Here is a 141220-nt window from a genome sequence, read left to right as displayed (position 1 = left end):
GCGTCTGACCAATCACTACAATGGAGAAACCTGGTAGAGCATCCTTTTTTAGAATGGAGGAAGAGCTTATGATCTTGAACAAATATGATGGATTCAAAACCTTTATGACAGCAATGAGCAACAGTGTTAGTGCAGCGCATACCAGGAGGGGGTGCTTTTATACTCGCTCCTATCTGATCCACTTCATAACCTGGTCCCGACCAGGTTATGTGTTCAGCTAAAGTGTAAAATAATGAATAAATAAAATCCATAATTCAGACCAAAAACAACAATGTTACTACATAAAAGGCAGGAAAGAAAGGACACAGACAGGAAGCTAATGTCACTGTTCATGTGTAAAAGCATGAGATTAATTATGATATTAATCAATTGGATGATAAACAGCGCTCTGATCAGTTCAACTTTATTACAGCGCACACGTTTTTCTATTCAGGTAGACCTCTATTTATCTCTCACACACACACACACACACACACACACACACACACGGATGAGAGCTTATTGTTTCACTGTAGTATGTTCCTGCTGATGTTGTCAGCCTCACTTTAGTGTATGTATGAAGGAATTAATGAAATAATAAAGGAATGACTTCACCCGTCCGCGCATACAGAGACACAGGCTTCATCAGCTGACTGTAGATCAGTCCATCAGATATAAATCTAAATCTGTCCTAAAGGATGCCATCAGTAAATGAAAGGATTGCATTCATCCATTAATAATCTTTCTTTCCTAAACGCAGCTGTCAGATCTGCACCAACCAGCATCTTCTAACAATGGCCAGGTTGTTTTCTAAAAGATCTGATTGGTCAGGAGACGGGGCTTTAGCACTCGCTCAGATCCTAGCCAGAACAAAACCTGGTCCCGACCAGATTAGTCATTCATCCTAAGTTACCATGGTGATTTTGATCCGTAAGACGTTAGTGAACTTTGTAGGAAAGCACACACTGATTAAATCCCGGAAGTTAGCGTGATAAGAGGTAATCTAGTTTTGTAGTATTTCCTCTTCATGTTTCCTAGTTTATTATGATGCATTTTTAGTTACGTCTGATTTCTTCTCGGTTATAAAGAGAAAAACGCATTTTCAAGCCATGAGGAAAACAGCTTATTTATCCAGTGTTTATTGTACTTTACCGTTACAAGACATATTAAAGAAAACAGAGTCAAAATGTGGTCACCCTAAGGTATCCTAGCTTAACTCAGATGATAGAAGCTGGTTTTAGTGTAATTAGCATCTCAGCTAACTGTTATTGGCTAAATCTGAAGTGAAACTGCTTGTATGGTAATGCAAAGCTAACACATAGCTCCTTAAAGCCTCCATGAACTCAAATCAAAGCTAATACTAAATGAATACTAAACTGAACACTAGGGGCAGGCTATACAAAAGTGTGAGCGCAAAATTAAGCTAACGCATGCTAAGAAGCGGTAATGCTGAAAACCAATGCTATGTGGCCTTTCCTTCTTGCTTGTATAATTATGCCTGAGCTTTGAAACAATATTTAGTCAAATAACAAAACCTAATCATACTAATTTCTGAATGGAAACAGTCAGTTAAATTGAAGAGAATTTGTTTTGCAAATATCAGAAACTACATCCCCATGGCTTCTTTTTAAAACCTGACTTTAGTTGACGTAAACAACAACTTTCATTTGTCTATTCAAGCTGACATCAAGGACATCCTGAGCTCTCCTCAGTTTGAGTAAGGAGCTGGCATTGTCACTTCCATAACTCATGACCTGCAGTGACAGATACACATGTCAGCAGTTTTGCAAACAGATCTGCATTTAAAATTCATCCTCTCCATCCATCTTAACTCCCAGAAACCATTCTCATATATTTATCCCACTCACCATTTAAGTCTAAAAAACAGCAGCTGAGGCAAGTCTAATGGATTTTTTTTTTTTCTCTTTCCCCATAATGACTTCTTTCTGTCATGTTTCTTGACATCATACATCCTCTCAACTCAAACACAGAGTGACCCAGCTCCTAGTCCTCAGCCAGAGCTGATTAATTAAGGGCAATGAGATGCAGATAGAGCCGGACTCATCCTTGAAACTTTCCTGCATGTTATACTGCTGGTGTTGCTGAATTATGGAGGCAAGATAGCCGGTAGGCATGACTCGGATGGGGACCTTTCAAATCTAATCGCATCGCGTCGGTCCTCGGCCCAGCTGGGCTGCGCTATCAGAGCAGATAACATGCTCCAGTAAAGGTTAAGACTCACTATGACATTTGTGGTGAGACCCAACAAACCTTGATTCCTTAAGACTAATCTTGAATTCATGTGTGCGTTTGAATGAGTGTATGTGGGTACGCCTGCTATTGTGTCCCTTCAGCATGAGCGTGTGTGTGAAGTATACATACGTTATTGGTAGCCCAATATTAAAAGGTTATGGAATAAAATAAAAAAGAGTTGTTGAATTACAAACAGATGTACATGTGACTCTTAAATCAAGTGGGGGTGGATTTAGAGGAAAGAAATGATTGGTAGACTTTGTTCTTATTCAAAGTATATCACGGAAAAGATTGCTGACATTTACATTGTTATTTTCAAGTTTGCCTTGCCTTTAAATACAGAACAGGTAAAACATGGTTTAGTTTCTAAATACAGAATAAGTCTAAGACAATTTAGACACAATTAAGATCAGAATGAACATATGAACTTTATACCTGTCTTAATAAAACTTTAAACATAATGGAAAACCAAATAGGGTTTGACACAATTTTAATTTAAATACATAGTTTATTCCCACTCTATACTCACTTCATCCTATAGAGCTGGAACAGCCACATCTTAGCTTTTCAGAGTCCACATTCACCATGAATTGATCTGAATTGGGCCAAACTTGGAAAATCATTGCTTAAAAAAATAAGCAATTTTAACATATTTGTGATTTGAAAAACAACTGTATTAAAAATCAAGTTAGAATTTCTCAAGTTGTAAAATACCACTTCCAGATACTGTATCTGATTCTGATAATTTACACTAAAGGACTAATGAACATATATATCAAACTATAGGTTCGTCAGCTCAATTTAGCCCATCATAGCTAGTTAGTTGATATTAATGGAAAACAAACAAAAACATATATTGCACTTTGATCCGTACTTAGTTTTTCACATCTGTGAATGACAAAGTCATGCACAATAATATTGTTCAAATGTTTATTGTGTTAGTGTATGTTTTATATTGATTTTGGGTGGCCTGCCTGTCTAAATTTTTATAAATAAATAAATCGATATATACAAACAAAACAAATAAATGAATACAATTTTACAAAAATGCTAAGATTTTATTGTTCTGGCACACTTGAATTTAAAATGTGTTGAAAGTGGCCAAAAATAACAAAGTTTCACATTCTTGAACTAAAATGTGATGCAAGTTTCACTTTGAGAGAAATGGTCCAACAGACAATGAGAGGATTTAGCCTGGACTAGGGATGTAACCCAGCTCACATCTTTGGGGTATACCTTGAAAAGTGGACCCCAGTCTTTATCTGTGGCTGTGTATTTCTGATGAGGAAGAGTTGCTTACTACTGTTTATTTGTTTACTTTCATACAGTACGTAATGTAAGTGCTGAGAGTTTATTGAGTGTGTTTGTTATGCTCCTCGAACAAAAGACAACATGTCCATGTTTACCCAAAACACCTCAAGAAATGGAAAGTGTGGTAGCACAGAACCCCCAGCTCATCACGCCTTACATTCAAAAATGGTGACAAGGCATTGTTGTTAATCTGCAATAGATTGAAAAAAAAATTATCCAATCAGCAAATTTCCCTGCTATAGCGACCAGTGTTCTTTGTTCCACAGCAGACTCTTTTCTCATAACTGAAGCATTTTTCTTCCATGATCCACTTCATTACCCAGACTAATATGAAGAAAAACACTTATTCAAATGAGCCACGATCAAATCCAATAAAATGTATGAGAAAACGCTGAAATGGATTATTCGCTTGCTGAAAAAAAAAAAAAAAAAAAAAAAAAAAAAAAAACACCATTTGAATTAATTACAAACTGAAAGGGCATCAGGGTTGGAAAAACATCTATTCTTGTTCTATCTAGCATTTATTTATTGTCATTACTTGTCACTGTGTCCACTGTCATCTACAATGGTCCAAAAAAAAAAAGAAGAACAAATCCAACATTTAGGCAGCAAGCATTAGGATTGACTGATTGGCTGTTTTGAGGAAAAGGCACCGAGAGAGCTTTTGATTTTTTTCTAATACCAATTGATTTGGGCTGTGCCATTTTTCACCAAAACAGCTCACAGGCTGACATGTTTATTGTACAAGTTTTGCCAAAGCCTCGTAAAATGCTGAGCTGAGCATGGGCTTCAGATTGGGGTGGGTGAAGGGTACTGAGTACCCAGGGCCCAAGGCAGGGGGGCCCTTATATATACTGGTATGTACAAGATTAAACAATTTTAAATTATTTACACTGGAATGATAATAAGCTGGTTGTTAAGCACATCATTTTTGCACTAAAATCTAATATTCATGCTGCATCAGGGCCCTATACCATCCCCTTTAAAATAGTGCAAATAATATGACCCGCATGTGCTTCTGCTTCTGCCTGTAGCAGGTAGTCTGAACTGTGGATGTGAAGAGGAGTGGGAGATAAACAGCAGCAGGAAACCATGTCTTTCCTCAAGAAAGGAAAACCAGGCCAAAAACACAAGGAAAGAAAGGAGAGGGAGAGAAGATGAAATGAAGGAAAGCAACTGCTTACTCAATTCTTCAGACGTGAGCTTTTTCAGCAATATATTATTTAGATTGAGATCAACTACGTGCACTCATGCACATTCAAATGCTGGAATATTCCTTTTTTAAGTCAAATCTTAATTGGAAAAAAAATTATTTTAAAAAAATATATATTTTGAAGACTACATTTTGCTGCCACCAAGTCTTACTGTAAGTTGGTGGCCAGTGTTCCCATGATTCTAACCATTCTATATTAGCCTTTGTACATGTTTGCTTTGTATATTTAAATATACATATTGAGTTATACCCCCTCCCCACGCCCCCTCCAAAAAAATACCCTAAATTGTAGCAAAAGTATGTCACAATATTCAATAAACCACTGTAAAATAAAGTAGAATAGATTTATAAAATACATGCAATGGATATGAAGTCATAGGTTATTGCAGGTTTTTCAACCTTGGGATCGGGACCCCATGTGGGGTCACTTGGAATTAAAAAAAAAATCAAATAAAATAGAAACTTAGGTAAAAACCTGATTAAAATTCTATTTTTTTTATTATTATTTTTCAAATACACATCACACACAAATATCAAATAACTGTATCCTATACTTTCTCAAATTTAATTCTAGCTCAAACAAAATGCAGTATAAACATTACTAAGGTGGTGCACTTATCACATTGTACACTAATCCTGGTTACTCTGTATTTGTTTCACACTTTCATAAATAATAAATAAATAATTCTAGAAAATCAAAGAAAATGTCTGGGGTCATCGGACATTTGTAATATCAAAATGGGGGTCACGATCCGAATAAGGTTGGGAACCTTTGGGTTATGGTGAAGAAGAAAAAAAGCTTATATAATAATGTTAGAATACTAGTATAGTTTCCTGGAAAAAAGTGTATATAATTGTACAGTAGGGGCACAAAATGTGGATTGTTGGGTCTCTTCTATGTTACTCATTGCACAATAACGTCCATGTGACAGTCTGTCAGGTCACTTCTCATCAGGAGGGTTAGAGTAAAAAAAAATAAAAACCTTAACGTTAATAACACAGATACACAAACACACTGTATTTATTATCTTACAAATACACATTGATCACCTAACCATGCAATGCTAACTTTTAGGATATAATCTGGTGTTCTCAGAGTAAACTCTACCTCTGAGGAAATAAAACTACCTCCCAATGACTCAGCTTTTTTTCATTTTTTAAAGTGCTCTTCATTTCACGTCTCCGGCTCACTGCTTTGATTTCAGTCGCTTACATCAAGCAGCAAAAAAATGATTTCCAAAATCTTTTTTTTCGTCAGCTTCCTCAACCTACTTCCCCACAAGTGGCCATCTATACTTTCGAACTGAACCTATTCTTACCTCAGATGCTTAAAATCTCTCACCGAGAGCAATTCATGCCCAAACAAGGATACACAAGTGTACACATGGTGTCTTAGACTATATTGTATGAACAAAAATTTCAATCTGTTCATTTAGAACAACAATATAATATGATATTTGCTCTCCTCAGAATTAGGAAGGACTCTTTGGAAACAAACCAAAACATTTAGAAATTATGAATCATGACATAGCTTAGCAGACTGTTTTGAATCATTTCCTGTCTCATGACTGCCAACTCTTCCCTGAATGCAGCACTTTAAAAATAATTTAAAAAGCTGCTTTTTTTGCACCCTGACTGAAGAAATATCTGGATCCAAATTGAAGGGTTTCAGTCTCTTATCATGTTTATTTATCAAATATATACACAGCGCAAACCGCCACCAAGATCTTTAACACTTGAAGTTTCTATCCCCATTAATAATATCACAGTAAGTCTAAATGTATGGTCACCTTCATTATCATTGAACAAAATCTAGATCAAATTTATTTGATCCGGATGAAACTCAGAGGGGTTTTTGAGGAACCAACATGACATAACGAAGTCATGAAGTCCAGTCAATTCAAAACCAAGATATTAATTTTTGAAATTTGGCCAATAAAAAGAGAAGTTTTTGATAATTCAAACTAATCTAAAATCATTCCATTGACCTGAAACTAGAGCTGGGCAATATATCGAGATTCAATACAGTATGTACAGTATATCGAGTTTTCTATTTTGGCGATATAGAAAATTACAATATCAAAATATATGTTTTTTTCAACTTGTTTTAAGTTTGTTAGCAGGATTTAACTTTTTGGGACGACTTTTTTTAAAAAACGGTAAATATTCTGGCAAAGTCTTGGAGAAAGAGTTGCCAAGAAACTCCAGAATGTAATAATTTGCTCCTATGAAAAATATCATTGGGATCATTCATTCTCCATAATTTGCCACAGTGGGAGACAGTCGCTCCAGTGGTATCTGTCATTGTGTCCTTGGGCAAGGCACTTCACCCACATTGCCTAATATCAATGTAGTGTGAGTGAGTGTTGGTGGTGGTAGGAGGGGCCGATGGTTCACTATGGCAGCCTCGCTTCCGTCAGTCTGCCTCAGGGCAGCTGTGGCTACAATAGTAGCTTACCATCACTAAGTGTGGAGTGAAAGAATAATGCCTTAATTCTGTAAAGCGTCTTTGAGTGTCTATGATAAAGCGCTATATAAAATCCAATGCATTATTATTATTATTACTATTATGCATTAACAGGCCATACTATTATTGTTACATATATCAAACACACAACGTTAGAGGCACCAGATCTTTCAGAAACCCAAACAAAGGACCGACCCCACTGAAGGGCACAAAGACAGAGCGTAACAGAACAGTTATTAAACCGATGGCGAGCAAGACAATCTGTGGACAAGCAGCATTGGAAGACAGGACGTGACCATGGGGAGTGATAGAGCAGAATGCCACAATGAAGAAAAGCACAGATGAGATGATAGAGCAACAGATGACCTAGCAGCCCTGACGGAGGGTGGAGGAGGTCGAGGTTACCAATCAAAGCAGATAAACACACTAGACAGGCTCGGTTCAAGCTCAGCAACTTGAAGGTTTCACTCGAAAAGACTTCCATCCATCCCGCCATCCATCCATCCATATTCATTTACCAATTTTCAGACAAGTCAAAGTAGCACTAAGAAGAGTTGGACATACTTAAAACTAAATATTGATTGACACTGCTTAAAGGAACATAGAAAGAAATTCAAAACTATTCTTATTGGACTGAATGTGAAATACAACCTTGAGTGACGCAATGCGTTGCTTTACAATAAACTTGTAGCCTATGAAAGTCAGCATTTGAGGCAGCTTGTAGTACATGGCTGCTCTGGGACAGGTTTGAATGGCATTGTGTTCTACATGAGGAGCTGTAGTGTGTGTGTGTCCGTGATTCCCACACTTTTTTCACAATGATTTTTCAAAACTTTTCCAAATTATTTCACCAAATTTCCATGACTTAATTGTGAACCGCTAAGATCTACTCAACACCATTAGAGCACACAAAAGAGTGGGTCTTTCCAGTGTGCTAATGCAACAGATCTGTGTGTGTGTGCCATGGTTAGTAGCAAAAATGTGGCACAGAGAATGCACAACATATCATATAGCATCGTACAATGGTGCAATTGTTTGACACCCATTTCGCAATATTTTTTAAATAATGATGCATCAGCTTTTGAATGTAACATTAAACAACAGCTGACTAAATATTACATTATAAGATTACAATTTCAATTTGCAGACACTTTCATCCAAGACTATGTACAACAAGATGTTAGCGTTAAGGGACTTGCTTCATAATTCGTAATAAACTTGACTTTCATTATGACAAAATCCAGAGTAGTTTGTAATTTATTCATTTATTAATTGAATGTTTTCTCCTGAATAGATTTATTTCCATAGTTTTTATCATTTCCATCTCCTGCCTGGGGTGGGACTAAGACTGACACTTTCTCTCTCAAGTACCCCCTGTAGTGTCATCGCATACCCCCATTTGAGAAACACTGACATACAGGATGATAACTTTACGTTGCAAACATCATAACTGGTGTTATAAATTTATGGCTCTTCAATGTCTTTTTGAGACACTGTGATATTACAGTGTCCCAAAAAGACATTAAATTTGTAGTTAAATAAATATATATATTTTGTTAAATGCAGACAAAAGTAAGGGCTAACTGACCTTACTTACATTAGTTGTATAGTAAATTTAAATTAAATGCAGCTTGTGTTGGTTTTAATTTGTTCTGCTTCTTTAATAGATATACGTATTGGTGTTTTGTACTTATTTAGATTGTGTGTGTGTGTGTGTGTGTGTGTGTGTGTACACCTGCAGAGCTGCATGTCAAATATGAAGTTTTGTATCAACTTTTTGTCATGTATCTATAAAGCAAGGAATCTCTCTCTGTGTGTGTGTCTCAAATATCGCTGTGGTTCAGGGACAGAGCTGAGACTTTCAACATGGCTGCCTTTTGGTTCAAAGGCGTGCAACGTTGGATTTGTTTGGACTGCAATAGTACCGTTGATGAATTATTTCATAAAATTGTCCACTGGAGGGGCGCCACTAGAGTCACATGTTCGCCAGAGCCAATCGCTGCACGCCGTAGCCACGTGCGTGGCAGAGCCATTCTCTGAAGAGCCCACCTTCACTTCCTGAATTGGAGCAGAGCAGCGATCAGGTGTGTGTGCGTGTCTAGCGAGCGCACACAACGGGCCGGACAGAGGCTCTGTGTCTTTTTTTTTTTTTTTTCAGAGAGCCAACACTCCACTGTGGCTTCACTTTTTGCTCGCATTGGGTGAAACGTGCGTGTGTGCGTGTGTAATTCAGAATTAAATTTACAAGGTCAGTTTAAAGAGGATTTAACTTTTATTCTGAATTAAAGAGAAATTACAGTTCCCATGTAAACGTGTCTCAAAGTGTTTCTCCAGGCATAACTTCAAACAACCTCATTGGACCGTCCATGAAAAAGCTACTTAACCTCCCACTTTTCTATAGCAATACATACTTCCTCCGGGCACTGCACTAGTTCACCCTAAAAAGCCTTCAGGTAATACTCAGCACTGTATATATTACATTTTCTGTCGTCTCTGAAATGTTAGTGAATCTTGCCTCGCCTGCACGGACACAGACAGCAGGCATTTTTTCCTTAAAAGCACATTCAGCAGAGATCTCATCACTTTATTTTTCTCCTTAGCGTCGCCGGTTATGATCAAGATAAATATAGTGGAAGACTGCATGGCCTCGAGGAGTCTGTTCTTGTGGTTCCCTGAGTTCCAGAGGACAGACGGTGTAAAATTACTATCAATGACAGCAGTTTGGACAATCAGATAAGACATGGCTCTACAAGGGACTCGTAAATCAACCAAGGTCACCTTAAATCTGTGCCCTCCTTTTGACTTGGCTTTGTTTAATTTAACATGGACAGTCTGATGCCTGCAAATGTGAGCGTCAAGCTAATCAAGATCTGCCATATTGGATCAAATGTGACTTTTACGCTGCAGTATCTTTTTTTATACTAGATGCCTGATTACTGCCACCTTCAGCTCTGACCTTGATCACTGGTGCCTATATTCTGCTGTTACTTGTTGCACAGCACCACCTGCTGGTTATGAAGCTACAAACTCATTCTAGAAGGTCAATAATGCACAGAAGATGTTTTAGTAAAAGATTAAAGTTCATATTTATTTTCGGAGCAGTTGCAAAAATACATTTAAATCATTTACATTATAAAAGCAGTGACAGTGCACATCAGAACTATTTATACAACTCCACAGTTGGTATTGTTGAAGGTGAATAGTACAGCTTGAGTCAAGCTTTTAGAATCAAATGATGATAAGAGGAGTAAATAAAGTAGTGGGATTGATTTAGTTTGTTATTCTCCTCTGATTAAAAAAAAAAAAAAAGCAGGGAAAGCTTCACTTGAGCATTAATCCTCCACATTAAAAATAAATAAATAAAAAGTCGCATGCATGATCAGACTTCCATTAGTTTACATGATTTCTTTTAATTTACACAAAAATATTCCCAACGTTAGGAAAGAGAAGATCTTTCCTCATAATGTCATTGTTATTTTGTCGTGTGCAATGTTCGAAAAGGCTTGATAAAATGAAATTGCTCAAACAGTGAATGGTAGTAGGTCGGAGGAAAACTGACCTATTTATTTATTAATACCAATGGGTTTGATACATTTTAACCTTAAACATGAAAATATTCTACAGTTGAATCAAATTAATGGAAAAAAAAAAAAACAATGAGAAGACCCTGAAAACTAAGTTTAAAAAATCCAATAAAAACAAATCTATCGGAGTGGTTGTGTTGGAACTTTTAGACGCAAACCGTCATTGTTTGATCATGTTGTCATGAATCTTGTGCTCTCGAGTGCAAAAGTTAAAAAAAAACTGTGCTCAGAGCAAAAGAAGCAAAATCTTTCTGGCAAACTTAAAAAAATATTCTCATATGATAAAAAAAAAAAAAAAAAAGACTTGAGGGCAATTTTAACACTTAAGTGAAGAAATAATTGCTTCCATAAAATGTTCATGTGGATTTGTTGGTTTTAAGCATTTTATACTTCTGTTAGCGCTTCGAAATGATTATTGTTGTAATTTGAGCTATGTAAATAAAGTTAAATTGAATTGGATAAATAAACAAATGTGAAGATTCACAAAAACAAAGCTTAATTTTCATTCATTGGTGTATTGGTGTAGAGCAGCTGTCTCCGCCCCACCCAGGATAACACTGGCAGTGAAAGTGAGACTTCATGAGTTTTACCTCCTGTGATTGCATGTGTCCTAAAACTCTGTAATTCTTCTGTCCCTGCGCTCTCTCCTCAGAAACCACTTTCCATGTGCTGGGATTCAGGTGCAGGTAAACCTTTGAGTTCAGGTCGCTCCTCTGGCACCGGCCCCTAGAGGAACACAACGACTGACTGCAGAGAGTGGCTGCAGCCGTCACGTTGACCACATAATGACCCAGAGTGTCATCGATGTAGGATTTCACTGCTTCACAGGTGGCCTGGAGAGAAGAAAGAAACCACAGCTTGAAAACAGTCTTTGGAGTACATTTTTAAATTACTAATTTTACTTCTACTTAAGTACTTTTTAAAAGAAGTAATTTGTTACATTTTTCCACCCAACTGTTACTGAGTAAATTATTTTGTGTTCTATAATGATCAACGGACATTGTGAAACTACAAAAAAATGAAATGACCAGACACCAATCAAATGCATCACATCATAGCCGACCAATCAGATTAAACGTGACGCACGGCGCCAAAACAGCATTGAACGAAAGTTATTTTCTCAGTTTTAGAGTTCATAAATGTATCTATACTTAGAGTCTGACATTTTTTTTACCCTACTGATGATGTGTTGTTTCAATAGTAATATTTGTGTTAAAATGTATGATTTAAGGAAAATAAAAGGGTTAATTAAAGGTGTGGCATACCTTAGATTTAGAGAAAGAGTTATCACCCCACAGCACCACCCCTGCAGATGCTAAAGCAGCGCTCTCTCCAATAGTGTAGACCAGGTGCTCCTGTAAGACAAATATCTGACCAGTCAGGCCTAAATTACAGCAACAAGCGCAAATGTTGTGTAAAATGAGTCCACTTGCCTGCGTGAGGAAGTCTAATGTGTAGGTGTAAACAATGCGAGCGTAGGGGAACACAGGTGGAGGTGATGGGGTCATCTTATCTGCAGCTCTCAACGCTTCCAGGATGCGATGGCGTGCATACCGCAGCACCTCTTTGTGTAGACCTCGCAGGTCATAGCCGAGGTAGATGTCGGGGTACAGAGCAGAGGAGATGTTCCAAAGCCAGACTAGCTCATCATTTCTGCCCATTTCTACAGACGGACACTCCCCTGTGTAGTTGCTGCTTTTAGCATTGTGGTAGTTGTAACAGTTTGGAAACCCATAGAAGCCCCAAAAGCCCTTTGGTCTTTCCTTCTGTCCAAGTTTCAAAGTTTCTTCCATGAACTTCCTCCCCGCCTCCTCAAACTCCACCCTAGCAACAGCTTCTACCTGTGCCGGGCTCCAGTCTGGATGCTTGGAGCTGACAATAGCTCGTGACCCTTCCCAGTAAACCTGCATGCTATCCCAATTCCTTTCCCATATGGGTCTCCAGCTCTCCCAGTCCACCACAGCTAATCCCTGGAATTTGTCATCTGGGATAATGGTGTGGATATTCTCCTTAGCAGCTCTGAGATGGTCCTCAAGGCTGCTGTTCTGCGGCACTCCACCATTGACAGCCACACCTCGCCCCGAGTACATTGGATAAAGTCCGAGCTTCTCTGAATAGAAAATGGTTATGTTCTCACCCGTCAAACTTTGGTTCTGGTTTTGGATGATACTGAATGTTCCCAGGTCCAGATCCACTCCATACCGAGAGAGGCAGCTGGCAGTGGGGGCATTCCAGACTGTAAGAAATGGGAACTGGGACAGAGGTAATGTTCCATCTTGCAGTCCAAAGATGACGCAGATCAGATTGAAGATTAGCAGTAGCACAGAAAGAAAACAGCACATCACTGAAAAAAAAGACATTTACACACATATTACACAAAAGTCTTAATTAAAACATGTGTGGAGGTAACTAGGCTGGCCTGGATTTTTACCTGTAACCTTTAAGATCTTTGGCTTCCTTTAAAATCTCTCTCTGGCTTATTTCGTAGGAATATTCATTCAAAAAGAAGGTGATTTACTGCATCAAAAGTGGCTCCTCCTGATCCAAACATAGGTGCTTCAATTCATAGCAATACCTGTCAATAAATGTATGAATAAAAATTTGTAATTATACTAGATATTACCAGCAACTCACAAAACAACAACAAAAACACACAAAATAGGAGAAAAACATACTGAATAAAAAAAGAACACACAAACAACAACAAAATACACAAAATGACACCAAAAACACACACACTAAGAAAGACAAATATTTACTATTGTCAGCAACACACAAAACGACAACAAACACACAATGAATGAGGAAAAAAATACACAAGATCACCACAAAAATAACAGAGAAACAAATAATGACAAAAAAAACACACTAAGCGATAATAATTTAAATAATACAAACAAGACACAAAAACACAGAAAATAAGAGAAAAATATATTGAATAATAAAAGAATAGACAAACAACAACAAAATACACAAAATGACACAAAAAATACACAAAACGAAGACAGAATTGATCTTGATTAGAACATGAACTGAGTCTTGATTAGAAATGATAAAAACTATAGAAATAAAACTATTCAGACAGCACTAAATACTGTTTCATTCCACTTATTCACAAAATGAGATTCTTTAAAATGTGTGTTATCACTCCTTCATTATGCCCTATAGTTATTTTTCACAGAATTCTGAGCAAAATGTTCTAGTCGGTCAAACAGGGTACTTGAGCCCAAACAGTTTGAGAACAACTGGTTTAGAACATCCAATTTGGCCTGCAGAAGAAAGTGAAAACAACAGAAAATATAAATTATTGCGAAAATTACCAAATAATCCAGTTGTAGATATCTCAAATTCACCAGTTTAATGAAACTCAACATATTTAGGGCCATGCAGGTTTCCTTTGTTAATATCACATGAATGTAGTCATTTTTAATTGCAAATTGAAGAAAGAACTCTCCAATTTTCCACAAATCTTGCAATTTCTCACAAACAATAGCACAAAAAATTAAATTACACAAAAGTGAATTGAACTAATATTGAAAACTAGGGCACAATGATGTCATCCCACTAGAGATCATACTGGTCCATATTTGTCTGAACTAAAAGGAGTTTGTCACCCCTGCTATAGAGGATGAAGGAGTCCTGCTGTAACTTTATTTTTAACTTTTGAGACAGAAGCCAAAGCAAACCCAGGCATTGGAAGAATTCAACCATCTGTCTTCATATAAAATAATGTAAAATAAACTGCGACACAGTACTTACCGACTGGAAAACTCTAGCGTTAGGTGGAAATGAGGAAACAAGCCAAATGTCCCGTGATATTTTTCTTCTTCTTTTGGGTTTCTGGCGGGTCACGTGATATGAACGACACATAAAGATAAACCGGAAGAAGCTCGAGCTCAGCTAAACACGTGACTTTTACCAACGAATAGGAAGAGACACGCTAATCATTTCTGGATGCAAGCACATGTTTACAGTTTACATTGATTACCGCCTTCATGTGCAACATATTTTTGTAAAAACAGTGAAATAACATTAAAAAAAAAACAAAAATAAAAAAAAATTAACAACTGAATTGTTTACTAAAGAGACTGTGAATAACTTCAACCGCTTTCCCCATAATGACCAGCATGCAAAGCCACAATTAACATTCCCTCCTCTAAACCTAAATACATGCTTTCTTCTTGTAGTTAAAAATATCTCGGTCAATGACACCATACGTTTACAAAGGGAAGGGGTGCAAGACTGCAAACTGAAAAAATGTGTTTCTGAGCAGGATTTGCTCCTCTGGTTACTTTTGGGCTTTGAGGGGTTTTTTTAGAAATTTCCCTTACATACATGGAACAAAAGATGTCTAGGCTTCATTGGAGAATTAAAAAAACAAAAAAAAAAACAGTTTTGAATCTTAAGGCAGTGTTTTTCAACCTTGGGGCCATGACCCCGTGTGGGGTCGCCTGAAATTAAACTGGGTCACCTAAAATATCTAGTAATTGATTTTAAAAAAAACAAAACAATAATAATAATAATTCTTTTTTTTAATTATTATTCTTATTCAAATTAAAACAATCTAAAATAACTGTATTATATATTTTCACAAATATAAATCTAATTCAAATTAAATGCAGTATAACATACATCTTGTCACTAATTCTGGCTACTCTTCATTTGTAAAAGTATAACAAACATGGTCAAAAACTAATTCTAGAAGAATAAAAAAAAATGTTTTGGGGTCATCAGAAGTTTGTGATATTAACATGGGGTCACGATACAAAAAAAAAAAAGAAGGTTAACAACCACTGTCTTAAAGGCTTGTTTATTCAGGCAAAAGTTACATTTAAGCTAAAATTCACAAAGATGCAAAAAAAAAAAAAAAAAATCAAAAACACTGGCAAAATATAGTGTTAGAAGAGGAAACTAGTAGTCATTGATACATGTGTGATTTTAGAAAAAATATTTTCAAAATCTAAATTAGACATTTAAAATAAATACTTAATACTGTATTCACCTTTTTGAAAACATCAAAAATGCATGAGAAAGATCAAGCACTAAATGTTTATCTGTGCTGTTATTAATATTTAGGTGCATCATATTCACGCATTGGCAAACAACTTATTGGGGGGTGGGGGGGGGGGGGGGGGGTGTGACATCAACTCATTTCTCACATTTACTAAAAAAAAGGCTTCCTCAGGGGATCTGCCTCCGTGGAGAAACAGTGACAAGAGAGACGACAGAACAAAATGTAAACAAGGGACTCGTTCACCGTCTCAAGAAAAAAAAGATGCACAGTATAAATAAACATCCACAGTGTTTCCAGTCAAATTTCATTTGGTTTCATCCATACTTTACAGCAAATCAACAGCAAAAATTATCTGCCGACATCAATGACATTATTTACACTCAAACAGGGGTGGACTGGGACAAAAATTCAGCCCTTGCATTTTGTGTCCAGACCAGCCCATGACATTACCAGAGACACCATGTAGAAGCCACATTTGCTCTTTTTCACTATTGTTTGCCACATTTTGCCCAATTAAGCTACCTTTTTACCATTACATACCACCAGGTTCCTCTTTATTTGCCAATTTTTTGGTTACTCTTGACTGCTTTTGGCTGATTTTAGTCACTTTTCACTTTTTTCTTGCCACACTTTTCCTACTTTTGGACCATTTTTGGCCACCTGTTACCAAGTCTGCCTCCATTCGCTCGTCAAAAAAAAAACAAAACAAATGTAGCGGACCGGACTGGCCCACCGGGACAATGCCCGGTATGCCAGATGGCCAGTCCACCCCTGCACTCAAACTATCTTGTGTGCAGACTCGTACGTGCATCTACTGAGTGTGTGACATTAATAGAGGAGCAGGAGGACAGTCAGTGAGATCAGATATTGCAGTGCTGAGGCCATGGTCTGAGTACTCCTTCCTCTTTGGTGCAGGGGGTCCGTCTGAACGCAGCCCTCTCCCTGAAATCCACTGTAACATTGACACTGAAACTCAGCCTGATAATACATCTTGTCCATCTTGCTGAGCTCGCCGGTGACGACGGGCTTGCCGCTCTGCCTCATGATGCTGTGAGTGAGGGGATTCAGATGCAGGTAAACATCGCTGTCTGGATTTTTTCGCAAACAGCGACCGTGAGAAGCACACAAGGTCCGGCTGCATAGCTCTGCTGCCGTGGAGACGTTGAGGAGGTATTGACTCAGTGTACCTCGCAGATATGTGTCCAGGTCAGAGCAACTGGCCTGAGGTGACAGAGAAGGAAAACATTAACACCATTCAAAGGCTGATATTACTCCTGGCTTGTCGTCCAGGTCTAGTGAATTACAAGTAGAACAGTTTGTGTTAATATACAGTAAGCCCTAGTCTGATATGTGCATTCTAAGCACTTTTATGGTCTTGAAATACATTTGTTTAATCTCTAGAGTTCTTCTCAACCTCCTCAGGATACCTACATTCATCATTTTGGAATGTGGAGGAGGATACTTAAGCAGCTGGAGAAAACATGCATGCGCCACAAAAAGACTAGTTTCTGATTACCAAGGGCATGACCCCAGAGACTAGATGTGAACCTGAGACCCTATGGCTGTGAAGCAGCACGGATAAGTAAACCCCAAGAGACTAATCTGCCTCAATCATCGTCAAAGAGTGTCTTTCAAAATAAAACGTAAAGTCCACAAATGATCCAGCTTCATATTGTATTTCTCGTTAGGTTCTTTTATTATCTCTTGAAGCAAAAATTACAATAATGCATTTTTTTAAACCTATATTTAACCAAGAGAGTCTCTTTGACATTAAAAATCTCTTTTTAAGTGTGATGGAAGCAGGTTAGGTTTAAGAGACTTGCTCAAGGTCTCAGGGTGAAGACCCAAAGTGGATTCAAACCAGCAACCCTCTTGTTACAAGCACACTTCCTAAAGCATTTTGCCACGTCTGCCATCATGCAGTTCCACAGAAAGCCTGATAACATCTGTTGCTGGGGCAACAAAGATAAACAACTTAAGTCAGTACCAGAACTACGGTGGTTTTACAGTAAACCTGCTTTGTGAAACCATCCAACCCAATAACACCTGCATTACTGTAAGCTTTTAATGTTTCACTGTTTTAAACAGACAAAGAGGAATCTCAAACTGGATTGACCTTTGTCAACCAACATTTTTTCGCCGTCTCAGTCGGCTTCTACGAAAGGTTTATTCATAACATTTACCGGTAACTACTAAAACAATTTCCTCGAAGCAAATAAGAAGAAGTTGCCATCACTTCATGAGCTACTAATGTGCGGTGTGGAATGGATTAGAAAGAGAACTGAAAGAACGTCAAACAAATAATGTAAAGTACAAAACTGTGGTATGCACACAGAATTTGGATATACAATGGGTCTATTTATGATAAATATGTATTTATTATGTTTATATAAATCTAAAGGAAGCTGAATAAAATACATTATTATTATTATAAATTATATTATTATATTGTTTTGGTGATAATGCAGACGGATATTTAACTTAATGTTTGTACACGAGTTAACATGTTTAAAGAGACCAAACTAAAATAAAATAAAATTAATTAATGTACTTCTGTGAAGCTTTAAACTGAAAAATGCATAGATGTATTAACATTTAGCATTGTCAAAAAAGTCTCTACATGACATGTTAGTATGTTATTTAATATGAGTAATGGGCACACTTAGTGCCGGACACTGGAGGTGTATCCAAGCAACAACAGCATCTGGATAAATTTACATATTTTGCACATTTTGAGGACTGGCACACATTTTTAAACCAGAATAAATTTTACTCTTCTTGACAAAGTTAATGTCTCATCCTTGATTTCCAGTTCAATTCAATGACTCCAATAAAGACCTTTAAAAAAAAACCTTCCAAATCAATACAGGGAGTCTGAACCCCAGTCATGTGGCTTACAGTAGGTTGTGCCTGTGAAGTCGAGCCCTATGGAAACATTGGTTGTATTAAATGACCAAACACATGACTGAAAGAAGCAGCCGGTTAGAATCTTGTATATCATATTCACTATGAAAATCTGGAAGTTGTAGGAAGTGTTTCATGTGTGTGTGTGTGTGTGTGTGTGTGTGTGTGTGTAGAGGCTCACTCTGCTGCTGGCGTACACAGCCTCGCCCCACAGGATAATTCCAGCTGCTCCCAAAGCCACACTTTCCCCGATGGTGGAAACAAGATCCGTCTGTAAATGATGATGAATCAACACGTTACATCTCTGGCAGCACAGGGTCAAACATAGTGAAAATACACTAGTATCTGCCCACGGGGTTAGACTGTTAGTGTGTCACGAGATGTGGTGTGTGAGGTGCAGCTCCAGCTCTTATAAGGCCATTCCTGCTATAGGGAAAGCTCTATATCGGGTGTTTAGCCAGAAAATTCAACTTGACCAACACCCATCCTGCTCACTCCACACAAATGGAAGGTATTGGGGTTTTTAGGCTGTTACCAGAGCAGGAAAGGACTGCGTGCTGCCGATAAGAAAATGCAGAGTGAGGTTTTGTAGAGCATGCATGAGAGGTAGCAGGACTGTGACTGGGAAACAGAGCAGAACCTATAGAACAGTGTTTCTCAAATGGGGGTATGTGTACCCCTAGGGGTACGTGATGGCACTACAGGGTGTACTTGAGTGAGAGAAAGTGGAAAATTAAAAATGAACAAATAAAGTGTCAGTGTTGGTGCCACACCAGGCGTGATTTGATCGAAAATGATAAAAACTATAGAAATAAATCTATTCAGGCTCCATTAAAGCAATGTTTTTCAACCTTGGGGTTGGAACCCCATGTGGGGTCGCCTAGAGTTTAAATGGGCTCGCCTGAAATTTATAAGGAATTGAAATAGATTTTTGAATTTTTTAAATTATTATTCTTTTTATTTAAAAAAAATTAAAACAACACAATCTTAAATAACTGTATTTCTACACTTTTACTTTGTGAAATATAAATCTAGTTCAACTAAAATGCAGTAAAAAAAAAAATATATATATATATATATATATATATATATATATATATATATATATATATATATATATATGTGTGTGTGTGTCTGAGCTCAAACATGATCAAAAACTGATTCTAGAAAAAAAAAATGTCTTTGGTGTTGCCAAAAATTCTTGATATCAAAATGGGGTCATGATCCAAAAAAGGTTGGGAACCACTGCACAAAACGCTGTTTCATTCCACTTTTTTAGAAACAGATTTTTTAAAATGTGTGTTATCAATGATTAATTCCATCATTGTGCTCTATAGTTGTTTTTAAATAGTTTTCTAAGCAAAGTATTGTAGTCGGACAAAGGGGGTACTTGGATTCAGATATAAGAGAAAGGGGGTACTTGAGCCAAAAAAGTTAGAAAACCATTGCTATAAAAGAAACAGTCTATGTAGTTTGTTTAGTATCAGAAACAATCAGAGGCAGCCACAAGCCATAATTAGTGACATCAGATGTTGCCACAGCAGTGAAGAGAAATTAGCATTCAGCTACACTGAGTTGTTAATATGAGCTGTCACCTCAGTCAGCTGTTCCAGGGAGTTGGCATAGGTAGGCCGTGTGTACACAAAGACCGGACGTGCCAGGCCATCACCCGACGAGGCCAAACGCATCCCCTCCTTCACCCGGTTTCGCACAAACTGACGACCTGAGGTTGAGGATCGCAGCACGGTGCCCATGTAGATGGAGGGGAACAGGGCTGTGCTCTCAGTCCACAGCCACTTTAGCTGCTCATTGCGAGCCACCTCTACGTCTGGGCAGCGCCCTGTGTAACTCTCCAGAGTGTATCTGTAGTCATGGTTGTAGCAGTCAGGAAACAGGTAGAAGCCCCACAGCTGGTTGGGACGTAGGTTTTTGGCATGTCGTAGAGTTTCCAGCATGAACTTTCTGGCGGACATCTCAAACTCTTGCTGGGCAACTTTAGCCACCTGCTCAGGAGGCCATATTGGGTTCTTTTGGCGCACAAGCTCCCGAGAATGTCTACGATATATATCTTTGCTTTCCCAGTTACGTATCCAAAGAGGACGCCACTCCTCCCAGTCTATAACTGCGAGACCCACAGCGTCAGGTTCTCGTATATACCTCTGAACGCCTTCTGGCATTTTGTCTAGGTGTAGTGTAAGACTAGCTGTTTGTGGAAGACCCCCATTCATGGGTGTTTCATCAGGCTCAAAATAAGGGTACAAGCCCAGGCGGTCCTTGTAGAAGATAGTCAGATTCTGCTTAACAAAGCCCTCATTGGGTGAGGCCACAATCTGGAACTGGTCCAGCTGGAAGCGAATGCCATGCCGTGGGGCACAGTCTTCTGTTGGGGCATTCCAAGCAAGGAGCAGAGGCTTTTGGGAGTACAGCGGCCATATTGTGGGTTTCAGTCCCAAAGCATGAAGGGCATCCCACAGCAGAACAATCAGCAGCAGAACCTTCCAAACTGACAGTGTCCAGTACACCATGTCTTCAGATCAGGATTGACAGACAAGACTGTCGCTCTGTGCTCTACAATTCAGATTGACATTGAATCAGTTTGCTTGTAACTAACAGGAAATCATTCACTTATTCAAGTCACTGTGTATTTGTGTCCTGATATTGAACAGGACTCTTTGTTATTGGAAGTCTGCTGTCAATTAAGTCTATGATCCCCTTATCTAATCTGGGTCTGTTTTGAAGTTTAAACCTCTGCTTTTTTAGGTTTAAATCCAGAAAAGGAATTTTATCTCATCCAACTGCTTTTTTCAGTGTTGAGGGGTAGTTTAAATGCTTCACTTCTGATTTCAAGAGAGATTTGCCTTTATATGAATCTGTTTCCTAATATGTCATCCTTTACCCTATTCTTAGTCCCATTGATTCCTTTCTGGGAATTTTGGCCATAACTTCCAGACGAGAAGAAGCAGCCCACTAAATAAGTCGAATAAGGGGATACTGGGGAGAAATCTTAAGATGTATTGCATTGAAAGGTTGTAATAAGACATTGTGGATTTTGTGTGACCTAACAAAAAATGGCTTGTTTTGTTCATTTAGCGTACTTGTTAAACAGCGTAACTGACATGCACTGCTCTAAAAGACAATGTGCAAAAGTCTTTATTTATTGAATAATGCATAAATAGTAGAATTTACCTGGACTTTTTGGTTCTTGTGTTCGTTTTGAACAGTGTTTTGACTTTTTCCATCAAAGGTTAATTTGTCACTGTCTTTTTAGTTAAGTCATAGATGTATGTAATTCTAACTAGTCTAAAGTTCAGTTTTGCAGAATATTTGCAATAAGTAAATAAATAAAATGTGAATCAAAAAAAGAAGAAAACAACATAAAATTTAGTTGGGATGACTGTGGAACAGTGGTGGAGTGGGTTGTCCAATAACAAAAGAGTTGGGGGTTCAAATCCCGCTCTATTCAAGTCATTGTCATTGTGTCCTTGGGAAAGGCACTTTACCCACATTGCTTAGTATGAATGTGGTGTGTAAGTGAGTGGTGGTGGTCTGAGGGGCCGATGGTGCACTATGGCAGCTGTGGCTACAATAAGAGCTTACCACCACTGTGTGCGGAATGAAAGAATAATAATGTAAAGCACTTTGAGTGTCTATTATTATTATTATTATTATTATTATTATTATTATTATTATTATTATCTATCACGTAAGTAAATGTACTATTTGCATTTGCTACATTTGCATTTTTGTAAAATAAAATACTGATATTCATTTGTTGTCATGTCATAATAAATATTCTTGATAGCAATTAAACATATTATTATTTTTAAAAAAAAAATTTAAAAAAAAATAAAACGTTTTTTTGTTGTGATATTTGCAGATGTCATACAGTGTATTGCAGTAAGCATCACCACACAGTTAGACTTAATGATCCAATCAGTGTAAACTTACCAAAACTGTAAATTATAGTTGAAGGTGCAAAATAAACTGAGGTAAAGTTTGATCATTTGTCCTGCAGAGACAGACTTACCTTTGGTGGCAGACTGAGGACGCATTCCCAAGCAACAGAAACACACACAACTTTCAAGCAAAGTTTCTTTGGTGCTGTCTAAAAACAAAATGGGGAGAAAAGAGATGCTTCATTGCGAGTTAAAGTGTAGACAGAGTGAATTAAAAACAGCACGTAAAGCTAGGCAAAAATAATAAAATAGAGGATTGTTCTCCCGTGTTCTGTGCAGAGCGGAGAAGTGAACTAACTCACCCCCTGCGATGTTGCCCGTCCCTCAGTTTCTGTCCGGAGCCAAACCACACACGGAATGTACCATTCACACTGAGACCGAGGGGGAGACGGGGGAGACGGGGCTTGAGAAATACGCTGGACAAATTAAAACACCGTCAGAAAATATAATATACAACGACACTATTTTTTGTCTGTCATAAAGCTATCTCTCAGTCAAAACTGATTCGGTTTTTTTGTTTTGTTTTTTTTTTAAATGTCACCCTTTTTAACGTCAAGTGTGATGTATCCCTCCCCGTACAGTGCTGCATGGGAGAGTCCAAGCAGTTTTCAAGTAGAAGCAGATCCACTGTAATGACTGAGGTCCTGATCCACAAGGTCTCTGAGGCCTAGTGTCCACCTCTTCTTAGACTCTGGAGTCTCTTAAAAACCCTCTGAACGCTTCATTCCAACCTATATTATCCTGCTAACAACTATGTTAAAACAGTCATGGTTAAATTAAGGCAATGGCACTGTAAAACGGATAAGTAAAGCTTTTATGAGCATATTTACTGACTGTGGCCCACACAGCCAAAACAACACCTAAATCAAAAAGTAATTTAGTTTTTCTTACAACTTTAAAATGTGTTTTGCTATATGACCTGTCTATTGATGCCAATTCATTTATTTCTGTTATAGCTTTGGCACTGTGATGGTGTTATAATAGAATTATTTAAAACAAAAAAAATATCCTTTTTGCCAGATATTGGCAGTTATTTGATTTAGTGATATTGTTCATGTTACTATATTCATTCACAGACACGTGGCCCTCAGTCTAATTTTTTGTGTCTCCCAAAATGGTAATTCAAGAAGTTGGACGGAATATGAAGCCTAGCATAATACACTAAGTACACAAAAAAATTCCAAAATATGCAAAATGACTCATAAAACATAAAATGACAACAAAAACAGATGCAACGACCATGCACTTAAACACACAAAGCAAAAACACATTACAGAATAGCTCCAAAGACACACAAACTGTTAAGACAATTACACAAAATGACCGGAAATGACAGAAAACAACAAAAAATACAGAAAGTGACCCCAAAAACACACGGATCAACAACAAAAAATGCAGAAAATGACACCAAGAACATTAAAAAAAGAACAAAAACACATGTACATAATGACTCCAAAACTACACAAAATGACAAAACATCAAAACCACAAAGTCAAAACCATTTTTGTCCCACATGAATAATGTTCATGTGGCCCTTGGATCAGATACAATAACGTTTGTGGCCCCCACTGTGATAGAGTTGCTCTATCACCATTAATAATGATACAGTAGGTCCAAACATATGGGGCACTCCCATTTTTCCTCCCTGGAGGTAATAACTAAAACAAGGAAACTACCGGTAATTGGAATACATGACTCCTAATGTATTACACCAAATTATGTTTAGATATACTGTAACTAGGGCCTGGTTGATTGGTTCATTTTCCCCCACTTGAATACATTAGTATTTAAGTGGAAATGAAAAAATCAACATCAGGTTTTTGGTTTTCACTGAAGTACTACTGTACTGATGTTTTCCACTGTTAAAAATAGAATATTTTAATGCTTTCTTCGATTGATCATTAAAGAACATCCCAGACAGCATGAATCGGCATCTGGTACACAGATGTCACATTGCCCGAGGCATGTGATGGAAGCCACCGGCAACTGGCCACATGCTATCCAAGGTTGGTTACAGTCGATCGAAGAGCAGAGGACAATTCTTTAGAGGTATTCAAATTTAACAATGGAGAATAAGGGAATGATTGTGCCTTTACTGACAAATTACAGCCTGCTTAGTGTTTAATGGGGCTTTTTTTTCTTTAAACTGTGTCTCAGAGAGAATAAAGTACATCCTATGTTCATGTTGGGGGCCAGGTCGAGGCCTGGAAGTTTATTTTCCGGTGTTTAAGTCTGCTTTGCTTTGCTGAGTCACATTACTGTCATCAGTTCCACCCTTACTTTCCTCTCTCACACTTCAGTTTCTGCACAGAGTTTAGGGAAAATAAAGGGCATGAACGACCTGCATGAATCAAAAAGGAGGAAAGGGAACAAAGAAATTGCTTGGCTTTCCTTTCACACCAGCTTCCCTTTGACCTCCAAAGATGAAATCGTCAGGAGTCAGGGACTGGCAGGAAGTGGAAACAATGGCAGGGAAATTGAAGGCACAGCCCACTGCCTTCAATTTGGTGTCCCATGCACGTTTTTGGATTGCAGTGCATTTGCGTAATCTCGTGATCTAATTTATTTGGATGAATGGACTTCATTAGAATTCAAGCTTTTTTCAACAAGTCCCTCTGTGAAATTCAAGTCTGGATTGGATGCATTTTGATGACAAAACATATATTTAATTATTGTTGTATGAATAAACTTGATCTAGAACAATAAATAAATATTAACACCAATGAATATAGTCATGGTTGTCAAAATACCAAAGAATTCTGTCCAATATTTGCAATATGCATGAATTTTCTCATACAAAGTAAACTTATATAACAATATTTGTATACTCTTTTTTTTCTACAGTTCCTGTGGGAATGAGAGTGAGTGAATATGTTTGGTTTTAGTCTCAATTTGTTGGTTCTCCAACAGATCTGCTCCAGATTGTTCTGCACGGGATAAACATCAGCAGACCTCTATGACCCAGTACAAGTATAATAGCGTAAAGAAGATGAATTAACAATAATTGATTTATAGATTTTATGAAATCCTGAAACTGACACCAAGTTACGGACGTAATTTTTTATTGGCAGTGGCAATCCGTACGGTTGCCGAATCAATATACCGACATTCTATCCGTACGCAGCGCCCCTCATTGGCCAGTTTAGGTCACGTGACTAAGGCTAAACCTAACCGTAAACCCTAACCCTAATTTGATGCATTTTCCTTCCATAAGATGGTTTGGTATAGTCTGGTTTCCCCCTAGGGCGCACGATGGCTCAGTGGTTAGCATGTCCTCCTCACAGCAAGAAAGTCCATGGTTTCAAGCCCTGGCATAGACACTTGAGTCTTTTCTGTGTGGAGTTTGCATGTTCTCCCCGTGCCGTGTGCGTTTCCTCCTACAATCCAAAAACATGACTGTTACATTGAATGGAGTCTTTAAATTACCCGTAGGAGTGAATGGTTGTCTAGTGTGTGTCTCCCTTTGATGGACTGGCGCCCTGTCCATGGTGTACCCCTGCCTAATGCTCAATGAGAGCTGGAGATATCCTTCAGCAGACCCCCTGTGACCCTGAAAATAGGGCCAAGCAGGTCAAAAATGGGATGGATGGGGTCCTCATAGGTGGCGTTATTCTTTTCCTCTAAAAACATGTATGTTGGGTTATTCATAATCACCAAATGACTCACAGGATACTTATACCGTGCTGTATGTACACATCATTTTCTGACACTGAAATATGACAAGCTCCCTTGAACTTAAACCTGCTCTTTTCTTCAGGCACATTAATTCTTGTCCTCATCACATCAAAAAGGTTCCCTGTCAACAGCCTGGAAGGAATCCTCTACTACACGTGTCAAACTCATGGCCCAGGGGCCAAATCAGGCCCTTTGGAGCATCCAATTTGGCCCACAGGAGAAAGTAAAAATGACAGAGAAAACATGAATCATTGTGTAAATGAAACTCAACACTGTTTGCACGATTGCAGTCTTTTTTAATGTTAAACAGTTGAAAAAAAATTCTTACAAAATCCTTCAATTTTCCTCAAATTATTCCATAGCATTTCCCTTAATTAAATAGCTTGGATATAGTTGGTTTCTTACATATATTGTATTTAATGTATAGGTGAAAGAACAAACTAGGGCCAAAATTATTGTTGAAATAACTCGTTTTCTAGCATTAAATCTGTGGCCCACTTGACATCACACTCCATGGTATTTGGCCCCTGAACTAAAATGAGTTTGACACCCTGCTCTACTGTATCCACCAATCATTCATTTAAAAGAAAACTCCATATTACCTGAGCCACAGTCACCCGTGACTACAATGACCATGACTGGAATACGACAGAAGTTTTACTGACACTGACTGTAAGAATGTCCAAGATTTTACTTTCACTGATCATAACAAAAAAAGGCCTGGACATTGTGGACATTGTAGGAATCGGTTCAACCAACTGGCTAACATTGTTATTATCTGTTTGATGAATCGGAGCTTATGCTTCTCAGGGTTGGACAGTTTATTAAAGTGCCTGAATGACATGTTTTCTGAAACATGCTAGAAGTAACTAATAAGAAGAAGCAAACACTCAAATCATTTGTGTCAAAGCATTTTTAAAGAATGCAAATAAATGAGGAAAGAGATAATAAAATGTAACTTTATACGATTTTGCTTCAACATGTTTGGTAAAGTGTAACGATGAACACGATGAAACTCAAAGACATTTTGAGCTGATAATAATCATCTCTGCCACGAAAAACCAAAAAAAACAGAACTTTCTTCAGCTTTTGTATTTTTACAATATTTCTTTTTAACTCTTGGTTTTACATAAAGAGTGTTCATCTTTGTGGCTGGATTTGTTTCACATCAAGAAGCCATGAAGGGGAAAGACATCAAAGCAACTGACCTCTGGCCCAGAACGCACCCAACCACATTCTTCACAATTACAGACACCAGAAAGCGCCTGCAAAGGAAGCCTTGCCCATTTATTGTGGGACTTTGTCAACTGCACACACAGAAATATGTTTACATAGACATTAAAGTTTGATAGTGTGCCAGCTGGCAACTACAGCGTCCAATGGTCACGACTTGGGTCTTTGAGTTTGAAAACCTCAGAAAACGTTCAATTTTATTCTCAGCAAGTCAACATGAAAGACTCCCAGGACAAACTTAAAATTAGAATCACATCATTTACTATCAAAAGAGTACATTTTTAAATATTTTCTAATTATTCTGAATGTTGCAAAATTAGAGGAAATGAGGGAGGAGAAGAAGTCGGGTGTGGTTGCACAAAGCTGCCATTGGGGCCAAAATAGGGATGAAATTAAAACTGTGATGAAAAGCTAGAATTAAGCACACATTTAAAGACGTCAGATTTGCAACAGGAACTTGTGGGTTGGTTTTTTTTCTGTAATCAAGGAGGTTTCTTTATGGGAAGACACTTTGCATCACAGTAAATTTTACTGCTAAATAAGACATCCTTACACAATGGTAAGCTAATTAATAGTGCAAATAAATTATTCAAAATAAACAGTAAGCATTATCTTAATATATAAATTAAATGGAAAATATTTTAAACAAAATAAACAATACAAAAATAAACAAAAAAAATGTAAACTAGGGATATAAAATACATTAAATATACAATATAAACAAGGCACTGAAACAATAAGATATATCAACCAATATTGACAACAAATTTGGATAAAGGCAAAAAAAAAAAAAATAAATAAAAATATTAATACAATGTACCTCTAATGGTACATCATGGAGACACATTAACTACAGTCAGCTGCTACCTCGACATTAAAGAGAGAACTTGGTTGTATTTGTAAGATTTTTCTAAAAAAGCTTTTAAATTTCACTTGTGTGGATTTTAGACAATAAAGTCTCTAAAATTATGGATTATAACTTTAGCCTTTTACTGTCAGAGCTCAGTGACAGTGTGGTGAGGTTGGACAATAAACTGAATAAACTGTTTGCTGTTTTTTCAAATTGTGCAAACTTGTACAGACTCGAGGAAGGTTTGAAATAAAACACGAGTGTACAATTTACCAATGTTGCTTCTACACAAATGTATTTACATACTTATTTAGACTTGTATGGATATATACCTGTATCAATTCATTCACATATAACTTACTGTAATATGATTTGGGGTGCTACATGCCAAACATATCTGAATAAGAATTTATTGATACAAAAGAAAATTCTTAGAATTATGAATTTTCAAATACTGTCCTCATCTGCTCCTCTCTTCAGGAAATACAATGTTTTGACAATATATGTTAATATCTATTGCATTTGTCTCTGTGTATAAATATAGTGTGTCTGTTGTGTGTTCTGTTCATGCTTTAGAGTTTAAAACACAATGTATTTTTCTAACTACAGTTTCATTACTGATAGTTTAGTTTGGATAGAAAAACAAATTGACAAATCCAAAGGAGACCCAACATCTGAATAAAAAAGGAAAGTCCTAAAAAATTCAAGGAACATACAAACCCAATTAAAAAAAAACCACTTCATTTCTACTCCTGATTGTTTACAGTAAACCATTTATTCAAGTATTTTCAACAAAGAAATCTGACAGTATTTACAGTGCAATAAGTTCACTAGTGCAGGTCTGAGCTCTAAAAACTGAGACAGACATTACGATATGAGACAAACTTGATTATACATTAACTTCTGAATCTGTTCAATCTCTAACTGTGCCACACCTCGACTTTCCTTTACACACACAAAAATTAAGACACACCCACACACACACACACTATGTACACATACAGTTCTTAACACACTTTGTAGACACTAAGATGTAATGTTAATGCTACGTTTGTCCTTAATCAGGAGATTTGATCAGTCACATGTTTGATATGTACTGCATCCACCCAGCTCTCCTACAATGCTAGGATTTGAACCAGCAACTCCCATATGCCTGCTTCTCTATTATTACATTCCTGATGAGACAAAGCAGTTCCACTTGTTGAATGTTATGCATAATTGATCCTTATTTATCAGACAGGCAGCTCAGTTTTATTATAATGGGAAATTTTGCTATTTTTTTTTTTCATAGATGTTTTTAAAAGACTTCTAAAATATTCAACTTTTGTCAGGTAGTCCAATAAAATCTGTGAAGCACCATATGTACACGGAGATTTTAACAGTTGACGTCCTATAAAAGGCATGAACATTTAAAGCCTTTTCAGATCCAGCTCGTTGTCTTTGTTTCCCCTAGAGCGAAACTCACAAGACAAAAAACTTGATTCTATGATTTCTGAAAAACGGTGTGCACATCAGCTAGGTGATGGAAACACAAAGTGGACTGTCATAATTACCGTGCGGTGAAAACCTAAACAGATTTCATTGGACCGACTATTTCTGGGATAAAATGCGGAATAGTAGATGCAATTTATCGTTGGAAAAAACCAGTTTGGGTCTCTTTCAGCTTGAGGTTTGACTTGAAGCTCACTATAAATCACTCCTACAGCTCACACCTCACAGAGGATGATGGGGAAATCGACATGAATACACGGGTGGTCCAACTTCACAATGCCCTGAAAGTCAAAATGCAAAAAAGCTCCATTTCAGTATTATCAACACATTTAGTAATAATGATGAGAACCTCTTACTGCTGCGTCTCTTTGACTCACCTGTGGTATCAGATTTTTCTGGATCCTTTTTAACTTGGACTTTTTTCTGCCATTCTTCGTCACCACCGTCTCTTCATAGAACTCATGAGCAAGATCTCCGTCCTCGTCGTAGTACAGAGAGCTGTCAAAGGAGGAGACACAGGATGTCAGAATGTGTTCTTCTAATACATGTAGGATCAATAGTAAAGCATGAGTTACCCAAACTGCTTAACATGTTTGCATAGTTTCACTGCATTCAGATCGTTTACATTTTTTTATGAGCAATTATTTGAAAAATGTTTGACAGATGTACCACCCGAGTGTAATTAAACAAGGTTATGTATTCCCAATAGTCGACTCTAGAGATGCACAATATAACCCTCCTTTTTTATGATATCTGATATTGTCTGACTGTTAATCTCTGATTTTTAACCGATGCCAATATATACATTGACTTCCTCACACCCAACCTAATATTAGGTCATCTTATATGTCACTATAAATGAGAACTAGTTCTCAGTTACCAACCTGTCAAAGTAAAGTTCAAATATATAAAATATCTCCACGGAACTAACACATTATGCCTAGTAGTATCATTGTGATACCCCACTCCATGTATTATATTTTCTGTGCAAAATAAGTAAACTAATTTAATCATAGAAAATGATTGACTTTTCCCTCAAACAGCAGCACATATCGGTAGGAAAACTGATACCAATGTCAAAAGATATTAGATTTTATGGAAAATATTGTTCAATAATATCAACAGGGTGATGATTTCATCCATCCCTGGAAGACTCCATTCGGGGTGTCATTCAAAAGGACCCTGAATTATTTCCAGAAACACATAGCATTGCTAAGGAAAATACACTCCTGATCAAAATTTTAAGAACAGTTGAAAAATTGCAAGAATTTACATTTTGTACTGTTGGATCTTTTGAAGATTTTTAAGTAGAGCTTCAAAATGCAAAAAGAAGAAATTGGAATGAGACAAAACAAATATTGAGCAACAATTAAACTGAAACAAACTGTCAAAAGTTTTAGACCTTAGCCTTCAAAAGTCAAAATCCGTGCAAAATGTGGATTAAATGTCATTTTCTGATAAAAGCAAAAAATCTGTTGAACGTGCTCGTATTTTTGAGCTGCATAAGCAAGTCCTCCCGCAACACACCATTCTTGCTGAGGTTGGACGCAGTAAAACAGTCATTTTAAACTTCTGAAAAGATCCTGAGGGGTTATGGAACAAAAAGTTATTTCAATTGCTCCCTCCTTTTTTTTCTGCTTGCTGCTCTTTGTCTTGTCTTAATCTAATAGGAGCCTCTATCTGCATCCCGATCCTAAATCTAAGTCATGGAATTGATCAGCTGGTCTCTCAATGCTATTGGTCAAATATCTCAACAAGAAGGACAGGCAATGGGAGAGCCTGTATGTCCTGAGGATGTGGAAGACGTCCACCAGATTGGAATTATGATAACAGGTCTTCTGCTGATTGGAACTGGAATTTTATTGCATTATCGCAAAATTCAGATTACGTTGGCAGCATTATTATAAAGCCGTTAATCATCGATGGAAGGGGCCGAACTCTCAGACGGAATCCAGGAGGAGTGGAGAGTTTGTGTCAAGGGAAATAGCCATATTATTGGATATGAATGACCAGGAACAATAGGGCTGGTAGTCAATGTTGTGACTAGCCCGTCTGAAAACAATTCGGCTCCCTGAGATGAACAGCCTGTTGTCAAGGTCTGTTTTTTTTCTCCACACTCTTCATGGATGGTATGTTGATTCGACGCCCTGACCTTTACCTCACTTTCCCATGAACACCTGAGATCTTCGTCTCGGCTAACGAACTCTCGAGGCCATCTCTACAACGCCGTCGTCGCACGTCATCGGCATTGAGACGAACTGTGAGAGACTGCAGCAGAGTCTCAGAAAACAGGCATTTGGTCACATGATCACTCCCCCACACAACCCGTTTTTTCGCTGTCTCCTCTGGCCCCAACCCCTCCTCCTTCCCTGCAGATGGCAGCAGGAGGCGAGGCCGTAAAGGCAGCGCCGCCCTGTGGCTGACGTGCAAACTACCCACCCTAAAGACCCATCCCCCTGGTGATAACATGCTGTTGCATTGAATAGAACGTTGTGTTTGTTGGTTTTTGTTGCAATTTTTGCTGAGGAGTTTTTTCATGATCCGAAACTCCGCCCCTCTCAAAAATGGCCTAGTTTGGTTATGTCCTTTTTTGCCTCTTCTTAATACCCATTGTTCACTATTTCTCACCTAAGAAACGGAGCGCCTCCCTGCTGCTCCACAGTTCTCCCGTTCCTGTCCCCCCATGTTATATGTGATTGCCTTTTCATGTTTCTTGGTCGGGATGTAACTGAAACTGAATTTCACCTTGGGGATTAATAAAGTATAATCAATCAAGTGTTAGACCCAAAATAAATTCACTGGCCCTGACCCGGAGGATGCGATAGATTGTCCATCAAGACACGGGACGATTCTCGACCAAAATTAAAGTAGTTATTGGTGCCGACTGCAGTTCAATAATCGTCCCACAGCATCTGTGAGAGATGGTCCAAAGAACAAAAAACGTCGCCAAAGGCCTCGTCTTGTTCAACCAAACATGGGACATTGAAAGGTGAAAAAAAGTTTTATTCTCTGATGAGAAAAAATTAATCTTGATGGTCCTGATTGGTTCCAACATTACTGACATATGAGGAGATCTCACTGAGACGTTTTCTACGCAGCACAGTGGAGGGAGCCGCATAGTGGTCTGAGGTGCCTTTTCCTTCAATGGAACTTCAGGTTGTGCAGGGGTGTAAAACGGAGGCTGGCAATGTGGAGATGTTGCAGGGGGGCATCCCTCATGACTGGAGACCCTCGTCTGTGTGGTGATGAATGGTTTTTCAACAGAACAACGCTGGAGTTTACAATCAAAGTTTACAGACAAAGGACTTTTTCCAGAGGAATAACGTTCACACTAGCCTCCTCGAAACACTAGCATTAAGCATGCCCAGACAAAATCTTTAAGGTGATTAACAAGAATGAAGGAGCTACTTTTAGTTCTGTTTTAGGGGGTTTCAGATGTTTTTGGAGCTACGGTCTTAAACTTTTCATTAACTGCTCAACAGCCTATTTCAGTTTAATTCTTGTTTACAAAAACATTTTCAATCAGTATTTTTTTTTGTCTCACGGCCATTTCTTCTTTTTGCATTTTGAAGCTCTACTTAGAACCTTCTTAAGATCCAAGAGGGCAAAATGTAAATGTTTGCAATTTTTTATATGTTCTTAACATTTTGATCAGGAGTGTATACTGGTCTATTGCAGGTGACCTCTTTACAAAACCATTTGACTAGAGCTAAGTTAAAAATATATATATTTTCAATTGAATGGTCTGATATAGATTCATAAAATAAATGATTTATTACGTCTTTTCTACTGTGTGTAATGCAGTACCATGGGCTCAATTTTTAATGTAAACATTCATATTTTTAATATTGTGCCAAATTAAAGTTAGCTTCTACTATTTACATTAAATCATTGAGAATATATTCCATATTAAAGTAAAATTGCTCCTGTGACTGAAAATCCTGAACTAATTAAAAATGCACCTGAATCAGAATCCAATCAGATCTTTGTAAATTGAATCGATTTGGAACATCAGCTCTACTTCTCTTAAAATTCCTCACTCAAACATAAGATGGTTTAGATGGGGTTCAAATTCTAGTCCACACCTGCCACTGGGTTTAACATGGTCCCGAAAACCCCCACAATCCAACAAGCCTTAGTATAAAAAACTGAGGTTCGATATGAAAACAAATGGTGGTTTGGGTGTTCCTGCTCAATACTTAGATATTAGGAATAAATACCTGAAGGTTTTTATGATAATTTTTTTATAAGTGTGACAAAATTTAAAAATCCTTGGCAGCATGACGAGAAAACAATTTTGCTACACAGTGACTCAATTTCGTTTGTAATTTAAAAATAAATACCTAAACCCAGTGCAAATCATATTTTATCATAATCAAAACAATGTTACAAATAACACTTTAATAGTGTTCATTTTACCTCCTCCTAGTAAAAACAAAGGGCGTAGCACTTCTTGATCCCTTGAGACGAGCCAGTGTTTGCTCGCTCCCATCACTTCCCGAATCGCTTCCTCCTGCGCTGCTGGAAAAAGGCCAGCCACCTTTGCCTTTGGACCCACTTCCTCCCATTCCCCTCAGAGATAAGGCATAATTACACTCAAACGAGAGGTTTTTGGTCTGGCTAGTTGGAGGCCAGATGCTCTCAGTTAGTTGTTGAAGCTAGGACCTGAAAAGTTAAAGTGTACATACAACAACAACAAAAATATATTTAGCAGTAGACAGAGCTTCAACAATTTATCATACATTTAAATAATAATATAACAACTTGTATTAAATATAAAAAAAAACAAAAAACCTCAAATCATTTGATACAGAGAGAAAGGTTTGAATCTGCCACATCACGTGTAAAGGCGGCAGAGATAACCAAGCGTAGATCAATAAAAATGATCATTTACTTGAGGCCATATACTTTTGTGGCTGATATTTAAAAAAAAAAAAAAAAAAAAAAAGACATTGTAAAGATTGGTTAAATGTCTAGTTGATGATCATTTCATTCGTGAACAGAGTGTGGTTCTTTTATTTATTTATTTTTGCAAATATTTATATTGCAGTACTTAGATTTATTTTGTTGCTCTGTTAATGTTTTATCTGTATGTACGTGTCTGTGTAAGAGTGATTAAGCATAAGACAAATGTATTATTAGATGTTTTTATTTGTGTTAGAAAAATCTATTAAAATACTTTACTACTCCTTTATTTTTTACTCACTCAAACTATCAATTATTCCATATTTATGGAGTAATATGGAATATTGTGTATGTTTAAGAAAACCACAGAAAAATAAAATGATGAGCACAAACAACAGACTAGATTATGGTTTTTTCAACCTTGGGGTCACGACCCCATGTGGGGGTCACCTGTAATGTGTTAAAAATAATTACCAATTTAACATTTTCAAATCTTTTTAATTATTATTCCTTTTCAAACTAACACACACAATTTTAAACAACTGTTCTACACTTTCATTGCCTCGAATATAAATTTAGTTTTTTTTAAAAAATGCAGTATAAAGAAAATAGAGAGGAATAGGAAGAAGAAAAAATACAGTAAAATAATAATAAAATAAATTGGCATCATCTTGGCACTAATCCTGGCTACTCTGTATTTGTTACACAGTCCAACAATTTTGTGTTTAAAAACGTTTTCTATAGAAAGAGGAAAAAAAATTAAAATCGCCAGAAATTTGTGAAAAATGAATGAAAAATGGGGTCATAATTCAAAAAAAGGTTGGGAACCATTGAACTAGATATTGTAAGATGTCACCATGGTGACTAGTTATAACTAGCTGGATGACAGACCAGCTTTTATTAGATTTTAGAACAGTTTCCCAGACTGTTTCTATACAGACAGATCTACAAGTAATGCTTGTAGGGGAAATTTAGCCCGCTAGCTGTCAGCACTGACGCAGGTTAGCTGTGCCTGAACAAGTAGAGTTACACACATTCAAATACACAAATATAAAGGCTGCTAAACACACACACACAAAGAGTGTCATGCTTTGCAACGTTTTGAATTGACGCCCTACCTGATCCTCTGCGGGTAATACGCCGTGTTTTGTCATTGCTCCTGTTAGCAGCTTGGTTTAGCAGAAGGCTAGCTGCTAGCTGCTGATCAGCTGATCCGGAGGGCGCAGGAGACCGGAAATACGTCATCAATACGCGAGTCTATAGTCAGGTGGGTCCACGTAATATAAATAAATAAATGAATAAATAAAACACATTATTAAATAGATGCATTTTCATAAGGTGCGTCTACGTTATAAAGCAAATGCAGAGTTTCCTGGTTTAAAATTAAGTGGCCAAATTCTAACTGCTAAAGAAAAATTAATACCAATAAACATATAAGAAAATAAATGCTTAATATTCACAATGAAACTACACATAGAAGCAAAGTAATTTGGAATTTAGATTTTGAAAATAGAAAGTGAATGAAAGCTTGGTAATGGCCCTTCCAAGTTTTTTATTTGAAATAAAATTTTAAAAGTGCATTTCGAAAATTTAAACAATATTTATCCTTGCAATATATTGCTTTCTACGTTTTCAGACATAGCACATGCTTGTGGTAGCACGCCTGAAATATGCCCATCTATTGGTCAGTTTACAACAGAGCAAAAATCTTATTGCTATAAATCCAAAGAGAATTACTACAATTTTTGAAACCAAGAATAAATGTTCATCATATAATAACCTAATCATAATAATTACCAGATTCATAAAACAAAGTTTACCAATTTTAACTCTTCTTTAAAATAAAATAATTACATAACCACTTTAAACTTTATTATAAACACAAAATGTGAAAGAATAATTCCTGTGCAATGATTTAGTTCCTGTATCTCCAAATTAACAGACTGTGATACCAGCATAATCCCTAATTTATTGTAAACATGATGCATTTCCTGACTCTGTTCAACAACAGGGTCAAAATGATCAGAAGTGCATGTAACTTCTATAATTTTCTAGTTTGATTACCTTGTGGTGCATTTTCCATTTGTCTATCATATTTATTAACAATCAATACACAGATTTGCCTTGTTGATTAAGATGTTATTCCTGCACTGCTGTAGCAAAAAAACCAAAACATTACTAAGCCAAATGCAGACACTCTGTTGAACAGGAACCTAAATTTAATCTCCAGATTTGGTATTAGCAGGAGGCTTTCATGAATTAGAGGTTGTTAGCTGAATTTACAAGTCGCTGCAGCTTGATGCATTGATTATTTTCCTCTGGATGCTCATCGATGCTGTTCTGGATTGTCGACAATGAGAAGAACATTCCGGCCAAGCTGATATCCATTTTGCAAAATCTCATGGCTCACATGTAGAAAAATGTGCCCTCACCCCATTCCACATCAAGGCCTCTGCAGGTCCTTAACCTTCCAAATAAAAATACAAGTTGTTTTAACATTGTGCATCGTTTATTCAATCAACACTAGTTTTTGTGACAGCTTTTCACGGCTCCTTCTACTGAAGTAAAAGAAAAACGGAATGTTGATAACTATAAATCCTTCTTCACTAAGTGCAGTGCACATTTGTAAAACAGCTACAACATGTACAGCTGTGCAAGAAGAAAAGTGACAGTAAAGTGAAACCAAAAACATTTTGTTTGAGGACAAAGGAAAAGAGAAATATAAAAGGAGTGAAATATAAAGGCAGCTTCCACAGGTACACTGATAGATAATCATTCACAACGACTCAACCAGTGGCATTGGTCATTCTTCTGACATTCACGATTTCATACATCAGTCATACTCACTGACAGTGAAAAAATAAAAAAAAATCACACGCAAAAGAGTTGCTCCCATTCGTGGGTGTAGAGGACATGGCAGATATGTGGGTCGAATTCAAATCCACATGTTTTACAGCTACTAATGTGTGTCATATAATAACAGAATAAATTGATGAGGAAGCACAAAATTATTTGTGACTTATTTGAGGATATTGATTTTGTTTTTAGAAAATAATTAACAGAATGTAACTTTGATGGGCTTTATCTGTCCAATCACAGCTCAGTGGTGGACACAAGGACCGGCTTTCGTAATTTTTTTTTAACTAACCTGAAAAAAACTTTACAAAATGTTCTCTTTTTATAGGTGGAATTAGGGCTGGGCGATATATATCGAGATTTAAGATCGCGTTTTCTATTTTGGCGATATATAAAATTACAATATCACCCATATTAAATATCTAGATCTTTTTTTATAGCTTATGTTGTTTTAAAACACTAGTTTTAAGCACAGTTGAATGGATTTCTGAGTGAGTCCTAACCTCTTCCTCTAAACAAACTACACAACAGGACTCACTCACACATGCTGTCCTTTAAAGGAGAAAAAGCCAAAAGTTGAACATATTCTACAACTGTTAATAATTGTGCCTGTGTGGCATTTTTCATCATCAAATTTAACCCTGAGTGAAATTAAAATATCGAGATATGCGTTTTGGTCCATATCGCCCAGCCCTAGGTTGAATGACACAGCTGTAACACAGGATAATCAGATTGTCCCACACAAAATGCGTAATCTGCCAGTCTCCATTCCCCTCAACTCATTCTCTCAGGTACATCATGCTCTCCAGGTGTAAGGCACTTCTCATCTCTCGCATCATCTCACACGCACATTCGCGCTAGCTCACTCATTGTCTTGCGCTCTCTTTCACTATCTCATTCACTGAAGAGACTTTTGGAGTCGTTAATCTCTGGGATCTTTGGATGCAGCGATGACTGGTCATCTTGGAGTGATTGTCCAGCCAAAAGGTGCAGCATGTTCCAACCCTCCCCCCGGGAATGGGCTCATCTCAACCCGGGGTGGAGCCAGACAGAGCATCCTGCATTTTAGAGCGGGCCAAAGCGTAGCGCTGCACTATCTGCTTCACATGCTCCTCTTCCTCCCTCTGCAGGATTCGCAGGAAGTTCTTCAGCTCAGGCATGGAGAAGGCGTGCCACTGCAAATCAGCAAAAGAGGGAAAAAATATTGGATTTTGTCTACTATAATAATTCACTGGTTATGCAAATTTGTATGTGAGTTTATGACTTACATTAACTTCACCAGTTTCGTTCTCTTTCAGCAAATAACTGAGGACCTTCTCATTGGGCCCAGCACACAAACGTAGGCGAAGTGGATGCTCATCATCAGACAGCTTGCGAATATAAACTGAGCAAGAAAAAAAAAGAATGGACTGAGTAAAAAGAAAACTTTTTTAAACAAACTTATCTTAATAAGGCTAATACCTTGGTCGTGACGCTCGCTGCGCTCAAACAGAGCAAATTTTCCTGGATTGTCGACAACAGTGAACTTCTTCAACAAAGCCTCGATGACCTCACGTGATGAGGTGCGTGAGCTGATGTGCAAATGCTTGGATGCGTCCTTTGGCAGGTAGAAGGAGGTGCGGCGTTTCACTCCAGTGGCCCTCCTTGATCCAGTATCCTGACTCGCTTTCTTGTTAGATGAAACAGAGACAGGTCGAGCCAACTTAAACTGCACTTTTATGAAGCCAGTGTAGGAGCCATCCTTGTTCTGTTGAGATAAATACAAAAACCTGGTGAAAAACCCATTCTTACAGCATGTTTAAGCCATACAACTTTTTTATTGCCTTATTAATTCAGTTTTTCATTAAATACAAACATTATAATTAGTGCTGCACCGAAATTCCGGCCACTGAACATGTCCCAAAATTGCATTTTTGGTTTTTGACCGAAACAGGATGTTGCAAAGATGCGAGCAAACAACGCGGTCAATACATCTGAGCACTGAAACATTTTCTGAGCAGAGTTGACAAAGCACGCTAATGTGTTTTATGTTTCTGTGTAGGGGTGGGCGATATGGAGAAAAAGTCATATCACAATTTTTTCTTTGTAAAATCAGGATCACAAGTTTTTCATTCACAATATTTAGACTATTTTCAAGTTATTTACCAATAAAACAAACCAATTCACCTACTTAAAAGCATCGCCCTAAATGGAAAAAAGGGATAAAAGGTCATTTAAGTCAGGGTACTTTTCAAACCTTTTTTTTTTTTTAACTATGTAAGAAATTTAATATCAAACTGGTTCCAAGTACAATTAACATCAAACAAAAAGGCTGAAAAGTTATTTTAGTCACACAGTCTTTTTACTTATTTTACCTAAAGTGGTGTAGCAACACTTACTACATAGCAAGGCAGCGTGGCTGACGCGTGGCTGCGCATCGATAGCATCCTGTTTCTGACTCTGTGAGCGCATGTTTCTCAGAGATCTTCTGGACTTTATCATGACTGTACTTGGTACACGTTATGTAGATCAGTACTGGGATGGAGTTCAAATTAAACCAGTGCATATAAGAAAAGATCCACGCTGTAATCAAAGCACATGGAGCACATAGAGTGACGCACACGCTCTGTGTACGTCTACAAGGACATGCTTGGATAATAAATAATAAATAAAGCTAAGAAGCTGAATTTCATCAAGAACTTTGATTTTCGGTCAAGAATTTTCACTTCTGCGCTTTCTTAATTATAATGCAATAATAAAATGCACTTCTTTGTTATTTCTCATTCTTACTCACCATGTTCATGAACAGGTTGCTGTTGATCTGAGCATTATATTCCTTCACCTTCTGTTGGATTTCTGCAGTGGAGAGTTCCTGTTTGCCCAATTCAATTTGTTCATCCTGCAGGAAACAGCAGTTACAGAGTTAGACCACCAGGTGGCAGTGTTTAGCTAAAGCACAATATTCAGTTAGGAAAAGATTAAAGACTCAAAAGAAAAATATGTTTGTTTTAAAGTTGGATATCAATCCTCATTCCCCTTTTAACATTTTTTCCTTATTGATGACTCAAGTTTGGTTTCTAATGAAGATTTAACACATATTTGTTGAAGTGTTCAACTTGGTTATCTATGCTCATCAATCAGTAAAACTAAACCAGTTTAATGACACTACTCGGAGTACACAACTATATGAAGTTGTTTGTCACATTTCTGATAGCAAGCGGTAGTTGCATCAGACTTCACACTTCCTCACAACGCAGCAAAGCTGATGATGTCAGCTCTGTCCAATCCTCTTCAGCTGCTCTGATCTCTGGGTGTAAGAGGCCCAAAGAGGAGGGGAGGATGGGAGGAAACGGCTCCAAGTTTGTACAACGTGCAGCTGTTTGCGATGACTGAGACCCAATGGATCTGCAGTGCATTCCTTAACTTGGTATTCATTTAAAAATAGCCAACACTCCAGGGCTAAGTCACTAGTGAGAGACAATGGCCTCCCTTGTGGTGCAGGCATATCCTGTGAAGTCAGCTGCCTCATCAACCGCACAATCCCAGTCATGTTTCAGCCATGCACATGCTTCTAACATCCTAATTACCAGTCTCCTTTCACCAGCATAATCAGTGTAAAAGCACAAGATTTATAGATACATATCAAGTATATGCATCCTTCTATGTCAACCTTTCTAACACAGTATATTTCCTCCATTAAACTCATTAAAGATTATGTTAATAGACGTTGGGCAGATGTTAGGCAGTAAAAAAAATCAATACAGGGAATCCTCAGGCAAATTGAAGGGCTGTAAAGTTAATGTGAAATTGTTAGGAAATCAATAGTCGAATCAATAGCAGTCACCAGAGGGTGGGGACCAAATGTTTTTGCAGTAATCTGTAGTATGTGTTCATCATTGTAAGGAAAACTGACACCAAGTGGGTGTGTTTGTGTGTGTGTTTGTGAGTGACACACGTAGTATAAGGAACAAACCCAAAACATGTCACCATGACTCATTGGAAACTGAGAAAAAGCTACATTTTAAAACCTGCCAAACAGGTTGATTAGTGGTGGGAACCTGATATTCATTTATAAGTGCGTCAAAAAAAAAAAAAAAACATCATCTGAGTTGAACCGGTGTTGAAATCAGCTGAGGGCTTTAGGCATTTAGCAACAAACAAGATACGCCCAAGAGTAAAAGAGCGTTACAAGACAACAGGGAACAGAAACAAGGGACCAGAGAAGGTCAATAAGAGCAACAGTGACATGAAACACTAATGACATGGCAGATGTTAGAAAGGGCAACAAAGACAGAGAAACAACCTGAACAAATCACCCAAAACAGACATAAAGAAACAGAAAACAAACCCTTACAACAATACCTGAAACATGACCAGGAAACGCACAAATCATCAAGTACATTGCTTACCAAAAAAAAAGAAAACACACCCAATGTGGAAAATGGAATGTAAAAAAAACTCAATTAAACAATAGTATAAAGAAGAATGAATTATGTTTCTGACCCTCGCATTTAAAATATAAAATGGGATATGATCTTAAAATCAGTAGGAAGAGGAACAAGCTACCAAAGGCAGCATTTGTCTAGAAAGTGACACAGAACTGCAAAAAGAAGCAAAACTGTATCAAAACAGCACTAGACACAGAAAAACATACTACAAACAATACTCATGAATGACTTGTTATTAGGTTATGACAGACAGGAAGTACAAAAAGCTGAAAAGAAACTGCATGGATGGAACAAGTGAAGATTAAATAACCATAAAAAGAAATGAGGTAGTTGTATTAGCCCTTAATGATGTCTGTGCATTTAATCGAACTGAAGAAGGCCATTACTCTTCACAACGCATGTTGTATTGTATGTGTAGAGTTAAATGCAACAAAGCCATTATAGTTGTTATACATACTAGGGAGCAAGTGTCTGCACATCCTTAGACAATAACAGTATCAGCCCATACACACACATACACACAAACTCTAATCTGTCTTTGGTTGTTTGTTTTTTTAGTGAGATTTAACATCTCAATTTTCTTCTCAAGGGTTTTCTTTGAAAAAGAAGAAAAGAGGAACCAGCACTCCAGCCCATCTACTGACACTGCAGACATGGATGTTTGACAGTTCGACACAAACACAACTATTTTACAAACTCTGTTGAAACTTGAACCCCATAAAACAATAAATTGAGGTTGACAAGTCAAATAACGTGTATGTTTATGCTGAGATTTCATTCTCTGGTGCTTCTTAAAGCTCAGTGGTTCCCTCTCACCTTCTTCACCCCGGTGCTGGTGTTGGAGCCGGAGCCAGAGCCAGAGCCGCAGCTTGACCCGGAGCCTGAGGCGGCTTTGCGGGCTTTGGGAAAGAAGGACGTCCGGGCGGTGAAATACTGCTCGAATTCAGAGTCTGAATCCGAGTCGCTGCAGTATCCACTGCTGGTGGAGCTTCCCCAGGTCATCTCAAAGGACGGAGTTTTATCTTCTGCCATGCTGACGAGACTGACGCTCCAATCTACTCTGTGTTCGACTAAGAAACCCGGCTAACAACTAAAAACAACCACAACACTGTCGATACCTCTTAGCAGTCCCTCTGGTTAAACTTCACTGACGGTTAGAGAGTTCTGCAAGCCTGACGAAACTTTTCTTGCTAACTTTTGCACTAGCGGCCACGTTTGCAGTGATGAGCAGGCTGTGAGAAACAGGATGTGCTCCGGCCCCGCCCTGACCGCTCAGCTTCCTGTCCCTGCTACAGGCCCCGCCCACAAGCCGTTAGACGGCAGTTTGGAAAATACACAAAACCCTCAAAAGCCTCCACCATTGGACACTGACAGCTACCGGAAATACCAACCAGCTTCTCCTCCCAGTCCACCCTGCATCCATGGGGCACAGATTTAAGTTGGCCATGCGGAAATAAACGCTCAGCAACAAAGCCACGTTTAAAAATTATTATTATTATTATTATTATTATTACTTTTAACCACATTAAAAGTAATATTTGTGATTTTTTTTTTCTTGTAAAAATATTATGTCAATGTTAAATATAAATATTAAATATAAATGTTAAATCGAAATGCTAAATGTTAAATCTAAATCTGCATGTTAAATATTAATTTCAAATCTCAATGGCACAGGTGAACCTAAATAATTAGCTCATTTGCAAATTCACCATTCAGATTTAGCATTTAACACTTAGATTTAACATATTATAACAAATACATATATATATATATATATATATATATATATATATATATATATATATATATATATATATATGGGAGGAAGAAAGGATGAGTACAAAGTAAAGTAGAGAGATAATAGATGAACAGGAAGGAACAATAGAGAAGAGACAATAATATCAAGGCTCAGGTTTGAACATAGTGCACTATCCAAAACACTATTCATGATAGGAAAACAAAATACAGGACATTTTGACCATTACAACCAATCAGAGACAGTAGAACATGTGACATTGCATTGCCAAAGGTTTAACAATGATGTAACAAACAAAAAATATGAAATAACCACTTGACATCAATATATATATATATATATATATATATATATATATATATATATATATATATATATATATATATATATATATATATATATATATATATATATATATGTTTTTGAGAGGGGAAGATTCTGATCCACACTCCATTCCAGTTGGTGGCAGTAATGCACCAAGTTGTTGTTGCTCATCACAGAGACACATTAAATTCAAAGCACAACTCAGTCTTTGTGTGATTGGGAGGAAGCATCATTTAAAATGTCATAGAAAAATACATTTAAAGCCCAGATTATACTAAAGGTGTACAAACACTACCGACAAGTTATTTGTTAATGCTACATTTACATTGTACATGTCTTAGATAACCAGTCACTGGGCAGGAACCTCAGTAGCTCAACTATTACCAGTTCCCTACAGCTACTGCACTGGTAAACTTTCCACTCTATAAACAACAAACCTGTGAACAGAGGAAACCAGTGAGTTGCCATCTTCCTCTTTTCAGATTTACACTCACCAAAACCACATTTGAACTCTTGTTGCATTTACTGATAAAGGTGTGAGGAACAAATGTGTGAGAGCCTTTAAAAAGTACAAAGACGTGTTGAAAACTTTGAGCTTTTCCATCACAGGGTCATAATAAACACCTTCGTACAGTCTGTTGTACTGCCAAACTAGGAAACTTTACAGTAAACGTGGGGTTTTTTTTTTATTTACAACATTAAACTGTAATGTTTGTGTGTTTTCTTCGTACTAAACTTCCTCTTTCTGTCCCTTGGCTTTTCTCTTATCTAATTCTGGTAGCCTGATCCTAAAGATAAATCTGAAACACTGATTGATAAAATAAGAAGCTGTAACAATTGTGTGCTTTGATTATGGCATGAAACAATTACTCTGATTTTTTTTTTTAAATTTAAATTAGTGAACAACTGCTGCATTAATTTGTGTGTGAACTTGGGCTGCTCGATTATGGCCAAAATGATAATCACAATTATTTTTGATCAATATTGTAATCACAGTTATCATCACAATTATTTATCATGTTAGGAAAAAAATATCATAATATGTGTACAGTTTACAGTGCAAAATAAAGCGTTTAATAAGAATTATACTAAAAAAATAAAAAAATTAACTCAATAATTTTAAAATGTACCAAAAGGCTAACTGAATAAACACATTATTACAGAGTGCAGAGCCTGTATTTTAAATGTAAATATTGCGGACAATCAGGTTGATAAAATTGTTGCAGCCAAAATCGTGATCACAATTCAAATTCGATTAATTGTGCAGCCCTAGTGTGATCGTTGTATTTTAATAACGACAAAAAGGTGCTTACCACATTTGTGTCTGTTTCTATGGTGTGCTCCACAACACCAGTGTAATCCCCGACAGAACCTCCATCCCAGCTGCAGTCCAACTGAATCAGTGCACGGCAGCGGTAGTGGCATGTAAATTTGCAATCTGTAACACATACACAAAATACACAAGCACATGATAAAATATTTGGAAGTTTAAGTAGTAAAAAGCCACTGAAATCCATTTTTTTTAGATAATGTTTTAAGAACTTTTCTCAACTCAAAGCAAGCATTTATCTGTGCAAAGTGATTGGCTTTATTGAAGTAACTTGCCAAGCGACTGGCAGATAAATAGATATCAAGAAGTTAACGTTCAACCATCAAGTGTTATTACTGCAGAACAACACGTTCTTCTCGTAAAAACAACTGCGGTTTAGCCAACAAGGCGTTAGCTAAACCACAGTCAATAGAACCTGTTGTTCGTCAGTAATTACACTCGCTCCACATTAATAATTAACCCCAGCTAGAGTAAGCCTGTAAATGTTATCCTAATGTTAATTATACATAATCCTTTAATAGGTCCTCTACAAACCATTATCTACTCAGCCAATCACATGACATGTATTTTATACACACATTGTTAAGATTAAGATATAGACTTGGGACAATGAGAGGAGAGGTAATCAGCTAAATAAAAAAAAAGTTGTTGGATATTTCAGGTTTTGAGATAGATTTTCACAGACAACCTTCTTTGGGATGTTATTTTTTAGATTTGCTCACGAGGCACGATTTGATATACGTATGTGGCAGGAAGGAAACTGACAACAGGTCTTCTCACGACTGCACTATTACACATGACCAGCAATAATCTAATGTTACACTACTGCTCTCTGTTCTTTGCCTCTTCTATATTAGATACAGTTCTAGTTTGTACATTATTTCCTACATTTGGTAAACACTGCCTGTAAACAGTTTTATCTTGCTATATTTTGCTATAGTTTAAGATGAATAAATATCACACCCTTGCATATATTCCGTTTTCATTTATTTGCCTTAAAAGACTCATCAAAGGCTGGCAATCACAGACTACAAGACCACCAAACTGATCTCCCAGTGTGAAATGTTATTTTCCCAAAAACCTCCTCTGTTGATTCCCACCAGCATTCCAGCTTTTGTGCCACAGTCTAAAGATTAGGGTAAATAAAGTGATTGTGACTGTCTGTGTGTTCTTTCCATGTGTAAATAGTAGAGGTGGGACGATACATTGAGTTCAGAAAGCCACATGACAGACGATAATGGGGCTTGCGATAACAAAACAGTATTTATGGACAGTAAGAAAAAAACCAAATAATTGTAGTAGAAAAAAGAACCATGCTTTTATTTGACTTCAACTCTGAACATACATACTTGTACCTTTTCAGCTCAATAGGAAAATAAAAATAAAAACATAAAATCAAACCATAACACTCTGGTGTGTAGTAGAGCTTGTGATTTTTTTTAATTTGACCCCCTCCCTCTTGCAATACCACTTACACCCTTGACGATAAATGTTGCGTTTTAATATTGCAATATTTTGTCGCACGTTATTATATCGTCCCACCTTTAGTACATAGTAACACCTTGCGCCCTGAGGCAGCCGGGATAGGGTTTGTCTTCTGTTCAAGTGCTTGGGAGTACCTAGGGCTGGGCAATATATCAAGATTAAAAATATATCGAGTTTTCTATTTTGGCGATATAGAAAATGACAATATTGCCTATATCCACACAAATATTTTTCAAAGGTTATTCTATTTTAAAACACTTCTTCTCCACTACTTCTCAGAACAGCATGAAAAGCAGAGTTAGATGGATTTCTGAGCACATCCTAACCCACACAAGCCACACTAAAGAACTCACTCACACATGCTGTCCTTTATAGGAAAAAAAGCAAAAAATGGCACATTTTGTGCAACTGTTTGTTAATAATGTGCCTGTGTGGTATTTTGCATCAGCAAATGTAACCCTAAATTGTCTTTCTGGTAAGACTTCATTTGAATTGAAATGATCAGGATTTATATCATGCATCGCCATTTTGAGAAAAAATATCAAGATATGAGTTTTGCTCCATATCGCCCAGCCCTAGTCGAGTACCAAATGTTTTGAAGTGTCCTTAGGTAAGACCCTGAACCATAGATTGTAAAAAGAATGGACGACGCACGGTCATGGGGAAGTGAAGCTTTTATATTTAGAGCTCACCCTGCTGACTGGCTGCAGTATAGGTCATAAACCCCGCCTCCTCAATGATAACGGATGGGATGTTGGTCAAACTGTAAAGTTAAAATACTGGTCAGATCATTTTTTTCCAAACATAAACTCTGCTGTGATCATTAGTTAATATCACCCTACATTGTGTTCAAGTGCTCATTTTCTTTGAAGTTTGTTTTTAAATAAGTTATCTGAGGTATTATTATATTATTATATTATTATTTGATGTCACATATGACGATGATTGACAGCTTTGGATCTTGCGTAGTTTTCTTTGTGAATAGCATAAGCAGTTAAGGAAAGCCGAGACGTCATTAAACTTTTCCATGCATTTTTTTCGTCTTTTTTGAGCTACTCGTACTAGTACTAACCTCTATGATCTGAACAAGCCCTTGGTAGAATTTCCAGTGGAAAAGATACTAAAGTTCTTGGCATAGCTGGGCTGGGCTGCGTAACTCATCAGGGCAGTACGCTAAATGAGCTCCTCCCACCGGACCCTATGCACAGATTCTGGCTCCAAATTTGCAAGATGGCAGCGCCCCTAAGCGCTGTATTTTGGCTTCAAGAACGTTGGGTGGGAACAGTTACAGTACACGCCCACTGCCCTGAACCCTAAGTTGCTCCCAATGGTCGACTAGCGCCTTGCATGGCTGCTTTGACGCCATTGATGATAATAGATCATATAATGTCGTGCTGTGTCTTTGGTCTTGACAGGTCTCTGCTGTGGTTATTTGCCTTTACTGGATCGTATATTTGCTTGAAGTAATATATAATATAACAGGCCTTGGTCAGTTTGAATTATAAACTATGTAATATCTGTCAACACAAATCTAGCACTGCACTCAATGTATGTAGGAGACAATCACTGACTGCACGACCTGCAGAACCACACCCAGTGCAACAAATGTCTATCGTGTTTGATGGCTTCTTTTGGTTAGCAAAGGCTCAAAAAATCTCAAACTGGTTTCTTGAACATTCCAGTACTCCCTCTGTCTCAGGTATTGCAAGATTTCAATTCCAAAAAAAAAAAAAACACCTTTAAAATGCAGTGAAACTAGACTATTGCCTAATAGATATGCAGCCGACAAATGTGTTGTTCCTGTGACACTACAGTGTTACTATGAAGCTCACCGAGAAAGTTTACAAGTAGCCATTATTGTTGAATTTCTGCCACAAATACGAAACAAGGGTTTAAACTAGGGCTGGGTGATATATTGATATTCAAGCTACATCGAGTTTTCTATTTTGGCGATATAGAAAATTACACTATCGCCTATATTGATCTACGTATTTTTTCATAGCTTATTTTGTGTCAAAATACTTGTTTTAGGAGTCGCTGCATTCACTACTTCTCAGAACAGCATGAAAAGCACAGTTAGATGGATTACTGAGCACATCCTAACCCAGACCTTCCCCAAAACAAGTCACACTACAGAACTCACTCACACATGCTGTCCCTTATAGGAGAAAAAGTCAAAAGTGGCTCATTTTGTACAACTGTTTGTTAATAAATGTGCCTGTGTATTTTGCATCAGCAAATTTAACCGTGAAGCCAATAGTGGCACATATTGTGCAACTGGTTGTTAATAATTGTCTTTCTGGTAAAACCTCATTTGAATTAAAATTATTGAGATTTACATGATATATCGCCATTTTGAGAAAAAATATTGACATACAAGTTTTGGTTGATATCGCCCAGCCCTTGTCTAAACCAAAACTTTGAAGGTGTATCTAAAAAAAAAAGGTGTCATTAAAAGGTGTGTGCAGACTTTAATGCAACAAAGCATAGCGTTAATCACAGCTTTACCATAAACAGTCAATATACAGCATGCTTGTGTAGATTTAATGTAGATTCCTTATTTTCTGAGTCTATTCTTTACAGAGTAAAAGTGAAATGTGTGGTTTACTCAGTTCTGCATTCAGTCACACACATGTGGTTGCTGATCGAGATATACTGGATTAACCCACTGTACATACCTGGCCTGTGACAGTAACTAAAATAGCTTGTTGGGTAAATTTGAACCGAGACTGACGAGTGGAACGTTCTAAGTTTGGTCACCGGTGGAAAGTTTTTTCATCTCAATAAGGCTTTCTTGGTTAAATAAATGGTAAATGAAAAAAATAATATTACTGTTTTAATTTGGTTAGGAGTTGTTAAAACACAGTTACATTCTTGAGCACATTTGCTTTCTTTCTCACTCATTTTTGATTATGTACACAAGCTCCACACACAGACAACATAGGAAAACTCACTGACACACCGCAGGCTCTGCTTGTACAGGCCCCAGATGAAGTCTCCACACAGGTCGCACCACGTGGGCTGAGCGTGGCTGCAGGGTTGGAAACAGTGTCCTTCTCCCTTTTCTTCTATCAAATGAGGGTCCTGGTTGCTGCTCAGGACTCGGATGATTCCTGCTCGGCTAAGCAGGTCTGGGACCTTCCCAGGACTGATCCTCAGGGCGTTGGTTCTCTCCAGGCGGGTTGGTGAGCATGGTGAGTGTAAGCCCGCCAGATCTATCTGATCAGGGGCTTTAAGGTCACGCAGCTCGATGAACTCTCCCCAAGACATGGTGTACGACTCAGAGCCAGGGTTCATCCACCATCACTGTGGACGTTTACAAAAATAAAATGAGCATTTTAAAGTTTTCAAATGTCATTATGTGTCACTTTGTAAATTGGAATCAAACACATAAACATAGACATAGTATATTATATGATTGATAATTTAATCCAGGTTTGACTAAACTAGGACTTTTCAAATAAAATCGAATTAGTCATCACGTCGAATTAGCCTTTTAGTTAAGTTGAGATAATGTAAACTCTTCTTTTTTTGAAACACTAGAAAACAAGCAACTATTAAAACAAAGCACATTCATTTTTCACAAAAAGCATCAGATTTATCCTAACCTATATTACTATTATATATATCTTTTTAGAATGCATTTTATTTGATTAGTAGTAAATGGATTAATGTCCGCTGTGTAAAAACAAAAGTTTTATGGTTTACAGCACTGCTTCGATTACCTTATAACCTAAACTTAAACTTCAAGCCAATATTACAATAGATGAGTTTACACCTTAAGGGAAATCTTTCTTTTTAAACTAATTTGCATCTTGATCACTTACCAGGTCTCCTTCTAAAACCATATAAATACAAACATTAAAGTATTTGTACGGTTGATTAAATTTACCGTATAAACTGCATTTATTTGATTGACATTAACAATAGTTATTGCAGTATTTTTGCCATACAGTTTGTTATTAGTTTAACAGTTGTATTTGCAAACACCCACTCTATGAATATATATTCATAGTGTAATATAACAGTAGCCTAGTCGAATATTATATAAAATAAAAACACTCAAAACACAATTGTTATACTGTATACTTGTGTGTGTGTAGAATTATTAATATGTCAGGCTCAGTAAGCTCAGTCTTATGCAAACAGTTTGTCGGTGTATGAAATTTACTGTACGCTGAAACACTTCTTTGTATCGTAACTTTTTATGTAAAATTAATAAAAGTCTTAGTTCAGGTCCAAACACTTGGTAAAACATTATGTGAGTTGTGTTTATAGTTAAAAACGTACCCGTTCTAAGGAGAAAACAGCTCTGTGTGTCAGCTGCTTTTGTCATCATAAAGCCTCCATCCACGGGGAAAAACTTCCCGCAGAAAATTCTCAGCTTTTCCCAGAAGACATGCCTCATCACGGGGCACCGATCTCCGAGCTCCGAGCTCCGAGTTTCGGGCTCCGAGCTCCGGGTTGTGCTGCTGACGGTACCAGCCCGTGACAGTGCGCGAGGAGAGGAAGGAGGAAGAGAGTTATGATGTAGAAGAAGGAGAGAGTGAGATGAGACTAGAGCTGCAGCCACATCCGGCATGTTTTCACATAGGGGGAGCTCTGAGGAGAAGAGACCCCAGAACAAGACTGAAACAGGGAGGAGGAAGGACCATTACATAACCCCTGGCTGGGTGTCAAAGTCAAGGCCCGCGGGCTACACGCGGCCTGTCAATGCAGCCAATCTGGCACCAACTGTACCTGAATTATTTGTTTCTAATAATTATGATGCATCGGATTTTATACAGCGCTTTATCATAGACGCTCAAAGCACTTTAGAGAACCAAGGCATTATTCTTTCACTCCACACTTAGTGGTGGTAAGCTACTAATGTAGCCACAGCTGCCCTGGGGCAGACTGACAGAGGCGAGGCTGCCATAATACGCCATCGGCCCCTCCGACCACCACCAACACTCACTCACACATGAATTTCATTCTCGGCAATGTGGGTGAAGTGTCTTGCCCAAGGGCACAATGACAGATAACCAGGCCCAGATCTGCCTAGCTTCAGAGATCTAACGACATCAGACAATGACAGGCTAGTATGGCCACAACCAGCAGATGAGCAGATTCTGTTATTTTCATCTATAAATGATGAATTAATGCACAATATTTAATCTAAATGATGAACAGAGGTGAAAGTACTCATGTTACTGTAACTGGGTTGCTTTACTTGTACTTTTTTGAGTATGTTTCTAAATCAGTTATTTTACTTGTATTTAAGTATGTTCACTTTTTTCTGTTACTGAATACATATATATTTGGGAATGAAGTAGTGCTGGTGATTGATCCAGGTTCAACTCTCAACATTTTAGTCAAAGTATTTCAATTTGGTATATTTTGTTGTAAAATGTCAGAGTGACTGCCCTCTATGGGTTGAAATCCGGCTATTACAATCGATTTTTGCTATTGGCTGAGACTTGATGCAGGTGAGGTCTAGACATGTAGGCCTACTCCTATGTGTTAACCCACTCCTATGTGTTAACCCACTCCTATGTGTTAACCCACTCCTATGTGTTAACCCTCAGGTAGTGCTTGTCTAACCAAATAAATATTTATTTTTCAATTATTTTTTATTTGGCACAGTTTAAAATACAACGAAACATAATAATATCAACAGTACACAGAGATGAACAGAAATAAATACATTTTAGAGACATGCCAGGGAAAACCCCAAAAACCCTTGAAAAAGAGGGATCCAGATATAACATTTAAACTTTGACAAAAAAAGAAAAAAGTAAATGATAATAAAACTAAGTCAAGACAAAATAAAGGAACATCAAGACAGCAAAACTTTGAAGCGGAGTCGAAAACAGGAAAAACAAAAACACTGACATCAAAATCAAAAGTCAAGCATAAAAAACAACAACAAATAGCAAAACAAAAAGCAACCATTGCATGGTTATTCATTAAGAAGTAGGTTTGTGATAGAATTTTTAAATGAGCACGGGGAAAGTTTGATCAGGTGTGAAACTATTCAAACACTATTCGAGAATAGTGAGGTCATTTTTTGATTTTTTTGTTGGAGTGAAGGGAACTGAATCTGAATGAGAAGCTACCACTTCTTACAGAACAAACAGAGAACCAGTTCATTGTATCAGTTTTATTTTGAACATGTTTCTTTACCTAGCAGACTCAAAACAAACTTAAAATGTTGATTGATGCATGAATCACATTATCACGTAAAGGGGTTATTACGAGATTACCTCTTATAGCGCTAACTTCTGGGATTTAATCGATGTGTGCTGTCCTATGAAGCTCGCTAACATCACCATGGTAACTTAGGCTGAATGACTAGCCTGGTTGGGAGCAGGTTTTATTCTGGCTAGGATCTTAGCGAGTGCTAAAGTCCCACCTCCTGACCAATCAGTTCTCTTAGAAAGCGAGCTGTCCAATAAAAGGTGATGTGGGAACATGTCATTGTGTGGATCTGATCTGACAGTTGACAGGAGAGAGAATATTTGAAGATTTTGATCTGATGGACTGATGAAGTAAAATAAGTCAGCTGATAAAGCCTGCGTGCATCGGGCGCTTCCAGACTGATAAATTAATTTATTCATTCATTCATGTAATCTGGGGTAATGCAAAGAGCCTCAGTCCTGTAAAATAATATAAAATATAAATATATTCTACATAATGATGTAGGCTGATCTGTATGAACGCATCATCAGAGCCACAGAGAAAGTTAAAAGTGAAAGTGAAACTGATCAGAGTGTCTGTTTATAATCTCACTAATTTAAGTATAAACACTCATCAATTCCTGCATTAATTACTTTCTGCATTTACTGCAGCAACAGTGTTGATTTCAGTCAGAATTATGGATTTTAATTTTTCATATTTTTAAAGAATTATTCCTCAATTGTGACGTTCTACAGTTCCTCCATGTGTGATTGGTCTGACGCTGTAATATCCACCTCCATCACTAGAGTGCGCCGGTTAACTAGACTGAAATCAACATGCTTAGCTCAGCCTGTGGTGCTTTGTGCTTTGTAGCACAGCTTCTCTCTGACAGGGAAAGTTTGGTTAAGTTAAGCCCGCTAAAGTAGATTAATCCAGGATATAATTATCTGGCTTCATAGCATAGGCCCTAAATGTTTTGAATCATGAAACCAATTTTATTGTCTCACATAGCACAACCAAGTCAATATAAAATGCATTTTCTAAATGACCGAACCCATCTGATCCGATGTGTAGGTTAAGGTCCTACTGCAGCTTCTCTGAGGCATTGGCAATGAGCTGGCAAGCTATCTTGTGTTTAGGCCAGTGTTTCACCTGACACTCTCTGTGGAAAACAACAAGAAGATTTAGCATGAAACAGAGAATGGTGCAAAGCTCATTGAATCAGCTGAATTAGAGCTTGTGAAACTGATAAAATGAATTAATGCATTTATTGAAGTCTTACCTGTGACAGTACCATTCCCCCTGGCATCGAGAGCATCTCTTGGTGGCCTTGTTCCCACAGAATCCACACTTTGGTTTCTCAGGCAGTAAACTCTCTATCACATCCAAGTTGTATGTCTCAGCCAACCTGATTGAGACAAACATGAAAACTGGGATTCAGATGCTTCTCTATGGGTTCTTTAACTTCAATCTAACACCAAACTTTTTAAAATAATGTTTTTTTTAATAAAGAAAATTACAATTCACAGCCAAAACTTCAGTGATGACACAATGTCTAACTGTCTCAGGAATTAGATTCAGAAATAAAGTATGAAAATGGCAAAAAAAAAAAAATGGACTCCAACTGATCACATAAAGCAGTGGTTCTCAACCTTTTCAGGCCGCGACCCGAAATAAAGGTGCCAGAGACCGGGGACCCCCATTATACCTGAAGGTGGTTGAACACAGACATGAACATTGAAGAACAGTCATGTGGACACAGGGCCATCTATAAGGGGGAATAAAGGGGACAGATTTTTGGGGTCCATCCATAAAGTCAGCAAAATGATGGTCCATTGTTCTATGAATCTGTGATAAACACATTTATTTATTTATCTGAATAATATCCACTGTAATCCAGGACGTTTATTATTATTTTATCCATAGTCTTCCTGAAGATGTAAATCCTTGTTTGAATCAGAAATGAAATAGGCTAAAAGTGACCAAAATGGTGGAAAAGGTGATACAATTGGATTTTAAAACCCACACAATATAATTTAAAAGTAGTTACAATTAGTTTAAACTGGCAAATAATCGGCATGAAAAATAATGAATGAGGTAAAATTGACAAAAATAAGCATGAAATATGGTGAAAAGAGGTTCAAAATGACAATAATGGGTCAAAATCTGCAACATTCAGTAGGAAACTTGGTGGAAAGGGTTTATAAGTGCCGCAAATGCCAGGACAGGGTGAAAAAAAAAAAAAAAAAGGGCAGAAAAGGCAAGAAAATCTGATAATCATTCAGTAAAAAAATGCCAGGAAAAAGTGTTGACAATAGATTAAAATATGGCCAGTTTAATGTAGTTGCAGAAATTGGGTAGAAATAAGCAAAAATAGGCTCAAGTTGTTGGAAAAATATTGTTGGTCTTTTAGAGGCACCTGGCGGCCCCCTCCCAGTGTCTCCCAAGGTTGAGAACCCCTGGCATAAAGGATAAGTGGATGAAGACCAACCAAGATTACGAAAGGTGTTTTATAGTTTTATCAAATTTATTAAAAAATAAATAACATTTAAAAAAAACAAAAAAAACCATTGGAATCCCTTATTTTACAGTGGTGATAATGAAGCATTACCTCTGGGCCTGTTTTCTCATGTCACTCTCTGATAGACTGAATGTTTCTTTCACTTGATACTTGGCGATGGCTTTCCACTTCCCAGAGTTTTTGGTGACAATCCCATCCCAAATTTCTGGGATCTGTGTACATGCAAAAGCTGGGAGTGAATGCACAGAAACACAGGGATGTGCAGAAACAGAGAAATATGTGACAGTTGAAAAATGCGTGACTTACCTGCTCTAGGAGGAGCTCTTTTTTTGGAGGCGCAGGGTTTGTAACTGCAAGTTCAGCCAGGAAGCGCTGCAGCTCCGACAAGTTTGGCAACTGATCGATAAGTACGGTTGTCAAGAAGCCTCGAAGCTGGTGCACAGGAAAAGAAAACATGACAATGTTAAAATGATTTTAGCTGTGCAATGTACACACGCTTCATTAGAAGTATTGCAGCTAATTAGCACATGGAAATGTCACATGTCACAAAATTTAGTTATTTAGACAAAAAAAACAACAACAATTGCATCTAGACAGCATGGAGATGTTGGTATTGGTAATTTATTTTAAAAAATGATTTATTGGCTCCAAAAAAAAAGTGATGTTTAAAAATGGCATTTTTGCATTGACTCCAATTGTTGGCACCACAGCAAAATTAAAAATTTTGATATTTTCCAAACATCATCTTGAATACCAAATTTTGTCATTTTTTAAAATTTAACATTGAAATGGTATTGAGCAAGAATTTGCAAGTTTTGGATTGTTTGTGTAGGACAGTCTGCAAATGTGTTGTAGGAAGTTTGATGTCAATAGAGCAAAAATTGTGAAAGTCAAGTTTTACTTTAAAAAAAATAATAATAATCATAATTTAAATGTACTCAGATTTGATATTGGGGCTATATCATTTTTTCCTTATGAAAGCACATATTATGGTTGATTGGTTGTAGGACGATTGGTCTGTTTTTGTAGCTGAGGCCATCTGGCCTGGGACTGGACTTTTGTGCAAAAAGTCTGTTCTCACACAGGAAGTAGAATTTGTTCTTCATAAGAAGAAAGAAGAAGATGCAGGATAACAATGGGTTCAGACAGCTTAGGCTGCCGGGCAAGGTTGGGGTCAATTATAGCACTGAAACTGCTCTTATCAAAGTGATCAATGACATAAGGTTGAACACTGATTCAGGAAAAGTATCTGTTCTCATTCTGTTGGATCTAAGTGCTGCATTTGACACTGTAGATCATACAATTTTGTTGCACAGATTGCAAACATGGGTTGGACTAAATGGAAAAGTAATGCAATGGTTTAAGTCATACTTGGAGGAGCGAAGCTATTTTGTAAGCATTGGAAACTTTGAATCTGACAGATTACCAATGTCCTGTGGGGTTCCTCAGGGATCTGTTCTTGGACCCCTTCTGTTTAACCTTTACATGCTTCCTTTAGGACAAATTTTACAGAACTGTAAGGTTGATTATCAGAGCTATGCAGATGACACACAACTATATCTATCACTGAACCCAGATGACCATGGTCCCATTGAGGTGTTGTGTGACTGTTTAGAAAAAGTAAACTGCTGGATGAGTGAAAACTTCCTTCAACTAAACCATGACAAGACGGAGGTGATTGTCTTTGGTAACAAGGAAAAGAGGACTGCTGTCAGCAAGTATCTTGAGTCTCGATCTTTAAAAGCTAAAGACCAAGTCAAAAACCTTGGTGTTCTGATTGACTCAGATCTTACATTCAGCAGTCAGATCAAATCTATCACAAAAACAGCCTTCTACCACCTAAAGAACATCTCCAGAGTGAGAGGTTTAATGGCTCAGAAAGATCAGGAGAAACTGGTCCATGCTTTTATCTCCAGCAGACTGGACTATTGTAATGGTCTTCTGACAGGAATCCCCCAAAAGAGCATCAAACAGCTACAGCTGGTTCAGAACGCTGCAGCTCGGGTCTTAACCAGAACAAAGAGGTCAGAACACATTACTCCAGTTTTAATGTCTTTACACTGGCTCCCAGTCAGCCTCAGAATAGACTTTAAAGTTCTGCTGCTGGTGTATAAATCTGTGAATGGGTTTGGTCCAGAATACATCAGTGACATGTTAGTCAGGTATGAACCCAGCAGGTCTCTCAGATCTATGGACACAGGTCAGATAGTGGAGCCCAGAGTTCACAGTAAACATGGTGATGCTGCTTTTAGTTGTTATGCTGCAAAGAAGTGGAACAAACTGCCAGCGGAGCTGAAGTCAGCATCTAATGTGAACATTTTTAAATCAAAGTTAAAGGCACTTCTCTACTGCGTATGATTGAGAGAGAGATTTTTTGTCATGTTGTTGATGTAATGATGATTTTACTGATGATTTTAATTGATTTTACTGATGATTTTAAATGTTCTTATTGATTTAAATGTTCTTATTGATTTTAAACAATTGAATGTTTTATCATGTAAAGCACATTGAGTTGCCTTGAGTATGAAATGCGCTATATAAATAAATTTGCCTTGCCTTGCCTTGCCTATAATTATAATTGTGTCATTGATAATTAATTACAATTATGGCATAATTATAATTGTAACTGTAATTGAAAACAGCTGTTGCTGTTGTAATCATAATTCAATTGTAATTGAGTATAGATAAATGATCTTCTAATTGTAATTAGCATGGAAATTCTATAAAAAATACAATTTAATTAAGACGCAAAATTGGAGAGCCATGTTAGAGTTTTATGGCTTACACATGTTCAGATAATTATCTCATTTAAATATGTTTTCCTACTATATTTCAGTTTTCTTGAGTATCATTTTATCTTTTTTTAAAAAAAAAAAATGTAAAAAAAAGAAAGTCATTGAAATTGAGGGGTATACTGACTGAAAAATGCTCATGCGCCAACACCAAAGATATTAATACCAATATTTTTATGGATAAGGAAGTGTCACCCAAAAAATGAAGATGATAAATTGTATATTTTAAGTGTATTTCACAGCTGATTTAAGACATGGGTCAAAACCGACCCATTAGCATAAGAGATGCTAACAGAAAGTTAACACACGAAAAAGGTTACGTTCTATAGGGTTATTTATTAAAGGCTCAGTAATTGTTATTAATTGAATTTGAACTTTAGTAATTGAAAATGCAATTGTAATTGACTTTCAATGAAAAAACAAGTATATTTAATTGTAGCTGGAAAAAATGCCAGTCACCATTATCAAAATTTCGTTATTTAGTAACTGAACATGGATATTTGAAGAAGTAATTGTAATTGAAAAATGTAATTGACCCCAATACTGTTGTCTGGCCCAAAATAATTGATACCTTCAGAAGCTGATTCTTGTTAAAGCTATTGAAGTCATACTTCCTCCGGCAGTCCTCTTTCAGCAACAGGTTGTAAAGGGAAATCCAGACCTGACCATCAAGTTTGGTCATCTTCAAATGGTCCTCAACAGGAATCTTCTGCCATTTACCATCATTGTACTTTTCTAATTCACCTACAATGATGGAGATGAGAATTTATTTGTATGCATAAAGACTAAATAATATTGCAAAACAAATTGAATGACAATTACCCGCTCTATTGCGACTCCAGGGGCAGCTGTCAATCAGTTGAACCAGAACACAGGGCAAATTATGAGTGCACAGCATACGGTGGATGACGGTGATGCTGTTGAAAAAAGAAAAGATCTGTTAGTTTGGCACTGCTGTGGCGATAATAAAATGAATACTTGGTGAGAAAGGTTTGGTTAAACGCACCTGTTGGTGTGATCGGTGATGTAGCACAGCACAGATACAGCTTTCAGGGAGATCTCAAACTCCAGCGCAGAGCTCTGCTTCTGCACCTCCTTTGTGAATTGGAGAAAACAGCAAGATTATGTGTTTGGTATGAAAAATAACATGTTTGAGTTATCGAGACACTTTTCAAAGCTGAAACCAGCCTGGATTGTAAGGATTAAAAAGTTCAATAGATGGTTGATCATTTCCACTAATGAGCACATTATCTCAGATGTTTACCTCGACAGAGGATTTGAGGTTTTGTTGCTCAAAAGTAACTGAACTGTAACTGGTGGCTTTACTGGCCAGCAGGGTGAGTTTGCGGTGGCAGTAGTCCACCAGGTCAAAAACAGAGTCACCAGCTGCCTCACACGCATCCTGGATGAAAAACATAAAGGTACAACACGAGGTGTTGAAGAAACAAAAAACCTTTATAATGTGAAGTTATGTAACGCACATCTCTGAGTTCTGACTAACCTGATGAAACATTATGGTTTGTAGTAGATTTATAATCGTGGCTTCGTGGTGGACCTAAAGAGAGAAACCGAAGAGAAATGAGCCGTGCACACCTATTGTTGGTACTTTAGATGCATCACATGTATTACTCACCACCATGTACAGATGAAATGTGTTGTTGGGAATAAAATCCTGCAGCTGGCACAGAATAGGAAACACCTTGTGCTTCCACACCTCCACAAGGATCATCTCATGAACCAGGACAGGTATCTAATGGTGTGGAGATATCAGACATCAGGGCACCATAGAATCAGCTCATGGGTTTGACGGTTGTAAAGTTGCACAAGCTAAAATAAACAGTAACTTTTTGCAACATTTAGCAGCAAACGATGTTTAAAAAGCGTATGTGAATTTACTTAAGACCAGATTTACAGCAATATTTGTGAAATTTGTTATATTTTTTTTCTTGTAAAAATATGTCAATGTTAAATCTAAATGTTAAATATTAAATCCAAATGTTAAATCTAAATGTTACATTTAAATATGAATGTTTAATCTAAATGCTAAATGTGAGATCTAAATGTTAAATATTAAATCAAAATGTTAAATATAAACGTTACATTTAAATGTGAACGTTAACTCTAAATCTAAATGCTAAATGTTATATCTAAATGTTGAATCTAAATGTTAAATCTAAATCTAAATGTTCAAGTTGAATCTAAATTTTAAAGTTGAATCTAAATGTTAAATCTAACAATAACATTTTACATTTAGCTTTTAGATTTAGCATTTATAATTAAACATAACATTTAGATTGTATATTTAGATTTAGATTCAATATTTAACATTTAGATTTACATTTAAGGTTTAGATTTAACATTGACATTATATTTTCACGGGAAAAGTAAATATCACAAATTTAACACATATTGCTGTAAATCTGGTAAAAAGTAACGCAAAAAAAAAAAATCACTTGTGTTTTTTAAACATAGTTTGTTGCTAAATGTTGCAAAACGTTGCTGTTTATTTTAGCATGCACAACATGACTTGAATATATGATCTCACCTTTCCACATGACACCAGGGTCTCCTTTACAAATTCGTTCTGCATGTTGGAAGCATTCCAGATTGCCTGCATGTTGAGTTTCTCAATGTACTCGTGCTGCTTGAACCACCTGTGATCACATGACAACATGCAGAGGTTAAAGTAACGCATTACAAGTACTCACGTTACTGTAATTTGAGTTGCTTTATGCTTTTTTATTATTTATTTTTTTAGTATGTTTCTAAATTAGTATTTTTACTTGTACTTAAGCACGTTTTGAAAAAAGTTACATTTCTACACCAAACCATTACTGAATAAATCCTTATTTTTTTTGTTTTAAACTGATCAACAGACTGTGTAAAACTACACAAAAAATAAAATAACCAGACAACAATCAAATGCATCACATCATAGCCGACCAATCAGATTAAACGTAATGCGCTGCGCCAAAACAGCATTGAATGCCGGTTATTTATAGTTATACTTAGAGTGTGTGATATATATATATATATATATATGTGTGTGTGTGTGTGTGTGTGTGTGTGTGTTATAAATCAAAATCATTAGTGTTGTTTTTTTTTTATTTAAAAAAATAAATAAATAATTTGTACATTTTGACAAAAATAAATTAAGTTTTAATTGTGCAAGATTTGGTCTCTTCCTTTTAAAGTTTATACATGAGATGTTTACTGTATACAAGGGAACCATGGCAAGATTTATTACCAAAAATAACCGTGGGGGATGAAAGTAACCAGTAACTTTTACTTTGATTACTATTTAATTGAGCTACTTTCTACTTGTACTTGAGTGCAAAATTTCATTCAAGTAAGAGTCCTTCTACTTGAGTAGGTTATATCAGTATTCTTTACACCTCTGTTATTAGGTAGCTTGTGTATGCAGCTTTTAGCTGTGTAATCTCACCTTTTGGAACCAACATCTTTGAGAAGGAATGTTTCCAAACTGTCCACAAAGCCCTCCGCCTCCACGGGCAGCACAAACGTCTCCATGTGGATACGTTCAACGAGCTAAAACCACGAGGATAAACAACCAAACACGTAATTTTCTGTCAACGTGTAGTAGACACAACTTAGCCTCGACAGTTTGAGTCACATTAAAACAATGGTTGCCGTGGTTACTCTGCGGCAGAACGCAGTTGCGTTTCTCTCCACACGGGGGCAGCAGAAACACAAAGAAACGGATCAAAGGCTGTGTTTGAAATCGCGGACTCTAACTACGCGCACTAAGTATGACGTCATAACTAGTATGTAATGCGTGACAATTCAATGATGTGCAAAGATTAGGTGCGCAAGAAGTACCCGAATGTACACTATGGCCGTGTTGTAGGTCATAAAGCGCTACTCGCTCTAACTCTGACGTCATGTCACTGATTAAACTAAATTAAGAATACTGCTACGAACTAAAAAAAACCAATGCTATTGTGAAAACAAATTAAAAAATAAATAAAAATAAATACTGCTATTGTGAAAAAGGTTTCCAAAAGATTGCCGTTAATTCAAGACATTGTGTTTTTCCATTTCCTGGCTGCCAAACTTAAAATGTGAAAGAACAATCATTTTCAAAGTCTCTAATGTCTTACTAAGTACACACAAAATTAAATCTTGGAAAATAATAATATGTTTTGTACATATATTAAGGGAAGATGATTAATGAGCAATTTTGACAGACAAAATATTTTTAATAGTCAAAATTTAGAGAATAAAGTAGACATTTTCAGAATAACGTCGAAATATAATGCCTAGAATAGTCAAAATTTCGAGATTAAAGTCGAAATATCAACATCGAGACTAAAGTTGACATGATGCCGAATTTATTCTTGAAATTTTGACTTTTTTCTTGATCAAAATTGGCCTTAATCCTCTTTCATAATGTACAGTATATACTGTACATCCTCTCCTTGTAAAATGTTTTAGTAACATTTTATTTTGCTACTGGTATTTGCAAGTTAACGTTGTCCATGTTTTCTTGTCTTTAAAAAAAATTAATTGTTGCACCAATCCAACAAAAAACAAACTCATCAATTGTGTAAACCAGCAGTTCTCAACTGATCTCACCCTGGGACCCATATTTTGCCAAGGTCATTTTTAGAATTCAACAAGTTTAGTTTTCCAAAAATAGCTGTACAAAACACACATATATAATATTAATCTATATATTTTCATGTGCAACATGCATTTCACAGCATGCCTGTGAATAGAAAAGTTTCTTTCAAGATAAAAGACAAGTCCAACATGAGAGACATTAAGTATTTGTTTATTTTTGACCAGCTGTCCACTCAGTACAGGTCCACAACCCACTTTTGGGTCCCGACCCACCAGTTGAGAATCATTGTTGTAAACTATACCTGGAAATAAAACTGATTCTAATAATGTATTATTTTATTGGTATAATAGTTTGAGATAAAAGACAGCAATGGTAAATAGTAGGTGATTATAAAATAATACAGAATAATTTTCACATCTAGTATAGTACAGCTGTAAATATTCTTTACATTGCACATTCGGAGATGAGCCAGTATTATGTATGTGAAGTATTTTATTTATAAGCCAATGGTATTCAGAGGTACAAGAGATAACTGAGCAATTTTGATAATTTAACTTTGATAACTTATGTAAAAGTGCAGACTTTTTTTTTTTTTTTTGCAATATGAAAATAAAATAAAATCTTGAAGTACACACCGTCTTTCTGGGCAAAATTTGTGAGGATGATAGGGCATCTATTAGTCTGTACTCAGGCACTTTTTGAATCCAGACCCAACAAGTGACAGGATACAAATAAAAAAGTACATTTAGACTTCAACATTTTTTAAATGTATTTCATAAAGCCGTCGTGCACAGTATTAACTCTTCAAATGGAAATCCCTGCCTTGCTTAAGGTCACGTTCAGACTTGTTGACGGTTTGAAATCCAGCTATGAGTTTCTTGTTTGTTAGACAACCTACAATGGCACTTAGGCCACAGCAACCACTGCAGGAGCCAAACATGATGTATGGATTTATAGACTCCGCCCACTCAGACACATTTCTTACAAATATGCAGAATTTATGATAGACATTTTTGTATAATTATAGACTTCACCTTTGTACATAGTCATTATGACTAACACAAGCTCTTGATGAAATTTTGTTAATATTTAAAAAATCTAAGAAAGTATACAAAACGAGTTGACTTGAACTCTTCTCTGGAAAAAGGCCTTTTCTGTTTAAGGCATCTTTTCCCGTCTAAAGGCTTGAATCGTCACTTCCAGCAAACCACAATGTTTGGATCATTTTCCAGCCGCTCGTCCAGCTCCTGGTGACTCGTCCCTGAAAGTTTGGAACAATTGTAAGCACACTTGGTTTTTCTGAGGTCAGTTATCTATTTCAGAAGAGCTGGAAAATATAATAGTGCCAGCAAGATTCATTTTGTCTTCTTTTTGAATAGTACGTTAAGTTGAGGTTTAGTTTATTCAGACAAGGAAATTTTTTATTTCCTGTCATGTTTCGAATGTCAACCGCCAGTCTTCAAAGGAACCATCCAAGGCAATTAGCAGAACTCCCCTGACGAAGATAAAAATTTCCTGAAAAACCTTGTCTGAATAAACGAAACCTCAACTTAAAGCTGCTATCTGGAGTTTCTGAGAAACATCTCGATGTCCCGCCCTAAACAGCATCACTTCCTCCCACTGCCTCTCCCAATCTACCAGAAGCCACGCCTCTACTTTTCTGCATGCCCATCACAGAACATAACAAGGTCGCATCGGGTTGCATTGATTTAGGTCTATGGGTCAGGTAAGAGCCAAAATCACATTTACCCGTTTGCTTTTGTGACGCGCGGCCTTGTTTTCGTGCACAGTTCTGCATTCACTTTGATTGACAGTCTAAAAAACAGGAAGTCAAAGCTAATTGGCTGGGCGCACTCGGCGATTGCTTCCCATTTGTATAGGGGTCTATAGGATGAAGGAGGGACTTATATACATTAATGTATATGAATGACCACCAGCAGTAGACCATAGTAAAAGACTAGTTAGGTATTTTTTCGCATTTCAAAAGAATCGTACGAAGACTGGCAGTTGACAGTCGAAACATGTCAGGAGATTAAAATTCCCAAAAAACCATGTCTGAATAAATCAAACCTCAACTTAACATACAGCTGGACAACGTACCTGTTTTGCAGCAGATCTCATCGTAACTGTGACAGCCTGTAAAGAGTCGAGGTGGACGGCTTCTCTCGTCTCGCATAACCTTCATCGGATACTTCTGCAACCGTCGGATCAGTGACTTCATCAGCCCGAACTGGATCAGCCTCCTGAAAGCAAACACATGACCATTGCCATGTCGCTCTGACCTCACATGTCAAGTGTTTGGACAAGATAATTGATCATGACCTCTCATCAACCCTTTGAAGCTGCAGAGAATAGCGAGAGCAAAGGTCCCGCACTGTGGTTCCTGGACTCAGACCACAGTACAGTTGGAACACATCCCTAAGACTGGCACGTTTTTGGCCTAATTGTGAGAGAATCAAATTTTTTTTGAATAAACAGATGAATACTACTAGCGTGTGGTTCTGTGACCCTTACTCACCCTGCTTAGTGACATAGCTAAGGCACTCTTCCTGAATGGACTTGTCATCTATGAGGCTCTGGACTTTGGGGGTAGTGCAGTACACGTTAGAATACTGCAAGAACGTAACAACACAACACATTTAGAACACGTGATACAAAAATTACAGCCGTAAACTCATCATTTCAGCAAGTTATTTTTGAATAATATGTTAAGGTTTCATTTATTCAGACAACTGTTTTTCAGGTAATTTACTTTGATCTCCTGACATGTTTCAACTGCCAGTCTTCTTCAGAGGTGTCTGCTGATCGCTTTGATGTTTGCTTGACTTCCATGTAATAACTCCAGCAAGATCTTTGTGTCTTCTTTTTGAATAATATGGAGCATATTATCAGAGGTGTTAAGAGTACTGATATAACCTTCTCAAGTAGAAGTACACCTAAGTCATACATAAAATACTGAAGTACAAGTCAGAAGTAGCTCAATTAAATAGTCCTCAAAGTAAAAGTTATTAGTTCCCTTACATACAGTAAACATCTCATGTATAAACTTAAAAAGGAAGAGACCAAATCTTGCACAATTGGAACTTAATTTATTTTCCACAAAGGCATCTGTTTAAAATAAAAGGTTTGTTAAAATGTATAAATCTTTTTTTTTTTTTAATAACCTCCATTCAATGCAGTTTTTGTGTTTTATACGTTTAATCTTATTAGTCGGCTATTGATTGTTGTCTGGTCATTTCATTTTATTGTAGTTTCACAATGTCTGTTGATTATTTTAAAACGAATTCAAAATTCAGCAGACACTTCTGAAGATGACTGGCCGTTGACAGTCGAAACATGTCAAGGGATCAAAGTAAATTTCCTGAAAAACAGTTGTCTGAATAAATGAAACCTTAACATATTAGCCTTAAACTCAATGCCACATTATTGTTAGGAAGCAAAATGCTCTTTGCTTACATATTACAATTCAAACTGGTTTAGCTTCACTGCATTCATTACTCTCTCAACACACTACAGAGGCAAAACTGTAGCAAAAAAAAAGTAAAAAAAATCCTGTTTTATAATTGTTTATTTACCTGGAATACTGACACCATCGTAACTACACCATAATACCTGAAAGGAAAGAAATAAGTGTATTTTAATTGCATGTTTAAAAGAAAAACACACAACATTACAGTGCAACACACAAGCAGCTGTGTTGCATGACATCACATCAACAGTAGCAAGGATGTAAATAACTTACTGACAAATAAAGACTAGATATGTCTCACACTCACGATCCAACTTTCACATGCACCGAGATGCTAAATATAGGTGAGCTCCCTGATGTTGAGTCTATACTTTTGAAAGATTACTGGCTGAAATATGTCAAGCTCAACAAAGAGCCATCAAGTGTTTTGCCATGAAACACAATTATGTTTGAGGCCAAAAAGCACCAAAACTAACAATATAAATTAGATTTGTATATCTTGACATTTTCAATAACTGAGTGAAGAGCATTGTTTGTAGTTAGGCAGCTTTTTAGCATTGGATTAGCAATGGTGCTATCATCTGGTCCACAAACAGACCTCAGTACATAATCTATCTATCTATAAATAAATACAAGGAACGTCTGCGTGTGTGTGTGTTTGTGGTCGACCTGAAAGTTTTTTGCCAGCATGCGCTTAGCCCTAGTTTGTGCATCCATTACTTTTGACGTATTTGGTGTTACTAAACGTTTATTTTATAATTAATCTGAACGCGGGTTAGACCAGACATGAGAGGGGGGAAGGGCGTCCGCATATTCTCTGGCTCTGTACTGTGAACACATGTTCGCAAAGTCCGTGTAAACATGCACATTTCTCTATGAACACAGCATCATAAACGCTGATATTTTCACCACGTGTTCAAAACCTAATGCGCACCTTGGATGTGTACATGCCGCACGCACACAGAGCCGTTTAGAGAGAGAGTTGCGATAACGGAAGTTCAAAATAGACTCGAATAGGTTCTGGAAGTTATTGGCGGGCAATGGCAGGTGCTGTGCTCAAAGCGAACAACGAAACATGCACATTTCTCCGCAAACAATCGCACCTTAGTTTTTTGAGTTTTTCCTTGCTGAAGGAGGGTCTAAGGACAGGGGATGACATTTATTATCCATTTGCTTATGCAAACATTGGTGCAAACCTTATTTATCAATTTATCACGCACGTGTCCTGTAGAATTATACCAGGGAAATCGCACACGCTATTTTACTTAGCATACCTCTTTATAACACTACAGAGTACAGTATATGTACACCTATTTGAACGTCCAACCTTCAAACACACACGCAGACGTTCCTTGTATTTATAGATAGATAGATAGATTATGTACTGAGATAATCATTTGCCTATAATTGGCCACTCTACTTAAGCTCCCACTATATGAATGAATACATACTTCTGACAAGGACTGTACTTGTGTTATTAATCTGAATTACAACACCAGTCAAAGATATTTCTTTGCAGTCTCGTTGATACTCACAGAAGATTCTGCACTGCAATACGAACTATATTCAGCTCCACATCTGCTTCAGCAGCAATTTTCTGAATGTGTCTGAATCCATCAATGAAGGGCAAGATCTACAGCATCAATAACAACATGTGGTTACAGGCCTGTAATACCCAGCACATTTTTAAGTAGTCCTTAATGCAGTGATAACACACTTATCTTACAGCTAAAATGGCTTTCTACATGGTTTAAGCCTCATTTGTACACATAGATTGATAGAAATAAATTGCAAGCCCCATTTCACCGCTCTTTACCTACTGTATCCTAGGAGATAGATGTTTATATGGGCCACATGTTTCTGAGAATCCCAACTTACCTGCTGAGTAGTTAGATCCCACTGAGATTTGATGAAGTGGTCTTTACACTGGGTAAAGACTGGCACATCGTACTCCTGGACGATGGGCGGGTCCTTACGGAGCTGAATCAGCTTTAAGTGGATGGTGTTGGATTCATCTATAGGCAAAAAAAACGGGAGAGGTTTCAAAAATGTTCTGTTTAACAATAATCAAACATAATGGTTCAAATCTACTCTTGCTTTTATCTTTTCTTTTTGAAGATTTTGGAACATTTAAAAACTCTTATTGATTCAATGCAATTTGACAGAATATTAATCTAACCAATACCCCCAGTATGTAACTGTTAAAGTGTAATATGGTTTAACTGGTTTGGTATACATAGCTTTAAAGCCAATGTAAACCTCATACAGATCAATACATTGAAAATCGCTTGCTTGAAAAAAGATGTAAAGGTTTATATTGCTGCTTAAAATTTGTTTTCATCTCCACTGTAATCACTTTTGAAATTTGCGCGCATTGCATTGTGGGATGTGGAGTCCTGTAAACGGATGCATTGAAGTGTTTTTCCTTAATTCTTTGCGGGATATCTTGTCATTCTTCACCAGATAAGGAGGACAGTGATTTGCTGTTGTTGGTTCCCGGTATAGTCTCCGTAATTGGATCGAATCGGATCTTTATGTGTACACATTAAAAATAAACATCCGCCATTGTTTTGGCATGACTTTCAGTCCGAGTCACTTTGGTGGAGTATTTGGGGAGCAAACACAAGAAATCACAGTAAGAAAAAAAAAAAAAAAAAACCTCTCTTTCTGCAATTTCAACCTTTTACATTTTTGTTTCAAGCAAATGATCTCCAAATAAATGATCAATTAGGCCTTCACTGTCCATGTCTGATATATAATAAAATGAAAATACTCCTACTTATGGGTAAGGTGCAGGCTCCTTTAGCATTAAGCTCCTCGAGCAGTGTTGACATGATGGGTAGGAGTTTCTGCTTGCTCTCCTCGTTGGATATAAAGCTGCTCTCCAGCTACAGCACAACAAGAAAGAATTAAAATCGTAACATGGCCACATGGATAAGAACAAGCCCAAGCCACTTTGCTTTGGTCCCTACCTCCAGAGTCGTAAGGTAACCAGACAGCTTTTTGACGACCGGCTCGAGGACACACGTGTTGGTCTGGGCGTCACACACTAGGCCGAGGTTAAACAGGAGGGCGTTTCTGCTGTACTTTTTATGTTCGATGCACACGGGACAGCCGATGAGCTTTTTTCCCATAGCAGTGCTACACACACACAAGCATGAAGGTGAGAAAGTTGAATCAATTTAACTGTAAACAAAAGGCATGTGCAAAACATAATGTAGAAGAAGAACGGGCGTCAGAGAACTTACACTGTTATTAATTTATTTTGAAGCTCTGGTTTGGTGATGATATAAACCTGAACCATGTCGAAGAGCTCCCTGGAAATATACTCCTCTGGCACCTGCAAAAACACAGAGATCAGATGAGAATGTTTCCCCCAAGAGAGACGCATAATACTGTTGGTTTCGTACAAAAAAAAAATCATTTTCCTATGGGCCGAAGTGTCCTTAGACAAGACACCAAGCCCTAAGTGGCTCCCAATGGCCGACTAGCTTCTAGCATGGCAGGTCTGTCCCAATGCTCTGTGTATCTGAGTGTGAATGAGTGAACTACTTTGGTGGTGAAAAACATCACAAGAAGATATATCAACAATGGTAGGAGTGGTACTGCATTAGTGCGGGGGTGAAGCATACCCTTCCATCCCTGCTACATCTGTGCCAATCGAACCTAAGTTTTCGACTGCAGGAGACACAGGTGTTCAAAATCGCATACTAACGTACTGTACGCTATAGTACACACTACACACTCAATGAGTACCAGTGTCACAGTCTGAGTTTGCCTCCGTACTGACATTCTCTTACAATCTCAGTGTGTGACTGCTACGTACTGAGATGTACCCGTGCTGGATTAGCCATGCACAAAGATTGCTTTACCGATTTAAAAAAAAAATGCTTAAAACATCAAATCAGTCAAGCATTAATAAAAAAATCGACAAATGATAAAAAAAGAAAAGATGATTGTCATGATGAGATTTATATGAATACAACAGCTTATTACTGTAAAGTTACATTCGGTAAACAGTTTTATATTGCATTGTATATTATAATCATGTTTTTTTGGAAAATAAATTACCCTGTTCACCGTGAAGAAGATGAACCTGTCTATCATTTCTTTGTGACGTTGGAATCTCTCCTGCCTCGTACATCGAACAGTTGTACATTTTTCCCCAAGAAAAGGAGCCATTCAGCACACATCATATAACATTAGCTTTGAAATTGAATTTTCAATCTTAGCATGGCGGAAGTAGCTAAACTTACAGCGGAACTAGCAAAAATGTATTTTCCGGTAGCGCGCATGCTCATAATCAATCTCAATACAAGATAAACTCAGACCGTGACACTGGTATATACTGTCTACTATATACTAGTAGTAGTAGTATGATTAGTATGGTGACCGCTCCCACTAAAGTATTGTTCCAAGTTTCCCAAAATGCATTTCAAACCTACAATGACAAAAATCAGAAGCACACTGAGGCTAAATATCTCTGTTAATTCACCATCTTTGAAAATTCTGAATACATTTTAAGCGATCAAGTAGAATAAGTGAAGTTGAATTGAATATCATCATGTGGTCATTTGATCCATGAATCTCACGGAAAACATATTTCAGAGATTTTTGGAGATCCGCCATTGTGCTAAAAAATGGGATGAACAGGGGATGTTTATCTTTTAGCTTGAAGCCGGTTCCAAGACGATTTGACATTCCGCATCATGCCCACCGTGCATACTTAGGAAATGTCCAGATATACTACACATCCGGGTATTTGTTGTGTACTCAATCTTTGCATACTATCTAATGTGAATGCACTACGTACTCACTTTGACATCAGATTTAGTTTGAGCAGTATCTTAGTATGTCATTTCGAACACAGCCATAGTCAATATCCAAATTGTCTCAATTGCTGCCAGAAAATATAAACATGCTAATACTGTTGGAAAAAGAACATGTCCATGTGTAAAATATGGGCTGTGTAGATCGTTCCAGTTTAATGTTTTAAAAAAATAAAAAAAAAACTTGCAAAGTTTATGCACAGACAGGAATATATTTTGAAGAATGACATAATGTGGTGTTAATTGTGGCACTTTAAATAGAAAACTGATCCTATTTATTATTATTACGATTAACAATACTATAAGTTTTGTTTGTTTGTTTTTTTTAACAATAACTTGGCTATACCAACAATATATTTATGCAAGTATGCTCAAAGTTAATCAAGTAAAAACATGGTTAATTTTCAATCTCAATTTCTTTTTTGTCGTTTTTTTTCACTTTTACAAAAATATCATCTCGTATCTTATCGTTATTTGTATATCGTCTGGCCACGTGAACTTCATATATCGTTCCACCTCTAGATGTCATCCTCGTGCCTGAACTCTGGATTCATTCTATTGTTTATTCTAAAATATGCATACTAAATTTCTGTTAAATAACCCAATAGACTACAATTGTCCAAATGTGGAGCCATGCTCTATAACAGCTACTGTATATCTGGCATTATCATTTAAAAAGTGTCCAAATACAATAGAAACACAAAAGTTTTACGGTTTTTTTTTTTTTAACTCTATTTTATATATCTTATTTAAATAATGTTGTGTCAAAAGGGCATTCAATTACAAAATATACAAGCATTATTTCATTTTTCTTCCAACTTCACACCAAAAATCATCGCACGTGTAAAACTGGAATCTCCTGGGCCACGTGTGGCCCGTTAACCGTATATTTGACACCACGTGATCTGTAACAACGTGCAGTGCACACACTCACCTGGTAGGTAATCTTTGGACCCAGAGTGGGATGAAACTCACTGAAAAACATGCACTCTATTCGGCTGTCCAAGCCCATGGTTGCTGAACGCTCCTACCTCACGATAACTTCATTGATTTAAAAATGTCCACCCTGTGTAAAGTTTACTACAAATGTAACAACGACCTACGCCGACTTTTAACGTTTTAAGGCTGACGACAAAAACAAGCACACACCGGGAACAACAATAATGGTGCCTTCACGAACACCTCGGAACTTCCTCCCGTTAATAGAAGTTTTCTTTTTTTTAAGAGTTGCATAAACTCGGAAAAAAAATAATAATAAAAAAATACAATTTACATACACTACAGGAAATATTTTGAAGGTGTGAAGTACGAGGATTGAAGTAAAAGTGGTAATCTTGACCTCTTGGGTCTTTGATAGACAGGATTCCTTACTGGGAGGCTTCCTGCCAGGATAAACAGGCAACATTACAAGCTTTTATAACATAAAAACTTTAACTTACTATTACTTACACTATCTGTTACGTATTTCGTGTCAATATAGCTTAAAATATTGTTCCTATTCGTGTCCACCTCATTGAGAGTTGTAATTATTCCTACTGTACGGCAATGCAACAGCATTCGCAATGATCAGTGTTGCGCGCCTGCGCCGCATGTATTTTACGTCACTTCTAGTCACGTGGCAGGGGAAATACAGTAAAGTGTTGACCTAAGATCCACTCTTGACACTTACATGCCTTTGTGTTCCACACAGTGCTGTAAACACCAGTGTGTGCTGATAAGATGGGGGAGGTTTTGTCGTGTTGCTGATATGTCATGAGCCAACAGCATGTGTGAGTGAATATGCGGTGTTTATGTTGACCATGTGGACCATGTGGAGAGGCTGCTGCACACAGCTTTTATGGACCAGAGCCAATGGAAAGGTAACATTCCAGACTGGATGAAAACTCACTGTCACTGTCTTTACTATGGGGAGAGATTTGTCTCAGAAATATAGCAACAATTTTCACATGTTTTTCAGTACACATGAAAAATAAATCTAAATGTAAAAGCTAAATCTAAATTTAAAAGTAAAATCTAAACCTAAATGTTAAATCGATTGCCAAGTATAAAGCTAAATGTTTTGAAATTATACAAAGTGGGCAGGTCAGCGCCAGCCGATAAACATTTCTAAACATTTAGCTGTACACTTGGCGACCAATTTAACATTTGGATTTATATTTACATTGAGCATTTATATTTCACATTTACATTTTGGTACTCAAACACAGAACAATAGTCAGCAACAGTAGGTATGAGGAAAAACTGCCCTGTTTATTATTAACCAATTGGTTACGTACATTTTAACCTTTAACATAATATCGACAATATTCTACAATTGAATAAAATAAATAAAAAATAAAATTATAAGACCCTGAAATGTCAGAGCACTTATATCGGAGATTTTAGACCCAGTCTGATATCGGACCAATATCTGATATCCATATTGGATCGGGACACACCTAGTTATAAGCACTTGCATGTTGTTGTGGGAAGCTCTTTAGCCATTAAAGTTGTTAGTTTTGTTTAATGAAACTTCATCTAAAATATCAGCATCAGTTTTTTTTTAAATTATTCATTATTTCTTGTTAATTCCAATACAAAATTCCTGTGAAAAGTTAATATTTTTGATTATTCCCAAAATTTGCCAGCATAAGTTCAAGTGGAAATTTACTGGAAATGTTTTGCCTATTTGCAACTCTTCATATTTATACTGATATCTAGCATTGAAGGTCTGGGAATGACGGTGAACTAGTTTGTATTGCAACATGCAGGTACGAAGACGGTGTAAAACACTGAAATCTAACATTTCCATCTACCCAACAATCCATCGTCAGCTTTTCTTTTGCTTATCCCTGCACTGTGTTAGGGAGTGGGAAAAATATTCTATTTGTATGTGTTGTATGTGAATGCTCTGAACAAAAGGCTTGTGTTTTAACACAGAGAAACAGACTACCAATATCATATAAATCTTGCTGTATAGGATGAATGATGTGTGGACGTACGTCTTTTCCTCTCAGTTCTATGTATATTTCTTTGTCCATCTGTGCTTTAAGAGCCCATTGAGCTGCCATGCTGTGCGTAGATGCAGCGCTCCGGCTTTACCTGCAGCCAGCATCACAGCACTGCAGGCAGTGGATCTGTGGAGGAGATGCTTTGAACAAAGAGGTGTGACAGAGCCTCGTATGTCCAGCCACTACATCATCGCTCATCTCCTCGGAGCAAAAACTGTGAGTTTTAGTCTGCAGCAACTACTAACCTCATGGCAATAACTGTAAGTATTGTCGCAAATGGCTCATTCCATGTTATTTCACATGGCCCAAATTCTGACAATTTTTCCGCGATTATTCAATAGGCACACTGTAAATTTCTAGTTTGATTGGATGAATACATTTTGAGATATGGCCAATTTAGTGAGGGGGGTATCTGTTGATTTTCAAGCGTTCTTATTTTTCTTCCATTTTCAGCCTCCAACAACTCAGGAACTACACCACATAGGAAACTAAAATTTGGTATAGTAATATAGCTCCACCTATTCTCTCAGAATATACAAAAACATCTGCTATACATCCTATCTGGTGGACATGTCAGCCCCTCAAATTTGGAAAAAGGTTTGTCGGGATTTGGGGCTGGAACATATTTGGGCCTTCAGTAAACAACTTAGCATTTGCCTCAGCGCCCTGTAATTTGATAAGTTTTGATCTATGTACATAGACTGTTCACATCACTAATGATTAGTCACATATATACATTGGTTCTTGGGTGATAGCCTATTGAAATCTGAAAAAAATACTTTTTTTTTTAAACAATTTTCTTTGGCCCATAACCGCATGTGGGAATGTAAGAAAAAAATCTGATCTCTGCTTTGTTTTATAGTAGGAATGTCCTGATCCAAATTTTTCACTTCTGATACGATACCGATATCGCAGCCTTGCGTATTGGCCGATACCAATATTGAACCGAAAACAGCATTAATCATACATACTAGGGATGTAACGATTCACTCAACTCCCGATACAATTCTCTCACGATTTATTTTACAAAATGGGACTGTAGAAAAATTATGACTGAAAAATATTCCTTAATTTTTTGGGGGGGGAAACTATAAAAAAAACTATACTGTTTTCCTTTTATTTTTCATTGTCAAAAGAATCCCTTGATAAACTATTCAAAACAATGCAATTTAACTAAAAATAAATCTTGAATGAAATAAATAAAGGAATAATACAAATGAAGAAGAAGCCTATTAATTTAAATTCTGGTTCTATAGTAAACAATGCAAAACTGCATAATAGTTCTTTTTTGAAGTGCAACTGAAAATGTATTTTGTGCCTTAACAATTGGACTTTAAAAAAAAAAAGTAATTTCACTGTATTTAGGTCAGATATTTGTTTGGACCAACAGAGGGCGCTGGTAACCCAGTGGTCGGTTGGCATGCAGATATCTTGCAGTGAAGAAGAGATGCTACGCTAGCAGACAGAGCTAATAGAAAAATAGAAGGCGGCCAGAAAGAAAGTATTGGCAGATTCCGCCCGCCGCCAACACTGCTGGATAGCGCTCTCTGCTGGTTAAAAAATACTGCGATTCAATTTTCACAGTATCGATGTGAATCGTGATACCTATGAATCGATTTTTAACTGCCTTACGATTATCCCTAAATCCTAATACATACTATATATATATGTGTATATATATATATATATGTATATATATTTTTAACATTTTTTTCCCCTTTCTCTTTTCTTTAATGAAAAAAAAATACTTATTTTGTAGTGTGGAATGTTAGAAAAGGCTTGACCAATGATGTTACTCAAACAGAGAACAATAGTCAGCAACAGTAGGTTTGAGAAAAAACTGACTTGATTTATTGTTAACCAGTTGGTTACATAATATCGACAGTATTCTACAATTGAATATAAAAATTTAAAAAAAAAATTCGGAAATTTGAATCTGTTTTCAGGCTAATATCGGATCGGGACACCTCTATTTTATAGTTATAGATGGTAGGTTACTCTTTCTTGGGATATAAAATATTATTTTCTCTATGCAACTTCTTCATTTTTATTTTGGACCCCAAATTTGAGGTATTTCACTGGTAAAAATCTCCAATTTCTTTGAGACCGAAGTGCGTGGGATGTCCTGAAAATGTGTTGACATGACATGGAATGACCCATATCTGTTTCTCTGCTTCATCCAGATACAAAGTCTGGAACAGGAGAAGTTGATTGAGTTTCTTAGCAGGGAACAAATGGAGCAGGTGTGGGAGCTCTGCACTAAACGTCTGTCCAGGCAAGTACAAGAATCCTGTTCTGAGTAGGTATCTGTCACGTTTTTGTGTGTATTTGCATAATGAAATGTCGGTTACAGGGTTCCTGTGCAGTACGTGATTGAAGAGTGGGACTTCAGAGATATAACGCTGAAGATGAAGCCACCTGTTTTCATCCCGAGACCGGAAACCGAGGTCGAAGAGCACCAAAGCAGACTGTTCATGTATTAAACGTGCCATAAGAACCAAACCATTGCTGACACAGACGTTTCCTATCCTCTCTGCAGGAGCTGGTTGAACTGGTGCTCACAGATCTGCAGACGACACCTGGAGTCGCAGTGATCGCAGACACTCAAAGGACGTTCATAGAAGTCGGATGTGGGTCTGGTGCTATTTCCCTTAGTCTGCTGAAGAGTCTGCCTCAGGTGAATTTCAACTTTCTAAGATGACATAGATATTGTGCCACGTTTCATTGAGAATTTCATTTGAAAACATCACCGTGTGGGAGGTTAGATCTGACACTTTATGGATGCCAGTCCATCACCGAGCTCATACACTACAATCCCATTCATTCACAATCTTTGTTGCAAAAGACTTAACAGACATGAAACCCCCTACAGTCATGGATGTAAGTGTTGGCACCCCTGGAACTTTTCCCGAATTTACACCATTTCTCCCAGAAATAGTTGCAATTACAATGGTTTTTTGTGTATTTGATTAAAAAAAACACAAAAAAGCAGAAGAATGCAGACAGTTTAAATAAAGTGGACCAGATAAAATTGTTGGCACCCTGTTAAAACTGGATAAATAATTTTTATTTCATGCATGTGATGCTTGTTTAAACTGAACTGTGGCAAGTATCAGGTGTTGGCAATATAGAAATCACACCTAAAGCCAGTTCCAATGTATAAAAGTTGACTCAACCTTTGTGTTGTTTGTCTGTGTGTGGCTACGTTCACTGTGTGACCCAAATCCCATATTTATGCCCATATGCGACCTGTATCAGATCTGTTAAAGACAGTCTGAATGGCACAATTCTCATTTTTTGAAATCCCACCCAGGTCACTTTCATTTGAGGTCCTAAATCCGATACGTACCTGATATAATTTTTGAAATACGACTGCAGTCAGTCTCGACGGTCCAAGCACTTTCTATCCGACTCCGAAGTCATCACCATCCAAACGCTCTGCTGTAGAAATATAGCAACCATCACACAGCAAACGGCTAGAGCGATGAACCTTACTCTCTTTTTCACTCTCCTTAAAGTTATGAGGTGCTGACTTCTGTTGGAAAGAACATTTCTCCAACACAGACACACAGTCCTACACTGGACACCTCCATATTTACTTCCATAAACACCGTACGTGTCTGTGGGGTCACGTCTCACCTCAGATCTCTTCTGTGCATGCGCGTCACTTCACGGTCACATTCTGTTCATACTCCAAACTGATTGAAGACTCATTTAATATGTAATATGAATGAATAGTTAGAATGGTGGATAAACATCCTTGAAATAAATGGATTTATCCACTGTTGTCAAAGGTCCATTTTTTTATTTTGTGTAAAATATTTTCTTTTTCCTTCTACTTTTTTGTGTTTTTTCAAATACACGTAAAGGAAATAAACATGTACAAAAACAACTATTTCTGGGAGAAATGGTGCATTTTGTGGAAAAATTCGAGGAGTGCCAATACGTTCGTCCATGACTGTATATATATATCTAAATTTAAACTGAATGCAATTTCTTGACATAGGACTCAAAGTAAATAAAACATTGCCTTAAATAATGTTTTTAGTGCAGCACAGCTGGAATTATGATCGAATGCTAATCTAATAGATCATAATCCACATGTGGAGTGACCAAAGACTTAAGTCAGTGATTTTTGCAAATCCTGGAGAGAGAAAAAAAAAAAAAATATATATATATATATACTGTATATATATATATATATATATATATATATTTATTATATGAGATGTTAGCGTTTACAGTATTGTTGTGTGTTTATGGTGTATTCAGATGCAGAGGACCAACTCTACCATGGTTAAAAATAAATAAATAGCATTTATAGCATATATACAGTATATTTGCATTAAGTGACTTATTTATTCCGTCCTGCATCACAAAGTGTGCACATATTATTAGTTATAGCCAAGTTTCATTTACATTAAATGAGCCATTTGCAAGTCACATTACAAGAGAATAGTATTGTGTTTGTGGAACACTCCAAGTTTGATTTGTTTAGTAGTTCAAATTAAAATACAGCTTTAAACAACATGTAACGTGTTGCAACAACAAAGGAAGGGAAGTCAGTTGCGTTGAATACACTTGAGTATTTGCTGATGGTGAAATGTTTACTTTTTTTTTTAGGACCAAATCTGGAATGTTTGTCAAACAAAAGGCACGTTTTTGCTTTTTTGTTGTTTTCGTATTTATTTTGTCTGCGGACTTTGCACATCGTCTTTGACAGAGTTGCATTCATAATAGCAAAATTTCATGGTTGTGGATAAAAAGTTGTAGTGTAGTACTTTATATATAAATTTAAAAAAATATCAAATTTATGAATAATTAGACCTCTTTTTCAAACAAATATTAAGGCAATTTGTATTGTGTAATTGTAACTAATCACAGAAACTCCATGAGGCCAGTTATGTAAATGAAATGAAAAAGAAAAATGTTTTTTTTTATTTTTATTGAGCGAGTCTGTTTCCTTTTCCCTCCAGCTTAAAGCAGTTGCATTGGATCAAAGTGTGGAGGCAGTAGATCTAACGTGGGAGAATGCATTAAGGTAGTAAATGTGCCACTGATTTACACCCATCGCTGAAAAGAATTCAGTTTTATAAGGTTTTTGGGTTTTTTTAGATGGTTATATTTGAATATAAAGCTTCTCTCCACAGGTTAGGGGTTCAAGACAGAATCAAGCTTCATAACATGGATATAATGAAAGGTCAGTCCTACTTTATTGGTTAAAGCATTTTTGAAGGTGTCTAGGATGATAAAGATATTATTATTATTTTTTTTTTTTTTTTACTGTTTTTCATCAGATGGAGAAGCTTTGTTGAGTATCTGTGACCCTGCTGTTGCATTGGTCAGTAATCCTCCATACCTGTTCTCTGACGACATGTCCACCTTGGAGCCTGAAATATTTAGGTACGGTAACTAAAACACTTTTCATTTTTTTACACCCTATAAAGAAAAATACCATTTAACTTCTAATTGTTTATTTAATATTGTAGACTTTGGTTCAATAAGACCTTCTTGTTTAAATATCTGCAACACTTTAACACTACAAGATTGTCGTAATATTTTGAGAATAAAGTTGTATTTTTATGAGAATAAAGTTGTAATTTTTTTAGATTAAAGTCAGAATATTTTGAGAATGGTTGTCATTTTTTGGAGAATAATTTGAAAAAAAACTCGTAATGGTATAGCGCTCAGAATTCCCTGTTGAAGTGAACGTAACTAACAGCGATAGCCCTGAAGTCGACCATTTCAGCCTGTTCCTCCTCCACAAAGGAGGCTATTTGCTCCAAAGCAGTCTGGTTCTTTAGTCACAACAAACGCAAATGTCTGCGTTTAAAGTCTTTGACCTGATAACGATGTGGTGACAATAATGGGTCAAAAGGCTCAGTATTTTGCCACGTGTGAAACCTAAAGGGAAATAATAATATCCCTAAATGCCCCACATTCTCCATAAAGCACGAGTGACCGAAACACAGAGAAGCACCTATTTGTATTTCAATCTTATTCTCAAAATATTATAACTTTAACCTCAAAATTTTACGACTTGAATTTTTAAATATTATGACTTTAATCTCGTAAAATTACAATTTCATTAAGATACAACTTAATTTAGTGCCCAGACTTTGATTTTTAATTTTAATGGGGCCCTAATACACCTAATGACCTTTAAAAACATTTCTGCAAAGTAGGGGTGTGAAGGAAAAAAAAAAAACAATTTCACGATATATCGCGATATTTTGGGTGCCGATTTTAAATGGATTTTTTTAATTTAAAAAATCAATTTAAAAAAAATTATTAGTTGTTTATTATATATTTAATCAATATTTTTTGTGTATCTGTGCAATGTTTCAGTGGTGGTTACAATGCTTTCATTGTGTTGCAATGGTTACTTGATGCACTTGATTTTATGATGGCAGTGTGTAATGCCTGCAATATTTATGTATGCACAGACATTTTATTTTCATATAATCTGTTCAGATCAGTGTTTAAACTGACACAATAGGATAAATTATATTGTTTTCTTATTTTTGTGCATTATCAGTAACTCAGGGTGATTTATCCTTAATGTTCTCACTTACAGTTGTTACAATGCCGTCATCATGTTGTCATGGTTACTTTGAGACTTCTACACAGTAGTTTCAGTGAAAAGAAACTTGTTGCACTTTATTTTATGATGACAGTGAGTGACACTGCATTTTCTTTTTTTCAGTGAAAATGTGCAAAAACACTAATAATAAATAATAAATAGGATGTTTTGAAGCAAATAGTTTTGACTCAATTTGTCCTCTGAATGATCAATATCTTAACAGCAACTTGATTTTTCATCTCTACGTTTAATTTTGATATTAACTTGGTAGAATATCGCGATAATACTGTATCGCGATACGTATCGTATTGCAACATCGTTGCCAATACTCACCCCTACTGCAAAGACACCACCAGTGCATTACAACTGGTTACCTGATTAAAAAACAGATGATTCCTGTTTCTTTACAGTCACAGATCACTATTAATTTTATGTATTGTAGAAACACTGATAGACTAAACAAAGAAAAACAATGTTGTGCAACATTCTGCAGCGATTTCCACCGTTTCAGCTTCAACAAAAGAAATGGTCACAGTTCACGCTTTTTAAAATTAAATTTCATTCGAAAACAATTTTCTTCAGTTGACCAAACATGATGTATTACTGAAGACAATGTAGTCTAAAATAAGTAAGCACTTAATGTATTCACTGGATGATTTTCAAATTGTAAAAATGAGCTTGAATTAATTATCGTCAGCTAATAATTCACTCACATTTGTGCACTCGTGTTCAGCTAATGCTACATCAATGGTTGCAGATACATTAACACAGGGGCCATTTTAGTTCAGGGGCCAAATATAGAAAAAACTATTTCCACACTAGTGTTCTTTTGCATTTCCATGTATAAATGATATAAAAGTATGAAGTATATATAATATCCAATCAATAGGTGACAGGTAGAGACTAAATGTATTTAATTTGGGGAAATATTGTCAGATTTTGGAAAACGTTGGTTTCTTTCAACAAATAGTAAAGAGTAAAAATGACTTCCATTGTGTTATACAAGCATGGGAAAACCGCTAACCCTCTCCAAATTTTTCATTGAATTTGAATTTAAATTCAATGAGTTTGTGACAAATTTAATGAAACTCAACTTGAATAACTGTAAAGTTCTACTTCCCAGAAAAAGCTGTTGAAATTTGTTTTTTAAAGTGTTTAGTGATCCCAATTTCTGCTTAATTTCATTAAATAATTCTCATGAAAAGTTTCTGTTTTTTGAACATAGCCAAAATTCCCATGCTTAAGTTCCCGTGAAAACAGAGTTTTCCACAACTAAATTATTTGGTCATTTACACTGTTTTTCTCAGCCCTTTTTACTTTCCCCTGAGGGCCAATTTGGATGTTTTAAAGGGCAGGATGAGTTTGACACTAAGTCATTGGAGTTCATCCCCTGCCTGATTACAAATGCTAAATGTAAACCATGGAATGAGTAAAATAAATCTAATCAGGGATAAGGTCACAGGTTGCAGTGATCCAGAGTCCATGTACACAGTTGGAGCTTCATGTGCAGGTCTGTGATGGAATCATGATATGTTGCTCTTTTATTTAAAAGTCTCAAACAAAGAACTTTAGTCAGCAGTAAAGGGTTTTATTACCACAGGTCACCATGACATTATTATCACCTTAAATAACGATGGATATTATCGTACCCGTCATTTATTTATTGTCTGTACCGACTGATCATGTGCACCCTGGATGCCAGTTTGTCACAGGAAAAACAATCCATGTGACAGAATCGTACCCACGCTCTCATTTTTTCAATATTGCATTTAAACCCACAAATGCAACAGAAAAGAATCGTCAAACCTGGCACAGAAAGCGCCACATGGCACACACACGACTAGAGTATATCTAAAGTTGCAGCATACTATCAGCAACGGTGTCCCGAGGGTGAAGGCTAGAGAGTGACGGTAAATGCCACGTGCTTTTAGTAGAAAATTCAATTAACCATTTCCTCTCATGCATCAGATTAAAACAACCCTGACTTTTATTGGAAACATAAACTCTTCACTTGTTTAGTTAAAACAGCTGCACGTGTTTTTACAAAAGCTCACGTTGGCTGACACCTTTTTTTTTTTTTAGGTGTAGATAGCCGTACTGAGTTAGAAATATGTGACATAAATGCATCTTTATAAAGATGGAAAAATTGGAGGTAAATTTAAAATGTATTTTGGGAACAAAATGCCAGTGCAGGATATATCCTTAATAGTAAAAAAAATATCTTCGGAAAATGTGCTTTGTTTTTGTTTATTTCCTTTTCTTAGATATGAGGATCACGCTGCCCTCGATGGAGGTGTGGACGGCCTCAAAGTGATCAAACAAATTTTGATGATAGCTCCACAGATTTTGTTAAATCATGGGTAAGAGGCTCCAGCTACATAGAACCAATGTACACACACACACACACACATACATACAGACGAATCCATGTGGTTTGATTTCTAACAGAGCGAGCAGCTTGTCACAAGAACAGCATGTTCTGAAAAACACATGGATCATGTTGCCTCTTTAATGAGTCGGCTATCTGAAAGACTTACAGTGAATACAGACGTTTGCCACTGCTCCCCCCCCTTTTTCAAGGTCACTCCAGATAATCCTATCTTGCTGATAATTAAAGTTTAATCTGTTTTCTGGTGTTTTCCGTGCAGCCGTGTTTACTTAGAGGTGGAACCCAGGCACCCGCCGCTCATTCGACAGTGGGTGGAGGTGAACGTGGAAGAGCTGCGGTACATAGAAACAAGGCACGACATCACCGGCAGGTCTGTGTCAAAGCACTCTTTGTGCGTCTTCAAATGTCACATGCAGGAGCTTCACATGGTGTTGGATTTACAGTAACATCATGTAATTCAGGAGCAATTTGACACCACTTTTTTTTCTTTCTCTATAACCAGATTTAAAAGAAAAAATACTTAATAAATATAAATATAATGATTAAGAGTACAGCAATGTAAAGCATATTAAAATAAAAGGGGACCTATGTGTGTATTTTAAGTAATTATATTTATATGTATTCAAAATGCTGCTTAACTTTGTCCTTTTGTTCCTGTAACATTGTCATTTATAATGTAAAACCACTAACAGACACATTTTTTCTTTCTCAGGCCACGATTCTGCATCCTTCAGAGAGAGGAGTCATGAATGACGAGCTAGATCTGCACTAAAAAAACAAGATCCTATTACATCGGCTTTAGCCGTGTTCACCACTTGCAAACCCTCCTTAAGCACTGAGCGCGCGCACACACACACACTGATTCAAACCTCTAAATCACAATCTCCGCCATCTCACACAATGTCCTCCTCACTTGTTGTACTTTTTTTAATCTGATAGATTTTGCCATCCCACCCCGCATGGCAATAAAAAACGGTGTGCATGGCACAAAAGCAGGCTCAAAGCTGAAGGTAATTACCGAGGCTTTTCCTGGAAGCCTCCCTCTCAGAATCTCACCCTCCTCCCAGGAATCATTCAGTAATTCTCTGAATCCACTGATGAACGGTCCTCCCCTTTGCTTGTCCACTAGCTGACTGAGATGCAGGCTGGAGGCATTGTTGAGCAGAAAAAAAACAAAACAAAAAAAAAAAAAAGCGCACGGAATGGTTTTCACTTCCCTACACAGTTGACGTTTTGTCTCACACGCACACACACACATACAGACACACATACAAAAAGCTCGAAGGTCATGTCTTTTCCCCTTTAAGGTGATTTCAAAGAAAAATATTCCATATCTGAAATCCACATAGCAACGTGTTATGAATGTTATTGTGATGGAGTTAATCTTTTTAGAGTGAAAAATGCTTGTTTTTCCCCCAAAATGGATAAGCAAGGAGGAGAATCGCAACTTTTAGGATTCCAGTTGATTTTAATAGAAAAATGTACACATGTAAAAGGTACAAAAATGCTTTGCTGGGAAAAAATGAAATGATGTAGAAGAGGTCTTGATGGAATCAGCTTGTACATGTATTGTTTGTTTTTTTTTTATGAACAGCATGTACACTGAGGACAGATGATGGTGAAAAAAAACCTGGAGATATTCCATATCTGCCATAAAATAAGTTTTACAAAACTCATTTCTCTCACAAGTCGTCATTTATCATAAAAAACAAAAAAAGACACTTCAGCTTTTGCTGAGTTTGTGCATTTTTTTTTTTTTTTTTTTTTTTACTCAGCACTGTTACGCGCCTGCGTCCACAGCTTCGGGGACTGACCTTGTTGCCTCTGCAGCAGTGGCGTCTTTTCACAGGAATAGTGTACGTACGTACGTGCTGAACAGTTTACTTTGTCAAAGCATGGACCCAATGAGGGCCTCTCATACTTTAAAGGGATAGTCCTGTACGTAACGTAGCAGAGGCCTTGGGAGTGGTAGCTGGTGAACACAGTCCGTGTGTCTGTTTATCACTAAGCGCGTGAGGTGCTGCAGAGATGGAAGGCTCTGGGGTTTGTACACGGCCCGCTTCAGTTTCAGTACCAAAGAGTTCTCCTGAACCTGTTGTTGAGACACTTTCGAGGGAGCCTCCTCCTCCTCCACCTTTCCCCCCTCTGTTCTCCGCTCTGGTCCCATGTAGTGCTGCACCAAACTGGGCACATTGGGGAAGGAGGACAGGATGGGTCTGGTTGGGGAGCAGGAGTCCAGTGTGAACTGGGCTGCACTGTAATGGATGCGAATGCTGGTTGGGCCGAGCACAGTCCTGACAGATAGTGTCAGCATGTAGAGCGGATGGCTGCTGTCCCGTATCAGGAAAGCTCCCTCGGAGGCCTCTTGTAGTGCAGCGTGGGCCTGAGCTGCCGTTACAGCTCCCCAGTACCATCCTACACACACAGATTCCTCCATATTAGTCACTGAATACCTCCAAACACAAAGGAATGACTCTCTGAATGAGCAGGGAGTTTTATCTGCCTCCATAAACATATGAAACATTCCTGGTGCTCTTACCTGAATTTTCCAAATAGCAGAAATTGCTAGCAATAGCTCGCAGGTCCTTAGTGGGGTCCCACAAAGGGCTTTGAAGGCCAGGAGGAGGTGTGGTTCCTGCCCGCATGCCCCTTGGGGCTTCAGTGGTGGGCAAAGCAGGGAGAAGATTCTGAGGCCTGGAAAATAAAACCAAAAGATAGTCTTTAGTGATGTATAATAAACCGAAAAAGGGATACAAACAAACGGAATATGTCATTTAAACTTTTGTTTAGTTTTAATGCACATAGTTGTACACACATTTCTGTTGTTTACACTGAGGTACAAGTAGTAGCATTGTTTATTTTAGAGATCATATAAATACATTCACTGATATTTATTTTGAGGGTGAAAAAAAAGATATTGCATAAGTTAATCATTTATTATGTATTTTATCACTTACAGAAAACTGAACAAAAGGTTAAAAAAAATATGGGTGTTTTACTTAGATTTTTTTGTAATTCATGAAATAGTATGTTTTCATGTGTGAAAATGCATCTTAACCTGAGTTTTTGGTTAAGAAAGATGTGATTTGGCTGCTGCACTATGCAATGCATACTTTATCCATGTTCATTTTAATTCACAGAACAAAATGTCCTGCTTTTTTTTTTTTTTTTTTTCATCTGAGTCCAACTAGAAATTGGCAAAGTGCTTTGGTTTCATAAATCTTTGCGTGGGTTTCTGATGTCGCTTATGTGAACTGTGAGGAAACAATAAGACAAAAAGAAGTGAACTCACCCAGGTACACAAAGAATCATGCTATATCCGGGATCTTCTTGGCTTACAAATCCCTTTTCCGTGGTTAAAGAGTACAGACCACGAACCAATTCTGATGAATACAGCGTTCAGTGGTAGAAAAACAGTCTGTAATTCCGGGTTACACAGACATGGTTTACGCAGAAAACCGGACAAAAAGCGCTCCTCGATCCACGCAGCCTCCGTAAGTGTGGTTTAGTATTAAAAATGAGGCATAAAATGAAGCAGGAATCAGTCTCTCTGGGTTCAGAGTCGATGTGAAGTCCGTGGAGTGTGTTTACGATAGCGTTGGATCCAAACGTGTGAAGCACTGAGTGTAAAGGCTCGGCTTTTAAAATTTACCATTTCCTAGAAGTCTATTCTGAGAACTGAGCGGAGCACCGGTCGCTGTGACGTCACTGAGCCCGCACCAACCAGCGCGCACCGCTCGGCTCGTGCTCTCCGTGGCTCGGCTGTCTCCGCTGCTCCCACGACTACGGACTTGGCTTGTTTACATGTATCGTTGCGTGAAATTCCCCCGACCTCACCGAACCGAAGGTTTTTAACGGGTGCGCCTGTGTCCGTCCGGCGGTGTCCGCTTCCGTCCCCGGGCTCCCTGTGAACCCGTCGCTCTCTCGCGCTCCCAGGAAGCGCGCGCTCGGTTCTGCCTAGCCGCTTTCCAGGAACTATGAGCGAGCTTGACTCCGCCCCCCGTCGGGTGGCCCCGGCCGAGCATTCATTCTGGGAATTCACCGCCTCAACATTAAAGATAAAGGGAATGCGGGCAAGCGGTTTCCAGTAATAAAGATTTTCCTCGATCCCGCCGGAAAAACACGGCGAGAGTTTTTCTCAGAAGCCTCGAGTGATTTCGTTTTAGCCAACACGTTATTAAAGCAGGAATAAAAGCTGAAAGGTTGTGAATCTAGTTGTTGTTGTTGGAGTGGAGGCGATGTCGTGTCAGCTCATGTTTGTTGTGAACAGCTTTGTCTGATGAAGGAAATGTGGCTTTACACTCGTATTTATCCTTAATTTGTCCTCCTTGGTGGTTTTTCATTAAGGAGAGTTCAACTTTTTTCAGTTTACACAGTTTTTACACCTATTCAAGGAGCTTTTGATTTCGTTCATGTTCACGAGTATAGGCCTACATGCACTGAGCGACATTGAATAATTATAACGATGTACACTTGACAGTATATACAAATAAAATATAGAACTACACAAATAAGCAGATAGTGAAAGGAGTGTAAATGTATATGGATTGCTGGCAAAATGAGAGTTTCAGTAGGGATTGATGAGAACACAACAACAACAAAGCAGAGGTGTTGAAAAATGTCATCTTATTTCTGTTAATGCAACATAAATACTATTTAGTTTGATTAAGAAACCCACATTTCTCCACCAGAAGATCACACTTTTTAAGTTTTAAGTCAACAAAGAGAAATATGAAATACAAGTTAAAAACAAAACAATTGTACTGCATCATTTGTTTTGTGAATATATCCTGATGCAAATGGGGTTTTAATTTCTTCTACATTATGTTGCTATTCTTGGAGGCTAAATGTTCTATACTTAGCTCAGCATTTGGTGTCAAAATGCCAACGTTTAACACGTATTCGATTTCCCATCTTTCATGAAATGTCTGTTTTTGGACATTTGGGATCATCTTTTGATTTTTGTCAAATCCACGCGTCAAAAAAATTGCAAGACGCAGATGTTGAAACACTTGAATATAGTTGACGTCACTTTGCGGATCAAAAAATAAAAATCGAGATGTATTGTTCACAAGATGACAGCGCTGTTGTTGGGCTCGAGCAGGGTGAAGAGAAGGGGGTTCAGCACACAGCCCTGAGGTGAACCAGGGCTGAGGATCAAGGGGGAGTCTGGGTCATCCAAGGACTCTGGTTCGGATACCGGGTCACAATCCCAGCGATCCACACACTTGCTGATGTATCCGAGGATCTCAAATGTATAAATCTCTAAATCCCCCTCACATGCAGCTGCCGGGCTCCAGTCCGTTCACTGGAAACAGTCGTGCAGCACAGAAATAGCATTTCTAGGACGCGGGGGCAGCATCCTAAGCAGAGAAGCCCAGAGAGCGACGCATCGCTAATTAGTTGCCCAAGCCCCCTCATCTTCTGAATCTGTTTCTCTCATTGTATTTCATGCTAATCACAACATGTAAAAAGTGTTCTTATATTCACTCTTAACAATTAACTGAAATCCAGAGATATATTAACTCTAAGGCAGTGGTTCCCAACATTCCCGTACCCCTTCAGACATTTAACCTGATGTACCCCCTACTCCTGCACAAAAAAAACATTATAATGTAATGTCATATACAATGTAGCTCTACAATAAAATTTCTCCTTGAATTCCACCTATCGTGTTGAGGAATATATATAAAATAATTAAAAAAAAAAAAATTATAATATTAAGCACACAAGAAAAAAACATCTTCAAAATTATAACTTGTTCGCGTCATCTAATAAATTAGCCTATTGGCATTTTCAGTGATAAACCAATCTCTTTTTTTGTAAAATGAATGTACCAAAATTTTATTGAGTCAACATATTCATCATACTGCAACTGTGAAATACAAGTCGCTACAACTTTAATGAGAAGGGTGAGGTTGAGAGAATGCATGGAACGCTGTAATGTTTGGCTGAATTTCATATTTGCGCTTTTTTGACGAGATTGTTTATCTGTGTGAGGCGGCATGAGGGGGCTCTGCGTGTGTAATATGTGGAAATAGTAATACATGACTTCAGGTTCATTTATATTCTAGTTTCCAATGTTGTTGCTCTGTTTTTTCATTTCTATTCATGTACCCCCCCATGACAATTTGTGTACCCCACTTTGGGAACCTAGGCTCTAAGGAAAGAGTTAAGCACTTGTTTTTAAATCATTGTTGAGAGTTTGTCAAAGTCCAATAAATAAATAAAGCCAAAATCTTTTCTGCTGTCCTGTCACTTTAATTACTATCCTAACAACTGCACGTTAGTTGCAATTTATAAATACGCACAAAGTACATAGTTTCTTTTTGGAAAATTTCAATTTATAAAAAACAATACATTTTATTTGTAATGTACTTAACATTGAAAGACATAAATAATTTAAGTTAGAAATTGATGAAAAGAATAGCAATGTGAAAGGCAGGGCACATAAATAATGATCAGATATATGTTACAAATAATCTTATTCTATTTTAAATAAGCTTTGTTTTTATTTTTGTATGTTTGTTTATAATAATAAAAAAAAAACTCTTGGATTTTAATTTTAATTGTTTTTTTTGTTTTTTTTAATCCAATGAAATTACCATGTACCAATTGCAAATAAAGACCTTGACTCGAGCGTTGTTAAAGACATTTTATATTGTTTTTGCTGCATGTTTATAATTTAAATCTCAGAATTTTGTTAAATACTTAACAAGTTCCATAAGAACGGTTTACTGGTTGTTTTTCATGATTTCAAAAGCACTTGTGTGTCAATTGATAATGACCACAACACACAGACCACAGAGACCTTTTAATCTGCAAAGCACTCAGAGACACTAATCCTAGTTGTACAGTGATTTTAATTCATTTTAAGAGCCCTTGCTATGGTTAAAGGTTAAATTCTGCTGGCCATAGGGATTAATTAATCTTTCTCCAGTTAAGGCTTTTTTTTTTTTTTTTTTTTTTTTAATTAGTTTTTTTTTTTTTTGTCATTTACACTGAGCAAAAATATAAACACAACACTTTAGTTTTTGTTCTCGTTTTTCATGAGCTGAACTCAAAGATGTAACAGTTTTTCTATGGACACACAAGGGCGTGGCATATCAAGATGCTGACTAGACGTGATTATCACACAGGTGTGCTTTAGGCTAGTGAGGAGGGGGCGGGGCTTCAGACACAGCTGAACCGCGTGCTAAGGAGTGAGATATTTAGGACACTACAAGGTGGAGGTAAGGTCAAAGACTGAGAGAAAACGAACTTACAGGTACATCTGAAAAAAAACCAAAAAACCAATTTCATGAAAAAGTTTCATATTTTTGGTCACTCGTTTCAGAAAGTCAAACCCGTATATGATATAGAGGGTCGTCACAGCGCGTCATCTATTGCGTCATCAACCCGGAAGTCGCCATTTTGGAGATCAAGCAGCAGGTCCACAAACAACACGCAGACAAAAAAAATCCCAAATTTCGAGACGAAATGGTGAACTATTGCCGTGTTTTTGGCTGTACCAATCGGTCAAACAGTGAGACACATTTGGAGTTTTATAGATTGCCAAAAATCATAACAAGCCAGGGAGAACAATCTCACAAGTTGTCAGAGGAAAGGAGGCGCTTGTGGCTAGCAAAGCTAATACCAGGATCTACGTGGCAAAAATCTGGACAACATCCAAATTTGTTCGGCCCATTTCTTGTCAGGTAAGTAAATTGTTGTTTGCAGCAGCTCTTAACTAATTTTCTAGTGCGATGATGATGATATAATTCATATCAACGCCAAAACAACCCGTCATGAGAACCGTTTCTTCCCCCAGGCTGTCACTTTAATTAAACAGTCAGAGTGTCAGACTGCTGTGAGTGTGAAATAACCCTGGAACTAAATTGTAACTGCGAATGTACATACACATATGTTATTTAATTTAAATGTACATCTACGCACACTCGTTAATGTAAATACTGGATAAGATAATCACATTTACTTCATCATCCTTTTGCACTACTCACCACTGCAGGTTAGTTTTTATCCTACTGTTCATGTGTTGTTGCAATATCCTGGTTTAGCTTCGCTAGCCACAAGCGCCTCCTTTCCTCTGATAACTTGTGAGATTGTTCTCCCTGATTTGTTACGATTTTTGGCAATCTATAAAACTCCAAATGTGTCTCACTGTTTGATCGATTGGTACAGCCAAAAACATGGCAATAGTTCACCATTTCGTCTCGAAATTTGTGATTAACTTGTCTGCGTGTTTGTACACCTGCTGCTTCATCTCCAAAATGGCGACTACCGGGTTGATGACGCGCCGTGAAAACCCTCTATAGGCTCATGACACATAGAGTGAAATATTTCAAGCCTTTTATTCTTGAAATTTTGATGATTATGGCTTACAGATAATGAAAACCTCAAATCCAGTGTCTTGGAAAATTAGAATATTACATAAGATCAGTAAAAAAAAAAAATGTTTTTAACAAAAATGTAAGGCTTCTGAAAAGTATGTTAATTTATGTGCACTCACTACTTGGTTGGGTCTCTTTTTCCATGAATTACTGCATCAATGTGGCGTGGCATGGAGGCGATCCACCTGTGGCACTGCTCAGGTGTAATGGAAGCCCGGGTTGCATTCATAGCAGCCTTCAGGTCATCTGCATTGTTGGGTCTCGTGTGTCTCACCTTCTTCTTGACAATAGCCCATAGATTCTCTATGGGGTTCAGGTCAGGTGAGTTTGCTGGCCAATCAAGCACAGTAACACCATGGTCATTGAACCAGCTTTTGATACCTTTGACAGCGTGGGCAGGTGCCAAGTCACTGCTGGATCAAGAAATCAGCATCTCCATAAAGCTTATTCATGTAACCTTAAAAACAAGTTTGTTTCTCAGGACCAGCAGCATACAAGAAAATAAATATTAACGGAAACATTGTGTAACATAATACAACAAAAATATAATAGAAATATATAATTAAAGTTCACACAAGTACAGTAAAAATAAGAGTGCAGGTACCAAGGTGGATGTTTTGCAGCGTCAGAGCTTAGGCATATTGTTCAAGCATTGATTTGGTGATAGAGATATTACATTATTTTTTTAAATAGTTGATTGACTTATCCTCATGTAAGCATTTAATGGATTCTAGTTTTTTAGCAACGCGCTATTTGGTCAAAACGCATGGTTCAAATTCTGTATGTGTCCACAGTCCAATGAGGAAAGAAGAGGCTACAGGCAAACAGCTGAACTGTGGGTTGAGCACCAAACCGGAGAGAGGGAGACGGGGGGGGAGATATTTGACATGCTACAAGGTGGAGGTGAGGGAAATGAGTGAAAGAAAACAGACTAAAGTTTAGTCACAGTTTGGCCACATTTTAATGTCATTGGATTGTTCTGAGCAGAATGTAGAAGACTGAGACGTCCAAACATTTCCTATCACACGGGCTCCACAAACAGCGTACACATATGTGAATCAGTTCATATAGGTGTCCCCTTTACCGCCTCACCAAAAAAAATGTGTGCACCCCGGTTATATTATTTCATTGTTAATTGATCTGTGTAACTATGATGATATTTTTTAACTGTTGATTGAAAAAATATATATATTCTTTGAATTTATTGTGCTTCCATGTTAACACCTTCTAGATCCATCTAGAGATAGACAATATTGATTGACATCGTATCGGTTTTTCCATCGATATTGAAAATACTTAAAAGGAGAGGGTAGTTTTTTTTCTTACTGATATGGAAAAAAAAATATATGTGGTGTTGAGACATGCATGTTAAACATATATAGCACTTTTTCCATAACTGGAGTTTAATTGGTTTTGTTTTGCACATCTGATGTTTTAGGTGGATTATTTCCAGTCATTGGTTGATTTCAGAAATTTGGTGTTATACAATATTGGCTATCAGCAATAAGCTACCTCTCGAATATTGTTATAGTACAGGTACACTTTAAGGATACATGGATTTGAAGAACATAGATGGGTTGGTGTGTTTTAGCTCCAAGCTGTTTAATTATGTTGGTTTATACACTCGTATACCAACATAATATGTGCTTTTAAAAGACATTTATATGCAGAGGTAGGTTTAAAGTTTCAATGTTTCTTAAGCCTTTTAAAGTTATATATTTTTTCTGATATCAGACTCACTAAGTCATTAAATACGAGGTGTCATGGAGGGCGACGCCTCATACCTAAAGCTCATATACTTTAGAAGAGAACAAAAAAACATTTCTAAAAAGTTGCATTTCTACAAAGTTCCAAACCCTTCCACATGCACATGTGCTGGATCAGGAAGTAAGATCTAAACTATGTGTTATCATAAGTAGACCCATATTCACAGAAATGGCTGATCCTTCCAAAGTCGAATCTCCAGTTTTTCCCAAGAAATTCTAGAATAATCTTTTTTCTGAGAAGACTTGTGGCCTTCATCACTCCCGGCTGGATGTGGTTAAATAAAGTTAGGGATTTATTTCAGGGGGTGGGGGGTGCATGGTACCAAAGACATTTCTTTTAAACAAAAATGATTAAACTCCTTGTTTTGAATAAACACATTCTGTAGCTTATTAAGGTCACGAGCATGACACTAAAGTCTGACAGGGCAGGATTGGGAGACCAGATGGAAAAACCGTGTAGTGTATCAAGTGGTTGAGAATGACAAAGCAAACCATTCAAGCTATAACTGATTCATAAAACCATGTTGTAACTCTGCATTAGACACTGCATTATGTTGTGTTATAAACTAAATCAGTAATTAAATAGTGTTTAACAGTTGACATAAAAAAAAAAATTCAATATTGTAATTTTCTAACAACTTTATAGAGGCTGTTTCTATTTAACTGAGCTAGTGGCCTGGGAGCTTAAGGATTGGATGCAGTATCTTTTCCTAGAGCTGCGCTTTTCTGAACTGGAATCTCAGATGTAGTTCCTGGAATCTGCCGTGGTCACTCTCCATGCTGGAGGGGAGGGGAGGTCACAGCGCTGAGTCGCAGTCCTCGAGGGATACTGTCCTGCATGTTTAGATATTTTTTTGTTTAAACATACAATGAATGCCATCAGTAGCTTTCAGAACAAAATAAATCTAGGATAGAATATTTAGAAGAAAGTAGATAACCAAACATTCTGAACTAGAAGTGCTGACTTCTGCTAGAAAGGCTTTGTGAAGGCAGCACGACCAATTTCTTTATTTTAATTTTATTTGTCTCTCTTTTGGTCTTTTCTAAAACATGTAGACACATAGATTAGCAACTACTAGATCAGTGGCAATGAAATATATTACAAACCAACACTGGCAATATTTATGTGACCGGGCTGAATTAAAATTCAAAAGTCTTTTGTTTTTCTACATGGATATCTCTACATTAACCCATTTAATAAATGTGATTAGTGCAAAGCAGCTGTACTTAATCATAAACAAATGTCTTGTAATGATTTTAGCTATAAAATATCACAGACCTCTGTCACAGTATACTTTTACAATTTAACATGCTTTTAAAGGGGCGTGGTCGTGTTTACCACATTAATCGTGCTTCATTTATTTTACTATTAAATAAAATATACTCATTTAAAACAAAAAATGAAAAACCAGCAATTTCCATACAGCTGTGATATTAATCGTAGCTTCTGAGTTAGCTACAACAGCCAATCAAAAGATGCTCAACAGCGTCTTAGAAGTACAGAACATTAACTAACTGTGATGAAATTGTTAAACAGTTATCTGTGTGAGCAAGAGGAAAATTCTGCTTGCAAAGATGGTAATATTCACATTCTAGGGATGCAGAGGAGGAAAATGCTGCTAGAGGGTTACATGACAGGCAACAGATCCACGGCGACGTCTGAACTGAAATACAGTCTAGCTGTTTTTAAGAGCAGGAAGTGATTGTAGAATGTCTGGAAGGCACCATGTCTACATATGTTCTCCACGATCTGTCCCTAAAAATGAGATACATCAGAGGACCAGCTCAGACCATGACCTGACAAACAGGACACACTGAATATTTTTTTTTTTACATTTTTTACTGGTATTTAGACAAAACAATGAGTGTGCGTCACTACTTGGAAGGAGACAACATCATGCTGACTGTGCTTTTCTAAGTTAATTTTTTAACTGCGGCTGCTTCACAAGGACTTATGATGAACTTTATCAAACTAAATTTCCTGTATTACATAATGTTTTTTTTTGTTTAATAGAGCTTGTAAATAAAGTTGACAATAGGTATCCTTTGAGCATTTTCTAATTCAGTTCCTAAGAAACCATCATACCCTCTAACTCTGTCACTCACGTGTTGACTGAACTTCTTCAGAAGCCTGATAAGTGTTCATTTATTTGTATTCAGTGTTAAATCACACAGTCAGTTAAAATGCTCCCAATAACCAATTTACGCTCAACATAAATACAAATCTCCCATCATGTACATTTTTGCTTCAGTTTTGAAACAAAATTCTGCTTTACTTGTTTTGTTTTGGTTTTTTTTTTAAATCTAGCAACTATCCTATTTTATTGTAATAATCCCATGCTGTGACTGTAAAAACCTTTCAGCAACAACTGCACTCAAACTGCACTGAGCATGCTGAGTGAAACTGCTTCACTGTTCCTGCGCAAGCACGCTGTGTACCTAGCATGTACTGAGAACAAATAACTGGAGTTAATAGAGAGAAAAAGGCGTTTCAAGAAGTTTCCTAGAAAAGCTTTCAGTGCCTGGAATCAACCTTGTATAATCTCGAAAAAGAAAAAAGAAAAATGTTGAAACGGAGAAAAGCCTTGTTCATACACACAGCTTTCTCACAAAGCTTGAAGAAAACCACATCTCGCCAGAAAACAAAGTCCTATGTGTTTGATTATTTAAGCCATTAATTACAATCTCTAACTGTGCAATGTGGCAACAAAAGCGGTTCAGTGTTTGCCAAGAATAAATTGTGTTTTTGTTCACTTCACGGTCAGACACGCTTATCTGCTTCTATTTTGAAGCTTTTATTTGAGCAGAAAAACACTCATGGGTGACATTTTTTCCTCATCAAGGCAAATTGTTCCATCATGTAGCAGCAAGTCAATGCATTTAGACATGGAGACATTAGGGGTGGGCATTATTCACAGGTTTTATTAAGATCATCTTGTCCTCAATTACTTTGTGTCACTGATTCCTCACTATGCAGAATAATTAATCATTTGTATATACATAATAAACACAGACAGCCCTATACATTAATCACTTACAGATTTAACAAAGAAACCCACACTCCTGCACAGAACTCCAGAACTGTTAACATGCACCAAACAGATCACAGATGCCTCTGAGGAAGACTGACAGTTTGCAGTCGAAACTAAGTAAATTTTCTGAAAATAAATGAAATCATAACATATTAGATCACAGTCAAGTTTACCTCAGACATCTCTTACAGTAATGTGATAAGTAACTACACCTGTGAAACAATGAAACTCTTGTTACATTTTACAGGAAACAAAGTAAAAGAACCTCCAAACTCCTAGTATTGTCTGTTGGTGGGAAATAGAAAATATTTGAGCAAGTTGAATCAGAATATACAAAACCGGAGCGATGGTAATCTGTCACCTGAACAGATGACATGGAGCAGCTTCTGCATTTTATTATCAATTCAATGGAAAAACTCTTCCACCTTGTGTACATAGTCAAGTTGATCAGCTGCAGGGTTTATAGTTTGTGCTAGAATCAAGAAGAGAACTAATCTTAATATCTGTGGAAGCATATTTGTTGATGGCTGTTTGAGTTTTTCAGGAACGGCTGGTCTCCACGCCTCAATTTCACACACAACCATCCCTGTGGTTTACACGGAATGGTTTGTAAATGGTCTCCGGGGCAGAGGGAGTGAAAGATCAACAAGATGTTTTATCCCAAATTGTAAAAAAAATCTAGTTTTATTCCAGTTCTGACCTGTGATGCAGGACTGCTCCGTGTTACTGTATAAGTGGTCTGCTAAAAGATTTTCTTCAAACAATGGCAACACATACGTATTTCTGGTAACACTTCAGTTTAGGGAACACCTAGTAACCATTAATTAGTTGCTTATTAGCATGCGAATTAGTAACATATTGACTCTTAATTAGCCAATATTAAGTACTTAATAATGCCTTATTCTGCATGGCCTCAATATACAACCAGGAGGCCATTAATTAATTAATCAATAACCTCAGAATTATTACTTATTAGTACTAACTAAGGAAGTTGTTGTATATGAATTGCTATCTCAACATGCTAGGGTTAGGCTAGGTTTAGGGTTAGGCTAGGTTTAGGGTTAACATTAATCCAAACCCTAACCCTGTTTGGACTGCAAGACTGCCATTAAGTGTATAGTAAGGCATTAATAAATACTTAATGATGACTGATTAAGAGCCGATAAGTTACTAATGCTAATTAGTAATTAATAGGTGTTCCCTAAATCAAAGTGTTACCGTATTTCCACCTGTTCTTCAGTTTTAGAGAAGAGTTCAAACTAAGTGTTGCTAAATGGGACCTACAACAGAGCAGTTGTTTTCCTAAACGATGATTCAGCTCAGTTTGTCTATACAAGGTTTTAATGTGGCGCATTGCTGCTTCTTCATGCAGAGATTGTGGGTTCAAGTCTCACAGGTGGCCCCCAAACTTGTCTCTGTCAAGCCCTGTGATAAGTTGGTGTCTTATCCAGAGATTTTTCACTGAGCCATGCCCTGTGTTTGCTGGGATAGGCTCCAGCATCCACCATAAACTTATATAGATAAACAGGTATAGATGACATCTTGTTTTTTACACAAGCCGCAATGAGAAAGTGTGGAAGCTTGTGTTGTGTGTGTTACAGTCCGATGTGAAGCTGTCAGTCCCAGTTCATGTTTTTTGTAATGGGATGTATATATATCTTATTATGAACACGAGCACAATCAAATGCCTCCACAACATTCAAGGAAAGACAGAAAAACAAAGCTTCATTGTTTAAAAATAACACTCCATGCTGAAAAAAGTGTGTCAAGTTTTGGTACCAGGGTTTAAACAACGTTTGAGTTGAATTTTGCTATGACATGTAATTATTTTCTCCTAACAAACATAATTGTTCAAAAATATCCTGCATGGTTCTCTTGAGAACTATAACATCTGACTGTGCATTCTCATGTCTAAGATGGTTTTGAAATACAAGTCAGACAAAGCCATTAGATTTAAAACATAGAGACATTTACAGACATTACAGTGAGTAGAAAGAAGGTCAGAGACTTCAAACAGTTCTACATGTTCTGTCCTGTTCCCTTGATGAGACGTTTGTGGCCCCTCTTTCCTGCAGGGCCACGTGGCTTGGCAAAAGCCTGTTTGTGGGCGTGTTGCTTTGGATGGACTTCGTCGTAGAGAAATTCCTCTGTCAGCTCATCTCCGTTGTCGATCTCCAACTGCAAACGACGATTAAAAAATCATCACACACTGGCACGAAGAGAGACATCCACTCACAGATTTACCATTTCCAATACCGTTAGAGGTTTGTGTAGTTGGAATTACCACATAATAGATAAACATAAAGTCAAAGGAATATATCCTTCCCTCTGACCTCAAGCACCACCGCCTCCCTGAAGAGGAAGGAGGTGGCTGAAAGAATTGATACGTGAATAAGTAAGGGAAGCTCTCCGCTTACCTTTTTAGCGATCTCTAGGTAATAATCTTTCTCCACTTCCTCCAACAGTCGACTCTTGCAGCTGGAATACAGCATTCGCTCCTTAATGCTGCAGCTGTATCCAGGCATGGAGTAAATGAACACTGTGAAAAAGGAAAACAGCTGGAAATGAATGATGGTAACATGCAGGACACAATAACATAGTACAATACACTGAAGAAAATGCAAGTGAGGATGTAGGCGGTGACCTGCGTTGCACTGCATTAGCTAGTATTAGCTTAGCATTAGCTAGCTTAGCATTACCCTAATGTTAACATTAACCTAGCTTTAGCAGTAGCCTAGCAATAACATTAGCCTAACCATAGCATTCATTCAATTCAATTCACCTTTGTTTAGGGATGTAACGATTCACTCAACTCCCGATACGATTCGATTCACGATATTGGGTTCACGATACGATTCTCTCACGATTTATTTTACAAAATGAGACTGTAGACAAATAATGATTGAAAAATATTCCTTTATTTTTTTGGGGGGAATAAACGTAGCATTACCATTTGCCTAGCATAAACACTAAGCTAGCATTTGCCTAGCTATAGCATTAACCAAGAATTAGCCTAGCAATAGCATTAATCTAGCATTAGCTATAATCTAGCATTAGAACTAACCTAGCATTAATATTCCCCTAGCAATAGCGTTAACCTAGAATTGGCACTAACTTAGCATTAGCCAAGCAATGGCATTAGCCAAGCAATAGCCTTGCAATAATAACATTAGCTAAAAGTTACAAATTATGAAAGTACAAGCATAAATCTCAGGAACTTTCTGAACGTTTTGATAGTTTATTTGTCAAAATTGGAGAAACAGGAGGAGTTAACGACTGACTGAAGGAAAAAACAAATAACAACAGTAAGGAAAGGAACGAGAAAAGGACAATATATCTAAACCTTGATGATCATCTTTTTTTTTCATAACAAAGCACTGTACAGCCATATATTTGTGTTGATCTTTTGTTATGTTTGCGTTCAGACTGCCACAGTCTGCTTTGAATCAAAGACCATGGTTTGAATTTCGATATTGTTTTTAGGCAGTTGTGCAATGTGACTCACAACATCTGCAGCTTTCTAGTAAAATGCTTTGAACATGCACCTGGAAATGTTTGATCGGATTTTCAACATTTGCACAATATAATACATTAAGATCAAAATCTATAATTCAAAACATGTATCCTTGAATTCTTCGACTTAGTTTTTTGAGAGAGACACATATAAGAATGTAACAGATTCTGTAAGTTTCTCCCTCAAATAACCTGACTGTGGCTTTTTCTGCAAGCCATATTTGTTAGTTATGCCCATCACTACTGTGGATGTGCAAAGCTTGTAGTGTCGTCCATCAAAGGATGTAAAAAATTTAGGTCAAGGTATTCTCCAAATATTAGCTTTTTATTGTAATTTTGCAAAGGCCAGTAAAGCCTTTATATGTTTCTAATTTAGTTTCCTCTCAGAACATTATTTGCCTAAACCAAACAACAAAAGCTCCTAAGCTTCTGTTAAAGTCTGGCATTCTGGTTTAGTTGGTGCTATCAATCCATTACTTTTGGTTTATGCAATGATTTTATTCCTGTCTTTGGACATTTTGAATTTAGTTTGACACAACTATACACACACACACATATATATATATATATATATTTTTTTTTTTAGGGTGTTTTTTTTTTTTTTTTTTTAATCCTTTCCAAAAATATCAGCATGTTATTGTGAACCCATTATCATCTGACGTATCCCTCCTCTACTAATAATATACCAATAGATTCCAGGTAGTCTCCTTCATGGGAGTGTTTGTAGAGGAAGAAGTGGTATCTGGGAGTGTCTGTGGGAACTCTGCGAGGCAACTCTCTGGTTTCTGTTGGATTACAGTGAACCAGCTCAATGATCTCCTTCTCCACATCCAGCCTCTGAAACACAAAGACATGCTTTTACACATCTTCGTCTCTTCTTCTAATGAAAATGATAGTTTCACTCTAACTTTCTCACCAGTTGAATGTAATTGATGTGTCTTTGGGAGAGCTGCTGCAGAGCTCTTTTGGCTGTGTCCTGCAGAGGGAATGCCAGGCCCTGAAGAGTCTGGTGTTTACTGTCTACGCTGAGCTCACTCTTCACCTGTAGGGGGCGACAAAACAGCACAAATGACCATTTAAATGGGCAGAGGTCCTACTCAAGTAGAAGTACTGTTACTTTGATTGAGTACATTAGTAATACATAAAATACTCAAGTATAAGTAAAAAGTAGCTCAATTAAATAGTACTCAAAGTAAAAGTTACTAGTTACTTTAAAAAAACAGACAAAACCTTGCACAATTGGAATTTTTTTTCCCCCACAAAGGCATTTGTATAAAAAAACTACAAAGGTTAAAATGTACAATTATAATTTTTTTAAAAAAAAATCAAATAACACCAATGAATTCAACTAAAAACACAAAATAATTACCAGGCCCTAAGTATAGCTAAATTTATGAAGTCTTAAAACGTGCCATGCCAAATGTATGGAAGACTGTTTCCATCACTAAAATTAAAAATCATGATGGAAAGGCATAATTATGAGTTAGTAAATTCATAATTATAATGTAAAAAGTCAAAATTATGAGAAAATATTTTTTGTAAATTTGCAAAGAACTGTGCAAAAATGTGGTGGAATAATTTTTGTAATAAACATGTATTTATGTACTTCCACTATTTTCTACACTATGTACCATGTGTTGAATTCTAAGAACTGAATAAACTAAAATAAGAATGGTAACGGTCAGTGTCGGTAGACTGCAGCAAATGCTCAGTTTGTATCTCAAAATTATGACTTTCTATCTCATAATTATGAATTTACTCATTCATAATTTGTTTTAGGCTACAGTCTAGCTATCTCCTGCTGACCCAGGGCCATTCTTACTACTGACACCAGGGGTGGACTGGCCATCTGGCATTCCGGGGCTAGTCCCAGTGGGCCGTTGACCCGAAGTGTGGTGGTCCAATTTAGTTTAGTTTTTTTTTTATGAGCGAGTGGAGGCAGACATGATAACAGGTGGCCAAAAATGATCCAAACGTGGCAAGAAAAGAATGTAAAGTGACTAAAATGGAGCAAAAGCAGTCAAGAGTGGCCAAAAAATTGACAAATAAAGTGGAACCAGGTGGTATGTAATGGCAAAGGATGCTTTAATGACAAAAATGTGGCAAACAACAGTAAAAAAGGGCAAAAATGTGGAACAAAAAGAGGCAAAATGTAGGGTCAAAAGGAAACATATGGTATTTATTGGGCAAAAGTTAGCTTATTTGGCTGAAAAGTGGCCAAAAAATAAAAGGATGAAATGTGGATACAAGTGTCAAAAAGAACTTGCATAAATTGAGAAAAAGTAGGAAAAAAGGGGTATCGGTAAAAAGTCTGAAAATAGTGTCAGAACCTCTTAAAAAGGAGCAAAAATGGGACAAAGGAAGTAGTAAAATGGCCAAAGAAAATAGGTTAAAAGGGGTTAAAAAGTTTAGAGATAAAAAGCCACATGTTGAGCATCACTGACTGACTTAATAACGGCTTCTACATGGTGTCACTGGTAATAAAATGGTCTGATCTGGACAGAAAATACTAGGGCTGAATTTTTGTCCCAGTCCACCCCCGCCCAGGGCCCTTCTTACTACTGACACCTAAGTATTGACAGCAAACCAATGCTTAGAAAATCAATCATTCTTAACTCTATATTGTAGATTAAATGCATATTTCTGAGGTGAGGATTCTCATTGTATAAATGTGATGATGTCGGGTGATTAGTGGTTAACGCACCTGTTTGACCCGGCCCTGAAAAACAACGACAATGACAAAGTTACACACGGTGACCCACACGACTGAAGCAGAGCTCAGCAATGTTAAAAGCAGACCCTGTGAGTCATATAGTGACAGCATGGCTGACGACATGCTGACCTCTCACCTCTGTGATTTTGATACGTTGCAGCTCCTGCTCGGCTAACGTTAGCGGAGCGGGGCCAGAGCAGGACGTCACGTGATGCTGGTATCCCAGCAGACAGATGTCCTCCTGGGGTTGAAAGCAAAACAAGGGGAAATTTACAGTCGGCACGGGACCAATGCCACTAAACACATGCTTTCACAGCAGGGACTCTGTGTGTGTATGTGTATGTGTGTGTGTGTGTGAATGAGTGTGTGTTTGTGTTTTAAGTGGCGCGAGTCCAAATGGTTTTTGACCTCTGCAGTTCCGAACATCTCATACTTCACGTGACCTCCTCCAAACTCTTTCTTCACGGTGGCACGCGTGGCAGCGTACAGCATCTTCTGTTTTACCTGAAGAAGAAGAAAAAAGACAAAATCGTAATGAACAACTTGCAGAAAAACCAAACACAGCTTTAATCTCGGAAACCTAACATATTTGTTGCATGGTTATGTAGCCTTAGCCCAGTCTCACGAGGAATTGTGAAAGTGTCTTAAAAATGTATCTATTATTAAATGTGTCGTTTGTAGCAAGACAATTTCCTCTTCTATTTTGTTCTCTTTTTTGTGCGGTCTGGAATGGTTGAAAACAGATGTATTTCAATTAGAAGTTATTTTCCTAACTCTGAATAAAATGGTCTATTCAGTTGTAATCAGAGGTGGGGACTCGAGAGACATGACTTGGACTCAAGTCACAAACTTTAGACTCGACTCAACAAAATAATGAAGGACTTGCAACTCGACTTAAAGCTCAAACATAGTCGGGCGGACCCCGAGCACAACGGACTCTGCGCGGACTGTCCGTTCTCCTCAGGGCTTACAAACTTGGGTGCACGTTGGCCTTGTAGTAGTTTCCACATGTCTCATGATTCTTAACGCTTCTCTGTAGTCCTTGTACTCCTGGTACATTTTTTAAAGGTGTCTGTACTGTCGTAGCTTATCCGCCAGCCTCTCCTCTAATTTAATGCGGGTCGATACAATGCCGAACAGTGTATTGTGTGACACTCACTACACAGAGAAGTCAGTGCGGTCGCAAAAATTGCAGCTTTGGATTTAATTGGCCTGGACTTCACGGACTTTGCTTTGCTGGTGTCTGCGCGAGTTTGTTTGAGCCTTTAGACTTAAAAACCAATGACCTGTGACTTAACTCAGACTTGAAGACTTGACTTCCTACCCTTTCATGACAAAATATTTTATTTAATGCATTAATTATTAATGAGCAAAGACTTCAAACCCTAGCGAGACGGCACTCTTGATTGACAGGTCCACCTTTTAAACAAACTGACAACCATTTAGGAAAAACATGAAGCTGGGCTGAGACATGCGCTAGCAGAGAAAATGTTTTCAAGAGAGATATCCTTTATTATTTATAGATTATACAATGATTAGTAATTGATTTGGAAAAATGATACCTTGTTCTACTTTACGGTTTGTTTGGTTAACAGAGGAACTGTGAAAATTTTAAAATCTTAAAAGATGCTGGATTGATTTGTTTATAAAAGCATTATGTCAGATTATATCACTATTATTAGACAAATATGTACTCTGTTCAAGTAATTCATTGTTTATATCAGTTGAATAAAATGCCACTAGCTGTGGTACATTAAGTACTCATGACTTCTTAAGACTTGGAAATTAAAGTTGAGGACCTTTGACTTGACTCGGACCTTAATGGCCTTGACTCGAGTCTTAAGTGGCATAACTTGAGACTTGAGAAACAGTGACTTGTTCCCACCTCTGGTCGTAACTTGTAATTACAAGTTAGTTCTGTCACCCTGAGAGAAATACATCCATGAAAATTGTTCTGGATACCACAAAACAACTTCCAATCTAAATACATGAGTTTGATATTAATTCCAAACTGCACAAAATAAAAAAAAAATGTGGAAATTGTGTTGGCAAGCACGAAACAATAGATTGTGAAGTGACAGTTTCACAATTCCCTGTGAGATCGTGTTGGTAGCTTGGAAACATTCAATGCGGTTTTCAGATTATGTATTTTGTTAGAGACATTGTTTTTATTATTTTATTGATGGTTTATTTGCCTTACAGCAGCTTCCCATAGCCATATATATATACTGTATATATCAGCTCTAAAAAGGTCTTCCAATTACTCTTAAAATATGACTGAGTGTGACTACACTTGTCTCGTGCCTGCTGATGTTTGCTGAGAAACACTCCAACGCTCTACCCAACCTGGTAGGAAAAGAGCCTAAAGAGGACCAAGAGCCAATGATTGATGCTTCTTTATCAAAACGTCAAATAATTTCTTGTCTTTGCATAACTTGATTAATTTCCATCAATGTCTGACGATTCCTGACATTCCAGTTGCTCTGCACAAAGACGAGAAAAATGCAACTTTTGCTCAGAAACTTGTTGTTTTTAATCACATAGCTTCAGAGTAGAACATTTTTCTTACTGGAGACTCCTCTGGTGACCATAAAATGAAGATCCACTCATAGCCCAATGCATTCTGGGAGTCGAGGCGGTACAGGATGTAGCACGGCTCCTGGTTATTCAGGAGAGGAAGCATGAATCTGTCGTAGTCCTGTTCCCAGCTCTGCTCCGGCTCTCTGTAGGCCCCCAACACCAGCTGCTCTGAAAATCAGAGAGCCACTCATCACATACCACAGCCTAACCCCATAAGTACTCTACTGACGCCACACGGCATCTCATAAAATGCTTGGTATGGACACTTTAATACGTTATTCTGTGACATGTCACAGAATAACGTCATATCATTTCCTATATTTCTGGCATGAACAAAATAAAAACAATCATTCTGCTTGTAACAGTACAATAGAAATAATAATACTTTAGTTAATAGATACACAGATGATATCAACCTAGTAAAATTAGTCTGCTTTAGATGGTGCTTAAAGCTAAATTTTTAATATATTTTTTTAATATATATATATATTGGATTTACGAAAGCAAAACCTAACTTATTTTCATCCGACTACAGTATCTGCTTGACATAACATGTTTAATTTGTTTAATAACACACAAATCAAATATGTTCATTATTTTAATAATTTAGTATTTTATGTAAGATAGAGAAGTCTCTACATAGTAGACCTAGTTGCGGTAAAAACTCGTTTAAGTCTACACATTTATTTGTGAAATAATGTTATATTTTCCAGAATGACAAGTTTTTAATCTGAAGTAACTGGATAAGCCTATATTGTTGCAATTTTAGGGCAGAGGTGTCAAACTCATTTTAGATCAGGGGCCAACTTTAGGACCAGGTTTATCTGAAGAGGGCCAGAGATTTTTCATGGAAAAAGAAGCATTTTTGGGCCCTAGTTTGCACTTCCACATGTAAATTATGTATAAAGTATATAAGGCAACCAACAACACCAACAGATATTAGTCCCTACAGGATTTTCACTTCCAAATGCATTAGTTTTGTGACCATTTTTGATAATTTGGTGAAATTTTGTGAGAAATTACAGGAAAATATTGAGTTTGAAATAAAAAAATATGCCATCAGTCATGTGATAACAGCACAAGAAAACTGTGTTTATATCACTTTCTGTGTCATTTTAACTTTTTCTCTCGGCCCAAATTTTATGCTCTAAAGCAGTGGTTCTCAAACTTTTTTGGCCCAAATACCCCCTTTCTCCTTTTTCTGAATCCAGTTACCCTTTTTATCCAACTTTTACGTTTTGATAGGAAAAACTAAACAAAAAAAAACCAACTATAGAGCATAGTGATGGAATGAATGAGTAATAACGCACATTTGAAAGAATCCCTTTGTAAATAAGTTTAATGAAACAGTATTTGGTGCCTCCTGAATAGTTATACATCTATAGTTTTTATCATTTCCTTGTATTTTCAGTTCATTTTCTAATCAATCATTATGATTATCATTTTTAACTAAAAGAAACATTACAAAATCTCATATTTTTTAAAATTTCCGTTTGTTAATTTCCACTTTCTCTCAAGTACCCCTTGTAGGGACATTGCATAATCATGCTCTAAAGGACCGGATTTGGCCCCCTGGACTTGAGTTTGACACGTGTTTTAGGGTAATGATTCTCACAGCACATGCCCATTTTACAGTACAAAGGAACCATAAGTTTGGCCTTTGATCCAGACCAAGCTGATCATTAGTATTGGACAGTTAATGACATTTAAAATGAGAAATGCTTTTGAAAACAAAAACATGACAAATGACGTCCTGGTGTGGTGCAGGGGGATTTCCTTACTGTCTCCTGGGACATGATTCTATTCTTAGCAGCAATACATTCCGGCTCTGCACACACATTCTTTCCATCATCCATTCTCACTAGTTTAAAAAAAATATAAGTGTTTGTATCAAACTGAGTGTAAATAGACCACTGTTGTGTGTTGTCTCTTTAAATGAAACCATCAGACTACAGGGCTCATGGGTAGAGGGGTAACAGGAAGCTGACATCCAGGGTTACATTACATTTTCAATTACTCATGTTCAATTAAAATTAAATTATGGTTACAGTGACAGGCATTTTTTCCAATTACAATTATTTTTATCCACAGAAAGTCAATTTCAATTACATTCTCAATTTCTAAAGTTCAATTACAATTAATTACAATTACAGAGCCTGAAATAAATAACCTAACAAAATGTATCCTTCCTTTTGCGTTAACTTTCTGTTAGCATCTCTTATGATAACGGGTCCTAAATCAGCTGTAAAATACATGAAAAGCAAATATCTATCATTTAATTTATTTCTTATCTATTGGTTATGTTGTTAGGCTTCATAATCAATGAAAATATAAGTTTTAATATTTTTGGTGTGGGCACCTGAGTCTTTTTTATGTCAGTAAACCCCTCGATTTCAATTTTTTAAAATTGTAAAATATGGCAAAGCTTGATATGAAACACATTTTAATAATTGTTAACTATATATGTGTAGAACTGTACATGGTTCCCCAGTTTTGCATGAAATTATAATTGACAATTGTTATAGCATTTTTTATGGCAATTACAATTACAAAGTCAATTATCTGAACTCAATTACAATTTAATTATGATTACAACAGCAACAGATTTTTTAAATAACAATTACGTCATAATTGTAATCAATTATCATTGCACAATTACAAATTATCATTGACCCCAACCCTGGCTGCTGAGGCCATAGTGATGATGGTGACTTCAATGATCTTGTTTCTCCTCTGAGAGCAGGACAAACAGCAGCGTGTCACCACATAAGGTCACTCGCCGTCGCCCCAAATAACAACACGGATGCACTCGGAGATCAAAGCCCCTCAGAACGCGTGACACCCCTTTGTAGTCACGCCGTCCATTTCTGCCAAGTCAGCCATCCAAACATGAGATCAAGTGCTTAACTTGACACAAAGATGTCCCATAATGCATTAGTCATGAAGCATATTGCAACGTGGAGTTTGCCTGGATCCATAACAGGAGGTAAACACCTCATGAACATTTCATTTCACTTCAGTGATCATCAGCTGTTTGGAAAGCTGTTACCTCACAGGGCATATTTCACAGCTCGCTCAGCTGACACATTGAACAACAGCTGCCGCCTCAACACTGAAGCAATTCCCACTTCTTTTTGATGAACTCACCACCAGGTCTTCCATTACCACCTATTCCGCGCAAGTCTCATCATGAGTAGAGTGAAGTCCTACTGGGGTGTCAAACACATTTTAGTTCAGGGGCCAAATATGAAGTAGTTTGATCTTAAGTGGGACGCAGATTTTAGGCGGGAAAACGAGCAATTTCAACGTTTATGTTTCATTAATTCACACAAGGTTTTTCAGGTTTTTTTTTTCATCTCCTGACATGTTTTGACTGTCAACTGCCAGTCTTCATCAGAGGAGTTCTGCTGATCGCCTTTGATGGTTCCTTTGAAGTTTCAATTGACTTCCATATAAGAGTTCCAGCAAAACTATTACATGGACATTAATGGGGACGCTCATTTCAACATTAATGTCCCCAAGTTTGTACTTTACACAGTGTATAAATCATACATAAAGTATGTAAGCTAAGGCACCAACAATATCCAAGCAATAAGTGACAGATATCAGTCTCTGCAGGACTTTCTCTTTAAAATATAATTTATTTTGTGACCAGTTCTTTATTTAATTTGCAGAAATTATGTGAAAAGATTTCAGGAAAATTGAGTTCTCTGAACAATTTGAAATTTAAAATGACTGCAGTCAAGTGGAAAAAAAAAGCATGGGAACATTGTGATCTTTCAAATATTGTGGCGTTTTTGTTGAATTTGTGTATTTAGATATCTGAGCTGATTTATCTACCACTGAATTATTTGGTAATTCGGACAATACATAATGTTTTCTCTGTCTTTTTAACTTCCTCCTGTGGGTCAAATTTGGTCTTAAGTTTGATACTTGTGTCCTACTGGATTCGAACCAAAGCTCTGTGACGTCCTTGAACAACACTAAGCACTAAAACTCAACAAAAGCCCAGAAAAACCTAAAACCTTTTACAATCCTTGGTGTTTCTCTTTTTGACAGCATCACACATGTAGATGTAGATGTTTAACCTAACTCAATCTATTAGACATTCATCAATTAAAAAGTATTTACTCTGATTTTACATAGTTTTTAAGTCACACCTACGCATTGTCCTAAGATCACCTATAACCTAATCAGTGATGCAACCAACGCAAGAATCAGTAAATGTTTAATGATACGTTTAATATATAATTTTCCCCTTTTAAAATTGTTCACATGTGGAGGTTGAAGACTTTTATCTCTCAACAAGAATCTTCTTGTCAGTGTTAATCAACTATTAAACATTCCTAATATCATGATAATTGATTATATTTATTCAATTTCTGATATAAATTGATTCACTGGTGACTGACAGTGAGTGGCAAGCACAACATTGTGCACAGAAACTTCTTTTTCACATTTAGAGCAACATTGAAAACAGATTTGGACAAATTTGGGTGAAGACTTGGTGAATTCAGTGCTGTCAGGGACAGGTTCTGATTAGTGATCTGAATTCAGACAGAATGAGGACCATGATCCTGGGTAGTATAGCATGTCAGACTGTTTAGATCTCACTCACCATCCATGATGCACACCTTGATGAGGCGCAGTGCTCCTCCTCTGGCCCTGGCCAAGAACTTCCTGAGTTCAGGCGTCACCACAAGTGCCAGAAACATGGCGGGTTAGTAGTACTGTCCTCCCGCCTGGAAATGAATCAGGACTGGCAACGAATGAGAAAGACTGAAGCTAAGCTCTCCAGCACCAAGTGTTTTCTTTTTCTTTTTTAATTTAAAGTCCAGTAAAGAAGGACTAGAGCCTTCAACCAAAGACTGAAGTGGTGGTCCACAAAGCGCTGAGTGTGTGTCTGAGTGGGCTGAGGCTGAGTGACTGTGTGAGAGAAGGGACATTGCTCAAGTAACTGGGACAGTATCATGTGCACACAGAGGGAACCTGATCACTTCTGTCCCAAATTTAGCTCCCCATGCGCTGATGGCCCAGGCCTGTGAAAACACCAACACACACTGAGCTGGAAACCACACAGAGCGTGACCTGCAGCTGCAGACCCCCCCACCCAACAAATTAACACTGATGCTAGAAAACCAACCATGGGATGTTACCTGTCAGATCAATCAAATGCAGGGTGTCACCATATTACCAACAACACATGAAGTACTGAGGATATCTAGGAATTTATCAAATGATAAATGCTTCTTTTTCAATGTGTCATTTAAATCAGGGGTTCTCAACTGGTCTCACCCCGAGACCCACATTTTGCCACGGTCATTAAATCGCGACCCACTTCTTTTTTAGAATCCAACCAACCAAATTTACTTTTTCAAAAATAGCTTTTGATAACACGCACATGTGATCTTTTTTTAAAAACCTAAATCTCGATATTTTCCTGCGCAACACATGTTTCACAGCATGCCTGTCAAAATGAACGTTTCTTTCAAAATAAAAGACAAGTCCAAGATGAGAGACATTAAGTATTTTTGTATTTTTGACCAGCTGTCCGCGACCCACCCTGTACAGGTTGCGACCCACTTTTGAGTCCCGAGCCAAAAGTTGAGAATCACTGATTTAAAGGTTTGTGAGCCACTTAAAGATATATTAAAGATAGGCTTATATATTTACGTGTCAAGAGGATAATTTGGTTTAATTTTAGAGTTGCATTAATTGTCAGTCTCTCTTTTTGCGTTTTATTTGCAAAGTGGCAATTTTTTATATATACGTTATATATACGTTTATATATACATATGTATACTGTATACTCCTATGGTCGAGTTGAAAAAGTTATACCCAGAGGTGTAAATAATACTAATATACTACTCAAGCAGAAGTACTTTTACTTGATTGAAATAGTGCTCAAGTGCAAGTAGTACAAGTAAGTCATACATAAAATACTCAAGTACAAGTAAAAATTAGCCCAATTAAAAAGTACTCAAAGTAAAAGTTACTAGTTTACATTTATCGTCACGTTTATTTTTGGTAATAAATCTTGCCACAGTTCCCTTTCATACAGTAAACATCTCATGTATAAACATAAAAAGGAAGCGACCAAATCTTGCACATAAAATAAAAGCTTTGTAAAAATGTACAATTCTTTAAAAAAAATTAAAATAACACCAATGAATTAAATTCTAAATAAATTAAAAAAGAATCTCTAAGTATAGCTAAATGTATTGAACTCTAAAACAGAGAAAATAACCAGCATTCAATGCTGTTTGGCACTGTGTGTTACGTTTAATCTGATTGGTCAACTATAATGTGATGCATTTGATTGTTGTCTGGTCATTTCATTTTATTGTAGTTTCACAATGTCCGTTAACCATTTTAAAACAAAAAATAATAATTTACTCAGTAACGGTTGGGTGTAGAAATGTAATAAATGACTTTACTTCTTTTAAAACTTAAGTACAACTACTGATTTATAGAAAAATACTCAAAAAGTACAAGTGTCCATAAAGCTACTCAATTACAGTAATGTGAGTACTTGTAATTTGTTACTTTCACCTCTGGTTATACTTATAATTATACACAAAGTTAGTCAAACAAAAGCATGTTTTTTTTTTTTTCAAACTCCACTCTTTTGGTATTTTTTCATACCCAAAATATCGTACGTTATCTGAGCCCAGTATCGTCCCACCCTAGTATATTTTTTATAGTATAACTGCAATTTCATTTCAATCAGACGCTATGAACCCAGTCTGACCTGGTGGACTTTAAGTAGTAAAAGGCTTGAGGAAAGAATATATGACTTATTGCTAATTGTGATGTAAGAATGAGATAGTGAGTAATCAATGTGATAGGCCTTAGTCGTGATGGAGCGTATCGCGTCTTGTGCTTGGAGAGGATCCAACCCTCCATGGGACACCGTGTACATGTTGGGCAGATAAAAGATTAATGATTGTGTGCCTGCAGAGATAAACAACAAAATCATGGGGTTAACCAGAACAGTCAATTTGCATGAGTCCCTGTAATAATATTATCACTATTATCATAGCAAGGTGGCTTTAGGTTTGATCTCTGAGGGTAGAACTTTGTGTGGAGTTTGCATGTACTCAGGTTCCTCCAACTATTGACATGTGCATAGCTTTTAGTCGCAGCTTCTTGCAAATGATTGGAACAGCAATTTGTTTCAATACAAAGCAAAAACAGTTAAAATTTAAAATGGTTTTTATTTAGATTTTGTAAGAAAAAACATATACATTACTATTACTAATATAAATCATTATTTTAACATATAAAACAAAAATGCCTTTTTCCAAGTTTTTTGCCAATATTTGCCCTAAAAAATAAAAATATTCAAATGTCAGTATTTTTTGGTACTTCATTGGTCTGCCCCAATTAAAGTTTAAACCGGCACCAAAAACTGTTTTTTTTTTTTACCCCTAACTTAAGTTATTTTGACACATCAAATCAAAACGACAGGAGAAACTATTTCAAAAGTCAAAAAAAAAAAAAAACTAAAATCTTCAAAACAAAGCTTTTTCAAATTAAAATGTGTGGTCTAATATATTGCTACAGGTTTAAGGAATGTCTCTGTAATATGATATAAATTACAGTATGTACATTAGTCTGTGCTGTTTATGTATACACAACAACGCAGAAATTCAAAAACTGCTTTTAAATAGTTTTTTCCCTTATTTAAAATCTTTAAAACTAATTATTTAATATTCAAACATCTCAACGGCAAAAAATAAATAAAGTCCAATTCTTGAAAAGACATTGTTATACATAGCATAAAACACAAATATACAATGAAAAGAAATAAACTTGTACAAAAATTGTTTATTATTAAATACAAAAACACCTCAAACATAACAATAAACTGGGCGTCTATTTCTTTCTGAAAAGTCTGTATATACAAATAGTGATAAGATTCTGCTTGGTTTCTATTATCCTGGGTTATGCTGCCCCCTGCTGGTCTGCAGACCTCTGCTTTCAATCACTGTTTATTCGTCGATGGTCGGGAGCCAAAATGCCTAAAAAAACAGACAAACAAAAAAGATATGGTTGTTGTTGATGTTCGTATACTATTTCAGAAGACATTTATCTTTGTGGCACAAACGTCTCATCTACTAAAACGACCTCTTAGAAAGGAATAAAAGTTCATCGTGTCTCTCCGATGCTCACCATGTTGGAACAAGCGCTGGCAAACGTCATGAACTTGGGGTTGAACTGTAGGCAGGTGATTGGTCCCGTGTGCTTCCCGTCCAACAGAGCCACCTTTATCCCGCTCTCAGCGTTCCACACGTGGACCTTTCCATCCTCAGAGCCTGGAACGTCCAAAATCACACATTGACACAACTGGCAAAACTAAGACCTTTTCCTAGTGTGCATTCATACATATCATATATCCTGGAATATATTTGCTTAAATACTTAGTAATTGATAACTTTCAATATATTAGGCAGGATTTTGTGGAAAAATTAAACCACATTATTATTGGAGACTTAAAAATGTATTATTCATCCTTAATATTTTTAATCTATGCAATTTCACTTTCAGCCATTGTATGTTAAAAGCCCTGAAACAGACCAATAGCAAAATAACTTTAGCAATAAAAAGCAGGGTTGGGGTCAAATACATTTTTAAATTACAACTTCGTAATTTACAACTAAATTACCAAAGTTTATTCAATTACAATTAAAATTGCAATGATTATTTTCCCCCTAAAATCCAATTAAAATTACATTCTCATTTACTAACGTTCCACCCTTTATTAAATAAGCCTATAAAATTTAAAGTCCTTCTTGTGATAACTTTTCTCTTCAGCTGTAAAATACACTAAAAACATTATCTATCATCTAATTTGTTTCTCATGTCTTCATTACCTTGTTAGACATCCTAATCCATTAAAATATTGGTATCAATTATTATTTTTCAAATTATATTGATCCTCAAGAGAACTGACAAGTAAACTTGATATTAGTTGTATTTTTCCCTAATAATTGTTAATTACATTTGTGTAAGCCATAGAACTATAACGTGGTTCCCCAGTTTTGTGTTCAATAAATTGTTTTTCATAGAATTTCCATGTGAATTACAATTACAAAGTCAATTATCTGAACGATATTACAATTAAAACAGCAAAAAAAATTTCCAGTTACAAATTAGAATTGTAATTAATTATAAATTACTAGATTACAATTATAATTCACCTCAACCCTGGTAAAAAGCACTTTTTTGTCTGATCAGATCAAATTACTACCTATATTATTAACCATAAGTTTTATTATGGCCTTTCCGTCCATGTGGGACTTTCCCACTTCACATTTTTAACTCTACACAGCAGGGAAAGTATGAACTTTTACTTTTTTGTTCTACATTCAAAAGCCGTATTTAAATTGAAATATGGCAGGAAGGACTTTACTTACCTATCATCACAAACTGGGAGTCAGGTGTGAACGAAGCCTCTAATGTTACACCTTTAGTGTTGTTGTAGCCCTGTGAGGAATAAAAACAGGGCATCGATGAGCAAATAGACACTCATCACTTATGCAAATTAATAAAAGATTTTTTGATGTTTGGAAAAACATTGATGAAATCTAATTGTGTTGATTTAAAATAGATGTTTGTTTGTTTGCCACATCCTTCTTACAGCACAATAGCTCACGCTCATTGTTCTATTAGTGGCCATTGGATTAAACCAAATGCAAGCATGGGAACCTCTTCTATCTCATCCAAATGGAATAGTGAATGCCCTTTACAATATATTAACCAAGGTTCCTGTTGCTGCTCTGAATCATCTGAGTTCTATCATTGTTTTGTATCTAATTATTTATAGAAAGGATGATGGCGTGTACACGTTTCATAATAATTAACAGCTATAGTCCACCCAGGTGGAAAAAGAAACCTTAATGAACAGGGAGTCAGTCAGCCTGTGGGATTCACCTAAAGTCTGTACACTGGCTCCAAGTCAGCCTCAGAATAGACTTTAAAGTTCTGCTGCTGGTGTATAAATCTGTGAATGGGTTTGGTCCAGAATACATCAGTGAGATGTTAGTCAGGTATGAACCCAGCAGGTCTCTCAGATCTATGGACACAGGTCAGATAGTGGAGCCCAGAGCTCACAGTATAAACATGCTGATGCTGCTTTTAGTTGTTATGCTGCAAAAGAGTGGAACAAACTGCCAGCAGAGCTGAAGTCAGCATCTAATGTGAACATTTTTATGATTAAATTTTTTTATTTTTTTGCTGAATTTAATGTTCTTATAGATTTTAAGCTGTTGAATGTTTCTGTTGCACTTTTTGATCATGTAAAGCACATTGAGTTGCCTTGTGTATGAAATACGCTATACAAATAAAAATTTTCAGATAGTTATTAATTGCACAGAATATTTCTAAAGGCAATGTTTTGATTGTGTAGAATATTTGGTGCTGAAATTGAACTTTCTGGTTGGTTTCTTACCCCAAACGAATGCAACACGACGCCCTTAAATGCATCTAAAACACGTAGGGCTCCACCGTTTGTAGAAAGAAGAATGAGCTTTCCATCGTTGCTAAACTTAAGTCCCGTCCACTCACATGTTCGGTCATACTGAAGCTTAAATGTTGCAAAGGGGCCCTGTGTGGATGAGAAACAATGACATTTTTTCAGTGCGCACACACATCACACATTATGCATCCATGAAACCGCTGACACACAAACTGCCTTCACCTTATCAAATGACCGCAGGTCATAAAGTTTAACCATCTCAGAGTTTATTCCTGCCGCAAAAATGAGACCCTCGGGATCGAAGGAACACACAGGTTTACCCTGCAGGTGCATCAAACCCTAGGGAAAAACAAACAAGTCGAGTTTTAGCTCATCTTAAAACACTTCCAAAGTGGGATCAACAAATCACATGCACAGAATCTACCTGACAGTTAGGTGATCGCAAATCCCAGAGTCTGATGGTTTTGTCTAATGAGCCAGAAATAAACGTGTCATCCACAGGAGACATGGACAGAGACGTCACTCTGGTCAAGGACAGAAATAATTCATCAAAATCAATGGCAACACAATAATCGAACAAAACACTGAGGGGTGGATTCACTAACAACTGAAATAAAAGGTGGTAAACCAGTTGCTTCCCTAAATCCTTTAGTGATGCAGTTTCCTCACCTGCTGCGCAGAGTTCACTAAAATTGCAGCAATGATTAGTGCACGTGCAGAACAGGTGCAGACCGCCTTTATTTAAATGAGCGTTCTGTACGTGTTGTGTTGAATATGGGTGTAATATGAGTGCACGAAAGCAAAAATAAAAATGTGAAGCAGCAGAATTTGAGGTGTTAGTTGAGGAAACGAATAAATATTCTTTATTCATCCCGCAGTGGAGAAATCTGCGTGAATGTGACTGTGAGTGACGAATAAGTGCATGCGAGCGGCTGATCGCACGTGTGTATGAGACAGTGACCCGGGGAGGAGAGATGTGCGTGCGTGCCTCGGATACAGTCCCCCCCCCAGCCACGGTGGGGAGACGACACAGGAAAGGTTTTAACAGGTTCTTAAAATTGTAAATTCATTCATCCCAAAAATATTAACTCGAGGTCTGAAAATGCGCTCCCTCTGTCGTCTTTCCTCTCGCCTGGACGTCTTCTCACAAATATCACTACTGCCATGACTGCGCAAAAAAGCTTTGACAATTACCACCTGGTTGTGGGCTGTGCTAAATTTATACGGAAAAACAGAGGCAGCAATCAAGTCCAGCTTTGATGAATGGCATTGCGTCCCCTGTATTAATTTATTTACATGTCCTCCTCCCATGCGCCCCCTATTATATATATCAATTAGAGGGAAATGGGCTCATTGGATTGAGGGTGCATTAGGAAGCGCAGCAGCAGCGCACTCCTATTCCCTAGGGTTTGTACGGCTTATTAGTGTGTGGATTGACGTTTGCACACGTTTAAATACCCCTAAACCTTTAGTGAATCTGCCCCTTAATATTAAAACATTAAAGCGCAAATCCAGCACTTACCTTTTGGTGTGTCCAGGAAAGTAGCGGATATACTTGTTATCATGTAGGGATAAGTACCGGATCGTGTCTAAAGAGAGAAAAAAACAACACTGTTCAACAGACGACCACATAACATGCAACTAAACATGGCCAGTGTTGACAATTCAAGTCAATGCCTTTATTGTCATTTTAAAAAGTATAACGAGATTGGGAGCTTCCTATTTACAGTGCAGAACATGTTAAATACAAACATTACAGCAAGTTGAACACCATGTAGGGATAAAAAAGATAAATATTTATAAAGATGAAGATAAAACGTGACTTGGTCCACATGTGGAAGATGTGTGCGATGTGAGCGCTCAGCCGTGGGCAAGGCAGTCACTTGTACAGTTAGCTCCAGTACGGGGCAGAATCACAGACCCTCAAACTGTACAAACAACTACCTCAGACCACAGCCAGCACTGGGACCATTGGTCACATGACAGCTGTTCAGGAACATTGTCTGTTCATCACTGAGTCCAACCAGCAAAACATAACAAAGAGCCGATCAGACTAAAGTTACATCCTGCATTAAAAACCAGGTTATCACCTCTGCAACTTTTCTTTGTCGGAACCTTTTATACTGATGATCAGATCACGTGTACAAAAACTTACCGTCAATTTTGTTGGAGCTGTAGACCACAGTGTTTGCAGCGTGTGTGTATCTGATCAGATCCACTCCATACTTTTTACTGTAAAGGGTCCTCTTTGGTCTGCAGAAACAAAGTGCACAGAAAGAATCAAACAAACTGAATTTAAACAATTACTGTCACTTCATTTTTTCCGATATTTTACAAACCCCAAACAAATAAACAGTCATAATATAAATTAATGTAAAATTTCTGTTCTAATGTGCTAATTAATGACTAATCGGGAATCCTGATCCCATATTGATATTGGTCCGATATCAGTGGAAAAACCAAGTATCATGATTATATCTAATATTTCAATACAAGCGGTCCACTCCAGACTCCACTTTGGCACTTCTAATAAATGAGTCAGTTTTTCTCATAACTATAACTGTTGCTGACTCATGATCTGTTTGAGTAATATCATTTGATAAAGCTTCTTTTTTTTTTTTTTTACATTCCACACTGCAATACAAGTAATAAAAGTAGGTATGATTTATTTTAATGTTGCAATATTGGTATCTTAGTTATCAGAAGTGAAAAAAGTTGTATCGAGACAACTTTAACAGTATGTATTGAAATATCTAATGTTAGATGTGTGTGCGTGAGTGTGTAATATATATTGTAATGGGGCTGGGCAAAAAAAAAAAAAAAAAAAAAAGATGATTTAATCGAATTTGTAGATAAAAAAGATTTTTATTTTTGCAAATTTGAATTTAAAAGAAAAAAAATTCCCCCACCAGTTTTCTCAGAGTTTTTCACGTCCCGTCTTTGTGGGTTACCGTAGCGTGATGCGAGCCAGTCCCCTCTGTGTTTACCCTATGAGTAGGCTATGTGTGTGCCACAGGCATGTTTCATTTTTTCTTTGCACTATGTTGAGATGCTAAGGGCAGAGTTTATTATTTTTTTAATTGAAATGTTATAGAATATGTAGCTATCTGATTTCTTAATCAGAAAATTTAAGCTACTGTAAAGTTGCTGTTGCACTTTTTCTTAAACCTGGGTTAAAACTTGAAATTGTTGAATGACAGAGCCTCATTATTTTTTTATTTTGTGGTTGTTCAATGCATTCTAACTGTTGAGGACAATCACAGCAATAAAGTTGCATTTTCCTTTAAAAAAAAATCTGAGATCCCCCCCCGGCAAAATCGCCCAGCCCTATATTGTAATAATAGAATACTATTCAAAATGTATTTACATTTTGTTTAATCAAGTTGTTACCATGAGATAACCATAAAGAGAGAAATGCAAGTCCAGATAATACAATGTAAATGTGTTTGAATAAAGTTCAGTACCAAAAAGGAACAACATTCCCTGGAAAAGTTTTTATTCCTAATGTTGACGTGATAAACACTGATGTATTGTTAAGCTTTGATCCTTGACCTATTATTTATGATGAACTACTGCTAAACTAATTATTTGTAATTAATTAATCAATCAATACATATTAATTGTAGACGTCTGTTTGAAATCAGGAAGATGGTCATTCAACAGTTAACTACTATAAAAAAGAATATATTAAAAAAGCCATTGATGTGGCTTTATACAAACTTAATAACACATGACCTTGATAACATAACTGCTGTACTCTCGGGTAACAAGCATTGATCATCCCAGACGCAGAGCAGGGCGCCAGGCTGGAGGCTCAGCCCACTAGGCCCCACAGCTAGCATAGAGGACGGAGAAACCACAATCACAGCCTCGTTTCAGGGCCTTACTTTCCCTCCTGGCAGTCGTATAACACCAGAGAGTCGTCATCGCTGCTGGAGATTATAGTCTCTCCATTGGAGCTGAAGTCGAAGCAGTTGATTTTATCAGTGTTCTCTCTGAACACTTTAGCAACCCTGAAGCTCCGCAGCACATTGTCCTTCAGCTTCATGTTGGTCCGACAACCGATAGAAAGCGTTTAGTCCGCACCTGCCCACACAGGTTGTTTGTGATGCTTTTTTTACTTCGTCTATCCGAGATAAGAGCGTAGTAAATTTGTTTTTTAATGATTTAATTTAGATAGTTCAGCGCTCAATTATTGACGCTACTGAAAGACGGAGGGAAAACGCACCGCCTCTTTTTTCTTCTACTGAATTAATTTGCTCTAAACGACACTATAGCGCCACCCACTGGTGTACAGGAAGAGGGCAGCAAGCTGTTTTTTCAAACTCAAATTATTATGACAGTGGCTATCTGTACGGTCTATCCGTACGCAGCGCCCATTGGCCAGTTTAGGTCACGTGACTAAGACTGTTCTTTAAAAACCGTAAGTGTTTAAGTGGTGGCCATGATAAAACAGCGTTTGAATTTTCTGAGGAAAGGAGGCTGATCACGTTTGTTTTGACCCGCCTCCTTTCATCATTACATTTGCCTTTTGATATTTTAATTTGCGAATAAAATGCTTCCACAATGTAAGAATATTTTTCACTGGGATATTGTGATGTAGTCTATTATGGTTGCATTGATTTGATCCATTTTTCTCGATTCATCAAGATTAGTTGATGCTCGAAAAGGTTGTGCTCTACTGTGCATTATTATAGTTACCTAAGACAATTGAAAAAAAAAAAAAAAAGATAAATAAAAATGTATACTGCGTGTTTAAAATGTTTTTAACATCACGAACATAAAAACACAACAATTAATAAATAGTTATATTTAGCAAATCAAAGCACAACATAGTAGAAAATATTATCTTCAAGTTTTTAAGACAAACAAATAAATAAAAAATTGTAAGAAAAACTAATGGTAACATCTACGGATAATCCAATGTAAATATTTGAAGTTAAACCTATATTCCCTTATATGTGATTATTTATCGATTGCTATGAAAAGATGCCCTTATTTGTAAATTCATCAAAAGCAGATAATTGGACATAACGTGATCCCCCCCCCCCCCCCCGCTTAAAAAAAAATGGTCTCCGATACTACCACGAGTTGTGGAGTAGCTTTAAGTTGTATACAAAATTGTTTTTAACATCAAACATAGAGATTTTTTTTTTTATATAGAGATTTAAACATTTAACAAATATTTTGATGTGTATCTGCTGAATGAGCTTGTGTACGTTGCCACATAAGGGGGAAAAAAATGTAAAATATAAAATAAAAAAACTAAATTAAATATTGAAAAACCCTCGCACAGGCTATTTGAGGGTAGCCATTACCAGTTGTAGAAATAAACACAATAGCTGTTTAGCCGCCTTAATTCTGTTTTACACCTAAACAATGTGCTAAAGTAAACTGACGGGAATCCACCGTGTGTGGCAACCCATGACGTCGGCGCATGCGCAATCAACGCAAGCTCTACGCACGGTTTGAGGACTCAAACTCCTCCAAATTGATTTCCTATCGAAACACAAGTTAAGTATTATTACAGTAATTCGCGTAATAACGGTCCACGGTATGTTCTAGTTAATGAACGTAGGTTTACATCCTGCACTGCGGTGAAACATGCTTTGTAGCTGCTACAAGTTTGTAAACAGCGAATGAACGTTGTTTTTTTTTTTGTTTTTTTTTAGTTGTTTACTGGAGCGCTTTGAAGAAGAATCTTCGTCAAATTCCTGGTTTTTATTCAACGAAAATAAAATGGCTGCAGAGGAGAAAGGTCGGTGTCCTTCAGTCAGTAAGTGCACACAGTAACTATAGTAACGATTTCAAATCAATTACTTTAGTAACGAGGGGTGTATATATATATATATTATATATATTATATATATATATATAATATATAAATTCAAGAAGAAATAGCATATGCCTATATAATATATTAATAAGAAATACTACAATGACCTGATCGACCATTCTTGATTGTAAAATGATCCGATTTACTGCTTAACACAAACTATGTAATAATGTAACTAGAATAATTCACTGTGCAAAACAGGTTTTAATTCATATTTGATGTGTTTAGAAAGGACTGTCCCTACTATGATTACTTTGTAACTGTATTAGTTATTATTTATTGATGAGAAACATTGTTTAATGATATCAAACTTTTTACCACACTTGAAAAACCCACTTCCATGGCTCCTGTGAATATGTGTCCTTATAATAAGAATTGTATGTGCTACATATGAATTATGTCTCAATGGCCCTGTTTGTTTACTACATAGGAACAGTTAAATTAGCGCTCAAGCTTTGTTATGAAACTCATTGAATCAATGTTGCACCTTTTTAAATACTTCATCTCATTACATAAACTACAGTTATCTATTCACACAGCAGTCATACTGTGGGAATCTGCTGCCAATCTACCCACAACAGCCACATAACTTTAGTACTCCAGAGCAGGGGTTCTCAACCTTGGGGTCAGGTCCCCATTTGTGGTCACGAGACACAGGGAGGGGGTCACCAGATGCTTTCAAGAAACCAGGAATGGTTTTTTGAATAATTTGAGCCCATTTTTACTTGTTTTTTACCTTTTTATGCAACGACCCCAAACGTGCCATATTTTAAGATATTTTTTATCGCTTTTTCTTGCCATATTTTTGCCCCTTTTAATGCATTTTTGCCACATTACTCCCATTTCTGCCACTTCTCCATCAAATTCAAAAGCCGTTTCTGCACAATTTTTCCACTTTCAAGACATTGTCGGCACTTATGAACCCTTTCCACCACTTTTCCCACCTAACGTTGCATATGTTGACACCTCATTGTCACTTTTAACCTATTATCACTATATTTCATGTTTATTTTTTGCAAATTTAACCACATTCACGATTTGCCAGTTCAAACTAATTATTCCTACATTTTAAATGACATTACCCAGGCCATCCCCCGATTTCTGCTACTTTTAAGCCAATATTGACATTTTGAACCCTATTCACCACTTTTTCTGTCTGTTTTTGGCCACTCTAATTTGCAACTTTTAACCAATTTCTGTGGTATTTAAAATCCCATTTCACCAACTTTTCCACCATTCTTGGTCACTTTTAACCCATTTTATATCTGATTAAAACAAGGATTTACATCTTTAAGATGACTGTATACTAATGGCATAGATAATAATAAACTTCCTGGATAACAGTGGATATTAATAAGATAAATAAATGTGTTTATCACAGATTCATAGAACAATGGACCATCATTTTGCTGACTTTATGGATGGGCCCCAAAAATCTCTCCCCTTTATTCCCCCTTATAGATGGCCCTGTGTCCACATGACTGTTCTTCTATGTTCATGTCTGTGTTCAACCATCTTCAGATACAGTGGGGGTCCCCGGTCTCTGGAACCTTTATTATTTTGGGGTCGCGGGCTGAAAAGTTTGAGAAGTACCGCTAGATGCCCTGTCATCTGAACCTCAATCTGTGCTCAATGGTGTAAGACTAAAAAAAAAAAAGCTCAGTTGGGGGGTTAAAGGGACCTTCCTCTGGCCTGTGATCTTTTCAAATCAATTATTAACACAATGTACACACTTTTAGTCACTGTCTGGTCAGGGTTTAGTGACTTCCACTTTAGAGCTGGAAAACACACAGCGAGCTTCAACTGGCTTTTTATTCTGTTTACAGCCTTAACAGGTAGGTGGTCTTTAGTGGTCATTTTAAACAGTGTTAATGTGACTGAATATTGATTAGAATGCAGAAAATTGTTTTCAACTAATGTGACATTCATGAGTTATACTAAGATAAATTGGATTAGAAGTAAGTAATGCATAGTTAAAATTTCCATCTGGGTTAAATACAACAATCTTTTTCCTACATATGCAAATATGTAGGAAAATTTCACTATAAAGACATTTTGGATTTAACCTTCTCTGCTCCTTTCCATACCGTATGTATTTTATATTTTGGTAAACATGTTTTCTAGAGTCTTTACTTCCAGGGACATCTTCTGTTTCCTTTTTTGTGTTCCAGAAAATTTCCTCCAATACAACTTCTGATGGCCCGCGTTCTTTCCCTTTTCCGACTTCAGCCATTTCTGGCACTCGTCGGTCGAAGAAAAGTCGGACTTTGCAAAATGTCAATGGACTCACGGGCACGTCAAGTGTTTGCATCTGCACTGGAAGCTGTGCAGCCCGACACTGTGGTCCACCGAAGCATAGAGAGGCACAAGGATGACGTCTTAATCGATGGCCACAAATACACACTTAAACACAACCTGCACTTGGTGGGATTCGGAAAAGCTGTGTTGGGAATGGCGGCAGAGGTAGAGAGGATTATGGGCGATCACTTGGTCAGAGGAGTCATAAGCGTGCCACGTGGGATTCAGGAGACATTACAGCAGCATGGAAAAGAGTAAGCGGAAACATTTCGGTATCAGTTAAAGATTGAAGAACATTAATTAGATTTATGTATACCTGTCAGTTTTCTATTACTCAAGAGCTATTGTTACAAACATTGGTGATTTCGTCTGTAATACATATGCACTTACAGTATATTTTCTTAGTTATTATTTTGTTAATGATGAATGGCACATGTGATGTATTTGAACTTTAGAGTTTTTGTTGTTGCATGTACAGTGTTTGCAGATATCAGCATATCAATGTCCAAACAATTACCTTTTTCTTTCTTTTTAATAATTGGAATGAATCATATTTACACAAAACTGGGCTTTAATACTCCAAACAACAGGCTGTAGTGACTTCCAATACATTTCCAGATAATAGATTTTCCAAGAAAAAATATGTGTATCGTCTACAGCAGGGGTCACCAACCTTTCTGAAACTGTGAGCTACTCCGTAGGTACTATATAGTCCAAAGGGTTACCAGTTAGGTAAGCACTTAAATACTAAACGTTCACGGTTCGACTTTAATTAGAGAGTGACATCATAAGTTAGGCTAGTAGTAACTTAAAAAGGTCAGGAAAAGTTTTTAAGTTTCAACATGCACACTTTATTTCTCTCTAATTTGTGCAATTGTTCTTTCATTACAGTCATAGAAAAATATCACCTAACAAATGACTTTTAACTAATCTTATAACATGCAACATTTGTAAATGTAACATTTATGAAAATCCACATTGCTTTTTAAAAAATATATCTTATGTCATATTATATATAACATACTACTGACCATACTCCAGATCTGCAACACTTAAAAACATTTGTCACAATGTTTTAGTGAAACAGGGACTAAAGATGAGAAATAGTCTTCTGGCTAAATCTGGTACATTTTCTGTATTGATATTAATGTACACTGTCCCTGTTAAATAAACCAATAAATACAAATCAAATAAACATTTAAAGAGGGTAGGGCTGGGTATCACCAGGTACCTCCTGATACGATACTATCGCGATATTTTGCCCACAATAACGATATCACGATTCTGCGATAATCGATATATTGCAAGACATTTTACCCACGATACCTGTGTCACTGAAGAAATTCTGATTTTATTGACTGTAAGAATTACAAAACATTGTCAGTCAATTTCACATGAATGACAGCCAAGTAAAACTAAGTGTATACTACACAGTGGCTCTTCTTAACACACACTGACCACAACTAGTCCAATGCCCTTGTGTTATGTTTAAGTCTTTAAGGGAAGACTGATACAAAATAATGCTTCACCAAAATATTGTTAATGATGTTTTCACAAATTAACTTTAAATCATTAAAAACAAAAATTAATGCAGAAAAAACTCATTTCAGGGCTAGTATTAGCAACTTCTATGTAAACATGGACACATACAGTAACAGTGCTGCTTAACAAGCAGAATTAACTTGTTTTATGAAAACTGGAAACTAGACTAGTGACGAGAGCTCCTGAGGGCACCTCACAAGGTCCATGCAGGCCACCTGGAGCCCTCAGGCACTGGTGACCCCTAATCTACAGTCTTGTCTATATGCAACAAAGTTCTACATGTGGGTCTATGTCAGAGTTCTATATATATAATGTATTCAATCTTAATCTTGATGTCTTTCTACCATCACAGCCATCTGCTGCTCAACAAAAACAGTTGCATCAAAGTAATGGAGGGAGCTAAAAACAACTTGCCTGATGCTGATGCAATGAAAGCAGCACAGGAGATCCAGCAGTTAGCAAGTGAACTGACTGAGAAAGACCTGCTACTGGTACTCATTTCAGGTAAAACAGCAGATAATTTCTTTCATAGGAAATATCGTTTTCTTTACCATGACATGGTTCACACTTGGTGCCTCATCTACCTCCAGGTGGTGGTTCTGCACTTTTACCTGCACCAATCCCACCAATCACATTAGAGGAAAAAGCAGATGTTACCCGCAGACTGGCAGCTGCTGGTGCAACTATTCAGGAGCTTAATACTGTACGACGTGCACTTTCCTCTTTGAAAGGTGGTGGACTTGTGCGCCATGCTCAGCCTGCACAGGTAACTGATGGTAACGCATTTGCTCACTTTCTATTTGGAAAAAAAAGCCTTTTCAGCTTACAATAACACTCTTAATTTAATCCTAGGTGGTTGCACTGATACTGTCAGATGTGATTGGTGATCCACTTGACCTGATAGCCAGTGGCCCAACAGTATATTCTGAGGTGAGGTTCAAGGAAACTTTGTGCATCCTTGAACGCTACAATTTCTTGAACTCTTTACCAGATTCCGTAAAGGATGTCTTTGCAATACCTGACCATCATTGGAAAAAGAATAAAGGCCCTTCTCGGTCATCTGAAAACATAGTTAATGTAGTAATTGGCTCCAACAGTCTGGCCCTGAAATGTGCTAGCCGCCGGGCTAGAGAGCTGGGTTTCCGACCTGTGGTGCTTTCACCAGGAGTATGTGGCAATGTTAAAGATGTCGCCAGGCTTTACGGTTTGATTGCCCACTTTGCTAGTTTTCAAGATGAAGCTCCTCCTGAGATATCTGCTGAACTGCTGAAACTAGGACCTTTGGTGGGTGTCGAGAGCTGGGACTTGCACCGTACCATGCAAGTATTGGATGAAGCACGCGCAGAGGGATGGGGAGCCACATGTCTGTTAGCTGGAGGTGAACCCACTGTGGAACTAACAGGCAAAGGTCGAGGGGGTCGAAACCAGGAGCTGGCTATGAGAGTGGCTGTCGAGTTGAAAACTCAGAAACTCCCACCAAGAGGTCCTGTCTTTTTAAGCGGTGGCACTGACGGTCAGGACGGACCCACTGAGGCCGCGGGCGCCGTCACTGATGGTGGTTTGTGGAATGAAGCTCAGGCACAGGGGCTGGACATTAACAAGTTCCTTGAAAATAATGATTCTCACACGTTTTTCTCTCAACTCTCTGATGGGAAACATTTACTTGTACCTGGCCAAACCTGTACAAATGTAATGGATGTGCATCTGCTGCTTATTCCAACAGTCCCTATTACCGTTAAAGCTGCACAACTTGAATCTTGAACTATGACAGAGGGGCATGGCTGAATTCGAACCATAAATACCGCCCCCAACTCTGATAATCCCTCCCAGTCTCCTCCTCTCTGGAAATGCACGAAATCGCGTACGAGAGCTGATTGTGCACTACCGGTAAAACACGTCACCACGCAAAAGGAGGCACACAAAATATAGGAAAATGAAACATTAGATTACCTGTCTTGAAGGAAAACAGCCACTTGCACATCCAAAGTTAGTCCAAGACTGAAAACAAGTTCACACCGTGCACGCGCTTCACTCTATATCGTGGCAGCCAATGAGGAGGCTCCTTTGTGGGCTCTGCTCACCACTCCTTTCTCTAAATACTGTGATCGGAGCTGGAGGGGGTGACCGCCAAGATTTTGTCTTCCGGGGTTTTATTAACTAAAGTACATAATTATAAGGCACAGAAAGCACGCAGGCATACAATTTTTTCCAGAAATGATTAGCTTTACAATATACTATGTGATGCTAATGAGAATCTTTTTCATTTAGAGAAAATAATTTGAGTGCTTCAGCTTTAAATTGTTAGCAGCTCAAAAAACTGCTTTTCTTTAGATTTATAAGTACTTGCTCCTGACATTCAGTCAAGCAGCAGAACCAAAAGAAGAGTGGCCAGAGAGAGAACAAGTTTTTTATAAGAGCTTTTAAACTGATATTGAGTCAATTTGTTCTCTGGTACAACATTCTTATGAACATTCTCTGATTAACTGAGTTGAATTGGATCTCTGAATAAACTCTCTAACCAAGGCATGGTTTCCTCACTTCTTTCCAGTGATGTGATACATACAGCTTTTATATTACTGACCTACTAGTGCAGTTCCATTATTTACTGATTTATACTAATCATCACGTATCTTCGAGTGCACTATGCAGTGGCCTGTCAATCCAAGGAGGTTACGGAGGTGCTAATAACACCAGTTATCCATCTATCACTGCCCCTGTATAGGTCTGGCTGTACAGTCCAAATATTTTGACTCCCATACCAGCCAACTGGCACCATTTTCTGTTGAGTCCAGAACTCAACAATGATGTTTACCATTAGAAGGGCTGTGATTATTAGCAGCAGTGGTTAAATCTTTTTATTAGTATAACAATTATTTAGGAATACCAACTAGACAAGTAAATTCTGCACTACTGTCATCACTTCAGTTTCAATTAATAACAACTGTGTATTCACCGTCCAATGGTTAAAGTATGTTTTTAAGTCACAAACTGAACTGAGATGTCCAACTATCATCCCTACGTCTGTATCTGTTTTTTTTTTATACTTTAAGACAGGGATGTCAATGCCCATGTGGCAGAATTAGTCCGCCAAAACATCTACAACCATATAGGAACAATATGCTATCAGACCATATATGAATGATTCTAGGAAACATGTGAAGCCTCAGTACAGCAGTATTGCAGCGCTAGGAACAGCTAAGATACTGAAGAACCCTCAGACTCCCAGACCTCTGGTAGACCACCCAAGCTTGAGGGAGAAAAATCTCTCTAACAGGGTAAGAGAAGGAGACTTATATTTTGAGACGATAGATCCAGGCTGACTTTTGCATTTGTCTTTTATGTTTGTGAAATAAAAAGCAGAAAAGTAATGAACAGCAGATCTTTTAATAATAACTGCACACATTCCTATCACTTCCCTCTTCACTCACACTGTTGGCTTTCAGACTAAATTCATCTATTGACATTTTTAAATCTGTGGAGTTCATTTTACTCCTACTCACTAAATGCAGCATTTCTCCAGGCAAGTACAATTATACTTGTATCATATAGGATCATAAGCTTAAAATTCAATCAGCCATTATAAAATACACAACCTATCTACACAGGCTTGAAAATGTTCAACGTGTGTTAAAAACCAAACAATTAGAAAGTAAAATCCAGAATGCCATTCTGTTTTGGGGATCAAAGCAAAGAAGTCACGTTATGACAGTGACTGGTAAAATACCAAAAAGGTTTTTTAAAGAACAAAAAGTCTGAAGAGGCCATCACCGTAGTAACGAATGATAACACACTCAAAAACCCCAGAGATCTTCTGGTGCTTCAGAATTTTCAGTTCTCTCTGGGTTTGGACTTTTGTCATTTTATTCTTGATGGGTCTCAGAATGTTTCCAGCTTGACTTTTCCTATAAGACAATGGAAAACAGTTATTAAATCAATCCATATTTAGGATTTGTCTCTAAATTATTGTCATCACTTAAATGAACCCAGTAGTAGTCCAGTTTGCTTTTTTGGAGACTATATCTGTTCAGATTTAATAACAAGATTAGGTAGAGCCAATGCTAGTAATCATCATTATGTTATTATTCTTAATAATAAGAAAACAAACTAAAAAGTGTATCTTTACACATTAATAAAAACATAAAGGTAGGTCTAAAACCCAAACGTATACAGTGGGTCAGCAGTAGGGGTAGTGGGGTGTGGGGAAAGAAACTGGAACATTTGATTAATCTTAATTTTATTATTGACGACTATGAATTGATTCTTAACCCCCCCAGCCCAAAAAAAAAAAAACCAAAAAAACGCGATTTTTACATTTTTTTTTTAAAATTGTAATACGAACCAGGCAAGTCCTCCTTATTTCATTAATTTCAGTTACACTATACAATATTTTAGGTATTTAGTGTTGCTCAAAGGAGAAGTCAAATAATTTTGAATGATGTTAAATGAAAATATAAAATCGGCAATAATAAATTTAAAAAATCCAATCGATAACTGTTAATAACCGTAAATAGGTTTGTAATGGAATCGAGACCCGAACAATCATAATACAAACCGGGAAATGGGGCTGATTACCCACCCGTAGTCAGCAGTCTCTCATAGCACATATGGACACCTACCATGCACTGAGGTGAGGAGCTGTATCAGGGGGTTCCTCCGTTCTGGCCGCTCCCTAGACCATCAACACAGTTGTCAGCTGTTATAGTTCAGGGACAACACGCAAACAGTATCTGGCAAGGAGGAAACCACTCACCTTGTCGATAATACATATCATTAACTGTATCCCATAGATTTCCATGCAAAGTGGATGGCGATAAGGCTGAAGATCAACCAGCTCAGGAGGATTTTGAAGATGGAGACTCTCATGTCATTGGCGAGCCAGTCGGTGACAAACTCCGAAAAAAACGACAGGCAGCCATCGGCAATACGGGATAAGAACTCAAAGTCCCACAAGTCGTCCATGGTGATAAATATCCCAGCTAACTGCGTCCCGATCCTGAATAAAGCTCATTTATAAAGCAGCACTTGGGCTCAATATCACTGTAAACCTGCCATGTTATGTTTGTGGGCACAAACGTCAACTCTCCGGATATGACGTAACACGTATAAAATTACGCCATTACGCTTCGAGCGCACCGCACATCTAACAATCAATTTTAACAAACTAACACATATGCAAGCAAAAGTATTTTGATCTGATTAAGAGTTTTTAAAAAAAGAAACTACAAAAGTTTGAAATGTAAAAGTACAACTTCAGAGTGCTCCACAGAACTCATTTGAAGGCATCTTTATTATTACGACTTTATTCTAGTTTTACTATGGCTTTATTCCATTGACTTAATATCTGAATAAAAACATTTTTTTTTTGTGATATTACGATTTTATTCTTAAAGTATTGTTTTTTTTTTTTTTTTAATCGATGTAGCTCTAACATGTCGTCGTGCAGAGCAAATGAAATAAATTTATTCTGCTACCTCAGGGTAGCAACTAATAATTAATTAAATCAACCTATAATTATATATATATATATATATATATATATATATATTAGTTACAAATGACAATCATAATCTGTTGCTTTAGATTGTGGGGTAAGGAAAATGTGAAACATCTTATGATGGATTGTTCGAAATATTTATGTGAGCAATAATATACTATATATAATGAATATACATGCCTTTAAAACAAAAACACGATTCATTTTCATTTGCTTTTCTTTTTTTCTAAACATAAACAAAATCTACGAATTATAGTTTACGTTGTGACGTTGTGGAAGGGCGGGTCTAATCAGATGAACGTGCGCTCTGATTGGTTCTGTCGTGCTGTCAGCAAAGGACCCGGATGTTTGCGGTATGGTAAATTTGTTTAGTGGAATCTATGACAGCTTGGTTTGTAAACAGGCTTCAGCCGAAAGTTAACGACGCTCTCAGTGACGTCTCCACGTTACAAAGCCGTAAGTGACACTGCCTTGGCCTTAATCGGCCTTAATTCTAACCGAACTATATTAGCTGTGTTTACTCGGTTAAAACGAGGCCATGGAGGAAAGATGCTTATTATAGTCGCTTGCTAGCAGCTGTGCTAGCCCTATCTGTAAAGTCGTCAGTCACTCAATGAGATGCAGGCAGAAAACACACCGCTATCACTTTGTTGAGGGTTGGCGCTTTTGTCACGGTGTCTGTCGGTTAGCAGGAATGCTAATCTAAATCGTGAACCCGAGGCAGCTCGTTTTAATAGTGTGATCTCGTGGTTTAGCCGGTGTTTTGCTGGGAGCCGCAGGCAGGTTCAAATCCCTCATCCTGAGTGGCGTTTCAGAGTTGTAGCCCTCCTTCTGAATCATGTGATTTGACTCCCTAATCAGAAGGATTACCCGCGGTTATAAATGCCTTCACATATAGAGTGTTTCCACTCCAATATCACTGTTGTAAGACTGTTACCTGTCCTTCACATCGCAGAGATTGGGATGATATCATGGAGAAAGAAGACCATCAACAGGGAGAAGAACAGGAAGTGAAGATTTGTGATTCATCATCTGGTATGTATACATTAGATTACATCACAAACTGCCTCTTTTATCTTCTTTAATCTCTCTATAACTAATGCATTTACACTGCAGCATTTAAAAAAATTGAATCTGTAGTTACATCTACATTCCATAACAATAGGTTAATAGAAAACTTCATACGAAAAAGTTGTATCATATGACTAAGAATGTATACAATTACCCTATTCTTATAAGTTGTATAACCGACCCATTCATAGATGAGTACCAGTATATTTTCCACCCAATAACTTCAATACCAACACACCCTGATTTAAATCTTGAACACACAACTCTTTAAAGTGAACTCGCCTGTTGATCCACTAAGCCAGGGGTGTGCAACCTGTGGCTCTGGAGCCTCATGTGGCTCTTTGACTCTTTTACAATGGCTCCCTATAGCTTTCAAAAAATATTTAAAATAAATAATTATTTTCTTACAGAGGGTATTAATGATTAATGATTTTGACACCAAATAAAATCACAATATAATGATTTGTCAACCTAAAAATAAATCACATTGTGCACAAACTCAGCCACCTTCCTACTTCACCTCCTGAAACATCTCCTGCACCTGTGGCTAACCTTAAATTTTAAATCCCTGGTAAGATAACTCAATCAACTAAACGACTATTCTGGAAGTAAATATACATTTTAATTGTGTGGGTGCAGATTAATTTAACTGCCAATATGCATGGTTTCTATGTGGCAAGAAATTAGCAATTAGCATGAGTTGACTGACATTGTGTTATCAAATTCAAGCAATTTTTTTTTTTTTTTAAGCCCTTCAAATACATAATCTAAAAAAATATTCTTTACATAACATTATTCCATATAATTTTAACTGTATAGAATTTTTACACTATGTTGTCTTCATTAAAAAGGTATTTTTTTGGTCCGGAAGGACTTTAATCTAGGTGAGATGAGGCAAAATGGCTCTTTTGAGAGGAAAGGTTGCAGACTCCTGCACTAAGCAGTCAAGTGATTTTCACAAAACAGAAGGTCAGAAACAATTAAAGGATAGTAAAAAAAAAAAAAAAAAAAAAAAAAAAGTAAAGATTTGAATTTGTAAAAGAGTGCAACAGAAAATAAAATAAAAATTAAGATAGGGATTTTGTTTTTCCTTTTTAAACCTTGTTGTTGTGTCACTTGTTGGGTAGCTGTAGAGCAGCTGTAGTGTGTTGTCATGTCACAAACAGAGATATGGGTTCTAGTTAAATGAACCAGAGTGGGCCATCATGCTAGGTTTACAATGACTTAACAGGTGCAACTGTAGATTTAAAGAAAAAGAAAATCTTTGGACTTAAGTTTCAGTTTGGACAAATAAATACACCCCCAAAGCAAAGTCCAGTACAGTATTTGCCATTCAGTTATCCTGTCAGCCTTCCTGACCTGTACAGTGATACAATGATTTACATACGAGAAACACCAGTAGAGTGGTTTCATATTGTGGAAGCACATACAATTCTAAGTATTTAAATATCCATAACCATTAATGTATATGCATAAAAGTATGTAAAAATGCCAAAATTGTGTAACAGGCATTAAGTTAAATCTTGTAAATAATTTCATTTTTCTATGCTCCAGAAGTTGAAACATCATGTCCAAATCCCGATAAATAGAGCACAAGATTTAGCGTTATATTTGTGTTCAGTTTTAAAGTTAAATAGGTATTTATTTTTTTTATTTTTTTTTTAAATGTTTTCTTTTTTTCAGCAGAAACCTTGGCCACTTCTCTTTCCCTTTTGGGTAACCACATGTTTCCGGATTCAGTGCAAAGAAATGACTCTTCAGATTCACAATTGTCAGATCTTGCAGCTGCAGTGGAACCCTGTTTAAAATCAGAACCTAGTGACCATGTGACAAGGCGTGAGAACGAGGGACCAGAAAACGGTGTTCCTACCCAGCCAGCTGACACAGAGCCTGAGGATGCTGACGTTGAAAATGAACAAAGTGACTCTGGGGACTTTGTTGCTGAGATGCTGGCTAAGGCCAAGCTGGAGGAACAAGGTATAGGGCTGAAGGGCAGATCCTCGCCCTTGTTGGAGGCTGGAAACGATGAATCTCCTGCTCTCATGTCCCACCGTGATGAAGACGTCACAGCGGAAAGCTGGCGACAGCATAGGAAGCACGTTTTTGTGCTCAGTGAAGCTGGAAAACCCATTTACTCCCGATATGGGAGTGAAGAGGCTCTTTCATCCACAATGGGAGTTATGATGGCGCTGGTGTCCTTTGTTCAAAGTGGGGATAATGTCATCCGCTCGGTGTACTCGGGTAAGAGCGTCAACACTCTGTGACAAGTCAAATAACAGATTTTTTTCAATGTAGTTGTGATAACTGATCAAATGATTTTTCTCAAATACATTTTTTTAAATTGTTCTAAATCACAAACAAAGGTAGTGTTTGAAATGGCATATTAACCAATGTATTACTGATACAGTCTGACATCAAAATTATTACTATGTAGTGCGTTAGATAGTATAGAAAGATTAGGTACGCAAGAAATACTCGGATGTATACTATATAATGTATGTATACTCATACTTGGGAGTGGTGGCCTAGTGGTTAAGGACGCTGGGCTTGTAATCGGAGGTGTTGAGCAAGTCCCTTAACCCCGAACTGCTCCCCAGGCGCCGCAAAAAATGGCTGCCCACTGCTCCTCAGTGATGGGTTAAATGCAGAGGATAAATTCCATTAATGTAATAACATTACATGGCCAAAAATTGGGGCGAAAGCCCCGATTTAATCTTTAATCTTTAATACTGAACCACCCCAGCGGAATGTAAAATTGTCTTGGGACTAAACTAAAAACAAAAAAAATCAAACATCCCCTTTTCAAAACTAAAGCATCTCTTGTTTCTCATTTGTTTTTTAATGCTTTTGTAAATAGAGCTCTTGTTTTGAAGTTAACCAGAATTTTGTCAGTAGCACAATGGCGGGTGTCCGAAAATCTCTTTCTGCGTGTTTTATGGATCAAATGACCTCATGTTGATATTCCACTTGAGCACTTTTTTGCTTAAAATGTTTTCAGAAATTTTAAAGGTGGAGAATCAACAGATATTTAGTCAGTGTGCTTCAGGTTTTTGTTGTTGTAGATGTGAAATGCATCTTGGGAAACTTGGAAGTATACTTCAGTGGGAACGGTTATCATCCTAATCATACAAACGGAGCTGGGCGATATATCGGGATTCAAGATATAACAAGTTTTTTTATTTTGGCGATATAGAAAAACACAATATTGCCTATATCTATATCTATATATATATATAGATAAATATATATATTTTATAGCTGATTTTGTTTTAAAACACTTGTTTTAGGAGTCGCTGCTTCTCAGAACTACATGAGAAGCACAGTTAGATGGATTTCTGAGTGCATTCTAACCCAGATCTTCCCCTAAACAAGCCACACTATAGAACTCACTCACATGTGCTGTCCAATATGGGAACATATTGTGCTACTGTTTGTTAATAAACGCCTGTGTGGCATTTTGCATCAGCAAATTTTAACCCTGAATTGACTTTCTGGTCAGACTTAATTTGAATTAAAATTATTGAGTTTTATCGTATATCGCCATTTTGACAAAAAATATAGAGATGTGAGTTTTGGACGCCCACTAGTATATACTGTGTTAGTATACAATTTCGAACACAGCCAAGGTCATTCAAGGTGAACTTCCTGTCATTTTCTGAGACAAACTACAAAGTCTAACACATGCTGTTTGTGTTGTTGTTCAGACGGCCACACGGTGGTGTTCTTGCAGAAAGGACCCCTGGTGCTGGTGTGCGTGTCCAGCAGTCGTCAGTCGGAGCAGCAGCTGCGTGGAGAGCTCCTCTACGTCTACTACCAGATCATCAGCATGCTAACACAGGCCAGCATATCGCGCATCTTTGAACATAAGAAGAACTACGACCTGCGGAGGCTCCTGGCGGGCTCTGAGAAGATCCTGGACGGACTTCTGAACCTGGTGGATTCTGACCCGAGCTTCCTGCTGGCAGCCGTGCACTGCCTGCCTCTGACCTGCTCTCTCAGGGACTCCCTCAGCCAAATCCTGCAGAAAGCCATCACACCCAATCTGGTTTTCTCCATCCTCATCGCTAAGAACCAGCTGCTCACCATCGTCCAGGAAAAGACGGTCATTGAGGACACGAGGCTGGAGCCGGCCGACGTTCACCTCCTCCTCAACCTCATCGGCGCCTCCTCTGCGTTTCAGGCTGGGGAGATCTGGACTCCTATATGTCTGCCCCTCTTTAACCCTGACTGTTACTTTTATGCATACATTTCCTACCTGGACCCTCCGGACTGCACCGTGTGTTTGCTGCTGCTCTCTACAGACAAGGAGGCTTTTTACGCCGTGGCTGAGTGCAAGAGGAAGATCGAGGAGGCCATGGTGACCCAGAAGTCACTGAGCCTCATTGCAAAAGCTCAGTCGTACAGCGTGAGCCAGGTGGGCGTCTCAGACCTCAGGCACTTCATGTACAAGCCCTTTGACGTGCCAGACCACTATCGTCAGCTCTCCCAATTCACCAGGTGTGTGCTCGCTATGAGTTTGTTCAAGGGTCTTTCAGAATTTCATGTGTTACCACTTTCACCTCTGATCAGAAATATAACTGCATGGTACAACAGCTGATAAAAAAAGAAGAAATGTAACAAATAAAAATAAACTTTAATATATTGACTGGTAGTTTTAGTCAAATATGCCAAATCTGGCTCTTTGGAGCATCCAATTCTTATTTGCAGGGGCTCACTGTTTGCCCTGTGCTTATATCGTGTGATTGCAGTAATTTTTAATGTTAACAGTTGAAAAAACTCAAAATCAAACAATATTTCCCTTAATTTCCCAAAATCAAGGAAATTTAAAGTGAAGATCTTGTTGGGACTGATATCCAAGGGCGGACTGGTGTAAGGGGACACCGAGGATTTTCCCGGTGGGCCGCTGGGTCGGGCCATGAGAAAGAGAAAAAGAAAGGGGGAATAAACATACCTGTCAAGTATCCCGTTTTGGGCAGGAAACCTGTATTTTACCCTCCAACTAAAATGAGTTTGACACCCCCGTCTTAGAGCGTGCATGTGAAGTCAGGAGCTAGGATTAGTTTTCTGAATTCTATCTATGTTCAAGTAATTTACGTTGCTACTATTATTTCAAACTCTTCTTCATATTTTTGGTGTTCAGCCTCTTGTTGTTTTTTCTCTGTTAATTGCGTTTAGCCCAGAGATGGAGGCCCCATACAGCAGCGAGGAGGAGAAGATGAGACTCCTGGATCTTTATCGCTACATGCACAGCCGCATCCACAGCACCTCACGACCACTGAAGCTCATCTACCACGTGGCAGAGAGAGAAACACTGCTTGCATGGGTATGTGGCATATTTTTATAGGTTCAAACCAGAAGGAAAACATATCACATACACATACCACACGTTACCCCCAATGATGTGTGTGCGTGCGTATTAATTCCATAATTTATTTACATGATTTTTTCAATTCAACTTTATTTATATAGTGCAAATTACAACAAAGTCATCTCAAAGCGCTTAACAAAAAATAGTTCATAGTAAGAAACAACAAACCCAACAAGATTCACATGAACAAGCATTTAGCGACAGTGGATAGAAAAAACTCCACTGAAATGTCACAATTTTTTTAATCTATTTTGTGTGGAAATGAAAGTCCTCATTACAAATTAACCCTCCTAATACCCTTGGGGTCAGTTTGACCCCATTCAATGTTTAGCATTCAAAAACTAGTAGTATTTTATTTTTGCTTCATAATTCATGATGTTTCCTACTTTGATGGGTACAATTGATTGAGCATAAAATGATCACAATGATGCTTTTTCAATGTGCTGAAAACATACAGACCCTTTCCAAAAAATTGGAATATCATGGAAAAGTTGTTTAATTTCTATAATTCCATTCATTAAGTTAAACTTTGATAGATTATAGATTCAGGGCCCACTATTTAAACGATTTCAAGTATTTATTTGTTTTTTGTTTTTTTGTTTTTTTACATAATTTGGGCTTCCAGCTCATAAAACCCACAAAAACAGGAATTCAAAAAATTTGAATACTGTGAAAAAATCACCATTTCACCAATCACCCAAGCTGCTTGAGGTCCAGTGTGAAATATCTAGTCAGTCATGATTTGGGGTGCAATTTTCTGTTCTGTTCCTCACCCGTCTTCCTCCAAACCCTTGGACCTTGATTCCCGAATGAAAGGCACACTTTACTTTCATCAGAAAAGAGGACCTTTGATCACTGGCCAACAGTCCAGTCCTTCTTCTCCTCTTTTTTCCTGCAAAAACTGAAAAGTAAATGGTGATTTCTTCACAGTATTCTAATTTTTTGAATTCCTGTTTTATCTTAAAAAAGGAACTCTGAACAATTATTTTTAAATACATTTTTAAATCTTTCTGAGTTCCACCTGCATTGTGCGCCTGTACCTCTACGGATGCATGTACCCGTGTTTGGAACCCCTGCCATAGAACAAGGGTTTTACAGATTGCATGATGTTGTGTCCTTATCTCCTTCTCTGTAGGTCACCAGTAAATTTGAGCTATATACCTGCTTCAGTCCACTGGTGACAAAGGCCTGTGCCATCACCGCCATCACTAAGCTTCTAAGATGGATAAAAAAGGAGGAGGATCGTCTGTTCATCAGATACCCAGCAAAGTATTCAACCACTCCAAACCCCAGCAAGAGCTCCCGGGGGGCCAAATCAGACCAGCAGGACTCCACAGATAACGGCTTCCTGTCCCTCCTATAGGACAGGAGAGTGAACACTGGCTACTTAATCATATCTTGGAAATGACTGACCTGTGTCATGTCAGTTTAGTCTGACGTGACGTGTTTTACACTATTTATGAAAGACTGAAGTGTATGAATACTTTTTCTTTTCACATGGCAGAAAAAAACAGCTCATTTCATCGCTGCTTTCAGGGACAAATCAGCATTGGGACATTTTAAAAATCTACTGTGGTAGGACAAATCTGCATTGAATGTTTTTATATTCTTTTATTACAGCAACAAGAGGAGAGAGCTGTTCTCCTGGGCGTTGTTACACAAATTTATTCTGACGCCACTGGTTACCTTTCATTGTCGTTAAACTACAAAATCTTTTCTTTCTCTTCACACAATGGCATTTTTTTACGTTGCAGAACAGGATTAACAAACTGGAAAAACTGCAGCTGGATCAAGTTTCCACCCCCCAACCAGATTTCATAGTTACCTCAACGTCATCATCACTGTTGAAAGTCATTTGACCTGAGGAAGGACAGTTCCTTGAGTTCTAAACCATATGTCGCTTTCTCAATCCAAGTCTTAACAGTATGTAATATTTGTGTAATAAACTCCAGGTTACACAAGGTTTTTTTTTTTATTTTAAAGAAAAAGTACAAACATGTTTTCTTCTACCAGCAAAATACCAAATGGTAAATAGACTTGACTTGTTTTGAGCCTTTTGTCACCACATTTACACTGAAGTGGTTGCAGCTCCATTTGTGGCATTAATCCTCCAGTGGGGGAGTAACTTTAATTTGAAGGTCTTGGCCAATCACAGTCGAACTCCACGACTACAATAGTCATAGTAATGATTATTTTAACATTTGACTTGGTGTCTGCTTTCCCCTTATTTGATATATTTATAAACAAGGTGTTCACTATTTTACACATGAGTATATTTGGTTTACAATAACCTGATAAATTGATTAACAAAGCTTTCAATTCTTGGATCAGCAAAAAAAAAGGTATGTAATAGTAGTAAAAAGTAGTAGTATGTAAACACTACTGGCGAAAACAGGGATGGCAACCCTGTGAGACAAAAGAAAATGAATAAAATATTCTATATAAACTGAACAATAGCAAAAAGATAAATGGTGTACTTGTGTAATTTTTTTTAATTTTATTTTTAACTTGCATTTGGTTTGGGTGGGCTGGATTTTAAATAGTGAAATAGCAAAGATGAGAGCTCTACCCATCGATAGGCTTCCATATATTGCTTATTACACTGCTTCTTACTGTCACCTGTGAACACACAGCACTGTTCCATTCATGAGTCCAGTATTTAGCAGAATAATCACATTTCATTTCAATAAGTCATTGAAGGACTTTTAGATAGACATTCACTTTCATTCAAACATTTAGAATTTTCAGGCAACTCTCGTCAAATGAGCTGAAAGCAGGAAAAAATTAGGTGACCATTAGGTGTAGTTCGTGACTTTCAGATCCCTCTCTCCGCCTCCCTCCCTGCTGCTCTCTTGCCCTGCCTCCAAACTTTCCTAAGTCCCTCCCTCAGAGGAGCTAACAAGCTAACGTTTGTCCGACAGCAACATCACAGTAATATAACATGCTCTGTTAAAAGCATATTACTGCAACGCTTCTCTCTCTATGTGCACACACCTCAGCAGCAGCAACAACACAGTGTCACTTACAGCAACCAAATGGAGGCTGCTGCATGCACATGAACACTTTACAACAATTACAAATCAAATATAATGTAAATCAAGCAGCAGTAATTACCTTTCAAGCAGAAAAGTCACCAATTCCATCTTCTACTCCTCCAGACCATACACTGTAAAAAAGACGCGCTACAGCTCCGGGAAAGGGGCGGGGCCTGTGAGCAACAGCTGTCAGACAGCCCATCAAACACAATCCTGGCTCTGATTGGTTCTTTTTGCTCGGTCGTGGTGCATTCTGGCAGTCTGCCAAAGGCTGCAGGAGCAGCAGGGGGGACTCAATGAGTCTGTTTTTTTTCACACAAACTACTAGTTTCATGTAAAGCTGTCCTTATATAGGGGGGTATTTTATCAGTAGAGCCAGGTTTATGGTTGAAACCTGGTTTAGCTGGCTTTTTCAGCTTGAAGCTCCCCAGCTGAGCCAAGCCAGCTGACGGTGTTTAGCTTAAGTGCACGTTTTCATAAGACCCACGAGATCGATCACAGATTTAATGATTAGAGAGTGACGGCGCATGCGCTGCAGCTTTTATGATGAATGAGAAGTCAATAAGAACTACAGCTGAAATCAACAGGATGTGCCATGGACACGTTTAAAAAATTTTTTTAAAAAAAGGGTTAAAGAAGGAGTTATTTAGTCAATTCATCATAGCAAACAACTGAAGCATGTGATCACACACTGATTGTGTGTGTTTGACAAGTTTTTGAACACCTGTCAGCGTTTAATAAAAGAGATTATTTAACTCACATTGAAATAATA

General features: G+C 37.2%; 13 protein-coding genes across 24 annotated transcripts; 3 read left to right on the top strand and 10 right to left on the bottom strand.

The window, feature by feature from the left end:
* Window positions 1–10323: 10323 nt before the first annotated feature.
* Window positions 10324–14700, bottom strand: hyal1 (hyaluronidase 1). Of its 2 annotated transcripts, XM_028447121.1 has the most exons (5): window positions 14567–14700; window positions 13239–13382; window positions 12241–13151; window positions 12073–12162; window positions 10324–11640 (listed from the first exon to the last, which is right to left on the bottom strand). In XM_028447121.1, exons 3-5 carry the CDS (start codon window positions 13147–13149, stop codon window positions 11314–11316), a joined length of 1326 nt encoding a protein of 441 aa, XP_028302922.1. In that variant the 5' UTR covers window positions 13150–13151; window positions 13239–13382; window positions 14567–14700; the 3' UTR covers window positions 10324–11313. The 2 variants fall into 2 exon arrangements, with proteins under 2 accessions (XP_028302922.1, XP_028302924.1); XM_028447123.1 differs by lacking the exon at window positions 13239–13382 and having other exon boundaries at window positions 14567–14665.
* Window positions 14701–16429: 1729 nt separating this feature from the next.
* On the bottom strand, window positions 16430–22978 carry hyal2a (hyaluronidase 2a). Its single transcript, XM_028446783.1, has 4 exons — window positions 22753–22978; window positions 20321–21293; window positions 18907–18996; window positions 16430–17042 (listed from the first exon to the last, which is right to left on the bottom strand). The coding sequence occupies exons 2-4, from the start codon at window positions 21248–21250 to the stop codon at window positions 16650–16652; spliced, it is 1413 nt and encodes a 470-aa protein (XP_028302584.1). The 5' UTR covers window positions 21251–21293; window positions 22753–22978; the 3' UTR covers window positions 16430–16649.
* A 6211-nt stretch (window positions 22979–29189) lies between these two features.
* tusc2a (tumor suppressor 2, mitochondrial calcium regulator a) lies at window positions 29190–36085 on the bottom strand. The gene is made up of 4 exons (XM_028446904.1): window positions 35954–36085; window positions 34350–34595; window positions 30308–30428; window positions 29190–30211 (listed from the first exon to the last, which is right to left on the bottom strand). Exons 2-4 carry the CDS (start codon window positions 34496–34498, stop codon window positions 30146–30148), a joined length of 336 nt encoding a protein of 111 aa, XP_028302705.1. The 5' UTR covers window positions 34499–34595; window positions 35954–36085; the 3' UTR covers window positions 29190–30145.
* A 1237-nt stretch (window positions 36086–37322) lies between these two features.
* Window positions 37323–51611, bottom strand: LOC114463838 (ras association domain-containing protein 1-like). Of its 4 annotated transcripts, XM_028447657.1 has the most exons (7): window positions 51304–51611; window positions 49968–50319; window positions 45512–45636; window positions 40465–40569; window positions 39153–39438; window positions 38960–39075; window positions 37323–38866 (listed from the first exon to the last, which is right to left on the bottom strand). In XM_028447657.1, the coding sequence occupies exons 2-7, from the start codon at window positions 50308–50310 to the stop codon at window positions 38720–38722; spliced, it is 1122 nt and encodes a 373-aa protein (XP_028303458.1). In that variant the 5' UTR covers window positions 50311–50319; window positions 51304–51611; the 3' UTR covers window positions 37323–38719. The 4 variants fall into 4 exon arrangements, with proteins under 4 accessions (XP_028303458.1, XP_028303461.1, XP_028303460.1 ...); XM_028447660.1 differs by lacking the exon at window positions 51304–51611 and having other exon boundaries at window positions 49976–50081; XM_028447659.1 differs by lacking the exons at window positions 49968–50319; window positions 51304–51611 and adding an exon at window positions 45751–45778.
* Window positions 51612–53911: 2300 nt separating this feature from the next.
* zmynd10 (zinc finger, MYND-type containing 10) lies at window positions 53912–62306 on the bottom strand. Its single transcript, XM_028447409.1, has 12 exons — window positions 61931–62306; window positions 61031–61139; window positions 60119–60235; window positions 59987–60040; window positions 59750–59887; window positions 59492–59580; window positions 59308–59402; window positions 59057–59229; window positions 56000–56125; window positions 55784–55905; window positions 54455–54580; window positions 53912–54334 (listed from the first exon to the last, which is right to left on the bottom strand). The coding sequence occupies exons 1-12, from the start codon at window positions 62014–62016 to the stop codon at window positions 54256–54258; spliced, it is 1314 nt and encodes a 437-aa protein (XP_028303210.1). The 5' UTR covers window positions 62017–62306; the 3' UTR covers window positions 53912–54255.
* Window positions 62307–63387: 1081 nt separating this feature from the next.
* nprl2 (NPR2 like, GATOR1 complex subunit) lies at window positions 63388–77919 on the bottom strand. 2 transcript variants are annotated; one of them, XM_028446237.1, is made up of 11 exons: window positions 77708–77919; window positions 69788–69879; window positions 69512–69680; window positions 69319–69427; window positions 68418–68554; window positions 68075–68172; window positions 66646–66682; window positions 65589–65682; window positions 65393–65510; window positions 65171–65313; window positions 63388–64331 (listed from the first exon to the last, which is right to left on the bottom strand). In XM_028446237.1, the coding sequence occupies exons 2-11, from the start codon at window positions 69841–69843 to the stop codon at window positions 64264–64266; spliced, it is 1029 nt and encodes a 342-aa protein (XP_028302038.1). In that variant the 5' UTR covers window positions 69844–69879; window positions 77708–77919; the 3' UTR covers window positions 63388–64263. The 2 variants fall into 2 exon arrangements, with proteins under 2 accessions (XP_028302038.1, XP_028302037.1); XM_028446236.1 differs by lacking the exon at window positions 77708–77919 and adding an exon at window positions 72303–72559.
* hemk1 (HemK methyltransferase family member 1) lies at window positions 72965–84565 on the top strand. Of its 2 annotated transcripts, XM_028446239.1 has the most exons (11): window positions 72965–73227; window positions 74401–74574; window positions 76542–76633; window positions 76712–76805; window positions 76898–77035; window positions 79335–79399; window positions 79509–79558; window positions 79656–79761; window positions 83206–83301; window positions 83590–83700; window positions 84043–84565. In XM_028446239.1, the coding sequence occupies exons 1-11, from the start codon at window positions 73159–73161 to the stop codon at window positions 84077–84079; spliced, it is 1032 nt and encodes a 343-aa protein (XP_028302040.1). In that variant the 5' UTR covers window positions 72965–73158; the 3' UTR covers window positions 84080–84565. The 2 variants fall into 2 exon arrangements, with proteins under 2 accessions (XP_028302040.1, XP_028302039.1); XM_028446238.1 differs by lacking the exon at window positions 84043–84565 and having other exon boundaries at window positions 83590–83823.
* Window positions 84566–84897: 332 nt separating this feature from the next.
* cisha (cytokine inducible SH2-containing protein a) lies at window positions 84898–87314 on the bottom strand. Its single transcript, XM_028446240.1, has 3 exons — window positions 86623–87314; window positions 85870–86024; window positions 84898–85745 (listed from the first exon to the last, which is right to left on the bottom strand). The coding sequence occupies exons 1-3, from the start codon at window positions 86640–86642 to the stop codon at window positions 85246–85248; spliced, it is 675 nt and encodes a 224-aa protein (XP_028302041.1). The 5' UTR covers window positions 86643–87314; the 3' UTR covers window positions 84898–85245.
* A 9063-nt stretch (window positions 87315–96377) lies between these two features.
* On the bottom strand, window positions 96378–110274 carry twf2 (twinfilin actin binding protein 2). Its single transcript, XM_028446231.1, has 9 exons — window positions 109943–110274; window positions 105314–105492; window positions 103153–103248; window positions 102881–102985; window positions 102736–102750; window positions 100948–101073; window positions 100718–100868; window positions 98936–99057; window positions 96378–98696 (listed from the first exon to the last, which is right to left on the bottom strand). The coding sequence occupies exons 1-9, from the start codon at window positions 110037–110039 to the stop codon at window positions 98538–98540; spliced, it is 1050 nt and encodes a 349-aa protein (XP_028302032.1). The 5' UTR covers window positions 110040–110274; the 3' UTR covers window positions 96378–98537.
* A 2860-nt stretch (window positions 110275–113134) lies between these two features.
* On the bottom strand, window positions 113135–120054 carry wdr82 (WD repeat domain 82). The gene is made up of 9 exons (XM_028446232.1): window positions 119692–120054; window positions 117960–118057; window positions 117327–117393; window positions 116229–116328; window positions 116027–116143; window positions 115778–115933; window positions 114744–114813; window positions 113500–113642; window positions 113135–113348 (listed from the first exon to the last, which is right to left on the bottom strand). The coding sequence occupies exons 1-9, from the start codon at window positions 119850–119852 to the stop codon at window positions 113319–113321; spliced, it is 942 nt and encodes a 313-aa protein (XP_028302033.1). The 5' UTR covers window positions 119853–120054; the 3' UTR covers window positions 113135–113318.
* A 1227-nt stretch (window positions 120055–121281) lies between these two features.
* Window positions 121282–127902, top strand: glyctk (glycerate kinase). 4 transcript variants are annotated; one of them, XM_028448204.1, is made up of 6 exons: window positions 121282–121317; window positions 121477–121580; window positions 123812–124192; window positions 125833–125984; window positions 126071–126246; window positions 126333–127902. In XM_028448204.1, the coding sequence occupies exons 3-6, from the start codon at window positions 123837–123839 to the stop codon at window positions 127239–127241; spliced, it is 1593 nt and encodes a 530-aa protein (XP_028304005.1). In that variant the 5' UTR covers window positions 121282–121317; window positions 121477–121580; window positions 123812–123836; the 3' UTR covers window positions 127242–127902. The 4 variants fall into 4 exon arrangements, with proteins under 4 accessions (XP_028304005.1, XP_028304007.1, XP_028304006.1 ...); XM_028448206.1 differs by having other exon boundaries at window positions 121285–121318; window positions 121477–121562; XM_028448205.1 differs by lacking the exon at window positions 121282–121317 and adding an exon at window positions 121360–121378.
* A 943-nt stretch (window positions 127903–128845) lies between these two features.
* tcta (T cell leukemia translocation altered) lies at window positions 128846–130555 on the bottom strand. Its single transcript, XM_028447429.1, is given in 5 exon segments — window positions 128846–129382; window positions 130097–130125; window positions 130127–130149; window positions 130231–130259; window positions 130261–130555. Coding segments are annotated over 5 exon segments (426 nt in total). The 5' UTR covers window positions 130440–130555; the 3' UTR covers window positions 128846–129216.
* Window positions 130556–131305: 750 nt separating this feature from the next.
* Window positions 131306–139865, top strand: mon1bb (MON1 secretory trafficking family member Bb). Of its 3 annotated transcripts, none has more exons than XM_028447874.1 (6): window positions 131306–131430; window positions 131930–132009; window positions 133729–134286; window positions 135750–136542; window positions 137221–137368; window positions 138549–139865. In XM_028447874.1, exons 2-6 carry the CDS (start codon window positions 131946–131948, stop codon window positions 138774–138776), a joined length of 1791 nt encoding a protein of 596 aa, XP_028303675.1. In that variant the 5' UTR covers window positions 131306–131430; window positions 131930–131945; the 3' UTR covers window positions 138777–139865. The 3 variants fall into 3 exon arrangements, with proteins under 3 accessions (XP_028303675.1, XP_028303676.1, XP_028303677.1); XM_028447875.1 differs by having other exon boundaries at window positions 133732–134286; window positions 138549–138776; XM_028447876.1 differs by lacking the exon at window positions 133729–134286.
* Window positions 139866–141220: the final 1355 nt, after the last annotated feature.

Source organism: Gouania willdenowi, chromosome 5 (assembly GCF_900634775.1).
Source record: "Gouania willdenowi chromosome 5, fGouWil2.1, whole genome shotgun sequence".
Taxonomy (NCBI): Eukaryota; Metazoa; Chordata; class Actinopteri; order Blenniiformes; family Gobiesocidae; genus Gouania; species Gouania willdenowi.
Note: the sequence above shows the minus strand (reverse complement) of the source record. Positions and strands in the feature narration are given on the sequence as shown.

Excerpts from the sequence above, each read along its gene's own strand:
- hyal1 (XM_028447121.1), bottom strand. The coding sequence starts at position 13,149 with ATGTGCTGTTTTCTTTCTGTGCTACTGCTAATCTTCAATCTGATCTGC. Across the intron at positions 12,163-12,240 it reads CATTAGACTTCCTCACGCAG|GAGCACCTGGTCTACACTAT; the intron begins GCAAGTGGACTC and ends TTTGTCTTACAG. Across the intron at positions 11,641-12,072 it reads ACTCTTTCTCTAAATCTAAG|GCCACCTGTGAAGCAGTGAA; the intron begins GTATGCCACACC and ends TCTTCTCTCCAG.
- hyal2a (XM_028446783.1), bottom strand. The coding sequence starts at position 21,250 with ATGGTGTACTGGACACTGTCAGTTTGGAAGGTTCTGCTGCTGATTGTT. Across the intron at positions 18,997-20,320 it reads CCCTGGAACAGCTGACTGAG|ACGGATCTTGTTTCCACCAT; the intron begins GTGACAGCTCAT and ends CATCATTTACAG. Across the intron at positions 17,043-18,906 it reads CTGTGTACGCCAGCAGCAGA|GCCAGTTGCTCTGACCTGGA; the intron begins GTGAGCCTCTAC and ends CTGTCACCTCAG.
- tusc2a (XM_028446904.1), bottom strand. The coding sequence starts at position 34,498 with ATGGGAGGAAGTGGGTCCAAAGGCAAAGGTGGCTGGCCTTTTTCCAGC. Across the intron at positions 30,429-34,349 it reads TTTGTTTTTACTAGGAGGAG|CTCTCTGTACTACGACGAGG; the intron begins GTAAAATGAACA and ends CTCCTTTGACAG. Across the intron at positions 30,212-30,307 it reads AGAAAAATCTGATACCACAG|GGCATTGTGAAGTTGGACCA; the intron begins GTGAGTCAAAGA and ends TTTGACTTTCAG.
- LOC114463838 (XM_028447657.1), bottom strand. The coding sequence starts at position 50,310 with ATGAACCCTGGCTCTGAGTCGTACACCATGTCTTGGGGAGAGTTCATC. Across the intron at positions 45,637-49,967 it reads GCAGAGCCTGCGGTGTGTCA|ATTGCAAATTTACATGCCAC; the intron begins GTGAGTTTTCCT and ends TATGTGTTACAG. Across the intron at positions 39,439-40,464 it reads GCAACCTGTTCATGAACATG|AACAAGGATGGCTCCTACAC; the intron begins GTGAGTAAGAAT and ends TTATCTCAACAG.
- zmynd10 (XM_028447409.1), bottom strand. The coding sequence starts at position 62,016 with ATGGAGACGTTTGTGCTGCCCGTGGAGGCGGAGGGCTTTGTGGACAGT. Across the intron at positions 60,236-61,030 it reads CCCTGGTGTCATGTGGAAAG|ATACCTGTCCTGGTTCATGA; the intron begins GTGAGATCATAT and ends CCACACCATTAG. Across the intron at positions 59,888-59,986 it reads AAACCATAATGTTTCATCAG|GATGCGTGTGAGGCAGCTGG; the intron begins GTTAGTCAGAAC and ends TTTTTCATCCAG.
- nprl2 (XM_028446236.1), bottom strand. The coding sequence starts at position 72,380 with ATGGGCTTGGACAGCCGAATAGAGTGCATGTTTTTCAGTGAGTTTCAT. Across the intron at positions 65,683-66,645 it reads CGATGGTGTCAGTATTCCAG|TATTCTAACGTGTACTGCAC; the intron begins GTAAATAAACAA and ends ACGTTCTTGCAG. Across the intron at positions 65,511-65,588 it reads TAGCTATGTCACTAAGCAGG|GCCAAAAACGTGCCAGTCTT; the intron begins GTGAGTAAGGGT and ends TCTCACAATTAG.
- hemk1 (XM_028446238.1), top strand. The coding sequence starts at position 73,159 with ATGTTGACCATGTGGACCATGTGGAGAGGCTGCTGCACACAGCTTTTA. Across the intron at positions 77,036-79,334 it reads TGCTGAAGAGTCTGCCTCAG|CTTAAAGCAGTTGCATTGGA; the intron begins GTGAATTTCAAC and ends TTTTCCCTCCAG. Across the intron at positions 79,762-83,205 it reads TTGGAGCCTGAAATATTTAG|ATATGAGGATCACGCTGCCC; the intron begins GTACGGTAACTA and ends TCCTTTTCTTAG.
- cisha (XM_028446240.1), bottom strand. The coding sequence starts at position 86,642 with ATGATTCTTTGTGTACCTGG. Across the intron at positions 86,025-86,622 it reads ATGATTCTTTGTGTACCTGG|GCCTCAGAATCTTCTCCCTG; the intron begins GTGAGTTCACTT and ends TTTATTTTCCAG. Across the intron at positions 85,746-85,869 it reads CTGCTATTTGGAAAATTCAG|GATGGTACTGGGGAGCTGTA; the intron begins GTAAGAGCACCA and ends CTGTGTGTGTAG.
- twf2 (XM_028446231.1), bottom strand. The coding sequence starts at position 110,039 with ATGTTTCTGGCACTTGTGGTGACGCCTGAACTCAGGAAGTTCTTGGCC. Across the intron at positions 102,986-103,152 it reads AGATGTTCGGAACTGCAGAG|GAGGACATCTGTCTGCTGGG; the intron begins GTCAAAAACCAT and ends TTTCAACCCCAG. Across the intron at positions 99,058-100,717 it reads AGACTACCTGGAATCTATTG|TGTTCATTTACTCCATGCCT; the intron begins GTATATTATTAG and ends CCTTTTTCACAG.
- wdr82 (XM_028446232.1), bottom strand. The coding sequence starts at position 119,852 with ATGAAGCTGAAGGACAATGTGCTGCGGAGCTTCAGGGTTGCTAAAGTG. Across the intron at positions 117,394-117,959 it reads CAGCTCCAACAAAATTGACG|ACACGATCCGGTACTTATCC; the intron begins GTAAGTTTTTGT and ends TTCTCTCTTTAG. Across the intron at positions 115,934-116,026 it reads ACCTGCGGTCATTTGATAAG|GGCCCCTTTGCAACATTTAA; the intron begins GTGAAGGCAGTT and ends TCATCCACACAG.
- glyctk (XM_028448204.1), top strand. The coding sequence starts at position 123,837 with ATGGCCCGCGTTCTTTCCCTTTTCCGACTTCAGCCATTTCTGGCACTC. Across the intron at positions 125,985-126,070 it reads GCTACTGGTACTCATTTCAG|GTGGTGGTTCTGCACTTTTA; the intron begins GTAAAACAGCAG and ends ATCTACCTCCAG. Across the intron at positions 126,247-126,332 it reads GCCATGCTCAGCCTGCACAG|GTGGTTGCACTGATACTGTC; the intron begins GTAACTGATGGT and ends ATTTAATCCTAG.
- mon1bb (XM_028447874.1), top strand. The coding sequence starts at position 131,946 with ATGGAGAAAGAAGACCATCAACAGGGAGAAGAACAGGAAGTGAAGATT. Across the intron at positions 132,010-133,728 it reads GATTTGTGATTCATCATCTG|CAGAAACCTTGGCCACTTCT; the intron begins GTATGTATACAT and ends TCTTTTTTTCAG. Across the intron at positions 136,543-137,220 it reads CAGCTCTCCCAATTCACCAG|CCCAGAGATGGAGGCCCCAT; the intron begins GTGTGTGCTCGC and ends AATTGCGTTTAG.